This window comes from Ammospiza caudacuta, chromosome 17, assembly GCF_027887145.1.
Source record: "Ammospiza caudacuta isolate bAmmCau1 chromosome 17, bAmmCau1.pri, whole genome shotgun sequence".
Taxonomy (NCBI): domain Eukaryota; kingdom Metazoa; phylum Chordata; class Aves; order Passeriformes; family Passerellidae; genus Ammospiza; species Ammospiza caudacuta.
The window spans coordinates 7,524,890-7,669,068 of record NC_080609.1 but is presented as its reverse complement, the minus strand read 5'-3'; the positions used below and the strand labels follow the sequence as shown (position 1 = coordinate 7,669,068).

The 144,179-nt window shown below is 40.5% G+C and overlaps 3 protein-coding genes across 3 annotated transcripts; 2 read left to right on the top strand and 1 right to left on the bottom strand.

The window, feature by feature from the left end:
• The first annotated feature begins 33,388 nt into the window (after positions 1 to 33,388).
• LITAF (lipopolysaccharide induced TNF factor) lies at positions 33,389 to 40,532 on the top strand. The gene is made up of 4 exons (XM_058815901.1): positions 33,389 to 33,525; positions 36,904 to 37,083; positions 37,471 to 37,627; positions 37,936 to 40,532. The coding sequence occupies exons 2-4, from the start codon at positions 36,906 to 36,908 to the stop codon at positions 38,042 to 38,044; spliced, it is 444 nt and encodes a 147-aa protein (XP_058671884.1). The 5' UTR covers positions 33,389 to 33,525; positions 36,904 to 36,905; the 3' UTR covers positions 38,045 to 40,532.
• A 7,234-nt stretch (positions 40,533 to 47,766) lies between these two features.
• Positions 47,767 to 116,284, top strand: LOC131565426 (uncharacterized). Its single transcript, XM_058816296.1, has 65 exons — positions 47,767 to 47,823; positions 48,384 to 48,521; positions 49,282 to 49,471; positions 50,492 to 50,619; positions 55,635 to 55,738; positions 57,231 to 57,396; positions 57,626 to 57,808; positions 58,504 to 58,656; positions 59,940 to 60,084; positions 61,525 to 61,683; positions 62,426 to 62,544; positions 63,581 to 63,862; positions 64,874 to 65,029; positions 65,481 to 65,665; positions 66,450 to 66,632; positions 66,767 to 66,858; positions 67,039 to 67,208; positions 67,493 to 67,652; positions 68,704 to 68,783; positions 69,328 to 69,508; positions 70,584 to 70,739; positions 71,944 to 72,077; positions 72,187 to 72,345; positions 72,917 to 73,097; positions 73,559 to 73,770; positions 74,298 to 74,486; positions 75,434 to 75,504; positions 76,859 to 77,021; positions 77,133 to 77,219; positions 78,232 to 78,351; positions 78,946 to 79,163; positions 80,829 to 81,022; positions 82,140 to 82,442; positions 83,107 to 83,336; positions 84,336 to 84,497; positions 85,137 to 85,451; positions 86,036 to 86,392; positions 87,380 to 87,730; positions 88,205 to 88,336; positions 89,007 to 89,156; positions 89,624 to 89,740; positions 89,852 to 89,972; positions 91,394 to 91,489; positions 92,506 to 92,672; positions 95,325 to 95,462; positions 96,122 to 96,284; positions 96,960 to 97,081; positions 98,455 to 98,595; positions 99,048 to 99,161; positions 99,547 to 99,675; positions 100,130 to 100,220; positions 101,916 to 101,935; positions 103,007 to 103,172; positions 104,466 to 104,650; positions 105,208 to 105,300; positions 105,571 to 105,775; positions 106,604 to 106,791; positions 107,466 to 107,563; positions 107,955 to 108,139; positions 109,193 to 109,395; positions 109,818 to 110,007; positions 110,634 to 110,743; positions 112,615 to 112,734; positions 113,107 to 113,246; positions 116,212 to 116,284. The coding sequence occupies exons 1-65, from the start codon at positions 47,767 to 47,769 to the stop codon at positions 116,282 to 116,284; spliced, it is 10,290 nt and encodes a 3,429-aa protein (XP_058672279.1).
• A 3,609-nt stretch (positions 116,285 to 119,893) lies between these two features.
• On the bottom strand, positions 119,894 to 122,083 carry RMI2 (RecQ mediated genome instability 2). Its single transcript, XM_058816295.1, is given in 4 exon segments — positions 119,894 to 120,297; positions 120,849 to 121,138; positions 121,140 to 121,317; positions 122,077 to 122,083. Coding segments are annotated over 4 exon segments (624 nt in total). The 3' UTR covers positions 119,894 to 120,148.
• Positions 122,084 to 144,179: the final 22,096 nt, after the last annotated feature.

Sequence of the window (144,179 nt, the reverse complement as noted above, 5' to 3'; positions counted from 1 at the left end):
TTAGGTTGCAAATCTGTGCGTTTACAACATTCAGATTGGAGTAGGATTGTTTTGAGACTGAGTAGGCAAATGTTTAGTAACTTCTTCACAGTCTTATTAGGCTTTATCACCATAGTCCTGCTTTTTACAGCAAGTGCTTCCTGAAACTGTGTAAGAGCAGTGACACAAATCAGTGTCCCTCAGTACATTGCATTTTCTGTGACAGATTGCATTGCAGTGAAAATCTCTCCAGATAAAGCCTTGTTTGTACTCTCCCTACCTTAGCAAAGAGAAAAAGAAACCCCTTTTTATCTCAACACTTGTGCCAATTTGCCTGACTTAGCTTTGAATTTTGGGAGCATTTCTGCAAACAAATCACAGTAAACAGCTCAAACTGGAAGTGTCAGCTCTTGGGGAAACCAGAAAACACTACATGGCTATAACTACCCAGAATGCAAATCTAATGAAACATTTGCTTCTACACTTTAGGATGAACTGCCTGGTGCTGGCAGAGAAGGGAGGGATGGTTTAGAGACAAAATGGGGGTTTGAGTGATGTAAAAAGGGAAGATGGAAATAATCTGAAAAACTAATCCCAAAGTGACAAATCAACTCAGACAGCTTCATCTAGTCTCTTGATAACTCTGGTCATCATATTTTCCTGCAAGCTTCCTGATAAATTTTGCCTGGATGTTGTTTACACCTCCTGTTTTCCTGGGAGTAAACACAACCTATGAAACCCGGGATAGGAATATTGCACCAGAGCAATCAGAACATTAAATATGGGCAATATTTAACACATGAAGGAGCTGTTTTATCTGCTAGTAGGGAAGATTATTACAGCAGTCTGATTATGAGTAATTGTTTGAGTTGCAATTAAGATCTTCAGATTAATTTCCTGAATACCAGCAATTACTCACTATACTACAAGCTGAGCCATAAGCTGTTCTGATGGTGTTGTTTAAAGGCCTTCACTCTCCTTCAGATTCCTGCAACTTAATCTATCTGTAACTTTCCCCTCTTTCATTTACTTCCATTGTTTCAAGTGTCAAGTAAAGATTTTTTTCTCTTGATTAGGATTAGGTGTACTCTCCCTCTCAATATCTGCAACTGGACATAATTTAGGTTTATTCTGCTACAGTAGCTGCATTATGCTGTGCCAAATCCTAAATGTCAGAGTATGTGCTTTTTGCTACATTTTAATCGTTGGTAACATTCTATGACCAGTTTAGACAGGGGAAGCAGAGATGAAGAGGATGTGAAATGGAAGTTTGTAGTGGTAGAGGATGCACTGGTCACTATGTGAGGATCACATCTCCTGAAGAAGGCCACAAAGCTGCAAGGATCAGAGTTCAGGGTGTGCATCTTGGGAGAGTACTACAGCTAACAACATATGCAAATCCTTAGGGAAGGGGGAGTTTGAAGACCAAGGAATTCAAGGTGTTAACTCTGCGTGGTGAGCAGTGCACAAGAGTAGTTTGCAAGTAAGATTTTACATCCTTGTTTCATCAGCTACAATGCCTATTTGAGCAGTGCCAAGTCCCTCCTGGGAGGGCAGAGTTAGGAGTGCCTGTAAACTGTGAGGGGATCAGAACAGCCTTTTCTCTAGTGACCTGGCTGTTTTGTTGACTCAGCTTTTAGAAAATTCTGGTTTTATAAATTTTTATCCTGAGAAATGGGGGTTAAGTTGTATATGTCAAAAGTTCAGTATAAATGTGATTTTTGTGGTGCTTTTGTTTGGAATAGCTCTAGTTTAGAAAACTTTATTGCAGAATTTATGCAGTGCTAAAGCTGTTCCTACAAAACAGTTTACAGTAGCTGTCAACATCAGATGTTTTCTAGGCACTACATTTGCCACCTAACAACCACAGTAGGGTAATTGTGCTGCAAGTCATCCATGTGTAGAGTCCTGTCAGATAAAGAGACTCTGCTGCAGGATTACCCACCAGTCATTAGTCATTAATGACAAGATATCTTTCTTACAGTGCAAAGGGCTCTGGAGATTCCCCAGGGTGAATGCACAGGGCTTCAAAACAGCTCTGCATTTTTCTGTAAAATAAAACCTATATGATATTCCTTGTGAGGTGAGGTCTCCAGTCAGCAGTTATTCCCTGCAAGGCAACTTTTGTAGGAAATATTTCAATTTTTTTCTTGCACTGCATTTCAGAATTCCAAAACTGGACATGCATATTCTTTGGAGCTTATGTTAATTGCTGTAAGAAATCAGATTCACTGTGCTATGTGGAAAAAGATATAACTCTTTAAATAGAATGACACATGCTTTTTTTTCTCCTTTCTGTTCTCTAGATGCTCTTACACCTCATCTGAATACCTGCTCTCCATTTTAGAGACCTCTTTGTTTTTTGAAAAGTCTCATGTCTACTGGACTTTCCTGTGAAGCTTCTCTGCTATTGCTCATTACTGCAGCTATACTAATGATGGATATTGTGGACAGCCCAGACTGTCCAGAGTTAGACACTGTGGCTGCTCCCATTTTGGCAGCTGGCCATGGCACTTGCTGAGTGCTGGCAAGGACAGCATGCTGTACTGGGGCTTGTGGGATATTGCCAATTGAGTAACAGGACTTAGAGTGAATGCTGCTGCTGGGAGAGCAGTTACTGATGAACACAGGGCAATTCCCTTCATTCCTTTAGTCCTCTGAATAGTCTGAGACTCCATGGTAAGAATATTAGCAAGAAAAAACAGAGAGCAAGCAATCTGAAAGAAAAGAAGAATGCTTTAAAAAAGAAAAATGCTTTAAAAGCTAAAGGAGAATACAGAGCCCTGGGAGGCAGTGTGAGTATCACCCCAGACACTTGTGGGGATTACCCCAAACATTGCTCCTCTCCATTTTACTTGTTGTTGAAGCACTGTATGGACAGACTGTAGCTTCAGGTGGGATATAGGATGTCAGACATGAAGACATTCTGGGGATAGTCTTCCAGATTTAGGTACACATTTTTTTAACAGAAAAATCAAGAAAACGTGTAGGTATTCCAACATGAAAGGTATTACTAGGGCACAATTCAGATCTGCTTACACTTATAACAGTGGCTTCTCTTGGAGTTTTTTATCAGATATCTGGATAGAGATGTGATTAGTGTGATTATTTGGATCTCATATTTCTATTTTATGTAGTCATGATGACTTCTGTTTGCTGGAGTGTCAGTGCATAGCCAGAGTTCCTTTTCTTTACTTTAGTTCCCATCTCTGCAGACCTGTCTGTTCCTGGCAGAAACACTTTTGTTCCAGTGTAGGCCTGTTGTGCTCCCTCAAATAAGCTGACTTCTTTCCTTACATACAGTTTTGTGTGTGGCAGAAAGGTGATAAAAGTGGAAACTTTGCCTGCATGGTTTCAAAATAAAAGAGAGATTTTTACATTTTCACAAGATTAACAGCAAGATTGTGAAAGTTTTTAATGTGTTCTGATAGAATCCCCTTTCCTACTGTATTAGATTACTATTGGCCATGTGTGCAGCTCTAGAGATTTGAATTTTTTCTTCTACTTCCCTCCAGACCTATCCTTCCACTGAAGCAAAACCAAATCTGCATTTGTATTCCGATTACATAATACATAGCCTAATAAAAATAATCACCACCACCTGTCACTGTCTACACAGCAGCAGCCAGTGACAGAAACTGTGGCCCACACTCCTATGTTAGCTAATTTCCTGTACTGAAAAGGAAAATCCATTAGTGGAAGTCATGAGAGGGTATTCCAGTGAAAACCACATTTAAAACTAGCTAGTATAAACCTGTTTTTTCTTTCTGTCTTTTTTGCCCCCCTCCTTTTTCCCTTTCCTTAACCCAAAACTTTGCTCTTACTTTGTGAGGCTAAGGTAATGGTGGCCATGCAAACACTAGAAAGAATTCAAAGCTTGTTTGCCTGAGGAGCAGTGGGTTTTTTACTCACAGTTTTGCACTGTCCAGGTCACTGCTTGTGGCCCAGTTTTGTTCAGCTAGAGATGCTGAACATGATGCTGCCTCAGGTGGAGTGTGCAGTGCTCTCCAAATCCCAGCTGCCAACTGAAACCTTGGAGCTATGTTTAAGTAAGGGTCCAACCAAGAGATTCCTTAGCAGCATGGAAGAGTCAGCTTGAAACACTTCAGCTGCACTATGCAGCCAGCCATCCTAGCCTACTGTACCCAGAAACTTTATAAACATTTATCAGATCAATTAGGGTGTTTTTGTGAAAATTAAACTCTTCTGTAGGGGGAAGCTTGCTCCTACTCCGTTGCACTCTTTTCAGGGCATATTTATGTTCTAAATGATTTTTCTTTAATTTCCAAGTTCTAAAGGCACTTTGTCATGCCAATGCACTTAAGGCATTTTCACTCTTTGCAGATATTACATTTGCCCTTCCTCCCAGTTTTTGCATCACTTCTCCCTTCCAGTATGCAGAGAAGTGCCTATAAAAAAAAGGGAAAGAGCTGTAATTAGGACACCAAATTACTGGATACACTTAACAGCAGAATTAGAGATCAAGAACTTGGCACCTTAAATCCATCTTGGCTCAGCTTTCTTGGTTGTTGCTGAATCAACTTAGGGCACAGCTTTAAAATTCAATCAGCAACCTTATTATTATACAAGGGAAATTTTGTTGGGCTTTTCATTTGGTGTTCCCTCACAAAGACCCATCTTTTCTGGAAAATACCTTATACAACACCCACGTTTTCTGCTCTTGATGTGTTCTTTAAGGACAGTTCTTTTGGGAGCTAAAGGAGTCACATGAATTGTACCAATGGCTGGAATCATCACAACTTTACAAACCAGTGCTGGCAGAACTCGTCGAAAGGTCTTCAAATGCTTATTTCTCCTCACAGCATGAAAGACTCTGCATGATGTGACCCATTCAAATACAGATGATAACTGGGTTTTTTGCATAAAATAACATAAATTTCCAACTTCCATGTCCTGTAACAGTGACCTTGCCTTTACCTTGTGCCAAATGTTAAAGGTGTCCAAGCTTCTCTGGGAAAAACTTTAGTGATTTGCTGCTACAGGAACTTGAAATAACCCAGTTATTTCCAGCCATGTCTGCATCACCAGAGTCTGGAGTGGTGACACATGCAGAACAAAGAGGTGGGAGAGGAGAATATATCGCACACAGGACAAGTGCAGTGCCTGGAGTTCCCTTTGGGATCCAGAGACTTCAAAGAGGGATTTACTAACTCAAGGCTCAGATTCAGGTCATAGTATAGAACCTTGAGTTCAGTTATTATTGCACACATTCATAGGAAAGAAATGGCTTGTCTATTTAATTCTACAGACCCCAACCCTCTTCATTTTGGGGGCTGCTGAGCTCTCTTAGCTCCCCAGGCAGGCACTGACATCTCTGTGGGCTCAAATCTTCTAGAAATCCATCCCACTGCAATATAATTCTAAACCAGAATACATCCCTGTTCTGCATGATATCAGACACAAGATTCCAGTTGTTTTGCCTCAACTAGAAGAATACACATAAAACTGTCCCAGCCATTGCCCCTTTTTACATCTTCAAAGCAAGTTATTTTTCTTCTCTAACACGGAGCATAAAAATAACACTGAACTCTCTCATATGCTACTAAAAAGAGTGAGAGAGAAGATTAAATATAAGGAAAGTAATTGGCTCCATAGGAAATGCCTCAATTCCTACAGCATGACAGGTCTGAATGCTTGCACAATCAGGAAAGCAAACACCAACATACAGAGGGAAAAAAGTTGAAAACCAAGATTAGTATTTTGTGGAGGGGAAGGAAATGCAACTTACTGTTTTCATTTCACCACAGTTGTTTAAACAAAATGGAAACATGAAGAAACTGTGAAATTTTTATATTTCTAAAATGTGCAATAGGATTCAAAGTGAGTAGTGTCAGATTACTATCATGGGGAATGAACTTGTGTGCTGCTGTGCCTCACAGATATGGTAGACTGCTGACATCAAACGAAGAAATGCAGTGAAAATATAGCATTTATGTGCTGGATGAAAAATGATTAATTTATGACTCTGCAGCTTTGAATGTCCTGACTCTCTTTGAACTGTCAGTTTTCAAAATGCTTTCCAGAGTGCCTCTTTTATTTATCCTCTCTGCACTGAGCAGAGTGTGGAAGTGCTTTCCCTTTTCCCTGAAACTTGCCTCTGATTGGAGGTGTGAAGACCAAAGAGAAGCAAAACTGTGTGAAAGAGTCTGTAGCAGCCCAGGAAATGCCACAAGGGCACTTCAGACACTTCTGCAACCTCTTCATCCTGATAAACCAAAGAAGAAAAGCCAACTCAGAAGCTTGAAATTTAAACTTTTCAATCTTTCTCTTCATGTAAATAATTGGTTTTTGTCACTTCTACCAGTAGTCTGGATTTACCTCCACAGCCAGTTCAAATTAACTTTATAGTTCTTAAGCACCTTATTTCAAAATAATCTATATAGTGGAACAATGCAGAGACACTGTCTTCTATATGATGACAAGCAAAATTATTTTTTCTCATCATTTGATATCTACATAACAAAAGGGCAGATTTCAGAAAATTTGTAGTGTTTGGTTTAGATTGTATGTCTTTTCAGATGGAAGCAGCAGAACAGGGCATTTTAGGGTATCCTCAGTGACACAATGTAGCAGGCTGTATGTATAAAAGAGTATCATTACCAAACAGAGGAGGTGGTTCCTTCACTCAATAACAGAATAGAGTGGCAATCATTCATGCTGTGAGGTAGCTCAGAAAGTCTCTGGTCCAACCCACTGCTGAGAGCGGGGCAGATTGCTCAAGGCCTTGTCCAGTCAAATTTTGAGTATCTGCCAGGCTGGAGATTGCACAGCCTCACTTTAAATATGTTCCAATGTTTCCCCCTCACTGTAAATTCTGAAAAATTCTTTTTAACGATTTAACTGAAATTTTCCTTGCTGCAACTTGTTAATCCTTATATATCTTATATATCCTTATATATATTTTTTCAGCCACTCTCACAGTTGAATGGAGTGTTTTACCTTGGTAGCATGTCACAGCTCCATGAATAGCTCTGTGCAAGCAAGCAGCCTATCTCCAGGTAATATATCCACTGCAAACCCTTAGTTTTTATTTATCTTACTTACCATGATCCTTTAAAAGAATGCAAAACAGGAGGGAATAATGGACTCAATAGGTTTTCAGAAGTCTGCTAATTCATTTCAAGGACTGAGTATTGCAGTTATTATTTTGACAGATGTTTCCTTGTTTTGTCCTAGACTAACCATTTGATTGCTAATTTTAAAAGATTTTCAAGTTAATAGCGTGCTGACAACCTCAAGGGAGGAAGTGAGAATTGTGATTTCTTTTTCTTTGACAGGAAATTAGTCAAGGTTGACACACTGGCAATTCAATATGGCACATGTTCTGGCTAAATATTGCTGCTTATTTCTGTTTCTCCTTTGCTTGCTTCTGTAAAAGGCCCCAGCAAGTATACAAACACTGATGTTCTCAATAACCCTGCTGTTATTAGTAAGCATTTAACTGATTTGGCTCCCTCTTTGGAAGTGAAGTACACATTTATGAGAATAATTTGGAAAGCTGTCTTTGAACTCAGGTGGAAAGGCAGAAGGAGAAGCTGGTTTGAGATTCTGTTCAAAACCATGTCTTGTTTAATATTAACTTCTTCTATACCAAGAAGTAATAGCAGGGTTATTCTGTCCTGCTAATAGTGTTATTTGCTGTGTTTCTGGTGGCTTCAGAAGGTCCACACATGAATTTTAAATGCTGTAAACTCATGGCTGCCCCAACTTCTTGAAGGCAGGAGGCAACAGAGGATGGTGAGAAAAGAAAGATCAGTGCAATAGGCAGTGGTGTGGGTGCAACAGCAGCAGCTGTATAGACTAGCTGTGGTTTAAAACCACATGCTAGAATTTTAAGTAAATGTTTGGCAATATCCACTGAAGAATTTTTAAAGAATCCTTTAACACAAGGAGGGAAACAGCAGGCTGCAGAGGTGAACAGTGAAACTTGCTGAACAGCTCAATATGAGCAAACAGCAGATCAGCTCTAGGAGCGCATAAATTGAGAGTATGACCTGAAAATAAGGTAGGGGTAGATTAGGAAAGGTTTTGGAGAATGAAGGGAAGAGAATCAAAAAAAGATATTTCAGGCAGGTTTTGACAGAATCATTTAAAAAATAACCAGAGTAAAAAGTGTTGTTGAAGGAAATCAGTAGCATAAAGAGACTGAAATGACAGTTTTAATTACACCCTCAATATATTAGGGAAAAAACAAAAGTGAAGAAAAATTCAGTAAATAAAGTAAATCCAGAATGTTTTAAGACTACTGTACATGGGAGGTTTTTATAATGCTGCTACAAGGGACAAGGAAAAGAAACTGGGAGAAATGAAAACATTTGGAGCAAGGTCATTTCAGTGTCACGGGTTTATCAGTAGGAGCTGAATTGTGAGATCAGCTTAGAGAAACTGTGGAAGCTCCTGTAGCAACAAAACAACTGCTAAAAGCAATTGAAAGTGAAATTGATTGCACAGAAAAAAAAAAAATCAATGCACAGAAAAAGGACTGAGTTGTGAGAAGGAAAAAAATCTACCCATTCCTTTAGACCTCATTAATCAATTTCCTTCTTTTGAGTTATACACATAAAATGTTATGCACTTTTCTCTGGGCTGTAGCAGTGCTTGCTGCAGGGATTAAAGGCAGCATCTGGGCTTATATATCCAAGCACTCGTGGTGGTGTATAAGGGAGTATTGAGGAAAACTTGTTTACCAGCATTTCATCTCCCTTTCCATTACCTTTTTTTCCCCAGGAGATAAGTCAGTGTAAGTTTGACCTTTCTTCTCAGTGGCTGGTTCCAGCCAGTCCACCACAGGAGTTGGAGTGCTTTCAGAATTTCCTGCTGAACAATACCTGGTGATCTGATTACCAAGTATCCAAAGCAATCTGATTAACATGTATCAAAATTAGCAATTTTGAATGATAACAAGTAATAGCCAATACAAAAGCATTCACTGCCAAAAACTATAATATTTTCTTTGAAGCCTGAAGAATTTCCTCAAGATTTAAATTTATTAATGACTTATTTCTTTCTGCTGATCCAACTGGATTCAGTTTGTCATGATCAAAGCTCTCTGGGTAAAAAGAGAATGAAAAATGAAGAGAAGCAAGCAAACACTTTTTCTTTCCAGAAATCTGATCTATGTATCTAATTTGTTTAATGTATCCTTCAAAAATGTTCATAGGCTTTTCTCATTTCCCTCTGTAGACTTTTTACAGTGAAGGATTTTTCTGTTCTTATTAAAATAACAGCAAATTTATTTTAAAAAATAGGAAATTCTTCAGGGGGAGCAGACTTATCCTAGGAAAAGCAGCTGCTTTGCAATCTGTACATCATCATCAGAAAGGCAGAAATTTATTGTATGAACAGCGAAGTTTTGTCTAGAAAAATATACTATGTCAGAGCATCTGAGTGTTATTTCTGGTCAGAGTCTTCTGAGAGTGTAGGATTTCTCTGGACACTTCCTCTACACTGAGGGAGGGTAATGAGAGGCTCTTCTCTTAAATAATACTGTTCTGGTTTGATTAGGTTTTTGCTTTCTTTAATTTGGGTTATAGTGGACACTGTAGAAGCTGCATGCTTGGCTCAGACAGAGTGAAGCAATGAAGACTTCAGGTCCAATGGGTGCTTATGCAGGATTTGGCTGCTGGTCCCAGTGAACTGGGGAAGGTGTTTGTGCAAAGACACTGCCAGGATCCCCCAAACACACACAGAGAACACAAAAGCATGTGGCATTAGCTCTGCATTCCATGTGCTCCAATAAGAAATTCTGAGCTCAAACTGCTCAGGTCAGTCCCTATGTGCAGCAGGAGTCAGGTTTTGAAAAGTCCAGGGAAAATGATTTCCCAAAGGGACTGATGGTTTGCGTACCTCTGTTTCCAGAAGTGAATGTGATGTACCTGAAAGGAACTCATCTTTCAGCCCAGCACTCCTTGTCCCTGGCCACAGGCATTGGGGGGTAATGGTATTGACCCAGGCAGGGTGGCCCACAAAAGTGTGGATGTCACACCTGGATTCCAGAGGATGCTTTCCTGAGGATGTGTGTGTGAGTTCCCCTGGGTCCAGTGGGCTCAGCCATCCCTTCCCAAGTCCCTGTGCACCCACAGCTTGCTAGCAAGGAGGTACAAGAATAGAAAAGATTGTTGCTCCTGCTGTAATGTTGGAGAACAGTGTGCTCCTTCCTTGGGGCCTGAAATAAAAGTGGAAGTAGGTCACTTCTCTTCATTTGGATAGCTACTCATAGGCACATTATCCAATTAAATTATTCTCTTATTAAATATTTCCAGAAATTGTAACCTAGATGGGTCTCATTCATAAATAACTGGAAAAAAGCCTCCCTTTTGATGTATCCAAGAGATGTTTTAACTTGACTCTCTTACAAGTATGGGAAAAGGCAAGGGCACCCCCTTCCCTTCTACTGGAGGCATCACTTTTGGCTCTTGTCTAACACTGAGGCAGAATAGGTGTTCTCATTTAGCTCCTAACACAGTCTCTATGTGACCATCCATGAATTTAGCTGAAATCAGGTGGTCCCTTTCCTGGGGGAGTTTGCCCTTTCAGTGGAGTTGTTGCCCTTTTCAGTGTTGCCCTTTCCTGGAGTTGTTGTGAGGTGTTAGTAAAGAGGTATGTTTATTTGCATTGAAATTAGAAATTGCAAAACACTTTGTTAAAATATACTGATGATAAAATAATGCTTTTTTTAAAGTTTCAGATTAAAAGTACAAAGTATTTTTTACTGGTTTACTGGTTTTGTCTTGTCAGTCCACCAACACTAACAGATGCATGAAATGTGAAAGGTGTATTCCTACTGCTTTACAGTAATTTCAGTGAACATGTATCTGGTGTTTCTTGTGTATATTAAGAACATCTGAAACTCAACGCTGATTTCATAGGTATCATGAGGTAACATGCTTTTATGAGCACATAATGACCATTATGACCACATAAAATGTGAATAGTCTAAATTGTTGTAAGCTTCAGAACACTCTTATTCCTTAATGACCAGCAAATCTGAATAAATGCATTATACTGAGCAGCTCTTTATTATAATCCTACCTATGGGAATTAAAACCCAGGGTGAATAGAGGAAAAATGTCATCCAAATAGATGTGAAGATAATAGTTCAGTCCTGAGCACAGTAAATTCATATTTGTTAAATATTCTGCCTCTTCATGCATCATTTCATTTATTTTTAAGCCAATTGCACTTCAGTTTTTCAGAATATTTGGTGCAAGAAGAGAACTGGGTTGGACTTGGAATCCAATACATATTGAGCTGTGTTGTTCTGATGTGCTTTCTGGTTGTATTCCTCCTACCCTACACACAGAGAGTAGGTCAAGCTATATTGGCTCTACCAATATAGATACTGTGCTCAATAGACCTTCATGCACTCAGGCAATGGAGAGGTTTTTCATTAAAACATATGATGGTTCAAATCAAAGATAAACTAGTAAAATAAAATGCAAATTTCGCTGCAGTCTCAACAGATGCTGATATTTTCAAATAAAAATGATTCATTTGTATTTTTAGAGAGCATCTATCTCTAGATTTAATATCTAAGTTTGTAAATTTGGAAGAAAGACTGTCTTGTGATGATAAGTTTCTAAAATACTGCACTGGATCTGACCATTCATTTGCAGAGTCCAGCTCTTGGTCATTCAGTTCAGGTCAGAGCTGTAAATACAGTGAAAGAGCAGATCTGAACTGTTGTTAATCAGTCTGTGACTGAAGACAGTCATCACTACCCTGAAACTTGATGGAGGGGAGGAAAGGGCAGCAGAAATGAGGGGGAAGGAACAACGTGGAATCTACTGCTAACATTGTCCATGTGACACAGGAAAAAGTCTGATTGTTCCATAAGATTCCTAGAAAATTTGGACTTGGCCAGTGTAAAAGAATTGGCTTTCCTGGGTTAATACTTGCCAAATTAACCCTAAAATATGTAGCAAACCCAAAAGAAGTTACAAAAAAAAATAGGTGTGAAAGAAAAAATATTTCATTTTTTACATTTTTCTACAGAACATTTTAAAGCCTGCTGTATGTCACTTTCACCTTTCAAGGACTGGGATAATAAAGCTATTTTTATTGTCTTCCCTCTCCTCATCCACTGCCTAAAATATCCCAGGCAGCAGAATGGATTAGCATTTTCTGCTCCACAGAAAATTACTTGATAAGAGAGCATTCGGTCTGCAGAAGGTGCTGAGAACTTGCCTGGCCCTGCTTTACAGGAATCAGAAGTTTAGGACTAGGGGATTAGGCAGCAGAATCAATATATTTGTTCTATTTTTGCCATCCTACAAAGGAGTCTAGAGTCTTTTAAATCAAGGAGAAAATTTGCCATATATTTTTGGTACTATCACTGTGTAGTTTGCTTTCTGTGGAAAGTAATATCAGCCCTGCACTTTGCTTTCAGTCAGTGCCTAAAGGGACAATATCTTCATGTGCTCCTTTCTATTTATGGCATGGCCAAGGGCAGCCCTTTAAACCACTTGCCAAATTGTTTCTAAAATCACAGAAGACCTGCTCATCTTGTTGAAGTTTCCTTTATGAGTTTCTAATTTTTTGAGATGTGGAAAGAAAATTTAAAATTGAGTCCATTGTATTATATCTTCAGCAAAAGAACTTCTGTGGGGAGATTTTCAACATTTTTTCCATTAAAAACATTTTTAAAGTATCTTTTCATTTAAATGAGGCTTTCATTTTTAAATTATGTGCATAGATCCAACATCATATGTATTGTTTTTAAAAAGTTAACTTCTCAGGTCATGCCACCTGTACTAGTGCTTTAGGTGCAGATGGACTTTGGAACTTGCCAAGGTATATCCAGGATGGGCCTCTGCCTGAGAGCCTGTGGCATTCAAACTGTGAAGTGTTTGGAGGCTGTTTTGGGCCACAGCACCTGGAGCACAGATAAATGCACACTGAGTTTGGAAAGCCTCACCTAAAGCCTGACTGTCCAAGATCAGGGTGAAGCCATCTTGCACTTCTGACAAAACTTCCATTTCTGACAAAACTTTTATAAATGATGGGTAGATATCAGAAGTGCTGGTGCATTATGGTATCAACTTGTTTGACATTTAAAATATTTTTGCATCCAAACCATCATAGCCAGGTTATTGTGCTTAAAGTATAAATATGAACCATCTTAAAATAGATTTATTGATATAAATTTACTCCTCAGATAATATGAAGAAGTTCATTTAGTGCAAGAGAGAAAAATTAACTGGTAGTTCTTTATGGCTCCCAAGTGGCAATAATTTCAGCTGATGTAAGCAGATAGTGGGTATCTCACAGATGGGCAAAGGATATGAAAGTTGCTTCCCCTTTTGAAGAGGATAACCCTCACACTCACAGCTGGAAATAACTAACTTTTAGCATTGCTTTGTTTCAGTGAATAAACCTTTGTAGGAATGCAACAGACCAAATCACAATGAACAATTCTAAATTAGACACTTTGTACTCTACACTGAACATGTAATTACAAATAATAGCTCTGCTGCTCTTTGAATCTTTCTCAGATAAAGTGCATGTGCACACATTGTCATGGGATAATTACATATAACATTGCAAATGCCAGCTGCTTGAGGGATATTCTGCCATTTTCTGGGTCTGTTTCTCCTCCATCTCCGCCAAAACTACCCGTGGTACAAGCATGTTATGCAGCTTCTGTATACAGCCAATGCCACTTTGGCTGTCTTGTACTGTAGAGAATATATTTCACTGCTCTGGTTTAATCCATTACTCTGTGAAGAAAAATGTAAAGTCAGAAAAAAAAATAGCATTTGTCTTTGAATACAATTCTTACACTTCCTTTGTACATGGAAAACTGCATTTCAGGCTGGGTAAAACAATTGTCTTAGTTTCTTCCTAATTATCTTGAACTGATTGCAACATGTTTTAATTTAAAGTGTAGTTGCTTTTCTTCATCTTTTTAAGTGTCCTTGTTCCACTCCTAGAGGGAGATTTTCTGTACTCAACAAGCCTTAAAAAAAGAATTGCCGAAATGTGATTGTGGAAGATAACCAGTAAATGGCAGTGTGTGTAGCTGCAGCCTGCAGTGCTCAGGCTGGTGTGTTGGTGCTGCACTCCCAGACTGCCTGAGGCAGGAGCAGAACTCTCTCTTTGACCCAAGACTAGATTAGTTTTTCATTCTCCATCCTGCCTATTTTTGCTGTCTGGCACTAGCCCCAATGGCTGGAGCAGTTTATCATCACAATGTCTCAAGCCCAAGTTCTGATGTTAGTTGTCAGCACCTTTAAAATCTTCTGCCTCCTGAGTTTGTCACTTCTTCCTGTATTTGCATCAACACTCTGGAGTTACTGCACAGATCATGAGGCACCTAGGTAGCTGCCTCCTTTAGGCAGGACAGAGCTTATCTTGTGCTGGCAGGTCTGATACTGGCTGTAGCTGTAGATTTGGCTCTTGTCCTCAAGAGAAGGAATCCTGAGTATAATTTATAATAATAATTTCTGAAGCATGAGAATCTAGCAGCTGGTGTAGTGCAATAAGGTCTGTGCTCACAAGATTTTGTTAATCTCTTTAAGACTGCATTAGCATTCTGTTCTATATGTTTTGGTAGTTTTCAATGTGTGAGGACTTTCACCTGACAGGTACTGAAAGTGCTTTGTCAGAGTAAAACCAAATTAAAGGGGAAAGAGGGGACACTCTGTCAACTTCACCTGTACTTAGTGTGAAGCTTCTAAAGCTTCTTGCTTGGCAAGGAATTAAGAAAAACTTCACAAACATAAGGATAAGATGATATCTAAGTATCAAACAGCTAAGTGCAGGGGATGAAAGTTCATTAATTTTTTCAAAGCATTTTGAAAGAACTGTGAGGCAGGCTGTCTCTAATAGCATCTCTTTGCTAATACTGTCATTATGGCATCAAGCTGAAGATCTGAGCAGTTGTGCAGGAGCTCCTCAGGAAGAGGAGCTGCAAGACCCCATTTCCCAGCCTCTCTTTTCAATAGGTAGCAGAGATTGAGGCCTAATTTAGTGCACATTGTCATTGAACTAAACTGCTGTTTTAGTATTGATTTCAGTGGAGCAAAACAAGGCCTAGCAGTTCTGATTGCAGTTATAATATATGGAAACTGAATAGATACAGCTGAGAGCAAAATTAATTCCACTATTTGGAGAGAGGGAGAAAGTTGTACATTTGCAATTATGAGGAACCAAAAATATTTTGAATAAGTCACAGGACATTCAATGTCTTAATAGCACAATTTAAGACTCTAACATGAATAAACTCTACTTGTTCAGAAAATTGTATGCAAGATAACAGTAAATAGGCTGAGCCAGCAGTCCTGTAGAAATATTTGCATTCTCACCAGTTTCAAAGCATTGGTCTTCTGCAATTATGTGCTTGTAATAAACCACTATTGAAGGCTGAATTTGAAAAATAAAGTAGAAGATTATTTCACTGCTGACACAGGACTAGTTGTATATCCAAAGCAACATCTACTTTCTGTAAGTGCATCAAGTGTCACTGCTTTAGTAAGAAAGGTGTAGAGAAATTTGGTATTTTGAACAAACCCTCAGCAGCATTCCATGGCTGATTTCTGCTTTTGTCATACACTTTCAAGCACAAGATGCAATAAATACTTCTGAATTCAAAAGTACCCTTATCAGGAGAGAGCTGTGTTTGTTCTATTCATCACACAGTTCTTGTGTAAGGGGAAAACTCATGCTGCAGTTTTGTGGAGCTCCAAACACAATTTTTTGAGAAATCTATTCCCAGCATAGTGACTTTCTTGCACAGAACTTATGTTTATTTATTTACTTTTATGATTTTGTAGATATTCAAAATTTCTGCAATTTTGAAAGAGCTCCAAGCTATTTCTCCAATTTTTCAATCACAATCTCTACATTTAGACACTAATGCTTAATTGAGCATCTTGTGGTGGTACTTCAGTGATTTAAATAATTGCACACAGATTGTCAGCATGCTGCAATTGCTTTGAAATTCACTTCCCATAAATGTTTTTGCAGCTAAATAGAGTTCTTGGTCTTGCATCTGTATTCAAAGGACATACAGTCTTCCTATAGCTTGTGACACAGCTGAATAGTCAAGGAATTATTTAAAAATAATTATTTGAGCAATCCATTGTATGATGGAGCACAAAATAGGATCAGATTAAGAACTGAATGTGCAGTTCCCCAGTGTCCTGAAAACCCTAACTAACAGCAATTAGAAACTCTGGCAGCAGCAAATTGCAAATGTGATTAACCTTAAATGGAAACAATTTTATTAAACTAAAGATCTGATTACCAACTGAACTGCACAATGCAGATTTTCCAGCAGGGGTTACAATACTACCAAAACCTACAATTTAATGCTGATATGAGTTAATTTGTTTCTTTGCATAAGTGCTGTTGTAAAGAAATTTTTTTTAAACCAGACATGTCCATCCTTAAAATAATTCCTAGGGGATCTATTGTTCCTAGTCAGGAAAAAAAGGAAGATGTGAACTCATTCCCACTGATGGGCATCTCTTGCTTTCTGGGGTAGATATAGCAATAGGTATTGCTGCCTCTCTTCCATTCTCTGTAGTGATATTACAAAATGTCCACAGTTTATTTCCAGCATGTTTTCTTTCTGCCCAGCAGAATTAGGGAACAGTCCCTGTTTGAAAGCTGTAAGGAATTCTGAGTTAATGTACAACACTGTTCCATAAATTCCTTGCCTGTTTTTTATAAAGCTGTTTTTACATTCAGAACTACCCAGCCAAGGTGTGAAAACCAGAGGCAGACAGAATATCTTAGCCAATGTCTAGTGCAGTCATTGCTTTTATTTGTTCAGGCTGCACATTAGGCTTCTCCAGAGAACTCATGACACACCTGGAATCAAACTCTTCTGTAAGAATCCCCACAGATCTAAATCCGCCATGCTCAGTTTTATGGAACAGGGAATGAAGGCACAGTCTATGTATAAATACCAGTAAGAGGAGACCACCTTCATTTGTAATTTCTAGGGATGTTATTCAAGTCTTCTTCTTCTAGCCATCTTCTATACAGTTGAAGAAGACCTCTACAAAGAAAAGATTTTACCATAAATTGGTACATCCTCTCTTTTCCTGTTGCATATGGCCAGTTTTCTGTGGAGTTTAGGTAGCACAACATAACAGTGTTTATGAATGTGGGTGGGTGGGTGGGTGGGAGCAAAGTCCTGTTTAGCATTTCATGTAGGAAGTGAAATGTTTCTGCAAATCATCAGCAGAATAAAATGTATGTGCCTTTTGCTACTTCAAGGCTTGTTATCCCAGTGCAGTGATGTAGATTTTGACATACACTGAGCTTTTCTTGTGGGGAATCCAATCTTTGTTTTGTGTTTGGGTGAGAGTAGTTGATTCCTTCCAGAGGAATGAAAGGAGCACTGTGTGTGTGGTGCAGGGATGTCCAATCCTCACTTGTGAGACTTCTGGCATTATAACAGCCTCTTTTGTGAGGGGAACAATGTCCCTCTGCCACTGCTTTCCCCATTCCCTGGGCAGCGCTGCAGTCCATGCAGTCCTTCTGCCACTGCTGCCATGTGCCTGCTGCCTCTCCACTCCCCAGCATTTTCTATGGCAAAGGAATCTTGTTCCTCATTCAGAAAGCTGGGAATGCAGCTCATTAGAATCTTGGCAGCATGAATGAAGCTTATCATTTAACATCACATCTCATTATGGCTCAACAGAAGATATAAATTGCCAGATAGGGAGCAAACCCAGTACATTATGGATTTGGTAGTATCTTTTTTTTCTCCCATTTTAATATTTTGGATATTAAATACAAGAGCTTAAACCTCTCACTGAAGTGTTTTTGAAAGTGATCTAATTTCTTCTAGATCTCCAACATTACGGTGCTGCCCTCTTTCTGCCAGAGAATCCAAAGGGCTTAAGGAAATTAAGTGCTGCAGATATGATGCAAGAGTTGCTGAATGGCAACTCCCTTAACTCATTTCCCTTAAGGAGAAATGAGTTATATTTATACATTTTCTTCAATTCCCAGAGAGTGTGTCCCTGACATCACATAAAGGATGCCACACTTCCTACCAATTCTGGGGTGAAATTCTTTGAGCCTTAAGGAATGTGCACAATCCTCCTGTGAAAATCCTGTGCACATTCTGGAAAAAGGCACAATTTGCTCACTTCCCAATTGATAATCCTCTCTAGTATGTTACTGTTGAATTCCTTTGATTTTGAATTATTCCATGTTATGGTTTTAGGCCTGTTTTACACCTCTGTGTGATGTCATCCCTACCCACATACTCCCACTCCTGTAGTCAGACTTGCTGCCGTACTTCTTTTTTGCCATCTTTTCTAAAAGCACACATTCTCTGTATATATAACTATATCTATTCTCTGTATATATAACTATATATATACTGCAGTTACAGTTGGGGAAATGCTTTGTTGGCTTCTGTGTAGCACTTTTTCCTGATGAAAGCTAAGAAGACTGCAGTTGGGTGAGGTATTGTTAGTGGCAGAAGATTCTTATGGTACAAACATTCATTCTCTTCCTCAATCCACGCAGATCTCCAGGACAGGCTGAGGAATTATTGGCCCTCATTCCCCAGTAATTCCTGCCTCTGGTGGGGGCAGGCAGCTCCTGCCTTGCATGAGTCCTGCACATGGGAAGGAAAGTCTTTTGGGTATTCCTTTAGTCTTTAAATCCTTGCAGAGGGAAATCTGCAGTAAAACTGTCAGCATTAGGAGAGCTATCATTGCACATTGATGCAATCAGGCACAATCTTTCTCTTCATTCCCAAAATGAAGGGATGAAGAGAGAAAAGAATCCTGACACAATCTGCTATGACCATTAGGCACTGGTACAAGGAAGAAGGCACTGCCCCTTTTAGTCTCTGTTGTAGCCAGTTCACTGAGTTTGAAATTAATAGGAAGAAACAAAATCAGAATCAAGTAAGAACCAAAACCATGGTGAAAACTAGCAAGCTGAATTTATATCATTGAGAGAGAGAAAGAGAGGAGATTTATCCCCACAGTTCAAGTTGCAGGTACAGCTATGTGATCTATATATAGATTTTAATTTCCTGTTAACTGTGTCCATTTCTGCAATACCTTCTATTTTAACAGGTATTTTCTGCAATTATGCTGTACATGAGTCTGTACTCATGTTATCCATACTTACAGGTGCAAAGTTCCGCTTTCACAGTAAATTGAAACACTGAATGTGTGTGAGTCAAGTTACAGAGCTTCACTAGATGTGTTTAAGCCAGTGTTGTCAGAAAAACTGGAAGATCTTTTAATGAAAAAACACCAGTTATGATTTTAGTTATTACAAGGAATAAGCTGTTTACACTTGTTCAGCTTGTAATTTTTGAGCATTTCAAGTACCAGAAGGTGTATTGATATCTATAGCTTAGAATAAATAGAATTTTGAAATTACTCAAATCATACTGAAATAAAAATTTTAAGAGTCTGAAGCAGCTTTTAATGTTTAACCATGAGTATCTGCAGTAGCTGAGCTGCAATGAGACAATCTGTAGAAATTAAATTAGCATCCTTGAAGTGATTTCCACTGATTTAACTAGATTGGATATGATTCATTTTGTTTTAATTAAAACTGCAGTTCAGACTCTGTGGCTTTCCTGTGTGAGTGAGGCCTCAGACCTGAAGGTACACCAGAATGCAATCTCACCCAGCCCAGCACATTCAACACCACTCGTTTTTAAATCACATTGCTCTTCTTCTAGGATGAGGAGGTGCTAAAGAAGTGCCAAATCACAACACAAGACCCATGGTTAAGTCATCTCTACAGTCTGGCAGGACTGAAACTGGCAGTGTCATCTGTCTTACTGTGTTTCTTTGCAAACACACTCTGGTTTTTCCCTGAAGCAAACTGTGCTCTGAGCATAAGGCTGGCTGTGCTCTCTTCAGGGCACCTGTGTTTTGTTGGAGCACAGACTTCAAGTGCTTTTCACACCTGCCAATCATTAATTAATGCACTAAGTTGTGACTGCAAAGAATGGAACTGCTGAGGAAAAGTGTGGCTTCCCTCCTTTATTAAACAAAACACAGAACAACAGAGTTTGTTAAAGGAAATAACAAATTACAAAGCTGAGCACTTGCTAACGGATGCTGTCTCTGGGCACCTGTTCTGTGTAGTTTGGGTGATTGTATTAACAGTTCAGATGCCTTAGATGCCTGAAATTAGGTGGGATGAACAGGGGGTCTAAACCTGTTTCAGCCAATGACCTGATTTGCCATGGCTTCTGCAGCTATTAACACATAAGATAACTGTAGCAAAGAGAGAGGCTCCCACAAATAAGCCAGTGTTTAAGGTTCATGTCAAATCAAGAGTCACTACCATTTTCCCTGCATGCTGGATCGTTGCCTGAGGTCCAAGTGTTGGTGCAGTGTGAGCACTGCAGCAAGTTCTGTACTGTCAGCACTGATTGCTGTGGGAGGGGAATGCACAGTGAGTTCTGACTGAACAGGTACTGAACTGCCTGAGAAGGGGAAGCAGAGCCTGCCATTACCGTGGGTTCTGTTAGTAGATAAGTAAGTACTGGTGCTTTTGTACAAGTGCATGCACTCACAGCAGAACTCAATCTGTCTATGCAGTGGTGGTGGTTGTGTGAATGGGGACTGACGTCAGAAAAGCTTCAACCTTTTGATGAAAAGCTTAAGTAATTTCTCTAATCTAAAAAGTGCACCCAGCCAGTAATGCAGCCTTGTGATTTCATCATATGCCATGCTGCCTAGCTATTTTGGGCAGAATCAAAAATGTTTGCAGTCTATAACTGTGACGTGGTTTATACAAATAATCTGATCATTAAAAAAAAATCCGTAAGACTTAAATTGATTTCATTTATCTACTGTCCAAGCTGTAGTGCCATCATCTGTTTTTATTAGAGCATCACTAAAAATGCTATGCCAGCAATTCCCTATGGTCACCAAGCATTTAGTAGAGAGGATAGGTTATTAGAAGAGGTTATTTTAGCTATTTAGCCTTGGGATACTGGGTTTGGAAGTGTAGCTCTTCCTTCTGCTTTCAAATGTTTTGTTGGGCTATTTCATGAAGTGTTAGTATTCTCTAACTCCTGTGTTCAGAAAATGCATATGAAAATGTTCATTTTATGGCTAAACATCTGGAAAGGGTAAGGTATACAACCTGTATACATCCAGCCTAGTTGTATGAAACATAACAGAGAGGTTTATGAGATGTTTCTGTAGTGTTCTTTCTGGTTTTTGCATTTGACAGTATCAGCTGAATGCTATGGGTATGAAAAGAGACAACTCTTCAGGGCTTTGAAGTTCTTTTTAAAAATTTTGTCAAGTCTTCCTAATACCAAGCAAACCTAGTAGCAGATGTTGCTTTTCTAGGCTAATACATATCCAGCATACATTTTTGTCCCTACTGATGGCAGCAGAGATCCCTCATGGTGTGCTGCTTTCAGTGAGGTAGGGACAAAGGACAGGATCTGATAGCCCTGCTGTAGGGCTGACTCTTCAACACTCCTTGAGATCCTGGAGATTTCTGCCCTGAGATTTGCTAGCACAGCTCATTCAATCCAATGTTGTCTCCTGTGGGAGGAAAGCAATGCAGGGTCTGAAATTTAACATACCCACTATAAGGTATTCAGAGGAAAGATATTTGCCAGTGTTTTGTTAAATTTCAAAGAGACTGTGGCTCTCTGGAATTTTTAATTGTAAAGAGGCTTTTAATACATTAAGCCTAGTTTTCACATTATGGAAGGGTTTAAATGTTATTTAAAACATTGCTAAGCAATTATGTCCTAGATACAAACTACCCAGTTCTCCCCTTGCATGTAAGCTCAGCAGAGCTCAGTATGTTGTGGTGCTGCTGGCTGCAAGGCATTATCTGAGCATGTTTGATGGGGAATTACATGCCCTAGAAAGGAAATTAATAAAGATATCTGCTTTCAACTCCTAAATTCTCTACCTACTTCTTTCTGTGATTAAAAAGCACATATTGTAACATATGCAATCCTAACACTTAAAATGACACAGTCCATTTTTTTTGTCACGTCCAGGACTGCAATAACTCAAGCAATTCATGGGAGAGTGGGAACATTTGTATCATCTCTTCCAGATGAGCTGAAGCCGAGTAAATAGGCTGTACCCAGCTCTGGAAAAGCAGCTTGTTTCAAAAGGATCCTTTCAGCTGCAGGCCATTATGTCATCCCCTCTGAAGAGCTGCCCAGGCCAGCAGCTCTGGGGGAGCTCAGAGTGTGTCCTGGGCTGGCTGGACAGAGTCCAGGGTTTGGCTGCAGCTTGGGCTGCTGGGTGAGTGGCACATTCACACTGGGGCTGCAGGTGAGAAGCAGAGTTGTTAGTGATGCTGGCAAGGTGGCTGTGAAAAAAAGCATTTATATTGCATCCTTTCAGAATCCAAGGTGGTTTTATCCAGCTGCTCTTTGTGGCAGTACAAGCAAAGTCCCACAGAATGCTGTGTTCTTGTGACTCAAAATACACCTCCTGCAGTCATTTGTTTGAGGACTCACCACTGGAGTGTAAAGCTTGCTGATATTAAGATCTGTGATGAAATGTTACTTCCATTACTTTTGATACATGGGCTTCATCCACTTTGTTCACTGGGGCATGGTATTGGTAAACATCCATCAGTGTGTGATACACAAATTCTTTCCTAAATTGGGAAGTAAACTTAAGTATTTTTCACCCCTACGTTTCTTAACCCTTTCTTGTATCTCCTTGAGTAAAACTTGCTTTTTTTCATGAGCATCTTTTTTCAGCTTCATTTTAACTGGTGATTTCTCTTTCATCTACTCCTGTTATGTGGTACTTCCATAATAATTTTAAGGTTCAAAACATTAGCAATTTTTTTTTTTTTACAACAGTTCAGTTTATGACAATGTGTATTTTTAGTATCTCTTTGCAATGGAGATTCTCCAAATTGCTGTGTCTGTGGGTGTGGTGTCCAGACTACCCTACAGATTTCTAAAGTGAAAGAAGGAGGAAGATATTTTTATGTGGTTTTGGGAGACTCTAAATAAAAGATTAATAAACTGAGATTGAATGCCCTTGGTAAACAACTGGGCACTACCATGGTAAAGCCTACTTGTGACTATGTTACATTCCCTTTCAAACTACTTATTTTTTATCTGCTGGAGGTTAATCACTGAATTAATGTTCAGTTAAATGCTAATCAAGAGAAAAGCAAGGCTATAAATTAGCACTGAGTTTAGATATGGTCAAGCAGCATGCTGAATTACTCAGAAGCATCTGATGAGCTTCAACCACTTTGGAGGATAACATTCTGTATTACTGGCAATCTTGAATGCCTTTGTGTGTTTATATATATATTATTTCATGGTCTTAAAGCAGGTCTTGAACTTTGGTGTATTTAGTGTCACTTTGAGAGAAGACTGGGGAGCTGTCAGAGTAATTACTGTGCAGGAGCCACACAGTAATTTTCTGCTAACAGGTTCTTTAGCTTGCAACCTGTGAAAATCCTGTTGACAGCAGGGATCCTTGAAAGCATAAATTCCCTTCAGAACACGCATTTAATGGTTTGAAGAAACAGCAGTACCTTGTGTAGCTCCAGGCAGGCCCTGTGAAATGGAAAAAGAAGATTGGTGCTGTGAGATGAAGCAGAACAAGGCTGCAGGGCCAGGGGCTGTCCCTCCTGTGGTCCCACAGCTCTCCCACAGCCAGCCAGGGAAGAGCTGCTGTGCTTCCAGGGCTGGGATGGCATGGAAGCACAAGGTGGAAGAGAAAGATGACTCAAGAAGCTGGAGTTGATGAAAGATCTTGTCAGGAGTAGGAATAATATCTCATGGATAGTGAAAGCACTGAAGTGGAATTAGGTTCACTTTTCTTGCCACACTCCAATTATTAATAGTTATTATACACTTGTGTCTGATTAATAAAGGAGCTAAAGGGAAAGAGGGTGATGGTAGTTCTGCCATCCTGATGCAGATGGAAAGAAGGAAAACATAACCAAGTTCACATAGAGGGAATAGCTTGAAACATCTGGAATTAATCTATTTGTAAAAGTTTAAAAGATTAAAAAGGAGCATGGATGATATGGAAGAGAACAATGTTTTGAAAACATAGATCCCATTCAACTTGGAAAGGTCAGAGAAATTGATTTTAAGAGTAATGTGTGTAGTAAAGAAATAGTTGCAGGAATCCAATGAAATACTGTCTGTCCTAATAAATCTTTGCTGTCTGTAGGTAGTATTTTGTTTGTCTTTCTTTTGGAAGTTCATTTCAAATGCAGAAATAACTGCAAGTTTCTGTTATGAAATGAACTTTTGCCCTTTTCTGGTGCCTTTTGTTTTTGTTTTTTTTTTTTTGTGAGCCTGAAAAACCTGGATCTATTTCCCAGTTTGCTTTTGCACAGCTGCTGAAAGAGCAGAATTGCAACTGCAGCATTGTCATTTACAATCCTGGCAGGGTTGTTATCACCCATCCACCTTTCCCTGTGTAATTGGGAATTCAGTGCAGCTCTTGCTGAAGAAAGTTGGAGTTTTTTGAGTTTCATTGAGATTTCATAAGTGCTTCAGATAATCACAGCTAAAAGCATCCAGTGTGCTTGTACTGAAGCAAAGACAAGCAGGTCTGACCCTTTTTTTCAGGTCAGCGGTCCCCAGAATAATAATGTATGGTTGAACACACAGCCTCAATTCCAGAAGGATGATACTGCAGCTTGAGTGTCTGCTGTTGAATTCTAGCCTCAAATAAACAAATTCTAGCCTCCACATAGAGTTTGAACTGGAACAAATGCAATATTTTGGTCGATGCCTTGCATTCAGAACCTGAAAATTGATTCATTACTATAATAAAAAGATAAGCTTTAAATTTTTAGAATGCTCATTGTAGGGCACTGAGAATAAAAATTAAATGTGTCAGCAGGAGTTTAACCAATTTGCCTACTGTAATTCCATTTTATTGGGTATATTTGACATTCATAACTGATCTGAAAAATATCGACAGGCTGACATTTAATTAAAAAGTTGTCAGATTCCTCTGCATGGGGAAATTAGATGCTGATTTCACACTGATTTAACATTGCTCTTCTAGGCTGCTCTTGCAGCTGACATTTGTGTCTTTCCTTTGGGTATCCAAACCCAGTGTCTGAACTAATCAGCAATAGCTGAACATTCAATAGTTTCTTCTGGACTGTCATTAATTTTATCTTCCTATGAAGCACTGTTGCCTTCCCTCTGACTTTTTCAGGTTTGGTCAGTCCTTTAAACTCTCAGCCCTTTCCACTCTTCCTGCTTCTCCTAGGCAGTAGGCTGGTAAAAACCAGATGTTTGGTAAGTTTGTAATATTTCTCCCTGCAATGCCTTTGCCTCTTATGTATGACTTAACCTGGCTCCAGCCACCTGAAATCTCAAAGAGAAAAAGGAGTTCCCCTGAATGACAGGCATTTTCTGTTTTCCATCTGAACGGAAATCTGCTTATCTCAAGCAAGCAGATTTTTGGATTATATAAACAAACCAAGAAAATGATAACAGACATGTTTTCTTCTGTGCTTGCCTAGAAGGACAAAGAAATTAAGGCGGCTAATTACCATGAAGGTTTTTTGCCCCACTGATGTTACAAAGCACATTTCTGTGTCTGCACCTTCTGGATACAGTGCCTGCCATCTTGTGGACAAGCCACACTCTGAATCCTTGAGATGAATATTTAAAGACCATAATATTTTGTGTATGTGATATTTGTAGCTCAGTGCAAACAATCTTTCTTCTTGGGGACTTATTTTTCAGTTGAAGTTACTTGAGTTTGCTTGGTTCCCTTACTTTTGAGGATGCTTGATTTCCTCTGCTCAACTTGTTAAAACTATCAAATGTAAAATTCTCTGCAGTTTTCTATTTAAGTAAGTTCAAGTCAATAACCTAAAATGTTTATCTGAGAACCAGTCAGAAGTAATTCCGAGAAATCTGTCAAAGCAGCATAATTGCTGCATGCCAACAGTAAGGAGAACATAATTTTAGAAATTCCCTTGCTTCAAATCTGAAAGCAAAAATATTCCTCTTATTACAGACATAAATAACTTGTGAAAATATTATTTGAAATTAAGATACCTATATTCTTTATTGACCTATACTAGCTTGATACTTTCTTGGTAGAATGCAAGTGACAACTCTTACATCATTCTTTAGTGAGTAAAAAATCCTTTCCAAATGCAATAAGGATTCATTTTATGGGGAGGGCTCTAATCCCCACTATTTGTCAAAATATTGTGCTTGCTGAATTAGATAATTTCCCTTTTGTAAAAGTCCTTTGGAGACAGCCCACTGCCTGTTTTTCTAAAATTTGTAGTAAATGTTCCCAAAAAACAAGTATGCAAAAGTTGAAAAAAATTGTTACAAATATGATGTTTTTGCTGTTAGATTGAAAGTACAGTTCTAACAAGAAAGAGCTTCAGCTGTTGGTCTGACTTAAAATCTAACTTGGACTCAATTTTTTATTTAAAATCAAAAAGACTGTAATTCAAATTTGATTAAATTAATAAAAGTTAGTGGATGGACTGTCACTATTGTCAGTCCCATCTGATTAAAGAAACATTAAGGTTCATTGTGCTGGTAGCTGTGTCTGCCCTGCAGGTGGCCAGAGCCATTCCTGGCTTTAGGGCAGATTTCTGAATTCAGTAGTGAGCTGCTCCTGCACAGGTGCTGGGAAGGTGGCTGATTCCCAAGCCCTCCCAGCACCCAGGTGTAACAGAATTAGTGCCACAGAGGTGGCAGCTCCTGACAATGGATTTGGGAGGCAACTCTGGGCTGCTGAAAGCTACCAAGGAAGTGGCAAAGCAGCTGGGTCAGGAATACAAATGAGGGTAACACAGCTGCTCAGAGAACTGATGACTTACTAAACTATCACCTGGGACTAAACACACGTGTTGCAAGTGTGTGAAGGTTCTAAAAGAGCTGGCTGTAATGACAATTAATGAGGCTGTGGACAATGTGATAATCATAAGGAACTGTGTTTGCTGACCAGTGCTGGACAGTTATTTATAAGCTGGACAAAATTGAGCCATAAATTTGCAGAGCAGCAGTTTATTTTTAGTTACTGTAGATTCTGTTGTGATTGTGCCACAGACCACATGATTTTGCTGCAGGGCAAATTCAAGAGGAGCTGTGCATACAATCAAGACTTGCAGAATCTCTGCACCCAGCAAATCAGCCAGCTCTCACCAGCCTACCTGAGGCTTTCTAGTTCACTTATCTTTATTCCAAGTCTTTGTAAGCACGTTCAGTTGTTTACTGATTGCTTTGTTTATCAAGACAAAGGTTTCATTTCAAACAAGGAGTGTCCCAAACATTTGGCATCCAGTGTAACAAGCCGCTCAAGGCTGCACAGCAAATTTGGAGAAGTGTTTGCTTACTGTGTAGCAATGGCTGCCGAGATTGCATTTCACCAAGATTAGTCATGTTTGGTAAATGGCTGTCAGTGCTCACACTGCTGTTGTTGTTTGAGCTCTGTAGCTGTGACATTTGTGCCCAGATGATGATAAGCTTCCAGGCTTGCTGCTTCCTACAGACAATCAAGTGACAAGATACAACATCTAATGTGTGAGCTTCTGAAACAGGAACTGAGCCCTTCCAAGCTGAGACTTGAGAGATTCACTGAAGTGGCTTCAATGAAGGCAGTCCTGCAGAGGTGGGCAACTGAAATGCTAAACATGATATCAAAGCTATCCTTAAATCATAGACCCTAAGTAAAAAAACCTAGAAATTACACCCCAATACATAAATCAGTATCGATAACTCATAAAGTGAGAGAAGCACAAAAAAATAAATGCTTACAGACATCTAGCTTTGCACATAATGTGTGAGGGATGCTAGAAACAGACTTTAAGGGAAGGGGGTATTTGAGGCCTGAAGGAAAGCCTTATTGGATAACTATGAAATTTTAGTAATATGATCTCAATCTTTATACATATTTCTGTATTTCTTGCCTATATCCCAACTAGATCATAATAATCCTGGATTCCAGATGACAGCTGTGTGAATATTCTATCAGAATTAAGCACAAGAGAATACTGTATCACTCCTTACTCACTTTAGATCCATAGAGTTGGATCAAAGCACTTCATGAAAACATGTCTGGCTGCTGCCTCAAGCAAAATAGCAGGAAGCTTCACTGTAAGATTTAGATCAGTGATTTCAGTGTCAGATACAAGAGCTGGCAAGGCTGATTTATGCCAATCTTATACCACAGCTTGGCCAAACAGCAGGTCAGGCATTATTCTGGAGGAAGGGTAAGAAGAAAGGATTTTTTCAACACTTCATTCAGCAATGACATCAGAGCAGTGGAAAGCATGTTTCAGTTCTGTCTACAGGAAAAACAATCAGGCAGCTTTATTTTTAAATCACATCATTCCTGTACCCTGTCAAGGGAGTAGGAAGATGAATTTGAAGGGTAAATAGTTGGAGAATCATAATTTTCCTCTTTATTTTGTCATGGCATTAATAGATAATCCATCAAATAATGGATAATTTAATCAAGACAGACCTGCTGTTTTTAAAGGTGAAGCTTTTCTATCATAATAATTTCTTTTTAGTTCATACTAGGAGAACCATTACTGGCAGTGAGTGGTTATTCTCCTCATAATCCTTTACATGAAGTGCCAAGTGTTCTGAGAAAAAGAAATCTATCATTACCTCTTTTGACACCACACTTCTGTTTCACTCTCTAAGGGAGATAATATGATTTACATGCTTAAATATTTTGTTGTACTGTGTTTTGCAGTCTGGCAGCTGATATCAGTTGTTATGATGGCCAAAAAACACTACAGGAGTTGGTAATTAAGAAGGAAGCAGTACTAGAAGGACAGCAAAATACTAATATTCAGGTTTGGATGAATTTCACAATTCTGTCAATCAATTGCAGTCCTGGGGAATCATCTGCAGTTTTAGATTAGATATACTGCTTCTGTTTAATGTGATAAATGACACTGAAGTGTGAGATCCTGTTGTCATCTTTGAGGTTTCTCATGTGAACTTCAACACTTGTATCATTGTACTAACTGTTGAAATTGTGTTGGAGTTTTTGTTCTGTTTGCTTAGCAACTTGAATCAGCCATTGCAGCAGTGAAGGAAAAAACAAACTTTCAGATTATTTGACTTAATATATCTGCCTTGCTTCTCTTTAAATCTCTCTTTGTACATTGATTATTGCTCTGAAACTGCATTCTGGTACAACTCCATAAGTATCTAGTATTGCTGAAATGATCAAAAGTCATAGAAATTATCTAACTTCAACAAATCAGTATATGCAAAATGACATACACACATAAAAAAGATTTATTTGTATGTGTGCAAGTCCTGTGATTTCCAGGCAGGAGAAATTAAAGGTGAGATGAAGGTTTACTTATTTTATATGTTATTGAGACCATATTATAGTATGTAAAATATGGCTAGCAGGCTTTTAAATGTACATCAACTTTTAAACTTCAATTAGCTTCATTTACAGAAGCCTACTGCTGTAAAAGCAAAGGCTAGTAAATCCAGCATGCAATTATTTTTGGGGTTAAACTGACATCTGCTGGTGTTCTGCAATAGCGTGTGTGCAATCAGTGTGATGACAAAACATCCACTGTATGCTTTGTACATTTCCACGGTGCTGTTAGCAGTCCTGGTGATGACTCAGTACAGCAGAGAGAAGCTGAACAGTGAACACAGCAGAGCAGGTGTGGCTGCTGATCACACCGTGCCACGGGACTGGGATGGAGCAGAGCTCTCGTGGTTACATCCTGCTGCATTTGTGTGTCAGGCTTCTGAAACTGCTACAGGGCCTTTTTATGTATGATTTTTTTAAAATGAGTTATATTTACAATCTTCAGGTACACAGCTCATGGGGAAGCAGGGGTGGGGGTGAGATAAAAAGCTGTATATCAGTTTCTAGCCACATTTCCTCATGCATGCCTTGAGCTGGCACTGGCTGTGGCGCCCCCAGTCACCCAGTGTGCTGCAGGAAGGGAATTTCTGTGGGTGCCAACGTGCAGGCAGCAGCTCTGGGGGAGCTCTGTGGGCTTCCTGGGCCTCACCCATGTTGGTTGCTGGGCTGTAGCTCTGTTCCATTAGACTAAGAAATCTGGCACAAAATAACCCCACCTGTGCTGGAGATGAGAGGGGCTGAATGCAGCTGGCCTTAATTTCTGTTTATTATCAATTTGGCACTCTGGTCTGGTTGTGTTTATTAAGAACATCCACAAGCACAGATTCACAAATAGTGCTACTTATTGAAGCAACAGGAATACAGATTTGGAATTGCTGTTCATAAATGCTGTTAGTGCATTAGCACCAGCCAATGGTAAATTAAAAATTCAGTTTTTCATTACACTTCACAGTTATTTAAGCTTAGTTTCACCCATGTATGGTCTGACACAGAAACACGAAACTTACTAAAGAGGCATCTCTCCTTTGGGGAGGAGAGAGGAGCAAAACCATTCACTTGTCTATGAAATGGAGTCATATTCTCATCCTCTACATGGAGGATTCCAAATACCAATTTTATACTTTCAGATAATTAAGGTGAGACTGTAGTCAAATATAATTGGTTACCTGTTGCTTCCATCTTAGATAGCGGGGAGGAAGGCACTTTCTCAGTTGCATGCTGGTGGATGTTTCATAGCTAAATGAGGGATAATGAGGATTTCAGTTACCTTTGGTCAGGCTGAGTGAGGATTAATGGTTGAATCAAAAGCAGAACAGAGACATGATACTTCAGTAATGCTTCCTCCTCCACTCAGCTCAGGCAGCAGTAAAGGTCATCCGACCTTTGCCTGATCATCTTCATTCCCATCAACATTTTACAACTGCATATTACCATCACAGAATCATAGAACAGTGTGGGTTGGAAGGGACCTTTAAATATAATTTAAAGTCCAAGGCCCCTGTAATGAGCAGAAACATCTTTCAGTAGACCACGTTGCTCCGAGCCCTGTCCAACCTGGCTTTGAATGTTTCCAGGGGCATCCACCACCTCTCTGGGCAAACTGTGACAATGGTTTACCACCCACATTATAAAAGTCTCCCTTTTTAATATCTAATCTAAACTGACCCCTCCTTCCAGTTAAAATCATAATATCTTTTCCTGTTGCAACAGGCCCTGCTAAAGTTTGTCTCAAATTTTCTTATAGGGCCCCTTCAAGTACTGAAAGGAGCAGTAAGGTCAGTCTGAAGCCTTCTCTAGACTGAACATCTCCAGCTCTCCCAGCCTGTCTCTACAGTAGAGGTGCTGCAGCCCTTGGCACATCTTCATGGCCACCTCTGGATTTGCTTCAGCAGCTCCACGCCCTTGTTCTGCTGGGGGCCACAGACCTGTCTGCAGCCCTGCAGGTGGAGTTTCATGAGAGTGGAGCAGAGAGACAGAATCCCCTTCCTTGACCTGCTGGCCACACATCCCCTCACAGGACCGGATTTCTACTGCTAATACAGCCTGCTGTGTGTGGATAAGGGGGCTGAGGCCCTGTCTCCATACCATGTGTGAGTACACTCTCTGCTTCACTGAGGCACTGGGCTGGGAGCTCTACACTTTAGCCCAGACACCATGAAGGGCTTAAGCCTCCCTCAAGTCAGGCGTAATATAAGCAAGTGCCTCAGTTCATCCTTGCCCAAGCAGCCTCATCAATTCTCCATAGCAAACCTGCCAGTTTTCCACAAGCTTGTCACTGAGAATCAGGAATAAAACTCCTTAACACCAATGTAGTATTAAGAGGCAGGGCTTTACTTTTGGTACCTGATGGACAGGATAACTGTGCCTAAGGTGCACACTTGGCTCAAGGTGGTACAAGTATTTATTAGCAAGGATATACATATTCCCCAGGAAAGTGATACAGTTTGTTACTTTAGGTGGCCACAGAGCCAATTTCCTGTGTTGGGCCGATTTGTTCCACTGAGCACTACACAACATTCCATTAATTGTGACTTCTGTGTAATTGTCCACACACTCCCAAGTGCTGTGGTGGCCTGGTCAGCCACAGGCTGGCTAAAGCTGATGCTTCTTTCACCCAGTGCCATCCAGCAAAAGGACAGAATTAGCAGATGGTGAGCAGGGTGAGAAGGAGGCTGGACAGTGAGAGGAAATACACTCACCAGTAAATGGATGCCAACTGCCTACTTGGACATTTGGGGGAAACAGTAGTAGGGCAAAAAGGACCTGGGGTCCCCAAGGAGGAGCGTGGGCCAGCCTAGACTAGATGCAAAACACAACACATGAGAGAGCATTGGCAGCTGGAGTAAGAAGGCTTTCAGTTGAAGGCCATGCCTTATTTCACCCTGGGAGATGTGTTCAGTCATTGCTTATCTCTTTTGTAGCTCCTAAGCTGCTCATAGCCTCCTGGGGAAGGGGGTTTAGTTAGTAAGAGAACAATTATTCCAACTTTAGTTAATCCAGGCCAACAAAGACCAAATTACTCAGGTTTTGCTCCTGAGAAAAAGAATATATTATGTGATTTCTTGATAATGGAGTAAATTTATTCACCTCTAAGTCTAGTTCTAATCTCAGTACTGCTAAATCACACTCCACACTCCTCTCCCTAAATCAGGGGGACTGGAGCATTCATGCCCTCAATACTCGCAGCCTCCGATGACATCCCCAAGTGCCCATACTTGCAGGTGAATCAATAGATTACTGTGACTGCAGAGCTTCCTGTTGGGTTTATCATCACTTTGGGTAAACTTGCTTCATCCTATAAAACCTGACTCCTTGCTCCAGGATGGATTTGAAGTTTTAAGTGTGTTCCTTAGGGCAAGGTTCAAGAAGATACTTAAATACAAAACTAGGACTTGGACGGATTTTAGATGTTTTCAGCCAAAAGGCCTTATGAACTGTCCCTGCTGATAACCCGCAGGGGTTAGTTATCAAGACCTTTCAGTCTAAGGTAGATTCACACAAACCAGCATGTGAAGCAGTCCCTTTTGAAGCCCGTTTAGGGATCTGGCCATAATTTAGTTTTGTGTTATCCTGCAGCTGGATAGAGGAAGGACTGACATACTCTTGCGTTTTCCAAAGACTGAATCCAATTCAATTGCTTGTAAAGGCACTACCTAAAATCACTGAATCTTGAACTTGAAAGTTTTGTTGATCATTTTATATGTTCTTGTATGTTGTCTGAAATATCTGATCTGGTAAGGTAAAGGCCACTGTAGAAGTAGTGAAGTGATTTCCTTGCAGTGTTACAGAACGTGGTGCTTGGCTGCGCTGCTGATGGGGCAGTTGAAGATTACTGGTTTAATGTGAGGGAGCTCTTGGCGAAAGTCGCGGAGTTCCTGATGGCCGTGACTGCAAAACGCGCCAGGAGTGCCTGTACTTGCACAGGCTTTCCCCGTTCCCTTCCCGTCCTGCCCAGACACGCCGCTCCGGGAGCCGATGGCTCGGGGGAAGGGGCCGAAGCGGCTCCCGGGCAGGGCCCGGCCGGGACCAGCGGAGCGCCCTCCCGAGCAACGCCCGCGGCGCCTGCTCTAGGGGGAAGGGGAGGAGGAAACGCGGGTGGGGACGGGACGGGACGGGACGGGACAAGCCAAGCCCTGCTGACGGTGGCCGCGCCCGGGCGAGCGGAGACGAGCGGAGAGGCCAGGAGGGCTGGCGGGCACGGCTGTGCACGGTAAGGGCTGCCCGGAGCCTGGCGGTGCGGCGAGCAGGGCAGAGCGGGGCGCCGGGGGGGCTTTGCTGCTCCGCCGGGGCCGCTCCCGGGCCCGAACGCTGCCCTCCCCGGGCCGCTCCCAGTGCTCCGGTGCTCCGGCCCGGCTGCGGGGAGGGGGAGAAGCCGCGGCTCTGAGGCTGGTCCCGCCCCGCGGGAGCACCCGGGGCACCGAGGGCAGCTTGGGGCTTCGCGGGCCAGCGGTGTCCCGAGCGGCGCAGTCCCGGTCCCGGTTCCGTCCGGGAGAGGCCGTGGGCGGGGGCCGAGCGAGGCCGGAGTTTCGCTTTCCCGAGTGTGGCAGGCGGAAAGTGGCCCTTTCCTTAGGGAATGCTCTCGGGATCCGCGCGGCAGCAGCTCCTCTCGGAGCGGCCCTCCCTGCCCCGGGGAGGGGGTTACTCACAGGATGAAGCCACTCACAGGATTATTCCAAAACTTGACTACTTGATAAAAGTAATACTCTGGCCTCTGAAATCGCTCCTGCCGGCGGAACACACCGTGCTTCTTCTTTTACTTTTATTTCTACTTTTACTACTATACTTCGCCAGTCTAGAATTCAATGTGACCACAGTGCCGTTGGTTCTTCCTGAAATAATATGTCAGAGGGTTTTTTTTGTTGTGATTACTGGATTTTATTCTCTCACAAATGCCTGGGAAATTTAAACAACTTTGAGATAGTATTTCTCAGCAGGTTGATAAACTTGGAAGTTGTCCAGAGTTCAGACAAAGTTGGTGGTCCAAGAAGGTGCTGTGTTAGGGCTTTGCACTGCATAACTCCCAGTGCTCTGATAAACCTGTATATCCTGCTGGCTTGTTAAAAGCTTCAACCTGTATTTCATTCTCGGTGTTGCTGACCAGTTGCTGTCTTAGACGTTGATGTGCAGGGAACCCTCAAAACCACCCCTGTTGTTAGAGGGCAGCTTGGGATTTCTAGTGAAGAGGACTGCATAGGAATTGTTTATTTAAGGATTAAATTGTGCCAAATTTTAGCAAGAGATTAAGGGAAGGGCATCAACAGATTTGTTTGGCCAGACTAGGTTAGGATAGCTGTAATTGTAAGCAGCTCTTTACTAGAGGGGTTTTTGGTTGGTTGGTTTTTTACATACCAAGGAGAGAGGTGGGCTATTATCTTCTTTTTCTCTTGTCCCCAGCCTAATTTTCAAGACCTGGAGTGTGAAACACACTTGCATATTTGCACTGACTGTATGAAGTGATGGTTCAAATATCTCTTCAGAGCTGACATTTAAAGCAGAAAGGACATTAGAAAAATGAAATTGAAAAGCTGAAGTTGTGGTTACATCTACAATATTCAGTAATTTGAAGAGGCTTTTTTGTAGTCCCAATGTCATCTTGATGTTTATTAGGAATTTTTGTTTAGATAGATAACTTCAAGGAATTCATACATGGTTTTAGTTTTTTACCATTCACTGTAGTACTTTTTACATGTTGTTTGTGCTACAGATTTGAAACTTTAAAAAAAAAAAAAGGGATTCCACAAAGTGCTGTGAGGACCTGAAACCTGTTCATGTTTGCCTACAGAAATAGAAAAAAAAAGTGAAAGTGCAGAAAAAGCGCCGTGATCTCTTTTAAACTGAAATGATTGTTCAAAACCATTTGGTGGTAAGAAATGATCATGCAATGTAATTTAAAATAAGTAAATATCAAGACTTGAAGTGTTCATGCTGGAAGTTATATAACTTTGAAATCTGTGAAAAGGTGTCACTCAATGTCTTACAACTTGCTTGTCAGTGCAGCAGAGCTGAGCGGCTGAAGTAGCTGTGTGTTTAACCCCACCTGGCAACTGAGCACCACACAGGTGCTCACTCACTGCACCCCTGAAGAAACTGGATGGCTGTGAGAAAACTCATGGGTTGAGATAAGAACTGTTACATTGAAATAAAATAATAAGAAAAGTAATAATTTAATAGCTGTAATGAAGAGGAAGCTAACAGAGGGAATACAATCCAGCAAGGGAAGCAAATGAGAGCAATTGCTCACCAGCAACCAACCATTGCCCAGCCAGTCCCTGAGTAGTATTTCTCTCCCAAAAACCTTCCTAGTTTTATGGCTGAGTGTGATGCTCTATGGTCTGGAATATCCCTTTGGTCAGCTGTTCTGGCAGTGTCCCCTCCTGGCTTCCTGTACACCCCCAGCCAACACCAGAACACCAGGTGGGGCCAATAGATTGTGATTCAGCTCTGTAGTTTAGTCACAAGGAGAAAACTTCTCTTTTCTAAAGAAATCAGAAGATCAGTGTTTTTTAAGGGTATAGCTGTGAAATACTTGTTGCTACAAAAACTTACTGAGTTTCAACATCTTGGACTGCTGTGGTGTTTCCTCTTCATTCTGCCAAAGTTGCAGTGTGAGTATGAGAAAAGTGGGAAGGAGCAATGTTTGTCCCAGGCTTATCACAATTACTGCTCCAGCACCTGTAGGCATGTCTATTCTTCTGTACCCCTCCTGGCCACAGGGTTACTATAAAACCTACACTTGACTGAGTACACAATTCCCTTTGTAATACACCTTTCCACATTTCTGCTAAATCTGCTGGGAAGACTGTGGGACTCCTGAAATTTATAAACATTGGTGTTTGCTGGTGTATCCCCATGCCTCCAGTGCAGCTGATTAGTCCTGTGTAGCCTGGAAGAGTGAACAAACCTGTGACAAGTTCTTTATGGAAGTGTTTATAGACTTCACTGAAATCCTGATGAAAGCTGTATTTTGTGAGGAAGGTAATCACCAGTATTCCAGGGACTTTTCCATGCTCTGGGAGAGTGGAAGGGCTTGTGTCATTGTTGGGGACTTGTGTGCTGGGTCTCACCCAAGCTTTGTGTGGATGGAGTGACACCAGTCCTAAACAGACACACCCAAAATTCTTTTTCTTGGCCATGTTGTCTTTTGAACCTGCAGATTGCATCAGTGCAATTTCCCTTATTTATTCACAGTAGTGCTGTGGGTAATTGGAGCTCCTATATAACTTTCATAGCACCGTAGAATTAATATTCCAAATACAGCTTGCTTTCCCAGACAGTACTGAGTGAAAAGACATGCATATGTACAGAGGGATCATGTGTGCAGCAGCAGAATGGAGTGTGACTCTTGGAGAGCTGTCTGATGGTCCTTAGGAGGAAGGGGGAAAGGGAGATGCTTGGTCAGCATTGATGCCATGAGATCAAGATTAACATTTAATACTATCAGAAACAAATACCAGCCAATTAATTTTATGCTGGTAAAAGTTCCTTTTAATTTAGTTATCTTCTTGCTGTTGATACGAGCCTAATTATTTGTCAATTGCCATTAATAAATAATACCTTCTGTTATGATTTTCTCTCTTTGATGTTTTAGACATGTCTGCTGCAAGTGCCAAACCTGTCCCCTCTGCACCACCTTCTTATGAGGAAGCTGTAGGAATCAATGTGAACTATCCTCACCCCTATCCCGTCCCTGGCCCTGGACGGACGCCAGATGGGAAGGGAACGAACCTTCCCCCACACATGGGACAGCCTCCACCAGCAAGTAACCCCAGTAAGCCTCCAGAACTCTTCTGTACCTTATGTCAAGGTGGTGTCAAAGTGGTTGTATAATAGGTGTTGTTAGAAGATGAAAAATTGTGGTTTGCAGGTGTTCAACACCTGCCAAAAATACTTTTGAAGAGAGTAAGATTAATCTTTTCTTGTGAATCCCTCAGTGTGCAGTGATATCAGTAACATCATTTGGCTTTCTGCAGTTTTTAGTGCAGCTTTATTTTTAAGACAGTGTATTTCTGCATTAGGAAATGCCATGGTTATTTCTGTCATTGTGTATTTCATTGTTCTGAGCCCTGAATATTTCAGTTGTACCTGGTTTAGAGGAAGTTGATTGCAACTCTTTTTTCCTGTTCCTCATGGAGTAACCAGCCATTTCTCTGCTCAGTTACTGTTCAGACGGTGTACGTGCAGCAGCCAGCAATGTTCTATGACCGCCCAGTTCAGATGGTCTGCCCTTCCTGTAACCAGGTGATAGTAACACGTCTCTCGTATGACTCTGGAGCTTTGACCTGGCTGTCATGTGGTGGCCTCTGCCTGCTGGGGTAAGTCAACTCCAATTTGCACTTTTACCTTGACTTTTTTTAGCTCTAACATAGAGCTAAACAGAGCTCTCAGCTTTTCTTTCTCTGTGTGGGACCTGAGCCTTCAATTAGCCTACATCTGCATCTGTGTCCTACTGGACCTCAAAGCAGTTCTGGAACATTTCAGTTATGGACTCCATAGCCATGTGTGTTCTTCCCAAAGCTTATGGCACCAGTTTTACTGATTGCTTTTGAACAAAATACATTTTACCTTCCTGTGTGTATAAAAATTGGTAAAGCAGTGTTTTTCTCTTTTTTTGCCTTTGCAGGTGTATAGCAGGCTGCTGCTTAATTCCCTTCTGCATTGATGCCCTAAAGGATGTGGATCACACCTGTCCAAAATGTAGTGCTCTTGTTGGCTCTTACAAACGTTTATAGCCAGTGTTTATACATTGATTGATGAAGTTGTTTAGCACCTCTACAAGCCCTCTCTGAAGCTTTATGGAGACTTTCCATTTTTCTGTGCATCCTGTCACTGGAAACAAATAAAAAGTAATGTTTATTGCTAGATGGTTTGAATACACAATTGCTTGAGAGGAGGAGTCTCACTTAGGTCTGTGAAAAGCATACCTAGTCTGTATGGGCCACTCAGTCCAGCACCAATGGAGAGCAATGGAGTGTTTCCCTTTTTGCTTAACACAGAACAAGTTGGTGATGTTCTTCAGTTAATCTTGTCTCAGGCATGATGCACATTGTGCTTGCATTGAGACTGTAAAGTCTCAGCACAGAACAAGAGGAGGACATGTATGGAGAACTATTTAGGCTCATGCTTTGGCAGCAGCACTGCTTACAAACTTGCGGGGAGTTGCCTCAGAGATAGGTGCTCCTCTTTGAAAAAAGAAATCCTGTGTTGTCATCTTTTCATGACCACTAGAATTCATTTTAAAACTTTTGTAGTTTGAAGAGAACCAAACCTGAAAGCTTCTTCCTTCTTGGAGGTAGCTTTTCCAAATGGACAATGCAGGTGGTTGTGCAAAAATAGTGAATGAATCTGGTGTCTGAATTTCCTTGCCAGTTTCAAGTCTAGTCATGTCTCTAATCTGAAGTAAAGATGTTCATATAGAAATTTGTTCAGTGGTTTTTTTAGGCTGGAGGCTTTCTTGCTGCTGATTGAAAGTCTTCTTCATGCCAGTGGAAATGCCCAGAGAGCCTTGGTTATAGCATTGGAAAACTTCCTTGTACATTTATGTAAGTCAGCTGATTGACCATAAACAAACCTCAGCCTTATCTTAAGGCTCAAATTCCACCTGAAACACATAAATAAAACATCCAGGCTTTTAGTTGTTGATCTGCTCATTAATTATTGTTTCCTTATCACGAAGGTAAAATGTGTGTTAAGGAGTTTCTGTGATTTTTCTAAATTAAATAAAAATTGAGTTCTGTTTTTAGAAACTTAAGCTGGATATGCTTATTTAAGATGATAATCACAAAAAATTTGGGAATGAGGCTCTGAAGGTTGAAGTAATTTCTGTGTCATAAGCAACTGGATCAAACAACATTTTGATGCATATTACAGAATCCAAATCACAAAATCAGCTGGGTTAGAAAAGGCCTTTGAGATCCTTATATCCAACCTGTGTCCTAATGCCACCTTATCAACCAGACTGTGGTGCTGAATACCACACACAATCTTCTCTGAAATACCTCCAGGGACAGTGACTCCACCATCTCCCTGGGCAGCCCATTCCAACATCTGATCACCCTTTCTGGAAAAATCTTCTTCCTAATGTCCAGCCTCAATGATACCTGTCCAGAAAAGGCAGACAGGTGTTTAAACAAGGCTGTGTTGGTAACACTGTAGTAATACCTGTAAAAGTAAAAAGCTAAAATAAATACAAATAAAAATACTGCATTTACTCTTCTTGCCAAATGTGCCTTCTGTATATATTTGGTGTAAATTAGTTTTTCAAAAGTCTTTCAACACTTTATGTTTGAAATCCAGTAATTTTGTAGATCATGTACAATCTCTAGACCTTGTCTTAATTAGGTTTTGTAAACTGATGCTGCTTGTGAGCCCGTCTGCAAGTGATTTAAGAGCTTCCTTGTGTATTTGGAAAAGGTTTCTGGTCTCCTTATGCCATAAGAATGTACATCCGGAGCTACTCACTGGCAAGAGGATGATGGAGATAAAAAGCTGATGGTTTTGTAGCTTTCCATGCCTCTGATGTGGTACCAACAAGTGCTTTTGTCTCCTGGTGCACCCCCATAGTGCACTCTTTGTTCCTGAAGGGCTTGGGTGATGCTGCATTGAATTTTCTGTTCTGGTGACACGAGCAAGTCCTGTGCCTTACTGGGTGTCACAGAAAATGTGCTTCTTGTCAGTTTATTGTCAGAGCAAGACAGAAGAAATGAAGCTCGCAGTGTTTCCAAAATTGGGATTTGCTTGCATGGTACGAAGGATTTTAAATTCTTTTAGTACCTTGTCAGTCTGGTCTGGATAATCCTGCTATATATTCATTTGGTAAGTCTTCCAATTGTTATTACCTTAGCTCCCCTTGTCTCTTTAAAGTGATGATTAGAAAATCTGAGGTGGTGGCACCAGAATGCAAAACACCAAAAAAAAAAGATTTATGTGAACAGTCCATTGATTCTCTTTAAGTTCCTTGTATGGATTGCATAGGACACACAATGTTGGCAGCTCTTGCTTCCAATTCAGCATTCTGCAAGGCTTTCTGCTGCCCTTCTGTAGTTGTGTTTCCTTACATGCAAAGTGTGTTTGTTCTCTTGTGTATGGAATAATCTACAGACTGTGCCAAAGTAACCTGCTTTGTTAAACCTACCTTGGACAAACGAATGCAGGATATAACTTGCTTTGTGTGAAAGCACTTTGTGTTTGATTATGTTGAAATTACTGTTTATTTTTAAAACTGACTCTATTTAAAATAAAAGCTTTGTCTTTCTATCTAGTGCTTGTAATTGAAAAATTATAATATTTGGAATGTTTCCAAACACATGGATTGGTGAAATGTTAAAAGAAGAAATGTAATTACAGGGAGAAATTTTTCAGAGTCTCACCTGGGCCAAGTCTCTGATAAATGGCACGGTCTGCCTTTGCAGGCCAACTGTCCCACACAGAGCCACACTGAAAATGTGTTGTTTTCCTGCAACCCGGGCCCTAGAAATATTTTTTCAATTAAAACTTTTGGGTAAAACTTTCACTTGCAATGCTGAGATTGCAAGCTGAGAAGGAAAGGTCCCTCCTGAGACTCCTTTCCTCAGGCCCCCCAGCTCCCTCAGCTGTTGCTCATCAGTTTTGATGAGGAGCTCCGCTGCACGTCTCTGGTCACGCCGCAGCAGCTCAGTGTCTTTGTAGCGAGAGGCCCGGAACTGGACACCGGACTGGAGGTGCAGCCCATCACCCGTTTCCCCGCAGCCATCCCGGACTCTTTCCCTCTGCCCGCCCTCGCCCCGGCTGTGCCCCGGGCTCCTCGGTGCTCGGAGGCCGAGTTTGGGGCCGGCCCGCCGGGGAGCGGCCGCTGCCAGAGTCCTGGGGCGGACAGGTGGCCCCTCCATCTCTTAACTTCGGCTGGGAAAACGCTCTGGAAAGTGTTGGTGCCTCGCAGCGCCTTCGCAGCGTTTTCCCCATAGGTGGGGGGTGTTCGTGCTGCTGCCCCGGGCGGTGGCCGGCGCTGTGAGGAGGGCTCCGGGACATGCCCGGAGCTGTGAGGGGTCCCCGGCCGCGGGCTCCGGGACGTGCCCGGTGCTGTGAGGGGGCTCCGGGACGTGCGCGGCGCTGTGAGGGACTCCGGCCGCGGGCTCCAGGCGGTGCCCGGTACTGTGGGGGATCCCGGCAGCAGGCTGCCGGCGGTGCCCGGCCCTGTGAGGGGGGCTCCGGGCCGTGCCCTGTGCTGTGAAGGGGGCTCTGGGACGTGCCCAGCGCTGTGAAGGGGGGCTCCGGTACATGCCTGGCGCTGTGAGGGGGGCTCCGGGACATGCCCGGCGCTGTGAAGGGGGGTTCCGGGATATGATCGGCGCTGTGAGGGCACCCCGGCCGCGGGCTGCCGGCGGTGCCCGGCGCTGTGAGGGCTCCGGGGCCTCCGTTCGGGGCCGTAACCAGGCGGAGCTCCCGGCCATGGGAGGACTGCGAGCGCAGGAAGGCGGAGGTGCGGCGAGCGCAGGTGGGTGTGGGACCCTGGCCAAGGGCTCTTCCCTCCTATCAGTGTTACGATAATATTAATTTAATATTATTTGTGGGGCCTTTGCGGACTTTGCCAGTTTGTAAAAGTTCAGGCTTTCTTGGCAATAATGGTGAACAATTCTCTGGTGTCCACGGACAGGCTTACCTGTTGTGTGACAGATAGTAGTTTTTATTAAATTCATTTTCCAAACTTGAGTACCGTATCCATTAAAATGGATGAATACTTTTCTGAGACTTACAGTCAGAGTGGGTCTCTAGTGTGTCATTAAACAAGTGTGTTTGCAGCACATGTGTCAGATTTTCTTCCATTTTTTAATATTATCTAGGACAGCAATGTGCTGGAAATTTCTCTTCAGGAAGTTCTTCTTCTGCCTGTTTTGGGGGTGGTGTTTTGATTTTTTAGGAAAAGCTCACCTGTGTTAGGTAGGAAAAAATGCTTACAAGATGTCGACTCTTGGGCTCCATCCTGCACTTGCCAATCACTACATGAGAGATGTCACCTGAGTCAAGTGCACAGGACACTTACGTTGTATTTTATCTTAAAGGTTTGACTTCAGTGTGCATTTAGTACCTAGCTGCTATTCAGGCACTTAATTCTGTATTTAGATGTTTCAATAAAAACTGCCCTGGTTTGCAGTGAGCAGTAGCTCAGCCTAGACTGGAGGGTTTGCAGCAGCAGGAAACCAATGTTTGCCTGCCCACAGGCTTCCCTTAGGAGGTGCTGGCACACAGGCACAGCTGAGTTGTGGCCATGGCTCAGGGGTACATGGGCTCAGAGTGCATGGGCAGTGTGGGAAGAGCCCTGGCCCAGGAAGAGGGGTCTGCCTGGAAGGCCTATGTCTGATGTGTTCTACAAACCTGATTGGTACCAGAAGGATGGTGGTTCAGTGGTTTTGTGTGTTATTCACACACAGTTTCACCCATTTGAGGATTGGGACTTTGGTGGGATGAGCTGCTTCCCATGAACTTGCTTGCTCCCAATGGAAACCCCTTCCCTTTACTCCCAAAGGCTTTCATCCTGTGTGCTTTTTTGGTTGATTGTCAAGGACTGATTGCTAGGGTGGCTTTTACATTTGTTAATTTAGTTTAAACTCACTGCATGGGATTGTTCTGAGCATTTACTCCGTTATGATGCCATATACCTAATTTTTTTTCCTTGTAGTTTTGTGGGATTTCTAATAGATTAACTTCTCTTTCTCTTCTTTTACAAAAAGGCTGAAATGCTGTTGGGGATGGGATCAGGGGTCATGTGTCCGTCTCTCCTCCTTACCACAACCTCCCCCTCCCCTCTGCCGGCTGCCCCTACCAGAGCCCCTCCTCTGGCAGGAAGAGGGGAGTTGAAATAGTGAGCTCCTGCTTTGTGAAGGAAATTTTCTTTCAGTGCCTTGCTCAGAGGTGCCTTTGAGAGCAGAACTGATGTGTTTTTGTTAACTTCTGCTCTGAGGAGGTGATTTCGATGGCCACAGGGTTGCTCGCCATCATTTTCCTCTGTGCTGTTGTGGCTGGAGCTTCAGGGAGTAAGTAGAAGAAATTTTTCCTCTGCTAAGATTGATCTCTCAATGCAGAATACTTCTAGTAAGAAATGTTCTCACTGGCAAAACTTCAGAGGATTATGTTACAGCTTGTAGGTTTGTAGTAATTCTTGTAGCAGCTTTGTCTGGGTTTTTAGTGTAGTGTAGCAGTTTGCCTGCTGAGCTCTTTGGGTGGTACTGGGCAGGTGGGAGAGCACCCTCCTTGGAAAGGATGCATTAAATAGTGCATCTTCCCCCAGCATTCTGGGGAAAACAGCAGAAATAGTGAGATTGTGTCAGTCTGTATACTTGACAGAAAAACTCTCATGGATTTATTTATTTGTTTTGAGGACCATGCTTTGGTTTCAGTAATTTCACTGAAGTTCAGAAGCAGCAGGTCTGTGCTGAGCTGCACACAAATTTGCAGCACTTCTCTGTTCTGTTACCTGTCATTGCAGGATCCTCAGAGAGGTTAAGTTATGGAGCTTCCTGTTTTACAGAATGTGCAGGTGAGTAAAACAAGATAAGAAAAGAGGAATTTGAAAACTTGCACAGGGATATTGTGTTCTGAGAAGAATGATACTTATCTCTGAGTGATCAGCATTCATGGAAGTAGCAGAGAAGTTCCACCAAGATTTACTGGGTCCACACCTGCCTGAAGTTTGCATTCTGTGAACTCTGAAAAACTCCTAAGCATTAGAGCTGAGGAAAGGACTAAACCAGTGTGGAACTAAGCCCAGCCATGAGCACAAAAAGCAGAATCTATTTCATCCTGCTGTGGTGGAGGTCCTGCTTTGCTGCTCTCTGAAAGGTGCTGAAAGAGGATCGTGCTGTAAATGCATTACATTTCTGCTCTGCCCTTGGAAATTAACTTCTTGCCTTGAAGGAAATTGTGAGGTTATGTGCTTGGGAGAGGGGAAGTCTTTTCACCCTCCCTACAGGAGCTATGGCTGGCACACAGGGTGTTCTCAGAAATCCCGTTCTTTCAATTGAAAGTCCAAGTGGGAACAATCTAAATATCCATCCCTTTACTTAGCTGATTTCCATGGCTGAAAGATTAAAAGATAGAAAAAAAAAAGAAAAAAAAAAAAAGAGAGAAGGGGAAGTTTAATAGGCTTAAGAACACTCCCTATTTTTTTGTTTATTTCCTAGGACACAGTGCATCATACTTCCCCAAAAGAGCTAGATACAGCTACAGGTACTCAGCAGTCACCAACACATTCCTGCAGGGAAATAGTTACAAAAGCAGTGGCATCTCTCTGGAGAGCACAGTGATCATTGAAGTATTGGGGAATTGCCAGATGGTTTTGAAAGTAAGTATTGTCATAATTGTTTGAGTGATTGAGAGGAGCTGATGTGGAATCTTATTTTTCTTAGGGATTATTACTACATTTCAAACATTTGTTTTTCTTGTAATTGAAAGCCAGTTTGATTCTGGATCTCATAATTAGAGTTGCAGTATTTCTTTGATGCACCACAACTTGAAATTAGGTATTTGCCAGTTTTAAAAGGCAATAATTGTTTTCTTTTCTAAGTGACACAACAGTTTCATGGTTTTGTGTTATGAAGTACAGAACTGGAGGTGAAGCCAGTCCTTGAAAGGAACTTGTTTTACTTTAAAGCACTTTGATATCTGTAGGAATAATTTTAAAATAGCAAGCATTTTAAAGAGAACTTGGGGAACTTGTATGATGTGCTGGATTGGTGCCATTCCTAGCCCAGTGTAAAAGTCAATCTTGTACCACTCCATTCATCCCAACAGGAGATCTGTCTCAGTGACAGGAGCAGCAGGGAGTTTCAAACTGCAGAGCTTCTCCTAGGGTTAGCCCTGTGGCAGGCCAGGTGGAGAACTTCAGGGGCAGCAAGGATAATCAACTCCTCAGCTGCCTGGGCTTTCCTTCAGGTTAACAGAGGGGATAATTCACTGGTTTTGCTTTAGTAGACATATGTCTACTAAATACACACCCATGAGGTCAACAAAGAAGAGCAGATTTATACCTCTCCTAGTACATGGATAAAAATTAACTGGTTAGTGATTTGATGGTAAAAGGGATATAATAGTGCTGTGTAAAATGGGTTTAATAGTGAATGAAACTTCTTCACAGAAGAACTTTCTGGAAACTGCCTCAGATATGCTACTGAAGATAGGGCTAATGCAGTTCTGTTGCAAGACTGAACCTTTGTTCATATTCTGTGATGTTTGGTGTGGATATCATGATGTGATAAATCCACAAGTTCCTCTTGACAATGAAATATATTGCCTTTAATCTTTGCTCCTAGGTGAAAGATGTACAGATTAAGAAAAGTTTTGCATCCAGAGAGGAGTCTCTGATGGAAATGGAGAGTCTAAGGTAGAAAACCTTCTAATTGGTCTGGTTTTGGGGTTTTTTTGAAACTATATGGCTTAGCAGCAGCTTGACTGGACACTGCTCACTCTGCTTTGTACTCTGCTTAGTTTTAGGGGTTTTCTTTGTTTTGTTTTGTTTTGCTTAGTTGTTTTTTAAGATGAGGATCCAGATATGAGCACCATAAGCAAAAATGAGAGAATGACAGACATTTGGTCCAAACAGGTTTTTCCTCAGCATAACTTTCATCCCTTTGTATGTAAAACCTTTTGGATAGTGGACACTTCAAATTATTTTGAGTACAAATCACCAGACCTCTAGCAGCATGTGTGGATCACAGCTCTCAGAGCTGCAGATGTTACTTCTACAGACTCTAGAGTGTTGCAGTACATTTCAGAAGTTCTTGGTTTAAAAGATTCTCATAAAGCAAAGCTTTGTGTTTTTTTCTTCCAAGGTATTTATATTTCATTTATTTGTCCAATGAGATTTTCTTCCTTTTCTGTTTTTGGGTTTAGTAGCTCATTCATAACATATGTCAATGTTTCTCATTGACTTGCCAAGGTATAGTCTCTAGTATAGATGGCTATACAAAAAGATCTCAAACTGTGGAAGTCTGGCATTTTCCCAGAGAGCTGATGCTTCTTGTCTCATCAAAAAAAAAGCAGTTCTGTTGTCTGATGAAGCTCAGTCTTGTAATCTTCCTCTTTGTCCTGCCACTTGGATTCTCAGCCTTTAAACAACACTGAGAGCTGAGGTAATTGACTCAATTCAAAGGGTCAAAAAGAGCAAGCTTGGGGTAAATGCATTGCTTTTTATATTCATCAGGAAGAACTTTGTGTTCTCTCTATGGGCACTGGTACCAGAGTTCAAATGAGTGTACAGGCACATCTTCTGTCAAGTTATTTGCAAGATTTTCATAGCAGTAAGAACAGTTGTGTATTGTTTGCAGAGAAGCCAAAAAAGAGAGGTAGCAAAGAAAGCATTCAGTGAAGCTTGGCTATTCAGAATAATTATTCAGACAAGTGAGCCTTATTAGCATTTGCCTCAGCCTATTTTGAATATACAGTAGTCTAGCTTGTCCTCTGAACATGCATGTAATTTCCACAGATAGTAGCAAAAACAGACTCAGTTGCCTGGGAGTTCAGAAACCTTTATCTCATATGCCCAGTCTCTTCTGGAAGGACTCTATCCAGATGTTGTATATTAAAGTTTTATCTCTTACTTTGTGACTGATTGACTAGATGAATAGTTAGTGTCCCAGTTAATGTGCAGGTGACCTGTCTAGCTCCCTGTATAGGAGCTGACCATTGGGCTACAATAAAATTCTTCCTTTGGATGGTTTGTTTTTCCCCATTTAGAGGGAAAATATATGATTAAAGTATGTTACATTAGGACTGAAAATCAATGTTTAAAAGTGATCCCTTGGAAAGGTAGAAAACACTGTACTCTCAATCTGGGATAGTAAAAGCCATTAGGAAGTGTACTAACAGCAGAGATTGGGGAATAAGTTTGGGATAGAGCCTGAGTATTCACACCTAGCAAAGCAGGAAGATATGGGTTAATTGGGAAGCAATTGTTCTTGTGTGCATCACAGCTGAAGAGGTGTGGTGCAGTTACTTTGCAATTCAGACATGCCTACCAAAGGCACCCTGAATAATAAAATGGAATTTCTCTCTTAATTAAACAAAAATCATTGCCATTAAGTACATTTACTTGTAAATAATTTGCCAGGACTGTTTTTATTAAGTGTTGCAGTTATGTTGAGGATACTGTAATTATTTTGAGCAGATTTGGTTTTTGGGTTCCACAGGGTTTTTTTAAGGACTCCTTGGGTTAGGCTGAGTTTATGAAGAATAGAAGCTTGCTGTAAAGAATAGAGATACAGAGTGAGACAGATGCATTGTAGAGGAACAGCTCTGTTGAGGAAAATCTGAGTCTAATGTCATAAATTGACTTGCACTCTTTGAAGCAAGAAATGATAAACTTTTTTATCACAGGGAAATACTAGAACAGCATCCTCTTCATTTTTCTTTCCGTGATGGGAAAGTTCTGAAGCTCTGTCCTGTGAGGGGTGAAGAGACCTGGGCACTGAACATCAAGCGAGGCATGCTCAGTGTGCTGCAGACAGAGCCAGAATTCTCTGCTGGTGCTGTTGTTGAGGAGGTGAGTCTGTCTGTCCTGCTCTGAGGTGACTCCTAGCTCTTGTACATGTTAAGTCTACTCCACTTGTAAATAAATAAAGGGTTTTGTCACTTGGCTCAGCAGACAGTGGCAGTTATCTGATTGCTTCTTGTGAATGTTCTAAAATTATCTCAGGCTACTGCTGCGTGTCAGTGCTTACAGAGATGTTCTGCAGTAGGGCTTGGCACACCCATATGTAATTGAAGTTACTCTGCCTAGTGATGCTCTTCTGAATTAATGCTTCCCTGCATGCCCACAACGTTTTAAATGGAAAAGCATATGTCTGTAATTACCTGATTCAGAATAACACAGTGAAATTAAGCAAACCAACAGAGCCTGGCTACTATAAACTTGACCAAGGTCTTTAAAATTATTTGCCTTTTCATAGCTTTTGTGGCAAAACTGGTCTTCTGCAATGGAGAATTTAGATCTCTGTTTTTATTACAAAAAAGGTAACTATTAAAACTAATTGCAATAACCTACACTATCTCCTTGTATTTTATGTGTGTGTGTGTGACTCAACAGTGTGTGTTTGTTACTAGGTGGATGTCCTGGGAATCTGCCCAACCAGGTATCAGCAAAAGGGCCTCATTCTTGTAAAGACAAGGGACTTAAACCTCTGCTCCCATCGCTCTTCTGGTTTGACTTCTGTGCAGTCTGTTGTTCTTCCTCATGTGTCAGTAAGTTTTGGAGAATGACACTGACTCTTGCTTTTGACTCATTTGAAGAGAGTGTCTGCCCAAACTTGGGTTCTTAGCAAAGAAATGGTGAATATTATTTTCCCTGTAATGTCTGTTATTCACAGAATTTGTTTCAATGAAAATTTGCATTGTAGTTGATGGATGTTACAGTATAAATGCAAGAGGCTGTTAGGCACCTGGATTAAACTCTCATTAAAATACTTTACAGAGGTAAACTGAAAATAGTCTGTGGAAGGGGGGAATCGAGAGATGTAAGAAAAAATAAATTAGAAAAAGAAAGTTACTATTTGTAGAAAACTTTGGAAAGATAGATTTTCTAAATGCCAGACTTGCAACTTTCCACTGTTGACAGAAAATACAACCAATGTTTTATCTTGTGCTGTTTTTATTAGGTGAATATCACCTGTTTCTTGGATTGTAGTAGCTATTCATAATTTACCAGACTTTTGCTTTTTTCTACTTTGCTGACCAAAAATATCTGATGAACTTTGAGGCTTTGTGAATTGAAATGAATTGACACCATTTGATCCTGGCAGTTAATAGCAGTTTTTTTCAGTGTTGAAAAACTAGGCTAAAATTAGGAGTGCATTAACCTCCACAGGCTGGGCACTGTTAGAGATGTGGACAAGAGACTTCTCACTGTATCAGAACTGGAATCCTCTGTGAAGTTGGGAGAGGAAGGATTGGGTAGACTGACACAGGTCATCAAGAATCTTCCTGAAGTATCTGTTTTTCTCAGTCTGAACAGCAGATTGTGTCCTCCCAGCTGGAATGTGTCCAGAGCATCAGGGATGGGGTCCTGGAGGAGGCCAAATGCAGCGAGTCCGAGCGCGTGAGGCTGTTCCCTCAGCAGGGCAGCGGGGCAGAGACACTGACACGGTCTGTGCTCACACTCATGCACGTGGAAACAGAGACACTCTACAGTAAAGGTAACTGTGCTTCTGCTAAAGTAAAGTAAATTCATTTCCTAGAAAAATATTGTGACTTTGTCTTGCCTGTGAGAACTCTTTGCACCCATGATTTTCACCTTTAATGGAATAAACTGCTTTAATGTGGATGTTTTTACAGGCTGCCTAAGCTGTCCCTTCTTTGGGGCTTGGGCCTACCATAACAAAACTGTGTGGATCTCCAAAACTGGGTAGGTTTCCAACAGTGATGGTCTGTAATGGCTAGCTCCCCTTTATCTACTTTACATACCTAGTCCCCTTGTATGCAGAGCATCAGCCTTCCCAGGTCTGTGGACAATTCCTAGTTTTTATATAAATGGAGCCTAAATAAATTTAAGTCCTAATGGAACTAGGGACATGCCATGTCTGAGAACTGTTTTAATTTTTGCTCCTTCTTTGCCGTATATGTTTCTCCTTAGGAAAATTATTTTACTGAAGTCAACAAGGGGCTTGCCTAAGAAATGATTTCCAAGTTGAACTCTAAATGCTGAGGAACATATTTTTTGTCTGTTTCTAAATAATCGTTTGGTTCTTTTTTTAAAGGAACCCCCAAATTTCCAGAACACTTTGTTTGTAATTATACAAATATAAGATGATAGAATTTTTCCTCAGGAAGAGGTTCAGAGCCAAGCCATTTCTTTTTCTTTGCACCTAGAGCTCCTGTTCACCTTTTGGGTGGTTGAAGTGTGGGACTAGTGATTTGATGACGTTGGAAAAGATGACAAATGTAAAGTAGCAGGGCCATAATAAGAGATGGATGGGTGAAAAATAGGGCTTTTTTTCATGTGTATCTTTGTCTTGTTTCTCTCACTCTTTCTTTGGGTTACACTTGTCTTTGTTCTGTTGTGTTCTTAAATTCAAGCTGACTGCACTCCTGGTAATATTCATACAGGGAGAAATAAAGGCTCAGAAAGGAGGTTTCCCCTTGTATATGGGGTTAATGATAGCAAATGGCCAGCAATCACCAGAGATGTGATTTTTCCTTTATGTTCCTTATTCCAGGGGGCTCTGAGGATCTGTATGTGACTGACATTCTCTATGAAAGGGAGGTAACTAAGAGGGAGGTCACTGGAGCAGAAGTGACTGAACTGGTGTGGAAGCTTTGCTTAGCACACAGTGCAAGTTATGAGGTAAGCTGTACAGCCTCTGCTTCCTTGGGAGGCTCTTTGTGGGCTGAGAATTCTCCTGCACAGATAAGAGGTGACCTGGAGAGCAGCAATTTGGAAATACTGAAGCCTTCCATTGTTTTGGACATTTTTAAATGTGGAATTAGAAAAGAGAAAATGCTTTGAAATGTCATTTTCTTATATAAGCAGTAAATCACACCGAGGAGTTAAAACATACTGTAGCCCCCTGAATATTAGGCAAAAATAATTTTGAACTGTATTGTAAATTAATCTGAAAGAAAATGTCCCAAATTTTTGTTTTGCCGTGAAAAAACAAAAGCATATAAAGTATCTGGTTTGGGTTGTCACTGGCAGTTTTGATACTTGATGTCTTTCACAGCTTTGGTGTGTAATACTACCCCTGGCAGTGCTGTTGTCTCCATGTTTATTGGAGTTCTGCCATCCTTATATTGCCTCATGCCCTCAAAACAGTTGGCACATGAAGCCCTTGCCTCTTGGTCTTGGCTGGCAGGTTCCTTGTGCTTCTGAGGAGCTCTGACAACCATGGTGTTTTCTGGGGCTGCTGCTTGGGTCCAGAGGGAATCTCTGCCCCCTGAACCATTTTCATTGGTGAATGCTGCTAAGAAAGGGTGGAATCTTCTGGTCATGTGGAACAGGCAGTGGCTTAAATATTTTTTTATGATGACAATCATTCTAGATATTGATACTGGCAGCAGCTGAATCAGTCAATAATTGTCTCTGTGTTTGAAATTAAGATCCCTGTCTCTGAAATTCAGAGGTTTTCAAGAACACCTGTTAGGTTATAAAGAACACCTGTTGTGTACAATACAGAAGGATCAACAGATGATGGTGCTTAATCACTGTTCACCTGAGATCAGCTGAGGGCAAACAGAGGACATTTCATACTTCATATCCTTCAAATAGAGTGGTTCTTGTTAGTAGTAAAGCTCCTACAGAGAAAAATAAGGGAAAAAAATGTAAATGTGAAAACAGAAGAGAACACTCTTTAAGTAATTTTTGGTTTGGATATTATTAGAAAACAAGTATGGTCTAATAGGAAAGGCACTAAACAGGGCATTGGTGCCTCCATGAATTTGCCACTGATGAGTTTAGTCATTTCATTGCTGATATATTCCCTGTCCTCTGAGGTTCTGGTCAGATTGTTTTACTTTGGAGCAAGGTTATTTCCTGTGCAGAGAGGCTGAGATCTCCCCTGTGAATGCACATAGGTCCAAGTGACGTTAACAGAAGGCTTCATACCCAGCATGGAAGGCACTCACCTTCCTTGTTTAGATTAAGTCCCATGTCAAAGAACAGAAGCTCTTCCTGTCACTCCCCTGGGCTGGACACAGATACTGAGGGATGGAGGAGAGGCTTTATGAGGGCTGGAGACAAGTGCAGTGCTGGATTGCAGCTCTGCAGTGATGTCCTGGGTGTGTTCATCCTTCTCTTAGTGTCCCCTGTGATTCATGAGCACAGGTAGGTGTTCATGTTTTGTGTGTGAGACTTCAGGGCAAGGCACAGGGTGGAGCAGGATAAGTCACAGCTGCTGAAGCCATCACCTGCAATCAGCTGTGATAAATTCCAGCCCCAGACCTTACTCCCAACCTGTTAAATGGTGATCATAGCTGACCTGGTATCACAGCCTGGCTAAAGCCTGGACATGGGGCTGAGCAGAAAGCAGCAGGTGGCCTTTCTGGATGTTGCAATATTAGGGATAAGCTTTTTTCTCTGAGTTATAAGCAGGTCTGCCATCTCTTTTAGCTGCATGCTGTGGAGACTGGGGCTGTGGAGGGCTAAGAGAGCCATACAATAATGGTTGGTGCTAATACAGAATAAGAGCAGACCTTCCTCTTGGGGAGGGACGATGCTTAATTCCATGGGATTGTCACTGTACAGCAGTATGAAATGGCATTTAGGCACAGACTAGAGGGTCATATACTGCCTGGAAAATATTGAAGAAAGAAATTACTCCAGGAGACCTGAGAAACTGTAAATCCTACCTTCTGTGGAACACTCCTAATTCAATGTCTTTGAAAGAATGGGAGATGATTTTTCCCAGTAACAATGGGATGTCACTTCTGCCTCCAGAAAGGCTGACTGGCTTCATGTGTGGGAAATTTTGGGTTTTTTTTTCAGTCACTAAGATTAGCACAAGTGGCTGCTGTCTGTGCCACTGCCTAAAAGAGAAGTGAATTATTCATCATGTGCCTGTCCCAGCACAGGGTTTGATTGGTTGTCAACCATTTTCACTGTTTCAGGGTGTTCTTTCTGTGTGACCAGACATTTCAAAGAGAATCTTTATCATCCCTCATTTCAACCAATGAAATGTCCTTTGGGCCAAGAAAGAAGTTATGGGAATGCCCACAGTGTTGCTTGGGAGACAGCTTCACTGTTATGCATGTAGAGCTTGTTTGTCCCTTTATTGTTTGGCTCTGAATGAAGTAAGATTATGCATTTCTTTCAGGACACAAAACCAAGAATAAATGGAAGGGAAAATCTCCAACTCTGGGGAAAACAGTGAAGGGATGAGAAAATGGAGGTGGAGATGGTGTCAGTTCCAAGGAAGCGAAGTTGTTGTTTAATTTTTTAATGCTATTATGAGACAAGATTGAATTTCAATGTGGATGTAGATTAGCTAATGGACCATTAAGTGAACAAGCTGCCTGCTGACAAAGAATGGAAAAAGGGAGGGGGAGAAGGGACCCTCTCTTGAGAGAGGCTGGAGAGAAGCCTGTCACACCACTTCTGCTGGGGCTGCATTTCCAGTGACTGGCTGGGATTTGGTGCTTGGGCAGTAGCTCTGGTCAATGTGGCTGTGTATGCAAGAGTAGTCAGATTTGCTTTGCCTTGCTCCTGGACCCCAGTCTGACCCAAAAAAGTTTGTTCTCAGGGCATGATCTTTCATTTTTGTTTGGTTTTGGTTTTTAGGTTTTTTTCCCTGTAGGGCATTCTAATTGCTTTCTTTTACCTAGTTTATTGTTTTAAAATAAATAATTTAAATTTAAATAATTTTAAATAATTTAAAATTTTAAAATATGACAGGTCTGCAGGTAGAAGGATAATCTAGCTACTATGTAGAATAAAAGCCAGGCTTTCTTGTGTTTCTATCAGAGGTGGGAATGGGAGTGAGATTTGAATGTGGTTTGTTATTATGATACTACAAAGGGAGGAATTTACAATGACAGCTCAATTTCAGTGCAACCAACCTTAAAAAATGACAACAGCCCACCTGGTCAGACAGTTCATTCTAAAGATTTATTATTAGAGAGTAAAAATAGCTGCTTGTCTGCAAAATTTGCGTGGAGTTATTAGAGGAGAGCTTGTCTAGTCAGCAGGTGTGAAGCAGAATGAAGTCAGTTTACAGTCTAAAATTGTATCACCTGAAAGTAAATCAGTCTGGCAGTTTTATCTTAACCTGTGCTGCAGCTCCAGCTGATGGGACACCTGGGCAGCAGCTGCACACACAGCTGCTTGTGATGAGATCTGTGAGGATCCCCTGCCCCCCAGTCGATTTGCCTGTGGAGAAATGCACATAGGGCCCAGGCTTTAGAAATGCTTTTAAAAAATTATTATTATTATTCACTAGCTCCATAGTGTCCAGGCTTGGAATCTCTTTTTAAAATAGATCTCAGTGGTAATGAGGGAATGGAACGGAATGGAATGGAATGGAATGGAATGGAATGCATGTGGATTTATCTCAATTCTACGTATGGAATTATAAATGTTAACAGAATTAATACATAGGTGGGGCTTCACATACAAGAACAGGTTTTAATTTGATTAAATTATATATTATTTCTAAGAATAATATAAATCCCAAAAGAATAAAAACATAAACTATAGCTATATTGGATCTGACAAATTGCTCCCTCAAACAAAATAGTAAGAAGTTACTCAGGCTTCTTACTGAAAGACAGCTTCTTGTTACTGAAAAGGGCTTGGCAGTCTTAAATTAAAATTGAATGCTGGCACTGGGTTATTCCATGTTTTCATTGTTTTTGGGAGTGGCTCCTGGAAGGAAGGTCAGAAAGTCAAAGTAGGTCTGTCCCCAAACCTTTGGAAATGTGACTTAGTGAAATTAGACTTTGTTTGTATAATTTTTATGTAAAGAAAAATGTTTTCTTTGGAACCATAAATTTAGTCCTATGTCTAAGCCTTTCACATCTGAGGTGAATAAAGCATTGAAGTGAAGCTGACATGGATCGTGTTTAAAGCTTCCACATTATAAAGTTTGGTTAACTTGAACATACAGGATCTTGTATTGAACATTCTGCTAATTTTTCAAGCAATGAGACCTATCTTCTTTCTTGAACTTTGGATCAGGTCTCAGAGGAATACATCCACATGCTATTTAGCATTGAAAATGCCAGGTAAAATAGCTGCTGTATGATGTAGCAATTCCTCTCAGTGAGAGAGAACAGCTCTTCTGCCTCTGTTTCCAGCTAGTCCTGTGCTGCCTGCAGAGGTAAGGGCAGTTCTGCCTGGGCTTTTCCCCAGTAAGATGGAATAATTTCTCACAGCCCAAGGGTTCTTAAGTGAAACTTCTAAGTGTTGCCCAAATCTCTGTTAAATGATCTTTCACATAAACCTAAGATTCATATACAGTTAGCTTGACAATTTTTTCATTTGTGTCAAAGCTGTCAGCAGTTCTGGTCATAAATCAGATCTTGCCATACAAACTCAGAGAAAATTGGCTTTCTCTTCTGGATTGTAACCACCCTGTTGCCTTTTGGTTTATTATTCATTTGTATGCCAGTGGTATGTGTGGTGGTCACTGAGAACTGTTGTCTTAGGGACTGACTGACACCCAAGGCAAAAGCCCTTCTCCATATACGTTTGCAGTCTGGAGAGAAAAGCAAATGAGGAAGGAATGTAAGGACACAGGGCAGAAAGGGAGTTCAGTCTCGGGTTACATTGTAAATCAGTGGCAATGCCAGCATAACCTCTTGTGCTCTGTTCTCTGAAGCTGGTTTCTGCACAGCAGGAATATTACACTTGTGGTTGTGCACTTACAGACTGCAGACCTTTTCATGACTCTCGTGTTTGAGCTTCGACACCTTTCCCTTGAGGCCTTAAGGGCACTATGGCAAAGATCATCATTCAAGTGCAGAGACAATTGGTAAGTCTTCTTTAGTAATTGCATTCAAAAATATGCAGGAAAAAATATTTTGCAAATATTTAAATGTTTTCAATCTGTGCCAAGTGTTGGATTTAAATTTGGAGCATTTTAAAGGAATAATTTGTATTGCAGATCTTTTTTCTGCAATGGGATGAGAGTTTCTTCTCACTGATTGAATGCTGTGTACAAAATAGACTTACCTATTCCCACAGCCAGATTTCCTGTTTCTGAAGCAATGTGAATGGGAAATCTGACTCATGGCTTGGATGGAAATCAGTTCTGCTGCTTTTAAGCTTATGTAGCCATTTGTTATGAAAAAGCTTACCTGGATCTGTACCTTCAATGGCCTTAGTAGTCTTGGGGCAGAGGAGACAGATGTTAGGCTGGAAGTATGGATGTGGTGGAGCTGCATCTTTCAGTAGCAGCTCAATCTCAGGAAGTTTTATGTCAGTTGTAGAACTGTGGCTTTGAAGATCAAGACCCTACTCCTCTGCAGTCAGGAATAGTTCTGATCCAATGGTTTGAGATTATCAGGAATACGAATTCAGTATTATTAAAATCAGTACATTTTTCTCCCTTCATAAAACTGAAAATAATGAAACAATTCTTTCACTTGGTTTCAGTATAAAATGTTATGAGCCTGTTTGAAATTAATCTAATGCCAAGGTTTGTGTTTACAACAATATCTTTACTTGATGAACAATGGGCAAATTTTATTTTGGGTTAGATTTATTCTCATCCTTTGATAAATAGTCAAGCTAATATTCTTCAGTATTAGATAGCAATTAAACTACTCTGCCTCTTTTATATTACCTTTAAAAAGAATCATTTTACTCAGGACATGGTCATTAAATGTAGGAGTGAAAGAAAATCCCATGCAGATCCCACTCGGATGCTTTTACCCTATCTAGTTTAACTGCTTTCTAGTTAATGCAAAAGTGTCCTTGCATCAGTATAAAAGGCAGGTACAGAATATTTGCATTACAGAATATTTACTCTTAAGACCTGAAATATGTATTGTCTGTCATGCTGGTGTAAGCTTTCCCCTTAGATAAGGTCTGAAAAAGCTCAGGAAGTAAAAGCTGGTCAATTCAGTTTTAATGTTTTAATTTGTTACTCAGGTTACAGGTGAAATGAAAGGTAAAAACCACCTTAATAAATAGTCAGTGCTTTAAGGTACCTCAGTCTTTAGAAATCAAACCTAGGATAAGATGTGGCTTAATTCTCAGAGAAAGCAACTGAATATTTTCTTGAAAATCTGCTTAGGTACTATTGAAACACCAATGCACTTCCATCACATCCTGTCTGAAACATATTTCTGTAAGGCCACTATACCAGAAGGTAATATTGATTTCTGTGGAATCTAGAATTTGCTAAGCCACTGGACATTTATGTACTTTGAAAGAAGCCCAGTCTCAATGTACTTGTTATGTGATTCTTAAGTATTTTGGTCATTTTAGGGTTTTTTTTGTATTTTTTTCTTGTGTTACAGGCAACCATTAATAGATGCTCTCCCATCTTGTGCCACAGAGGCATGTGTTGTCCTAATGAAAGACCTCATAGCTTCTGGAGAAGTTGAGGAAGACAAAGTAGAACATTTCTTCTGGTCATTTGCATTCATTCCTAATCCCACTTCGGGCATGATTGAATCTCTTGCTGTGAGTGGATGCTGTTTTTTCTTTTTTAATTTGTAATTAATCTAGGTGGCTCAAAGTTTTGTGTTTTACAGTAACAGTCTTTTTCATAGATTTATACAAAACCTGTCCAGGTAATTTTGTTGAGGCTGAATTTGAGTTTGTAAATATTTTGATACATTTATAATCTGTGGTATGTCACAATTCTCATTACTTTTCTGAAACATCTCATTCTTTTTATGGTTGTTTACAGCCTTTGCTGAAGTCACCTAGAGCAGGCCAGAGCTGCTTCTTGGGAGTAACTGCTCTTGTACATAGGTTTTGTTCAGCTCACAGCTCCTGTGGTGTTGTACCTGCTGTGCAGAGTGTGATGAGGACTCTTGGGAAATTTTTGGGAGGAAACTGCACCGTGCAAAATCCAGAACATCTCAGCAAGGTATTGGTTGTACAGAGGCACATGATATAGGGCTTTACTTTTTTGTTCCCTTGACGATCTAGAACTTGTTTCATGAAAGTGGCATTCATTGGATTTCCAGACAGCCATGAATACAAGCTTAGTAAATGAATATTTCTTGCTAGAACGAGCTGATAAAATTTTGTAATCTGACAAGTAGAACCTATCAGTATGGGTATTCTTGTATGTGGAAATAAAGAAAAGCCTTGGCTTTCCTGATGAAGCAAACTTCTTACCATTGAGCAATATGAAGAACACCTATCTGTTGACAAATTTTAATTTAGCTGTTGTGTCCAGAAATCTATGTTGAATCACTAAAATGCCAAAATATCTGTGATCAAAAGGGACAAAATATCAAAGTACTTGAAAAACCTTTCCAGTACATAAAATTTGTGACTTTTGGTTTCCTGTTGCAATATAGTCTTTTAAAAAATATTTTTGTATTCCCCCAGGTCTAAGGCAGGTTCTACTTACAAGTGCCACATGGTGCATATTTGTCTTGTCCTTCCTGTAAAGCCAGGATATTGGTGGTACAATAGGGCTTGCAGTAAACTCCCCAAATCACCAGTAATCATTTTAAACAGATTTTTGCACAGAAAATGCTAGTGCCATGAAATTCAATGTACAGCTGCCAGCATTTGGAGAGCTTGCTGTCCTACCTTGCTCTGCATTTCCAGCTGCAGCTGGTGCTGAAAGCCATTGGGAACGCGGGGCTGGCAGCGGCTGCGCTGGCTCCCGCTCTGAGCTCGTGCGCTGCCCTCAGGAGCCATCCCATGGAAATCCGCCTCGCCGCCGTGCAGGCCTTCCGGCGCATTCCCTGCTCCCTCAGGGTGAGTGATTTACTGCCACACGTTTGGGACTTGTTGGAATAGTTACAGAGCACACAAATGGATAAGAAATAAGTGTAGACATGTTCCAGCAGAGCCCCTCTGCTGTTGTAGGAGAGGGTAGAACCACCCAGATGAACAAACCTATAATGAAGTTTGCTACAGTTGAGGTAAGATATCCAGTGTTTGGGACTTCTTAATTAGGCACTGCAGTTGGGTGCCTTCTGTCTGCAAGGATTATGGCTGAGAACCCATAGGATTTGATTTTGCCCATAGTCTGTTTCACTGTTTTAATCTCTGAAACATAAAGTATTAATGTGAGAAGCTTGTTGTGATTTGCAATACACTGCCACAGTTAGAACGTTTTGTTAAGTGGTTTAATGAAAGAAAGTTCAAGACTTGTTTATCTTTAATACCTTGCTACTTAGAAGAATGGCAAAGCCAGGAGTGCTGGCCTGGGCAAAATGGGCTGTCCTGCTCCAGCAGATGAACAACAAGCTCCACATGGACTTGCACTTGGAGAAACACCTTTCTATGGCTTTTTAAAATTTAATTTCAGCTTGGATTGGTGTGATTCACTTGTTCTGCAGTTATGAAGCTTGGTGTTGCTCATTAGACATTTCTAAGTATCAAGTCTGTATGTTGTTGCGTACCCCATCATTGTCTGGCAAATGAACTGAGTGGACTGGGGCTGTTAAATGCTAATAAAAATGTTAGTAGTATCAGTCACTGGTTTCTTAGCTTTTTTTTGTGAACTACCAAGAATTGTCTTGGTTGCTACTGGGGAAATATTGAACAGAATGAATTTGTTGCTGGCCTGCTCTTTGATTGAGACCGAAAGTAATGATCTTAATAGCCTGTGAACAATGCCATAGCCATTGTTGTCTGTGTATTGGCTGCAGCATGTGAGAGGTACAACAGACACATCTCCCATGTGGTGGGATAAAACCGTCCTTAACAGTTGTGCTGGCAGGGAACGCTCTGTGTTGCAGAGTCCTGTATAGATTTGTCTGTGCAGGATTCAAGGTCATAATGACAATTTGTTCAGGAAATTTGTGGATAGGGTAGTATAGACAATATGTACATACATTTGTATGCATGTACTTCATGTACTTCATGTTACATGAAGTGGCTTTGTTGGGTATAAGGCTATTTAAGGTATAAACGTAGCAATAGCTCTTTGAGAACAAAAAACCCACCAAGACCTGAAAGTGGGTTTCAGTGGGAAAAGGTGTTCCAGGGGAGGGAATCATAATTGTCCTTATCTTTTTGTGCTTTTCTCTTAGAATGCTATATTAGTTCAGCTGTATCAAGCAACCAGCGAAGATGTAGAAATAAGAATTGCTGCTTATTATATAGCAATGAAATGTCCACATGAAGAGTTATTTAAACAAGTACAAAAGACTTTGCTGAAAGAAACATCCAGCCAAGGTCAGCCAAGCCTTGAAGTCTTACACGTTGCTAATTGATCCTTCAATGTGACATTTACTTTGCAGGTGTAATGGTACCAATCTATGTCAATTTTTATTTAATCTCAGTGCTTTGTAGATTGTTTGTAAATAATTGTTTGTATGATTGTAACATTTTAGATTCAAATTGTGATACTGTTAGTTTAGCAATAGTAAGGACTGACTTTTCATAGAATTAGTTCCTTCTACTGGCAACATTTCATTCACTGAAGGCTCCTGAGAAGGATGCATAGATGCTCAGTGCATTAGAAATACAAATTCATGACTGCAAATTGTATTTTGTTAAGTTGAGAAAGAATCAAGTGGCAGAAAAAAATCTTACGATTTTCTACAATGGTTTCACCACATTCAGTGAAGGGTACCTCTAGACTAATCCCTTGCATTTCCATCTGTCAAGAAGAAGCAAACATGAGAAGGGTCTCTGTAAGATTGTTTGCAGGCAGATGAAAGCAGGCTCTGTCGGCACTGTGTCTGGATCCTGGCCAGCTCTGCCTTGGAGCTGGGATCCGTTTCCCAGGATGTTGTGTCCGGACCAGTGTCTCCTGCAGTGATTCTGAGTTCAGGCTCAGCATTGTGTTTACCTGCTGATGTGGCTTGTGGTTTGGAGGGCACTCATTCCCCTCTGTTCAGAGTTCAGATGGAGAGAAATTGTATCCACCTCCAAAATCCTGTCAAGGTGTGCCCTCAGTGACTCCTCCTGGGGACTCCATGTAGAAAATTTAATTTGTCTGATTTATGAAGGAGCTCTACAAGTCCATCCAAAATGTTGTGTGTAATAAACAATTTAATGCAGTACTCATGAATATTCTTAATTTATTTTCTTTGTCATTTGTTGATGTGACAGCTAAATAATTTATATAATGAACTTTTGAATAACGAGCGCTTTTGAAGGCATGGGGCACTTGTTAGCTTTTAGTTCCACAATCAGAAAATGAAATTTGAAAAGAAGTTGTGTTGTGAAAAATGCAGTTACATCAGTATTCAGTGTCTGTGCATTGAACTAGCACTGGAGCCTAATATCTTTTATCTTCAGGAGGCAAAAAAGCCTCTATTTAGGAACTACACTCCAGAACGTTTGGGAAATATTTGCCCCCCATCACACATCACATACATGGCCAAGCTGGGACTCCACAGTGTCATGCAGAAATACTAATTCTTAATCAAAATTGTTTAATTGTATGTGCATTTTTTTATTTAAGGTGCTGTTGCAGTAGGTGCATCAGACTGATTCTAATCATGCTGAGAATGAATGGATTCTGTTGTGGTTAGGGGAATGGTGAATTAATGGTGGTATATAAAAAATAGAATTAATGGAGGTATATTTAAAAAATTGCTGTATCTGTTTTTAAGACTCCTGTGATTTTTCTCTGATTTCCACATGCTTTTCTTTGTTGAATTTTAGTGGGCTCCTTTGTTTGGAGTCATCTCACTCAGCTCCTGGAGACAGATGACCCATTGAAGGAGCACCTTCGAGATTCTATTCCTGATGAAATCCTTAGCAAAGATTTTGACTGGGAGATGTGGAAATACTCCTCATACTCTGATGTCACGTTTCACTCAGGTATGTGCAGTTTTAGAACTTAATACTTTGTAGCATAGGGATTATTAACATCCCACGTGGCTTTTCTGACCCTTTACATATTATTCCAGAGAACTTTGATTTTTATAATTTAATATTATCCAAATATGCAAATGTAAGCTTGATTCTGCTCTGACCTTAACTGGAGCATATGAAATGTATTTCCAGCAAACCAGATACCATACACCTTTGCCTCTTGTGAGAGAGGAGACCACGAACCAATGAACACTTAAGATTACTTTTGTGAACATCAACTTTTAATTCCTTCCTTAGTTAAATTCCTTTGCAGCCACGGGGGATGGGGATGTTTTTTCTTCACCTCATCCTTGTGCTGTCCTTGGTATAAGAAAAGAGTCAAACTAGTTCCTTTCTGTTTTACTATCTGTTCATTTGTTTTCAGTGAAAATGCTAGATGTTGTTTTTCAGAGTTACATTTTGATTTTCTGTCCATTTCCTCCAGTGCATTTATGTATCTTATGCATTATAAATACTTTCCTTTTGATGTTAGTGAGATAATACCCAGTAATATCCAGTAAATATGGAATTCCAGTACCTGGAAGTTACTTACAGTAATGCCTTTGCTGTATTAAAAAGTTAAATATTTTCACCTGTTGACAATGTTTCATTCACCATCTTCTTATTGAGTGGAGTAACAGTTTCCAAAAAATTATGAATTTTGCAAAACATATGAGAACAGCTAACAGACATCTATTTTCTGTTGCAGCTGGTGCAGGTGCAAATATGGAAGCATCAGTGGTCTTTTCTCCTACATCTTTTCTACCACGATCAGTCATGACAAATTTGACTATTCACTTCATGGGACAGGCTATAAATCTCCTGGAGGCAAGTTTATGGATTTTTTTAATTGTGGGAGTTTTTTATCCCCTTTCTCAAGTGACACTTGGAATATTGAAGTACAAAGCATTTTCTGCTTTCCTATTGCAGTTCCTTTAGCAAAATGTGCTTTTCACTGCTGTAGCACAGTTGTCTCAGACTGGTGAGCCCTTTGTGTAATGGGCTTAGTCAAAATAAAAGCACTATTACTCTGCTAGTGCCAGGCACTAGGAAAGTGACTTATACTCAGCTCTTGTTGGTTCAAATGAAACATTAAAGTCAGTGCTTCCTGAGACACTGCTCCTGTTTAGGATGGTAAGATTCCTTTTCTTGATGTACAGTGGGAAATGGATTGCCTTGGGTACACCATTGCTTTAATTCAGAGGTAGATTCATTTGTACTTAGCTGAAGTCACTGTTCCAGTGCCATTGACCTTCCAATGCTTGGCACATTTCAATGACATGCCTGTAACCTCATCATCTTTACCTGCTGTGCCAAGTACCAATGTGCACATGAAAAAAAGAAAGTATTTAATGTAGCCTTCAGATCTCAAGTTTAAGCTTGCAAGAGAACAAAACTTTTTTTTCAGTGCTACATACCCTGGATTTATCTATGTTAGTAATTCTGTTTTAAGCAAACTTACAAACAGAATCTTATTTCAGAGCATGAAAAGGATGTGTTATTGTTTTACAGCCAAAATACAGTTTTTAACATGCCAAACATGTTTTACAGTTTTTTTAACATGCCAAAATAGCAGTATCCCCTTTTGGCTCATTATGGTGTAAATGGATCTTAATACCTGAAGGAAAAATTTTTATTTTGGACTGAGCTTTACATATCTAATTTTTTGGGGAAGATTTAATACTGGAATATCCAGTATTGAATGCTGAAGGAGGTAGAATGCTAAACTTTGCAGACTGTGATCTTGCCTTGCAAATCTTTTGTGTTGTATATCTGGTTGTATATCTGATTTTTCTGCTTTAAAACTGACCGTGGCCTATACATGTCACTGTTAGGCTTTTCACTGCTGCATGCTTTTCACTAGGTTGGTGTACGATTGGAGAATGCTGAAACTCTCATAGAGAAGGGGTTTGGGCCAAAATCTTCTACTTTCAGTGACTATTTTTTTGGAAACACCAAAGAAGGAAACCACAAATCAGAAACTCCAGTGGAGACAGCAGAAGAGGTCAAGCAGAGGAACCCGACTTTGAAGCGATACAGCCCCACTGATCATCTTGTGAGCAAGTCTGGCAAGCCAAAGCTGAGAAAAACAAACCAAAACTGTCTTGGTAGAAAATACAGTAAGATGAATGAATTAGTCAAAAAGGTAACTGAATCTGTAGATCTTGGAAAAATTAATGACATTTTCCAGTCAAACACAGGGCCCCATCACACATTGGGCAAATGCTCTGGATTACTGTGACTCCTTTGCATAAAGCACATGTAACTTGTTCTGCTCACTTGCAGAGAACTTAACAGCTGCAGAAAATACGGAGCAGCAAAGAGCCAGATCTTTAGGGTTTTTTTCAGATTGTTTTATTGTCTCAAAACAATGACACTCAGCCATGGGATTATGTTGCCTGTGTTTTGGGCTTCCTCTCATTATTTTGAGCTCTGGTCCCTTTATGCTGATGTCCTTTTGTCGATTGACTGCTGTGGCACTGTAAACAGCTGCTTGATGTTGAGTTCCTGAGTCCTGTTGTTTGCAATCTGACTTCCCAGTTTGATGTCAGATGTTACATTGACACTTTGTGAATTTACTCATTTTTGGAGAGAGCTATGTTTTATGTACACAACAGGGAAGCTCTGAGAATTGACTTCAGTTGTTGATGTATTAGCTGGAAAAATCAGGAACTGTGATTCATTTAGTTTGTCTTAAATGATCTCTCTTCTTGGACTCATCTTCTTAGGGTTTCTTCTTAGAGAGTAAGCTCATGATATTGTGTTGCTATGGTATGGTAGAATCGTAAGGACAGAAAATGTAAAATTTTGACTTTCTAGCAGTTGATTTAGCAATCAAGGCATCCCTAATGTTGTTTTGAGATTGTATTTTTCAAAGCTTCATCTATTTATGGGTATGTATTGTAATACTCCTCCTTTGGCTGTCCTCTTATGACCAGTGTCCATAGTGACAGCCAGCTGGTGTGCTGTGGAGCTGAAGTGTTGCTGGAAAGAACAGCTGCTAATCCAGGGTCTGAAGTGGCCTCCAAAGTACTTATAAAAGGGAGCATAATGTTTCTTTACTAATAGCATAGCCTGCATTGAGGAATTGTTTATTGTGAGTTTGAAAGGAAATTATAAAACACTTCCTTTTGATTTCTTTTTTTTACCATGTCAGTTCACTGAGAGGACAGTAAGAAAGGAGGCGTTGAAATGTGAGCTAAGCATGAAAATCTTTGGAAATGAACTTAGCTTCTTAAATTGTGAAGATTTAAGAAAACAAATGAAACATTATTCCTTAAATCTGGCTGAGTTGGCTGTCAAACTTCTGAAGGTAAAAGGACCCTTTTTTCCATTTCAGTGTAAATATATTGAGAAACTGCCTTCTGACAGATATGTTAAAGATACAAAATATTGCTTGTTATTTCTCTAAATTGAACTCTAAAAGACACCAGTGTATAGTTGGTTTAAACAGCATTCAGTACATTAGGCCAAGATTTGTTCTGCTGTTTAATGGTTCTTACTTCTCTCATTCAAATCCATCCATGCTTAAATGCAAATTCTTTTTTTAACTAGAGTAGGACTGGTGTCTGACTCATGCCATCATGCCATGGCTATAGGCAGGCTTTGGGCTGCTTTCTTCTTTGTGTCCCAGACCAGCTCAGGTAAAAACACTTTTACAATAGACAGATGCAGTCAAAAGTTATATCTGACAAATTTATTGAATGCTAACTCTATTATGCAAAATAATATTCTGGGTTTTGTTTGGGTTTTGTTCACCACAGGGGCAGGAGGTCCAGTTTAATAAAAGGATGAGCTTGGCCACTGAAGAGCTGCAGTTTCCAGCAATTTCAGGCTTTCCTGTTCAGCTGGCAGTCAATGCCTCAGCAGCAATCAACATAAAAATCAAAGGGAATGCTGATTTCAAACAACAGTCCAATTTCTTTCTAAATGGATATATCAAGCCAAGGTATTAAATGCTGCAAATGTGTCCCTTTCACATGTCCCTGATGTAAAGTAGCAATTCCTGCTGTGAAAGTTTTGTGCCTATTAATTAATTAGGAGATTCCTGAAGAACAAAAGCAGTCATCATCTTTCTGTTGCTGAATGGTTGCCATGGTGTAAGGGCAGCAGTGCTTTCCTGTCCTGCCTGTCTGATTTTGAACTCTCACTGTGTTATTCCAGTACTGGTCTAAGCTGACTATTCCTCTCTGTCTCTAGATCAGACTCCTGAATTGTTGCATGCAGATGATTTTTGCAATGTCTTACATGTGACAAGGGGATTTTTATTGGGATCAAATAATGCTCTTACAGGTTATGGATGCACAAACCAGTGGAGGATTCAACCCTGTGTTTCCTTACCTGGCTATTTCATCTTTTGTACATACTGAATATGTTACTAAACTTTTCTAAGTGCTGTACAGAGAGAAACTTGCCCTGTGATACTCAATTCTAATTTTTTTCCCTATCTTAATATTTCATGCTGAAATATTTTTTCCCTATCTTAATATTCATGCATTCAAATCTCCTCCTTATGAGACACAGCAAAATTATAATTCGTTAGAAAGTGTGTGTTGGTGTACATGCAATCTTTTCAGTTATTTCCTGAAACAAAATTAGTTCATGATTTTAATCACAGAATATACTGTGTTACAGCATTAAATGCTGTATATTTATTGAAGAGGTTTAAATTAAGTGCTTAAGAGGTTTAAATTAAAAGAAACTGCATTTCATGTACATGAATCTTTCAACAGTGCATTTGTTCAGCTTTCTGTCCAAATGGGAATTGTGGGGACTCTGGGACAAGCTGGCCTAAAGTGGTTAACAGGAATTAGGACATCTACTAGTCTTGATGGGGGGATCCAGGTGAAGAAAGGGAAAGAGCTCAAAGTTTTCTTGAACACTCCAGAAGAATCTATGGAGATAATTGATTTCAGGTAAGATTAAGCACAGGCATCTTCAAAAACAGTAACTATTAACTTTCTTGATTATAACTGACAATTTTGTTTAAATATTGCTGTAACTTAAGCATAATTGATTTTAAGTTATTGTTCAAAATTCTTGGTTGTAGCTCTAAACTCTACTACAGAATGGTGGATGAGACAGAGGATATAGATGTCTTCCAAGACCACACAGAGACCAGGTCTTGCACTAGGGAGGAAGGTGAGTCCAGCTATTATGTTTGTCTTAGAAAGGCATTCTGAAATATCTATAACAGATTGTTTTATTCACTAGAGTTTCTTTTTTCATATATTATTTCTAAAGTTCTACAGTGCAATGTTAATTTTTGTGTTTTCTTTGTTTGCTGTTCTAATTGAATGTTCAACTGTTGTCTTCCACTAGTATCTGAGATTATTGGCTGGCAGCTGTGTTCTGCATTGTCCTATCCTGGCCCAGCCAGTGGTTTGGTTTTCCCCCTCAGTGGACCTTTGAGAGTGGCTGTGACATTAACTAAGCAAGACAGAGGCCTGCAGCAGTACGTGGTGGAAGCTGCCTATGACCACATAGCTCAGGTACCACTGGCACGCTGGGCCCTGCCTTTAGCTGCAGTTTGCTGTTCTGGTGGATCTCAGTACTGCACATCCAACCCTCTGCATTCCAAACTCTGTGTTATTATTCATTCCATTCCCAATATATGGGAAGATATGCTGGACACAAATTGCTGATGCTGATAGGAGGTGTATACTCTTTTTATCTACTGAACAGCACACACAAACACTCTGTTGTGTCAGTGTGAGAGATTGTTTTGTAAATGGTGTGCCAAATGAATAATGTGATTATCCTTTTTTTCTTTCAGGAGAATTCATGGATCCCTAGTGAAGCTGTCTTTCACTTCTTCCTTGGGACTCCAAAGTCAGACTTGAAAAGAGATATTGGTGTTGACCTAAGTTTTAGTGTCCCACAGAAGAAATTCAGAATCCAGTTTATACAACCTAAGAAAAAAATTGAGATTGATGGTAGGTTTTTCAACTAAGAGCCTGATCATCAGCTAATATCAGTTAGGAGAACTGCATTACAATTAACTGAGAAATATCAGCGTATTTCACAAGGCTGGAACTGCATTATTATGTGATAACTGTCAGCTTACTGTTTTAGGTAGCAGCCATTCCCAATGGGGTTTGCATCTTGGTTAAGACTATATTTTGCACAGACAGAGGTTCAGTACCTGGTTCATAAAGTCATGTTAGAGAAGAAAGCTGTTACCAGGATTGATGAATTGAAGGCTAAAGAATATGGTGCATTGTTCTAACATCTTTTACGTATGCTGATCTTGCCTTACTGTTTCAATTTGCTGTGTTCTGTTAGTTGGGAGATGAACTTAGTTGTTGCTAAATCACTGTAGTACTGACTATGATATTGTCATCCATTATAATAAAAAATAACAGTTTAATCACAGTGTACTATAGAATTCAGAATCTACAAAACCCATTGAGGAAATATAAACTGATCAATTAATGATAATAATATAGACAACATATTGCAGCTTCTTTGGTGTGCTGGTCAAGTGATGTTTTGTGTTGATTTATTCTACCATATCATGTATTTAAAATTTTCCACTCCGATTTTTTTTTTTTTTTTTTTGATCCTGGTTATTTCCAAATGGATTGCAAGGACGCTTTACCAACACTGTGCAAAGCTTTGTGTGCACAGTGTTCTGAGCTCCTGAAATGTCTCCACAGCACAACACAACTTACAAGTTTTAGCACAGACCTAAAGTGCATAAATCAATTCCAGAACTAAGCTGGTTTTGTTGGAGACAGCTTCTTTACCTCTTCTCAATTATTCTCCTCAGAATATATTTTCAAAATTACTGGTTTATTCTGAAGACACTTTGCAAAATGCCTTTGCAAATTCTGATCCTAACTTTTTTTTCTTTGAGCTGATGTTTATGTTTTTAATCTCTCTGTATCTATTGTTTATAAAAAGAACAGCTATCATTTCAAGTTCAGTCTTAAGAAGCATCACTGAACAGTAAAGAAAATGTAAAGAGTTTTCTTTTTCTCCAAGGGAGGCTTGAGTTCTCTAAAAGTTCCCGAGTTGGACACCTGGAGCTCATAGTGGATGACCGAGATGTGTATTACATTAAGGTATGTTTCCATTTCATGAGGTCTCCTTCTAGCATGAATACTTACATAAAAGCACAGAAAAGAAAGGCAGGGAAAATACACATATTGAAAAACAGTTTTGTGAGCAATCCATCAGAGAAATTACCAGTTCTCCTTATTACATATTTTTGAGATAGCCTCAGTGCTAAATTTCAACCTAAAACTCTGTGAGACTGCCAATATTTTCAGTAACACCCTATTAACTTCTGGCCTGATATTGTAACATTTGTAGTGATTTCAGTCCTAAAACCAGCAGAAGCTGAAGGAAGTAGCATCTTGCACCACTGTGACCTCTGTGTAACTGGAAAAACAAATCCATCCTTCCTCTCCATTATTTATCAATGGCAAGTTTTAGGCTTTGTGGGATGTGGAAGGTTTATTGTTATATATATAGAAAAACATGTATTTTCTTCTTCCTCTCATCTCATTTATGAAACACCCAAGTCTATACTATTGCTTTCTTAAAACTTCACTTATGTTGCTGAGCAGCTTGGGGTTTGCTTTTTGATTTATTTGTTTGTTCTAGGGAATGGCAGATTTGCAGATGCTGAGTGGAGAGCAGAGATACATGACTCAGCTGGAGGTAAAGCTGATAAAGCAAAGCAGTCCTATCATTTTGTCAGGAAACATCACTAAACAGCTTGGCAAGAAGATAGCTTTTTCAGTATCTCTGAATAATTTGTTGAAGGATGCTGCCTTTCTTTCAGGTTAGAGGACAGTAAGTATTTGCCATATAAATGCAAGTTCTGCAGCTGTTATTTGTTAGAGTTGCATGGTTTTGGACATTTATTCCTTAAATTTCTTTCAAGTCCATAAGGACTCCTTTTTAAAATTACTATCCTGCATAAATTAATACAAATATATATATTTCAGAATAAAAGAAATTTTAAAATAAGTCTGTTTTGAATTACTGTTGGAAAGGGTAGAGGAAATAAGATGAAAGGAATTACTTGATAAAAACATGCCAAAAAATAACAGCTGTTTTTCACTTTTGTTAGTACAAAACAGTGCAGAGACACATATTTGTAGCTGAATGTCTCTTAAGACCTGCTGTTCTAAAAATCTTGAAGACTTTTTTTCTCATAAATAAGCTAAGAGGAAAATACAAGAGGAAGTATCAGAAAGAGAGCCTTAATATTTGTATAACATCAATACATTAAAATTAAGATAATACAGTGAAATAAACCAATAATTTATGTCTAAAGCTCTCATTTTTGACTGAAATGTCATAGGGTTATGTAGTACTTTCAAACAGAACTAAGAAATGCAGAAGGCAGATTGTTTTTTGGTGGATGACCTTTTGGTGAAGTTTTCATCCTTAGCTTTCACACAGACTGCCAGTGACTGTATCCAAGCCAGTTCTGGTCTGATTTCAAACTCCCAGCACCTGAAAACTTGGCTGTACCAGCTGTGCTGCTGCAAAGCCACAGGCTTGCTCTGACTTTATTAGAGGTGAACATCCACATGTTCACACATTAGGGCTTAGTTAATTAAAAGATCTGTCTATCTGAATTTATTTCCTTTGAGAAGCAGTTTTGGCTGCATGCATTTCAATAAGCTTGAAGCAGGTTGTGAGAAGTGTGGTCTGCAGGCTGTCTGTGGAGATGGAGAAAGACACTTTCTGAACATCCAGCTCTGTCTTTTTATCTCTTCACTACACAGGGAGTTCATAATTGTGGAGAGACTGAATGCCCTTTTGGTTTCCCCACTGTAGTATTCCTTTAACTAGCTGAAGTAACTTCAAGTTCTATCACTGCATAATCATTTCTCTTCTTTCTATAGGACTTCTGGAGAAAAAGGTTGATGATAAGCAGAGACAATACTCGTTGGAAGGGGAGACTCACCTGCCAGGTGTTCTTGGAGTTCATGCCATTGCTCTTCTCCAGCAGCGTGAGGGATTGTGGTCTCATGGTCTGCAGATTAAATATGGACTCCTAGGTACACTGAAAAACAGGGAAAGTAAAAGTATTCTGTATTACTCATTTTTCCTACAAGATTTGCCTCTGTGGTTAGAGCACAGTAGAAAGATTTCAGTTAATTTTTAAACTGTGATCTGAAACTTGGGGATGAGTTTCTGTTTCAGTTGGATATACTTTACTCTTTGAGTCTGCATATAAAACCAATTTTTTTTTAAATGGGCTTTTCACAAGCATTATCCATCATTAGATTAAAAATCACTTTTTCAATGAGAATTGCTCCTAATTAATTTGTGTTTTCAGATGATTGCATGCATGCACTCAATAATATGAGGGGTGGTTTCTAGGAAGCAGCTGGCTTTGCTCCCCTGGTTACAATATAGGAATTGTGTTAATTTTGTGGGACAAAGCAGGTGAACATCAGTGCAGTTATATCAAAGTATTGAATGCTTGTAGTAGCTAATCATGCTAAATGTTACAGGGGGATTGTTTATGCTAACTCTGTTGCACCTTCAGAGAGTATGTAGCAATATGAGTAATAAAGTTTTCTTAAACCTACACAGACATGGCCCCATAATTTTGCTAAAAAATGGCATGCTGATCACAGCATTTTATAAACAGCAAAGAAAACATACCTGGACATTTAAACACTACCTTAAGATGCCTGGCTGTAGCTATGTAATTGTGCAGTTAGATACTTGGAGCATAGTTACACTTCAGTTTAAACCTAGTTTGACAGCTATTCCACCTGAAGTATTCAGCAAATACTTCCTTACAGAAGTACTGGATTTTTCATTTTAAAAATTATTCCTAGTTATTAGTTGGAGCTTCAAATTCAGTATTGTAATTTTCTTCTCAGTGTCCAGAAAGACTGGAAGTTTTTTGGTTTTTTTTAAAGATGAAATGTCATGTAATATCATGGTGTTGGGAGCTAGGTGGTAACAGAAAATCATCAGATATTGTGTGATACCAAGAAAGCTGCAAAGTTTGATTGTGATTAGTTTGTAGTTCTTTTACTTCAACCAGGTAAAATTCTGTTTAAGTAATGAAGTTTGTGCATTTATAAGATAAATCAACAAGGATATAATTGTAAAAATAAACAAATCTCACTTTGATGTTCTGAAAAGTAGAACTCTTGAAGCCAGTGCCATATTTATACTATAAACATTTTGAAAGATTAATTCTGATTTACTTGAATAAGTAACTTTGTGCTTTAACTTGAGCAGGAGAGGCAAAAACCCCTTGCCACGAGTGCAGCACGCAGCAGAAAGTTCAAGTGGAGACGGGTGCACGGGGCTTCTACAGCCTGGAGCTGGGCCATGAGTTTCACTGTGTGCAGGCTCCCTCCTACAGCCACCAGGTGGGTGCTGAGCCAGGCACTCTGTGCTGGGCACCCCTGTGGCACCTGTACTCAGGGCTCTCAACATGAGCAAGAGATCACAGCAAAAAGGCAATGCCCTCTTCTTTAGGTTCACCTGAAACATGAAGTGACTGCATCTTGGATTTCCTCCCAGATGGAAGTGAACTATGGGAAACATTGGGATGAAGTAAACAACAAGAAGAAAGTGCTGATCAGCCAAGCCTTTAAGAACAGTTCCAGTTCATCTGTAGTCAGCTATTTCATGGAGGTAATAGTGATGGTTGAAAAGTAAGACCTTCACTTCAAATATTTAACAGACAGACTAATAATAAATTTTGTATTTTTTTTATTACAACCTTTTTTTTTAAAGTATGATGTGTACTAATAATATAAGGCAAGTACCCAGACCTAATAATTTTGAGCTTGGTGAGGTCTTAGCTCAGACACACTGAATCTCTGACATTTGCTAGAAGATAAATTTTGCAAATACTGGAAAAGTTGGGTTGTAATTTGCTCTGAGGTTTTTGCATTATTAACTCATATAAAATTATTGTAGAGATTTATGAAAGCTGCTTTGGTGACACAATGTGGAAGGAGGGCACAGGTTATAACAACTCAGAATATTACAGCATTTTTCTTTTTGACTCTCCTGTAGTTGTAACAAATGCATATTAAAGAAACTTCAGTCTATTATTGGTGAGCATGCATGAAAATCTATAGAGTGAATGGCAAATGTGCAAAGGCAGAAGCTGTGACCTTCCTGCTTCTGTGTGTGTAATTTACACAGCCCTGAGAATGGGATCTTGTTTTTGTTTAAAGTTGCTTCACTTCTTTTCCAGTTTACCATGCAAGTCCTGGAAAAACAGATGAATTTTAGAATCCAGCTGCAGCACTTGCACACCTCTCAGGTGTATTTGCAGAGCAGCACCAACTTTGAGGTGCAGTATAATGACCATGTGCCATTTGTGGCTGGGCTGCAGTGGAAGGATGCATCCAGAAATGGCCTGAAGAAGTGGGAAGGTGAAGTACCACAAACCATTTCCAGTCTGTGATTAGAAAAGCAGGCATTGGAAGCTGCTGCCAGGTTTTTCTGAGCAGTTTTGCGTGAGTGCAACAGAATGATAAAGATGTTTGTTGGAAGAGAGAGACCCTGGAGATTGTCCAGCCCAGCTTCCTGCTCCAGTCAGGGCTGTTTCTAGTAGTAGATCACATCTGTTGTGGCTTTGTCCAGCTGAGTTTTCAAAATCTCCAACCTACCACAGCCTGGCTGGCCTCTTCCAGCAGTTCCATTTACACAAGTGAAGGACATTAATTTCATTATATCCAACCCAGAGATTTTAGCAATTCCAAGAGAAAAGGTTGATAGTAGCATTTTAGCTTCATTCTGGAACCCCTGGATCTTATCAGCCTTGAAGTGGAGTTAGAATCCAAGTAACCTGAAATCTCAGATTTGTGTCAGCTTTAATGTATGTCCCTTGCAGGTGGGTTCAGTATGGACACCCCATGGCTGTACCTGTACACAGCTCACAAACTGCACCAGCCTCAGCATTCTGCTTATTTACTGACATCCCAGCTGACAGCTGCAAGAGCTCTCTCCATTAAAGACCTTATACTGGAACTATTCTATAAAGATCAAGGCAATGAGAAGGAAGGAAAAGTTCACATTTACACACCAGCTACCACATACCTGCAGGTGGGTGACATGGTGCTTTGCAGGGTGTATGGCTTTGGGGACAGGGCTATGTGCTATCACTGTGCCCTGACTCTGTGGTTTCTAAGCTTCCTCCTCATTTATTTTAGACTGTGATATGCTCAGAGGTTTAAAACTAATTTAATCATAGTTGCTGTTCATTAGGCAATGTGGTAGACTTCTGTCACTATGCAATTTAACTTATGTTTATGATTAGGATGTTCCTTTATCAGCTTTTCCTCCTTAGGTCACTACTGCCTCAGGCACAGTCATGGAGAAATGTGAGAAACATTCTTGAATGAGAAAAAAGTGTTCATCAACTATTTAGCTTTTTGTCTCTCTCTTGTTTGGAGGAGATAAAATAAACTTTGAACTCTGTATGGTAATTTGGGGTATTTTGATAATGGAAAAGATGGCACACATTTCTAATAGTTCTTGTAAGTGATCATTCTGTCACCTCTGTGCTGTGCTGCTGCACAGTGGAATGCTGTCTGTCCTGGCTCAGCCAGACTAATGTCTTTGTTTTTCAGGCATCCACAGTTAATCATCTTGGGAGGAATGTTCTGCATAGCTATAGTGAAATGGTCTCTCTGTGGAATCAGCTTGTAAAGAATGAGATTCATTTGGAGAATAATGAACGAGCCAAACTTCTCTGCTTTAAGATAAAGAGTACAAAACAGGAATTTAACTTCACAGCCAGCTATCAGAATCTGCCAACGGTGAGAAAGAGAAACAAAAGCAATTTTTTTTGACTCAGCACTCTCTTCCTGAAAGATGTTATTGCTAGTGTTGAAATTTAAACCCTTCCAGTAATGCATTTATTTCTGTCTGTTTTGACAGGCTGCAGTGTAAATCTAGGTTCAAAAAGAAAACAAAAACTTGTGTGGCATAGTCTGGGGTACTTCTCACCTATTAGAGAGCCCAGTCAGTCAGGGAGGAGGGGGTGAAGAGAGACAGCATGACTAGAAAGAGAGCTGGAGATGTGGTTACTCTCAACTTGAGGAAGATGTATGAGAGGTGTAGAAGATTCTGCTGTCCTGGAGAATCAGAATCTCTTGTCTGCTAGTGAGCATGGTAACAACCCAGGTTTATAGGCTATTTTAATCTCTACATCCCTTCTAGTCTTAAAATAATTTTTGCTTTGCTTGATGTCTGTGGCACAGGAAGGATAATCAGCAGTTTCTCCTCAAAATAGGTTCTTTGATCAGTTACTTTGGTCCACTCACACCTTGCAGGAAGTCTTAAAAAGTGTTTTTCTAAACATAGCTTTGAAAATGCTTTTTCCATGCTTTGAAAATCCAGTTTGGATTTTTATGTACCAGAGCTTGCCTATATTGCAAGTAGGTGTCACTCAAGTGATACATTAATGGGCATTTGTCTTCTGCTGGAGTCAGTTTACTACTGATGGCACTTTTAATCCTCTGAGAGATTAATGGAGATCTAGACTTAACTGCAGCAGAAATGGTTTGTCTGTGAAGTGACAGCCTTGCTGCATCCTGTTGAACAACATGGTTTCCATATTGAGGTTCTTGAATATGAATGCAGTAAATCTGATGCAATTGTCCTTTCCTGTTCTGGTCTCATGATCTGAGTGCAGCCTAAGAAGACAAACTTTTCTGTGAAGATTGTATGGAGAGATTATAAAAGTCAGCCTGTTATACTGCAGTGTGAAGGTCAGATAAAGGAGCTGAGGAAGGAGAAGATGCTCTATCAAAAACGTGCAACTCTTCATTTCAGGTTTAGTACTCTTATCTCTGTCTTTTAAGAATGTTTTGGCCTATATTTAATGTGCATCTTGATGCTCTTAGGAAATGTTCTGGGCTTTACAAAGTGAGAGTGGCACATGCACAGAGTCTGTTCTTTGTCCCATCTGGTTCTCTGAACTTGCTCAAGTACAGCAGCTTCATGGTTGATTTTTAGCATCCATTAGGTTTTGGCCTCTTTGTTGAAATGACAATGAACAGATCTGTCACAGGCAACAGACCATGTGTGCTGTGACATGTTTGCTGGCAGCTCAGCCAGGCAGATAGCCTCCTTTCCTGAAAACAGCAGGATTTATGGTGTGTCCAAACTTGTATGTGGTGAGAAGTTCCAAAATCCAGATCTGATTCTCTTTGCCATCCATGTGCCTTTTTCCTAGTCCTTAGGCATTATATAGTCATTCTAAAGCCAGAGGTATCCTCTTAGAACATGTAACAAATGGTCTTATTTAGATTTTGGAATATATTTCCATTTTCTGATGAGAATGAGTACACTTCTCCTACATGTTGGCTGTCCCTGAAATTTCTCTCTTCATTATCCATTACTAAAGCCCAGCCTGAGGGTTTTAGTAAAAATGTGTGCTCAGATTAGAGACATCTGGATCACTTCTGGGGACATCTCAGCTTTCTTAAGGCACAGCAGCATCTACAGGAGTGCACAGGAGTGCTGTGCAGCTTAGAGATAACTAAAACACTGGGAGGTGTCTTTTCATTAGAAAAATATGTAAATGAAGACCTGTACCAGGTATTCTAACATGTGTAAAGGCAGTCCAGTGTCTGCTTATAAGGCTTTGTGCATGCTTCCAAGAGGTCTGACTAAGTAAATGTGCAGAAATATTTAATAAAGTCCATAAACCATTACACTGAAGTAAATTACTCCTAGAGCTGTGTAGTGCTGAACATCTGTTGCACAGGATTCTTGACATGTAGATACTGCTTCTACATAAAGCATAAAATGTGGATAGGTGAAATTTTCAAACCTGCCAGGAGCTTTTGGACACTCCCTATTTGAAGTCTTGGCCATGCAGGTGTAGAAGGTGTATGTGCTGGTTGTGCGTGTCAGAACTTTAGAGCAGAACCTTCTCCCATGCATTTACCAAATCCAGGATGGAAACTCTATCAAAAATTCAGGCTAGTGTGTGGAGTTTGTATAAATTTGTCATTATGCTCTGTAGTTTCCTAAATGTCCAGTCCCATGTGTTTTGCTTCTGTACCTGACACCCTGGTGGTAACAGATAACTTTGGAGTTCAAGTTGAACTCTGCATAATTTCTTTTTGTAGTTGTCTATTAAGATCTTTTACACTATGTTTATTTCTTGGGTTTTTTCCAGGCATCCTTTTAAAGTGCCTTTTCTGCAGAGCTTCTTTCTGCAGGAGACATTTACTGTTGACAAAAAGCAAAAGCACTATTTCATGGAAACAAAAGTTTTGATAAATGGAGTGGAGGAAACAGTTCAGACTCTCATACTTGGTTACCAACCTGAAAACCCCTATGTGAGTTATCCAAAAACTTCCTTTGGTCTGATACACCAAAACAACTTGTAAATGAGTGGTTTACTGCATATGACTTATGTTCCTTGCATTTTCTCTCAAACTTCTTTTTAGATTTGTGCTGGCTTAACACATCCTTATAACTACAGCATGTTTCCCAAAGATGTTGAAATGTGCATTTTAACTCTAAGTCATCAAAATGTGAGTAAATTTCCCATTAAATTAGTTAGGAGACATTAACTACCTGTTTATTTACACTTTGTCTTTTCAGACCTCACTTGCTATAGGTCTTTAGTTTCTCACCACAGAGTTGCTGCAACCAAAATGTTCAGAGGGTCATTATGTGCTTGGTACCTCCTTAATTTTGTATAATAATATGTTGTGTAGTAATCCATGATAAAAATACTTCAAATATTATTTTTAGAATGTTATTATGCATGAATGTTATTAATAAAACAAATACTGGGATAGGATGGATTCAGGGTTCTCACCCTTATCTAGTTGTGTCTATTCATCTTTCTTACCAAACGTATTTTTTAAGCTATTTTTCCTTATTCTCTTGTTTTTCATTCTGAGCCAAAACGTAATAGCTTGAAAGCTTCATTTTTCATGATGTGTAGGGATGACTTCTCTGATCTTTCATTATACACAGGGTTAATAGTCAGTGCACTTTTCTTACTCCCATTCTTAACACACAGGTGAAGCATGAGCTTGAGACTGTCTTAAAGGTGAATAAGGAAGATGTTCTCAGTTTTCTAGGGAGGTATCAGGACAAATCCAGTGAGGCAGATTTTAGACATCTTTTACACATGGATGTAACACACTCATTCCAGGTACTGGGTGGGTTTAATTTTTGGTATTTTTTATGTCTTGCTGACTGTTTTACTGTGTTAGTCTTTAGAATTATAATTGTTTGTTGCTGGTAAATGTCCTAATCCAATCAAGTCCTGGCCCTGACAAATAACTGTTCACTTATGTATAAATTGTTTGTGTCAATAATACTTTGTAAGGCACACATTGACCTTTTATTTCATGCTTTTTTTTACTGCTTTCAATATATTTTTCAGTATTTTGGGATATAACTGGTAAAATTTGATATGCACATTTGCTTATATGCATCACCCACTTTGTGCTAGAAGTTGAGACATTAAATCACATAAGGCAATTGGGGGGAATGCAATGTTCTGTTCTGATACTTTACCTTGTCAAATAGCTTGAGTTTCCACAAGCAATGGCCCTAAGTGGGGAGCTGTTCTCCAGGCAGACTAAACTGGAGCACTTGGACTGTGGTGTGAGTGTAAAAGTCACCATCAACAAGAACATGTCTTCACAGGTCAGTCCCCTGGTCATTACAGTCTTGTTGCTTCAACTTGAAGCTTTTGCAGTTTGTACACTGAATGACTACAGTGAAGAGGCGTAAATTGTTAGGGAAACAGTTAACTTTTGATTGTTAGGTTTTGTTCTGGCTAGATAGCTACATGGAGTTGGAATAGTTGGCTTGTATTTTGGCTGAAATTCAGAAAACTCTTAATGTCTAATTAAATTGTACTTAAAATTCAATGTAGCTCATATTTTGTTGTGACAGGGTTGGGATAAAGACAGGGAGATCACTTACCCATTCCTTCACAGACAAAACAGGCTCAACTGTTAATTAATTTAATTAATTAACAGTTAACTGTTAATTTAATTAATTAACAGTTAACAGTTAACAGTTAACTGTTAATTAATTTAATTAATTGCCAAATAAAATTAGTTAGATTATGAGAAACAAAGATGAGAACTAAAAGCTCCTTTCCCCTTTGCTCCCCTCTCTGCTTTTGTCCACTCCCAACTTGTCTGCAGTCTCATTGCTCAGACTGGTATTTCAGTATTGTGAATGATAATCTGAGATCCTTAATGTCCTGCTCTCCTTTTTCTCTGTGTGCAGGCCCAGGCAGCCCTGAAGAGTTATGATGAGAACAATGTCAATGGCTCCCTTCACCTTCATTCCGATGGAAGGGAAATGCTGATGCTGGAGGTTAATATGAACAATGAAAAGAGGAGGAATGCCAGAATTGTTGAACTGAGGGCTTTTCTCCATCAAACAGTCCTGACAAATCCAGAATCAGTACAGTTCCAGCTCATGAGCAAAATATTTCCATCAAGGTAGAGAAATCAGAATGTTGGTTAATTGAGGAACTGAGGAGTGTTCTGGGATACAAATTTAAATGTAATTACTCTCCTATGACTGCAGCAAGGCCACTGAGTAAATGCCAGTTCATGTGTTATCCCTATTATTGAAATACTTTTGCTCCTTGTGTTGCATAAGTTGGTATAAGTTGTGTTAATGTGTTCTAGATGCTTTTGAAGGACTTTGTATAGAGAACTTTGAGTGAACAGATAGTACAAGTTATACCAGTGGAAAAGGGCACTTCCCAGTGTTTATTGTAAGGTTTTTAAAGTATTGGAGAAAGCTCTGAGGTGGCAGATATGGGAAATAGCAATTTGACTCTCCAAGTTTCAGCTGATTTTTCAAATTTCACAAATACAAAAGTATGCAATGAAGAATTTTAGAACTTCTGCTGAGGTCCCAGTGTTTACTAATTGGATGGGATAAGGAGAATGAGAAAATAAGAGTTAAAGAAATCAGAAGTTACTACAATTTAGATGAAGCACATTGGATTTACTAGTAATACTAAAAATAGATAAAATATTCCAAGAAGGGTATTTCATGTGGTTCTGTAGTATGCTTGCAGTTCTGGGTTTCCAAAAGGGCATTAAATTTGTTTAAATACCAGGGTAAGCCAGAAGAGAGCAATTTATTGCAGTTCACAGGAAAGAAAACAGAGCACTTAAAATTTTTGGAATGACAGTTTGTTTAGGGTTTGTTTTACAGGGAGAATACAAACAAAAATAAACTGTTAAATGTTTCTGGAGAACAGCTAAAAGGACGCAATCTGTACAGACTTCAGTTACTGACTGATGGAATGAATCTTACTTCCCCGAACAGTGTACATTTTGTTCTTCCCATGTAGCCCATGGAGTGGATTTTCACTGAGTTTTTACTTGTCATGAGTCTTTCAACAGGGTTCCAATTTCTAGGAGGGATGTCTAACACTATGAAAACTGGAGTGATTGCCTCACTTTTAGGTATTTTGTGTAGTATACTTGAGTCTAGAAAGTCAGACAGCTTAGTGGGTATTTTGTTGAAGGCCATGTGAAAATTGTGTCTCAATCTTATACTTAAAACACTGAAAATGGAACTTTTTGTTGCTCCAGCAGGTTTCCCTAAAAAGCTGTGCCATGTTTCTCCAACACCATTCAATTCAGGGTCAAGATGCAAAGAAATATTGTTGGTTCATTTACCAAACTCAAATGCTGGTGACACTTAAAATTATTTTTTAAACTGGGTTCTCAAATGCTGCTTTTAAATCAGCACCAAAGAGATATTTCATATTGTGACAGAGAAACTTCATTACCAACTCAGAGTCTCTTCAGCTCTTTCTTTTATTAGGAACCATAACAAAAGCTTTCAAGAAATTTAAAGGAAAATTAGTCTGCCAATCTGTGAAGCTTTACTGAGGGATTTATAAACATGTGGTGAATCGTGTGTGCTGACTGCAAGGCATCTGATGGCCTGATTCACAGCACTGGAATGAGTGTCCAGAGAGTCTGTGGAGTCTCCATCCTTGGAGATACTCCAAACCTGACCACACACACTCTTGAGCACCCTGCTCTCATTGATCCTGCTTTGAGTGAGGAGAGATGTCTTGACAATCCTGAATCAACTATAAAAATATCTTACTAGCAATTTTATGTCTGTCTTTTTAGACTTCTGTTGTCTTCTGACTTGAAGCTTAATGAAAATAGGCTTCACGTGGATTTCATGGGAGCCAGGGAGCAGAAAGTTGGTTTTGTTTTGTCCCTGAATGGAAGAGTCCAACACACTTTTACTGGATTAAAGGCCATACCTCATCTCATTTCTCTGGATGGATTACTCAAGTGCAAAAACAACATTCATGATGGTACTGTGTTCCTTTGTGTTTTGTCCTAACCTGCAGCTATCTAAGGACACTGCTTAATTTTAATGGAATCCTTCCTGGGCTGCACAATGTATTCAGCTCTGGGGCCCCCAACAGAAGAGCAATGTGTACCTGTGTACCACAGAGATGATCAGAGGGCTGGAGCCCCTGTGCTCTGCAGCCAGGCTGGGAGAGCTGGGGTTGTCATCCTGGAGAAGAAAAGGCTCCAGGGAGACCTTAGAGCCCCTCCAGTACCTAAAGGGGCTCCAAGAGAGCTGGAGAAGCACTTTGCACAAGTCTTCAGACTCACAGAAGGCAGGTTTAGATTGGATATTAGGAAGAAATTCTTGTGTGCGTGATCAGACAATGGAACAAGTTGCCCCAAGAAGCTGTGGATGCCTCATCCCTGGAAGTGTTCAAGGCCAGGCTGGACAGGGCTTTGAACAACCTGGGGCAGTGGAAGGTGTCCCTGCCCATGGCAGAGGGGTTGGAACAAGATGGACTTTAAGGTCTCTCTATCCTGAACCATTCTGTGATTCTGTATAATGCAGAGCAGAGTACTTAGCATGCAAAATCAACCCTGGGTCATTGGGTTGAGACTATTTTTCAGTGAACTAACATAGTTTGGATTTTTCATGTTTTCATGGATTAAAGGAAATAGTGGGTGGCCTCTTTCCTCTTCTGAAATGTGGGGGCTGACTTGAGAGTCCCACTCCTTTGAATGGCTCCATGGGTGGAGTAGGTCACTGCAGAGCTCTGGAGGGATTGATTAGCCTGCAATTACACAAGTACTAGGTCACAATCCATCTGTAAATTTTCCTTCAGAGGGAGTGCAGTATAGTACAGGGCCTAAGGGCACAAGAAGCTTGGTGAATAAAAAGAAACAGCTGCCAGAAATACTATAATGTAATTTATTTTAAACACAGACACTCACTAGTAGAAAAACCCTCAATACTGAACTGCTTTGCTCTCTAGATTAGGCAAATTTATCTAGTGTAATAAATGGAAATTTTCCTACTTTACTATTAAAGTAATGGTTAATTTATACATTATTTCTAAAACTGTGACTATTTCTGTCCCAAGAATCTCTCTCCACAGTAATAATTTCTGTCTGTTACAGGTAACATCAATGTGATGGTCAACCAAAGACTGTATGGACTGCAAGTCAGGAACAGGAATGTGTTTGGGAATACCACTGTGCACAATCTCACTGTTGCCATGGTTCAGAATGGCAGTCAGGCAATCCCAGGGGAGGCAAGACTGAAAGGACACCTGGAACTGAGTAAAGAGAAGAAAAGGGGGCTAGCTAGCTTCCAGGTGGATGAGAAGGCTCTTTCTGTAGATTTTTTCAATATCATGGATCATGGGCACAGCAGAGTCAGTGGGACTTTCACACATAATGTTGACTTTTTAAAAGATGCAGGTAGGAACAAAATCTGACTTGATGGCGTGTTCTAATAAGGTGAATTTATCTAAATGACTTCTGATCAGTGGAAACAGATGAGTTGTGTTTGTTCACCACCAGAACAAAATGTGTTCTAGACTTAGCAGCATTCTTTTGAATATTGTTGAGAAAATTAAATTGACACAGAAATAGTTCAAAGAGTTTTGAAATATTTCAGAGTAAATTATTTCTTTCTTGTACATCTGTGTTCTTGCACAGCACCTAAGCTAACCAGTTCCTCCAAGTGTAGTTTTATGCCAAGTGTGGTTTCCTAAGCAAAGCTGTGGATTTTCATGAACTGGAGTTATCAGTAATTTTCATGGGTTCCTTTGGACAGAATAAATATTTTCTGAATTTTTCTGACAGCTGACTACTGGAGTTGGACACAATACCAATTGGTAAATATCCTTTATCAAAAGAAGGAAAGTTCTTGATTTCCAAAGTACCTGCCACATTTTAATTTAGCAGTCCCTTTTTAATATGATTTTCACCTGGTAGGTAATGTCCTTCTATAAATATCAGTAAAGTGATCACACTTTATATAAAGGTGTGTGTTTTCTTATGAAAAATTACAGAAGGCTTCTTTTGATCTGTAATACATCTTTGTAGTCTGTAATGATTTTACTTCCTTCCCTGTCAATAGGGTTGCCTTTGGATGGCAATCTTACTGCCACATGTGAGCATGGCACAGGAAATCACACCATTGCCATAGCCCTGCAGAGTGGCAGTGAAAGGATGGTTGCTGTGTTTGAGGGGCACAGAGTGGCCACAGAGCCTCCAACATCCCAGCTGTCTGTGAGCTTAAAGCACAACATCTCAAAGATCAAGGAACATGGGATCCCTTTTGTTTTAGAAGCTGCTGGCTATTATGAGGTAAGAAGAGTTCTGCCTGTGAAAGTTTAATTTCTGGCAGGACCATTTGTGTATATATAATAACTCTAGGCTTTTCCTATGCAATCTATATTTTTATTTTAGAAGCTGCTGTGTTTTTGAGATGTACTAAATTACTGAGTGAAAGAAAGGTGTTGTCTGGCTTCTTGTCATACTGTGAACCTGTCATCTGAGCTTTTGGAGCTGAACCTAGACTAAATGAGATGCTCCATTCAGTTCTCATTTAAGTGAAATGCTTTGCTGCATATGAACATATGTCTTGTCCAATTTTATCTTTCCCTTATAAATGGGAAGGGGACCACCAGGCCTAAATCTTGCCTCTGGTACTGAATTTAACTGGTCCTGGTGTCATCCTTTGGATGGTTGCTAAAGATCAGAACAGTGTTTAGCATGGCTTTCCCTTTGGAAATTCCTACCCCCAGAAGCATTATGGACCATGGCTCCTGGTATGGTGTTGCTTGGCCACTCTTCTCTGTGTCTGCATTTCTGCTATAGATCTGTGAATGTTACAGCTCTATTGTATTCCAGATTATCTTTTCATAAAAGAAGAGTTGAAATACTTTGCTATCTCAGACATCCATTGCAAAGCTCAAGTCACTCACATGCTTATATTTGAGTGGCTTCAACCACTGTGGTAGGGTGAGACACAGAGGTGTGCAAAGAATTCTAAACAGTTCCTTTGCCTTGCTTTTTAATAGTTCCAGTGCTTTAATTGTTTGTGCCTGAGGGCTGAAATCCTTCAGGGTACTGAATGCTCTCAGTATGTTTTGGAGCCAGAAGGAATTATTGATACACTGCATTTAGAAGGTCTGGCATAACACTACAGTCTCTATTTGAAATGAGGCTGCCTTGAGGAATTTGCACTTTTATTTTACCAGTGCTGCCTCCCTGACACAGGCTGTGATGTTTAAGCACAGTGCAACACACTCTGCCTTTCCCAGTTGTTGTTTTTTTCCATGATTTGCTTTCTTCTGTGCATAGAATTTCTCCAGAAAGATTGCTGCAGGGATAACAACCACAGTGGAGACAGAGCAGCTCAAGATTGAAATAGAGAAGAAAATCACTGACACTGCTATAGAAATTTCTCTTTCACTTCACCATGATGTGGGAGGACTGATGGACATTGTTCCACATGTACTAGAGGTTTGCAGAAATCCTGCCATTTATTTTAATGTATTTAGTGCACTAAACTTTATATTTTTGAAACAGAACTCTAACTTTTAATCTATGTTTTGGTGCCTTCATCCATTTGATCCTTAAAGCAGCTTTGTATCTTGCTCCTTTGAATTTTAGTTCTACCTGCTTTTCTTAATTTTCTGAATGTGCTTTGTTGACAACATCAACAGGTTGCTTGCAGTGGAGAATCTGCTAACAAACAACTTTCTGGCCTTTGCAATGGTGCAATTGCATTCCATCATTTTGAGGTACTTGCTTCATTTATAAACTTTGCTCTCAACAGCACAGTGTCTTATCTACTGTGGAGGGAATAAGTACTGAAAGTATCAGACACTTAGAAATGGATTTGAGCTTCCTGGAAGTTTTGTGTGCACTTTCAAATATTTTCATTAATAATTGGTTTGGGTTTTCTTCCTGTTGTTTCTATTATGGAACTCCAAAATAAAGATTTGAGTCCATGTCGCTGTTTGTTTCAGCATTTATAATTATGTAGGATGAATACAAAGTGGTGTAGGGAACAGTTCTCTCTAGTATTATGAGCTTTTAAAAACAGTATGTGACCTGACAGGAAAGCAAACTTGACCACAGTTTTCTGTAATTTTTCAGACTCCAGCAAGAGTTTCACTGAATGGGTCAATATTTACCAGCAACTTTACTGTCATCCTCTTTGGACACGTTTCTTTTCATGACATATTTGCCTGCCTACAACTCTATGCCACCAGTAACACCCATCCTCATTTAGAAATCGACTTCCAGCATTCTTTGCCTTCACTTCATTCTCTGGGAATTGCCAGAGAGAACCAACTGAAGGTGTCAGCCATGAGAAGTGACAAGTACAAGGGCATCCTTGGTATTGTCCTTGGGCCTTGCACTTTGGAAGCTGATGGGGAAGTGAGCCTGGCAGGCAATGAGACAGGATGGGTACTTACTTTTAGAAACAAGTGTGTCAGTCTAGAGGTAAGCCCAGATTGTTGTTTTCTGCATGCCCTTCCACTCTGTGTATTTCAGATCACTGACTCACAGAAAACTGTCTCCTGATACATTTATGGATAGGCCAAATTTGGTCATTAAAGTTCTTACAGAGCAATGAGTCAGAGCATTTGCAGGGGGAAGTGGTAATTTGGAGTAATACAATGGTAGGTGTTGCCATAAAAATGTTGCTTAATAATAGTTTATTAATTAAAATAAACTTTTGTCCTAAAATCTAGTGAAAAGCATGTCCTTTCAGTGTGGAATTGGGGAGGTTAAGATTTTTTCCTTCTGCATTAATTATGAAAAGATTATTTGAGGATTTATTCTTCTTTCCCCTCTCCCCCCATGTAGATTTTTTCAGGTTTTTCACAGAGAAATTTCTGATTTCTCTCTGAATCAAGCTGTCTTGTATGGTCCTTTCCAAACACAGATTGTTTCAGAAAGAAGAAATGCTTTCTCATGAATTAGGAACAAATGAGAAGACAGTTGCTTTGCTTTGTGTGTTTTAAATTGTGTAATCTTTTCTGTTGCAGAGGATGGGATTGCCTCGTGCTGCAGTCTTGGGGGGCTCATTTCAACACAACATCTGCAACGTGGGCTTGTTAATGAAGCTGCAGTGTGATGGCAGAGCAGTGGATGTGCAGATAGACACCTCCTGCCAGCATGAATACACACTCCAAGGGATGCTCAGGCATTCATTTCCCTGGCTCAGCCAGCTGGGGCTGCCTTTTGAAAACTCAGTCCTGTTCTCTGCAGCCACAGACTCCACCACAGAGGGCATTTTCCTGCTGCAGGCTGGCAGATGCAGACTGAGGGCTAGAGGGGACCTCTGTATTCAGAGTAAAGCTGACTGGACACTGGAAACAGAAACAGAATGCCAACTTCTGCAGGTAGCTCTGGGAAGTTTTAAAGAGAGTTTGGGGATCAAATGAAGGCACTGTGGGTTTTAGCTAGCATGGCACTGCTGGAGTGCTGGGAAGGCACTCTAAAGGCACCCCTGTCCCAGCATTAGGCAAAGGCAGTGTCACACATCCTGCTCCAGGTGCTCTCTGGGACTGAGATCAGTTCAGCCTTTGCTGAGTGTTGCCTTTGCAGGCCGACACTGCCCTCTAAGGCTGAACAGCAAGATCAGCCTGAACTCTGCCAGAAATATATTCCCTGGTCTGTGAGCCTTCTGTCAAAAGAGAACTTCCTTGGTTTTTCCAATTAGCCTCACTGACTACGTTGGAAAGAATGACTATTGCAAAATCAGGGGTTTTTTCTAGATGTTCATAGGCATTTATATTTTGCTTTCAAATCCTCAAACTGAATAGCTTCCTCAACTACAAAGTGGCAACATAAAAATGACAGCAAAGTTGTAGTGAGAAGGGAATGAGCACCCCTTAAAGTATTAAAAATAGTAGAATTTTGAGTGTTTGTAGAAATCCTTTGACAGAATGGAAAGAAACCTTTCATTTGGGATGTTGCACAAGACAAGCTGGAAGTTTAATTATTATAAAAAACAAACCTTCTACAACCAGGTGCAAGAATGTCTGTTAGGCTATGATTTTTTGTACATTAATTTGTTTGAAAACTGAAATTGGTGTGGTCTGGATGAAACATAGAATGTTTAGTAAACTTTGCCAATCTGAAGAAATATGTATTTTATGGTTTTTGTAAATGTAAAACTTCGTAAAGATGGAGAAGGTGTGAATTCTGCAGGACAGTCCTTAAATCATCAGGTCTTATTCAGGAAAAATCACCATCTTTCTTGTTGAGAGGGAGAAAAATGGCAGCTTGGAGATTGTAGGTTTTGTCTCTGATAGTGTATCATATAATATACACTTGTCTTAAAGTGTTTGTATATTCCAAAGGATTTTTTGTTTAAATCTTGATAGGATCTCCGTTTCCCAACTCAGTCCCGGCTCACAGGATCCATTCAGAAGGACAAATGCCAGGCAGAGCTGCTCTCTGTCCTGGAAACAGGAGGCAAAACTGCCCATCTTGAAGTGAGAGCAGAGTGCAAGCCAAAGCTGGCTCTGGAAATTCATTTCAGGCATGACCTTCCCCAGCTGAGGGAAATCCCAAGGGAAAATGAGCTGTCCATCACTGCACGGAAACACTTCAAATATCTCATTGGAGTTGGAATAAAACTGGGGGCCTGTGAGCTTCAAATGAATGGGGACTTTGACCCTGAAAAGAACCTGCAGTGGAAAATGCTTATAGAAAACAAATGCCAAACAATTCAGGTATGGAAAAGAATTTGCTCCTTTAATGTTGAATTTATACATCTAAGCTAGTATAATGCTATGCTAAAGTCAAAAGACAATAATCTAGGTACTTGAAAGAGGTAGCAGAGAAATAATAAAAACATTCTCTTTAAATGTTGCGTCTTACTTCTGGAGCCAGTCATTTACTGTATTTTCATATGGCATACACCAAATTTTCTGTTAATCAGTACCTGCAGATAATGGACTTCCTTGTACTAGCTCTGATGTGTTTTCTAAAAGATGATTGAGAACTCTGAAGGGTTTTTCTGTTCAGAAATTATGATTATTCAAAGTTGTCTCTCAAGATTTCTGAAATATCCTGTGCTGCCTGATATACTTGATTTACAGCTAGGTGATTAAAGTTACTATTATGAATTAAGTTTCAGAGCTATAATGTATTTGTGGTTAAGTGCTAAAGTGGTGATTTTTAAAAGTTTGTTCTTTCCATTACAGGATCTTGGAGCACCAATGAAAATTGATGGCTCAGGCTATCTTTTGATGGATGAAATGAACCTAGACTCACAGACACTGATCACTGTTGATGAAAGTAAATTCCAAGGACTCTTTATACTAAAAGTCACTGATGTGAGTACCCTGCAGGCTGTTGGAGAGTGTGAACAAAGTACTCAGTAATGCACTCTAACCTATGTTATTTGGAACAAATAGTCAAGCTAAAGTAATAAATGCCAGAATAAAATTGAAATAATAAAATCTTTGAAAATCTGGCACCTTCAATGTGCAGTAACCGATGCATAGGATAATAGGATATAGGCTCTGGCACTTCCTGAATAATTTCCTTGTTATGCTCTTTATGTGTAAATTTTTGTTGTTTGTATTCTACTGTTGGATGTTCTTACTTTTTGTTGTTTGTATTCTACTGTTCTTTACATCACTGTGATTTACCCTGCAAAATAATAGGCAGTGATTAATGGAGACACTGCTCTTTGTTTATTCAGTTAGACAGCAACACAGGGAAGGCTGTGAATCTCTTGCTTTTCTGTTGACAATTACAAGTTTGGATTCTCTTGTCATCAGAGCAAGAGAGCAGAGAGCAACACAAGTACCTGTTTCCTCAGGTGCTTCACTTTCCTGCCATAACTGGTAATTTTGCATGTTTCTGTGCCATAGAGAAACAGCATAGCTAGTGGGAGTTTAATTCCTCTTAAATGTAGGACAGATTTCTGGTTTGAACTCTGTACTGCAGTGATCTTTGGGTTCTACATGTGCTTTGCTCTGTGCTGTGAAATGTTAACAGGAAAGACAAGAGCTGGATGCAGTGCTAACCCATAACATCCAAGGAGCTGCTGACATTGGCATTCCCATGAAGATGTTACTTGATGTGATATCAGAAAAAAACAATGACTTCTATAAAGGATTTATCAATTTCTGTGTGAACAACAAGCAAGTAAGTGTCTTCTCCATATCAGTATTATTTGAACTAGAAGTTGAACTGAGTTAATTGATTTGGTAAATATTGTTTCTGCAGACAATCCAAATGCAATACTTAGCTGGGCCTGGGTTAGTTCTAAAGACCTTCATTAAATGAAGGCAGTATCTTCAGCCAGTCCTTTTGTCCTTCTGTGCAATTGCTCCTTGCAACAAATTTGACATCATCAATGATCCTTGACTCTCATTTGTAAATGATCTCAAACCTTCCTTATCAAGAATCTCACTTGGTGCAGCATATTCCCTTTTAAAGTACAAAGCTGTGACTTCTAAAAAAATTAGACAGTTGTTCAATGTAAAATTTTCATAGTTTTCATAATTTTATTCTAATGTGTAATTAGTCCAATGATTGTGGTTATTCAGAGAAGTCTCCATGTCAGAGATGTGCCACAGTTAACTTTTGTCATATTTACTTGAACTGAGCAGATTACAGAAGAACTGAACTTTGTCCAGAAGTTGGATGTTGTGTCTCTTAACTACAAACTTACTCATAACATAGACACATTGAAGACTTTGCAAATAAAAGACAGGATTGAGTTGCAGGTATGTTATGAACCTGGAGCCACGGCACGAGGGGGGCAGCAGCTGGGGAAGTGAGATGGCAAAGGGCAGTGGGTGTAGATGGGACTTTACACGTTTGCTGTTTTGGTGAAGGGGAGTCCAGGTGCTCCCTTTGTTCTTGAGGGGAGTCCAGAAGCTCAGTTTGTTCTCATGGGAGAAGAGTTTGGACCAGGACTTTCCACAGGCCTGGGGCTGGAGATTGCTCCAGTGTGGGGTGAGAGGAGGGCACTGCATTTGTGGGTCTGACAGAGCTGCAGTGTTCCCTGCACACACAGGGCAGAGGGGAGCACTGCTGAGATTTCACTGGGTCCTTTCCAATTGGTATTTTCCTTCTGAAATTACTATTACCATTGCCATTACCTGGCATATTTTTTAATCTGATAAACACAAGACTTATTAACCATGTAACTGAATAGCATTAAAGCATGGCCATAATTGAGAATACATGTTAAATGGTTGAATTCTAAAATAAAAGGGACATTTATAACTATGTTGTGTTGTGTTATAAAATGATACAAGATGCATCTTTGACATATCTTTAAGATTATACTGTCTCAATCAAAGAAAGAACCCTGACCAGCAGGAGCTTTAACTTTTACAATTCTGTCTTTTCACAATTTACTTTTGTTGCACACAGGCTATCTTGAACCTCAAAGTCACCAGGAGCTTTAGTTTGAAAGTGCTTTATGGTGCTCACCTAACAGTTCTTGAAGGACAAATTCAGGAGTTGGAAACAAGTACCAACATAACAGGGAATTTCCATCACTCTTTGCCATGGCTGCTACAAGCCAGAGTCCCATCGTCTTTGCAGGTGATTTTGGGGTTTGGTTGTTTTGTTTGTTTTTAATTATAATTATAATTATTGTCCTGTATAAGGATGTAATTCAAGCTCACAGCTTGAATGAAAACTACCATTTTGTAAGGCACAGGATGGAAGCTGAGATTTTCTGATATTTAAAAATTGTGGATGCCTAAAACCTGAACTACTGAAAGTTTCTCCTTGACTGCTTTCTGAATGAGATTCTTCCATTCTGGTCAGTGGTAGTAGAGTGGGTACTGTTGATGTTGTAACTCTACAGGACAGCTTGAGCACATTGCACCAGGGACTGGAGTATTGCTCCTGTGCTCTTTAATGGGAATTTTATACTGAAAGAAGTGTTTCTTTGGGTACTATTTTCAGAGAAGTATTGGAGTAGCTACTATCTGGTAAATATTGTCACTAGGTGTATATTAAGTATCCTTTACAAGAAGGAAGTTGTGTTTGTGGGATAAAAAAGAACCTAATGAAAATTTGCCATAGATCAGTGAGGCTGGCATGGCTTGACATTCATTCAGTTGAATGAGCTTCATACTTGAAAGTCAAAGATGATTAATGGAAGGCCAAGAGACATTTTATTAATGGATAGATATTGACGTAAGTGTAAACTAGACAGAACTTTCTTTCACTTCCATTTTCTCCTGTCTTAAAACTAAATACTATATAAATATTGTTTTGAGAACTTATATTTACATGTCATTTTTAGATAGATGTGGTTTTTCAAGGGAGAAACACAACTCAAGAGAGATATGTGCACATTGCAGCTGGAGAAACATCAATCACATACATAATAAACTCCCATTATGTTGGCCACCAAGTGGATCTGTTCTGCCAGAGTGTGCACAGCAGTGAGGTACTCCAGGCTTCTGGCTACCCTAAGGCAATCAACTTGATTTTCAGTGTACAGAAATCAGGTGGGTACCTGCCATTCCTGACTGGGTTTTTATTCTACAATAGCTCTATGAGGATGTTTCAGCTGGTCCTTCAACAGGCTACAGACTGAGTAAGATTTGCTGGTAGTACCTAAAAAGAGGCTTTATCTTGTTTGTAAGTGAACTTGTCATCCTGAAACTGCATCTGTGATTAGTTAATGAAGCCAGTCTACCCTCAGAGCTTGCCCTGGCATAAATCCTATCTGCATATCTCTCTTACACTGTGATCAGGTACCTTAAGTGCCCCCAGGGGAATTTATTCATGTTAAAGAAAACTAACAACTGTGAGAGCACCAAAGGGCAGGAATTACTGAGGTTAGCAGGCACTGAATCAATACTGGTGTGAGTGGCCCATTCAGAAAAAGTAACAGGAGAGGAGGGAGAGGCTGTTCTCAGGACAGCCACAGTCACCATGTGATTTCCACCACAAACCCACCATTTCTGTGGGTTTTGTCTTACCTTAAAGAATTTGCAGGGTTTCACATCTCTTATCTCACTTTGATATTTTAGCAGTCTTGTATTTTCCTTTTCAAAAATGAGAAGTTGTAGGACAGTGGGGAAAGGTCTTCAGGTCATGCACTTTGGGCATTGTTGAGCTGCTGTAGCTGGATGCAGAGGAGTCCCTGGAGGTCAGAACAGCTCAGAGCTCTTCCCTGGGAGAGGCTGCTGCAGGCCAGGGATGCAGTTGGCTGTATGGATTAGTCAGCTCTAGCTGCACAAACACATTCCTGACAGGAACTAACTTGCCACTTAACACTGCATGTGGGTACGCAAGCTCTGTTATTACTACAAGACTTTGTAAGGACAAAGTTCAAGGACATCCAGAAAAATTCTGCCCTCCTCCAACCACAGGCTGAAGTTCTTGTAATCCTGAATGATGACTTTGTCTTGATGAATGTATTAAGCTAAAAGCTGTCTGGGTTGATTTTATGCAGGCAGTACTGAAATTTCTCAAAAATCAGCTGCTCAAATTGGAACTGTTTTGTCTCTTCATATAGAAAACAAAGCCAAGACTGTCTGTGAAATCCAGTATGATGAGAAAGATATAACTGTGACTGTGGATGTTGACACAGACTTTGAACTCTCTGGTATATTTGTGTTCATGGCAGAGGTGAAGCATTCAATATCACTTCTCCATCACCTGGGACTTCCCTTCTCTTTTAAGGTAATGCACCTCAAAACTTTTGCTGTGCTTTGATGAAAGCTGTCACTTGAGTTACATTTCCATTAATCCAGAGCATTTCCAGTGGCCTCAGTGAAATTACTCCAGGTTTATATACAAGTGCAGCTGAGAGCTGACTTGGCCCAGTTTATCTGAATCCTCATTTAACTTAAGTACAAAGCTAGTGGTCTGTTTCTAAGGAGCCTGGTCAGGTACCTGAAATCCCCATTTCCAGGGTTAATCATTTCAGGAAGACATATATTTACTGTCACTTTGCAGCTGATAGGGCTCACAAAAGTAGAAAGAACTTTTGGTAGAAAACAGCTGTCCTTCATACCTAGAGAACTCCTTGCCTTGGTTAAACCACTCGTAGCACAAATACCTAAAATGCTTCAGTGTTGAATAAACAGAAGTAGATTTATATTCCAAACTACTTGATAGGATCAACAAAGGCTGTATCTGTTTATCCCTTGGGAGAAAGAAGCATTACTTGAAATGTCCCCTTCCCTTGTGAAGGGTAGTACACAGAAAAACAATTCCAAGTGATCCACCACCTTCTCTTCAAAAAACAGGACATGTAGCTAGGATGCAAGAGTAAAAGTCAACTTTCCTGAACATAAACATTAGATCAATGTTAAACCTGCACATTAAGTATCAGTGTTTCAAGGGAATATTTACTGCCAACCTTTTATTGCAAGGTATAAGGTATTTTCCCTGCTTCTTCCCCATTAATATTTAGTGAAATGTCTTTTATCCTCTAAATGTTTGAATGAAAAAAAAGAAAAGCTGAGGTGGTAATTCTTGAGGTGCCTTATTCATGTATAAGGTATGAGTATAACCAGGGGACTTCAGAAATTACTGTTCCCACAGACTTTGGTAAATACCAGAGTTGCTATTGAAATGTGGGAAATGGCCCTCATCTCTCCCAGAGAAATTCTTTAGCATTTTCAGGATGAGGCTGTAGATGATGCAGCAGCTGTGGGAGGAATGCCCTGGAGCAAAACATTGGTGGAGCCTGATCTGTTTATTAAAAAAAAAAAAAAAAAAAAGGCACAATTTCTTTCTGGTAGATGAAACATGAGATTGTGGGAGACATAAACAAGAACCAGTAGCTTTAGACTTAAACCAGATAGGGGTACATGGAAAGTAACACTAATATTTGTCAATAATGCAAATGGGTAGCTATGGAAACACACACAAGAAAAAGGAAAACCTCTCATGAGGCTCTTGGTTTACATCTAGCAAGCATCCAGAAGGCCTTCTGGGAGATAAACTTCAGTCAGGATGATGGTTTTAAGTGAATCAAAGATTGTGCTCAGTTGAGGTGAAATTGGTAGAAGTTATGGCATGTGATTTGTTTATTTTCCCCCTCCACAGATGACAATTCAAGAAGTCATGACTGAAAATGAAACTGAAGGTGCTCTGAGGCTGACCTATGAACAAAACAAAAATTTCTCCTTTTCCATCAGTAGAAAAAAAGACCAGCAAGGGTAAAAGGGTCATTCTGAGCACTATTAAAAAATGTCATTAGGCCACTGATTTCCATGGAATACAGTTACTGTATTCATCACCAAATCACTGGTGAAATGGATAACAAAACTTGGGTAAAGTGAGTAGTCACACCACACACTCTGTAAACCTCAGGGAGTTTCTGAAGGACTGCAGGCAGGTTCTTCCCCTCACAGCTTGGGACCTGTCTCTGCCTGCCCACACAGAATCCAAGTAGCAGACAGTGAAAAAGTCATAAAACTCTAGGCCTGGACCAGACAAGTACTTAAAAATATAACTTAACTTGACATAAATATTTAAATCTTATTAAATTATCTTATTAAATTGTTTTGGCACAGTTTAAACTTGTAAAATTATGGTGACTTGATTTTCTAAGTTGGTGTCAATATGGCTGCATCTGCACAAAACTCTAGGCTTTTAAGGGTGTTTACAGGTGTGATATTTTTAGCCTTGAGGTATTTCAGATATTTCTTAAGTTTCTAGCGCAAGACCTTTGCACTGAAAAGTCTTGTAAGTTCTGTTAAAATCTCTAATCATTGTAAATTCTAAGTTTATAAACCATGACAGTGCTTGCAAAGTAAGATTCCAAAATACCTTTCTCAATTTTAAAAAGCTGATGCATTTGGTATGGCAAAATGTTTTCTGGTCCAGTGGGCTACGTTCTGTCCCTGGGATGCAGACACAGATTTTTTATTGAGCTCATTTTGTGTGACTGTATCAAAAACTGGGAGCTGGGTAAGTGTTCAGTGGCAGGTGCTGCCATTTTAACTCTAAAAGCTGTGGAAACTTGGAGCTAACTCAGATGAACTTGTGCTGCCGGCAAGAGTGGACTTTGTAAAATATTGTTGAACAAGAGAACATTTCTTCCCTTTAGTGAAGAGTTGAATATAAAAGCACTCCAGACTCATCCCTTCTTTCTACAGTACTTCCCCTGTGCAGCACAACTGTCTTCTAAGGTAACTATCTGCAAGTAATCCATTGCATACATCACTGTAAAGTAGACTTGTCTAACGTGTTAGGAGTCAAGCTGCTTCATTTCTAGTACTAGTATCTCTAACATTTTTTTATTATTGAGGATGTTCCTGTTTTTAAAGATGTTAACAATTCCAGTATTTTTTTTTTTTCATTTAATGGGAACTTGAAAAGGTAAATTATGATATGAGTGAAGCAAAAGGCAAACTCTACCTCAGGATGGAAAAAAGGGATTTCAACGTTTCAGCAAAGCTAACTTTGACTGGAAGCAGCTACACCAATGCCATTGAGGTGGCACAGACCATGGCCCAGGTTGGTACCATCCACTGCTAGCAAAGGCAGGCTGTGACAGGAGGGCACTCAGGGGTGGCTGCCAAGCAGGGAAGGACAAATGCAGCTCCTGCTGTGTGAGGTGTTCTGCCCTTGATTTCTCCAGTAGCATGAGCAAACATTTGACTGTGGATTAGTTAGAGTTTATATTTGTTTGCTCCTATAGATGGAGCACTCATATAGGATTTATAGGAAATAAGAAAAATAATGTGCTACAAACCGAACCAGTTTTTGTAATGCAGGGACCACACATCTCTTTCTCTAAATAAGAAAAGACATCACAAGTACCTATTGTTGTTTGTGCTGTCTGCTGGATTTATTTTGTAATAGCAGGACTCTTGATGGTTTATTCTGTGAGATAAAAGAAAATCAAACTTAATAATAATCAAAGACTATTGTAAAGGGAATACTCAATTGTTTATGTATGTTCCATTATATGCAAAGACAACTTTTGTAGAAATGAAGACAAGTAGAAATGAATAGTTGCTTGTATGAGAGCAGTGGGCTTAGAGTATCATTGTACTAGACCTTTAAAAACACATTCCTACAGATCCCACAGGACTTTGGGGTACCAAAATTACACTCAGGTTTTGCCTTCTCAGAGAACTTGGGGTTTAATGTTTGCCCACTTTTATTTTTAGATAAAAATTCTTCCAAAGCAACTTATGTTTATGACAATTTACCAAAAAGGCAACAGAACTCATCTGCTGAGGCACATTGCCCTGTGGGATGGAAGAGAGATAAAGCTAACAGGCACTTACACTGGACTCTTCCCAAAGCTGCCTGGAGGCCATGGCATTCAGGGTAGGTTTCTCAAGTCTTTTACAAGTGTTCAAAGCAGACTATAAATAAACTCCATAAATCTGATTTCAAAATGCATGTCCAAAGGGTTTCAATCCTGGTTTCAGTTTAGGGCTTCTAAGGTCTGATTTGCTTTAAATTCATTATAGGGTCTGGCTGTTAGAAACATCCACTTCAGAATTCTCTTTCTGCTTTGTGAATATGGAACATAAAACTTGAGTGCTGGGTGCTGAAGGGAGCACTGATCACAGTGGCTGCTACCTTGAGGTGTTAAACCCTTATGTTGAGATTTTATAATGTGAAAATAGAGAAGATAACTGCACTTACCTGTTTGAGTGTTGTGAGCTGTTCCTCTTCCAGTGTAAGGCCATCTCAGTTTCACACAGATTATTTCCCTGGTTGTTGTTGCTGAAGTTGCTCTGGGTGTAGCTGTCAGTCTTTTGGTTATTGCAGGTAACCCCTGTTCTGCTGGTAAATAGAGAGAGGGTTCTGTTCTCACATCTCATGTTGAGCAGACATCAGCACACTGAATTCCTTGTGGCTGCTGGGTAGGGGTGTGTGTGTGAGCAGAGACCACGTTTCCCTGGGAGCCAAGGGATGTCCTGCTGCTGTGGGAAAATGTCCTGGGAAGGGTCATGATTCCTGGTGGGAAATGTTACTTGTTTGTTTTCCTTGTAGTGGAACTTCTCCATCCCCTCTCCATCCCTTTTCCACGGCATGTATGGGCCAACTTATATGTGAAACATTCAACACGCACTCACCAGGATGTCCTTACTGTCATTTGGAATGAAAAGGACAAGGTACAGTGGCCCAGAGCAAATAAATGTCAGGAGGGTATCAAGAGGGTTTCTTGGTTTTTGCTTGTTTTTTGGTTTTTTTTTTTTTTGGTTTTTTTTTTTTAAATTAAAAAAGGCACTGAGGCACAAGGGAACTTGACTATAAGGCAAACTGTCCCCCTTCTTGGATCTATAAAAAGTTCTGACTGTGAAAGCTGAGTAGCTGATATTCTTGTAGGAAGTATTTTCAGGCCATAGGATTTTTTTGTTTGCAGTAACCCCACACCTTGCTGCTTAACCAAAGGTAATGAAATGCATCAGCTTCAAAGCACTGGGTAAAGGCCTCCGAGGGTAAGTGGGAAGAATAGCACAAATGTCATGCTTAAAGGAGCTTATGGACAAAGAAATAAAATCTATGACAATTGAGCAAGTGTGAGCATTAGTTGAGATTGAGAAGGATGAAGAACTCATTGCATGGGTATAATAGTGGGTTTACCCACACAGAAGAGGACACATACCTTGCTTAGCATTTTCAGCTTTATTGATTCAGTCAAAGCTCTTTTGTATTTCATTCTTTCACTCTCCTCCTTATTAGCAAGACTTACAAATGTGGAACAGTTTAAACCAGTCTCTGTTTTCATAAAGTAAGTCATCACTATTGTTTAAAAATATAATAAGTGAAAAAAAACTTGGAGAACTTAGGGTAGGTTGACTTCCAGATGTTAATGTGGGACACTTTCCTTACTTGCTGCTAACTGTGCTATCTTTATATGTACATCTGAAATGCAGCACTTTGGCTGAGTAGTACATTATTTTCTGAATAATGGAAAGATAGAAGACAATGTATAAAGTATGCTACCACACATAAACATAAATGTGCCTGCAAAGAGCACAGAATTTTTTTTTCTTTAATAAGTGTTAAAATTCCAAAATTTACTTTAGCAGTTGTACAGAATGTATTTTTTTACTACTTCTTAAATTACCACAATTATTAAAATCCCACCACAATATTTTTCTCTCAATAACTTAGCAGAATTTAGTTCCTGATGAAGCAAATGCTTTTTCTTGTGCTTTACGTTTGCAAGTTATGTCCAATGATTCTGTGGCAGTGCAGCCTGCAGTGCCTAAAGATGAGATCAAAATTAAGCTTCAACAAACTTAAGCATTGTTCATTATTTTAGTAAAATACAGAGAGTAGTTCTGCTTTGAATTCAAGCAGCAAAAATTGTTCTAATTTTACCATTAATTTACCTCACTTCTTCAGAAAGGACTTTACTGTGCTTGTAATTCATCTGAGGACAAGGTAGAGGGAAATCTTAACTGGGTGCATGTTTGAGGTCAGTATGTGAGAGATGTTTTATTTCACAAGTTCCTTTCCCTCTGTTGATGTGGCTCAGATATCAGTGTCATCTTCTCTGAAGATTGGAAGGCACCGGACAAGCTACAGAGCCACTGCTGCCCACCCATTTAATTACACTCTGAAGGAACTGGAGGTGCATTCCCTGTCAGAAAGAAGGGGCAGAAAGTACAACCAGCAGGTGAGATCATGAGGCTGGGCTGCAAAACACACAGCTGTGATACTGCATTGACTGTGAGTGTGCCTTTCATCCCTGAGAACTGCAGAACCATGAATCATCCTGAAAAATGCAGAGAGCACTGAGTTCTGTTATCTCCTTGTGTCCAAACCAGCAGCATTGTTTCCTAGCCAACAGTCTTGCACTTTTAGTATTGACTCATTTTGGATGGGAGGAACCCAGAAGTGCCCAGGAACCTGCCAAGCAATGAAAATGAGACTTTTTGTCCATAAAGCAATGAACAAACTTCTAGTCTGCACGTACAAGAAAAACAAAACAAAAACCCCACAACCTTACAATAAAACCAAACCAGAAGCCCTTTGATACCCCTGTGAAAAAAATGTTTGCCTCCACTGTATGGGGATCATTCTGCTGGTTCTGGTCTTGCTGCTGGACAAATCCTTCTCTGCTTTCAGCTGCAGGTCTCAGGGAATGCTGGGCAGCCTGCTCACCTCCAGCTGGGGCTGGAGGATAAATCCAAGATGGACATCACTGCCTGGGGTGGCTGTGTGACACTCTCTGCAGGCCAGGTATGAGTCTTACATGCCTTGGAAGGGATGAGTGTAGCTGAATTTCTGTGTTTGATCCTCACAGAATGATTTTTTTTTTTTTGTACTTGTTACCATATGAAAGCCTTGAAGTCAACCTTTTTGTATCTCAGAGGAAGAAAAATAAATGCTGTGAAAAATTCTGTTTCATGATGCCAGACATGGTTGTACTTGGGCTGCAGCTTTCCCCCAGGACAGAGCTGTCAGCCCCTTAGGTTTGCTGGCAGAGCCTGAAGCAGGATTTCATGGGTCCAGACCATCCAGGGTTCTCACAGGGTGTGTTTTTGTCCAGGAAACCTACTACAAGGATATACTGAACACTTTTTAAATAATGACTTATATGTGTTAATTTTTTCCACTTTTCCAGCTTCAAAGAATATTAAGCATGGAACACCTGCATGCATGTGGGTCTCTAGAGCAAAGACCAACATTGTTTAGTGAATACCTAGATCTGAACTGGGATGACAAAAAATTCAAACACAACTTCACATATGAGGTAAGAGAAGGCAGTTGTATCTGTTGACTCACCATTTTTATGGAAGCTGTTCTCAGTGAATTATTTTGGTTTTAGATGTAATGTTGAGTGGATTTTAAGAAAACTTCTATAGAGCACCGTTTTTTGTGAAATATTATTTCACTTTACCTCTTACATTTTTCTCTACACAGGAAGAAAGCTAAATGGAGCATAGTTAAGAAAGAAAGGGTTCTTCCAAACTAGAGGCTTCACCTGTGCCCTAAATTTGCAAAAGTTGTAGGATGGGGACTGGTAACAAGGCTGATAAACTAAAACATTGTCAAATGGAAATCTTATGTTCTGAAAATGTTACATTAAAATCCTGAAAAACAAAAAAAAGCCAAATAACAAAATTTTAATAACAAAAGCCAGCCCAGGGATGGGATGAGTGGGTTCCAAGGAGTGTCTAAGACCTTGCTGTCATCTTTCATTGCAGAGAAATCAACTCTTGTATCCTGATACGTTTCAGTTAGAAGCTGTTCTGGAAAATATTTTCCTGACTCCATGTGCCAAACAGAAGATTCTAGGTAAAATAGAAACAAACTACACCTCTTGCCTGGATTACTATTCAAGCTTTGAGTTCTGTGACCTTCCAAATGTAAGTCTCACTTAAACACACTGAACCTATTTCAGTTTAAGTGTTATTACTCATTTGGAGACTTAGTTTTCCTCAGCTGCAACTCTTCAGAAGACTTACCATACTTCTGTAGCTTAAATAAATAAACAGTGTCATTTGATGGACTGAGGCAGAAAGGTTCTGTTTGCTACTACAGTGTATTCTATAGGTTCTTTTATGGTTGTAAACTCTCACTTCCTCCATGTTCTTTCTTTCTTGTTCCTCTTTCAGAGGTATCTTAATTTTATGTTTCTGGAGAATACCAAAACAGGCTCATAAGTGATCAAAAAGGAGACTAGAGAGGAGTAAAAGTGCTTTCCTTCCCCTGTGGGTAAACGTCTGCTGGTTTTTGTGATTGCTCTGCTGGTAGTGATGGATTTTTGAACCATAATGTAACCTTATTTTTCTATTACACACATAAACTGAAGGCCACCCATGATCTTCCTTAGGTGCATGCTGGTCCTCAGAGTTCCTTGTAGACACTCACACAGAACTTGGAACCTGCAATAAATATCTCTCTCCAGTTCCCAGTGGCTGAAACACATCTTGCCTTCCTTATTTAGTGTCAGAGCAGCTCATGCTCTGTTGGCAACAGGAAAACTTATTAAGGTGTGACAGAACCTGTTTACAATGCAAACGTGTATATGCCTGGCACTCCAAAAGCAGGTACCTCTGTACTTTTGGATCATTCTCTTCAAAGGTATCATGGTTTAAGCCTAGCTGGAAATTAAGCACCACAGCCACTCATTCAATCCCCTCTATCCCTATCCTCTCCCTGTGGAATGGGGAGGACAATCAAAAGTAAAACTTGTATCTTGAGATAAGAACAGTTTAATAATTGAAAACAAAGTAAAATAATAATAGTTACTACTAGTAGTGAAAAGGAAAAAAAACTAAATGAAGTGATGCACAAAACAATTGCTCATCACCCTCTGCCCAATGTCAGACCCCCCTTGCCAAACCCAGGTTTGCCCATTCCAGGTAACTCCCCCCAGTTTATGTACTGGACATGATATTCTGTGGGGTGGAAAATCCCTTTGGCCATGTTGGGGCATCTGTCCCAGGTGGGCTTTTGTGCATCTCCTCACCGGCCCAGCAGGAGGGACACACACACACAAAATTCCTTGACTAAGGATAAACAACTGAGCAAAACCAAAACATCAGTGTGTAACCAACCCCATTCCCATTCCAAATCCCAAACTGTACCAGCTGTTGAGAAGAAATTAACTCTATCCCAGTAGAAACAGGACAGTATTCACCTCACTTCCCATGTATCCCCAGCTTTATCAAAACGTCTGGCTAGAGTAGTTGAGAAGAGTAGGAGCAAAAAACATTGGACATTTTAACAAAATACAGTTCTCTGCAGCTGTTCCTCTGGTCTTAGGGTGTAGTCACTGAAATGCTTTGTTAGAGCACAGAAACTGAAGATGTAATGAAGACAGTGCTGTGAGGAGCAGGGAGATGTGCTGATTTTTGAAACTACAAGTTCTGTTTGTGGTGTAATTTAATCAGAATGTTGCCACTGTACAACTTCTAACTACTCAAAGCAGAGTCCATTTGTTTGGAAGAATTTGGAAGCTTTAGCACCTTTTTTGTGCATACATAGGTAATTGTTTTATCTGGAAAGCACCAGCTCAACAAAGATGACATCATTTTGCACTCAGAGGGCAGATTCCACCTTGCTGATCATGGGAGAGATGAGGGGCTGATTGGAATATCCATAAAGAATCAGAGCACTGCTGATGTGAAGAACTATTCTCTGGAAATTGAAGTGAGTTTCTATTTTATTTTACTGCCACTGGGGTTTGGTTTTCAAAGGCCTGCTGTCATCTATTTCCCAAAGAGACCAGGTGCAGGCAATGACTGTAAAACAGCAAGCAAGAAAACACTCCTGGTTTCTGTAGTGCTCTCTAAAGGAGCAGTCAGGCAGCGTCCATGCAGTGTGACCGACAGACAAAGGAAGGCACCAATATGAGTTCTCTGTAGAGCTGTCACAAATATAGCAAGTGTATTTTTGGTGGAGGCACAATTTTAAGAGGCACAAAACGGCTCATATGATGCTCATTCTGAGACAAATCTCTTCGTTTTTCTCTCCCTCCCCCATTTTACATTTGCTTTTAATTTCCTGTGAAATTAAAATGGTGGAGATACCGATGGAGACAACAGAGCGAGGCAAAAAACTAACGGGGTTGGCACCATCCAAACTCTTCATTAGCAGGAATGTAGGTAGTCAGGCACTAACTGAGACAATAGATCATCCCTTAACAAAATAATGATGATGATTTAATCATCAGTAACAAATACTAAATTATTTTTCCATTCCTCTCTCTTTAGAGAGGAGAGAGATTAAATGAGTATCAGCTGCTCTGCATCAGCTTGCTTCGTTCTGTGTTTTGGAATAAATGGCACAAATCAGCAGCTTCACAGAGAACTGACTGGGACATTATGTTTCTTTCATTGCTTCCATTAAAATTTTGTCCACAAGTCTTGTGCTATCCAATCATTCAGCTCCTGGGCCAATCACTCTGATGCTTGTGCCTCTCTCAGTGAAACTCCTGCACAGTGCACAAGCATTGGGAAACATTTCCCTCACCACTTATCCTTTTGTGGGAAGCACTGATATTTGAGCACCATCTCTAAATGATCATTAATTCTGTGTGGTGGCTTTGAATAAATGTTTTTCCTTTACTGCTGCAGTTAAGAGCCTTTGAAGATATTTGGCTAGGCCTGACAGGAACTGCTGCTTCCTCATCTGTCCAGAGCCAAATCCTGGTGGAGGGGATTATTGATCAGAAAGAGAAAGTAAAAGTAGCTGCTTCAAAAGGAAAGGAGTGTTTTCAGTACTACATGGGGTATCTGCAAGGTATGTATCTCACTGACCATGCTCTCAGCCACAGGGCTTTGGTTTAGGTCATCCTGCAAATACAAACACCATGGAGCTGGACTTGATGATCCTGCTGGGGCCTTTCCATCTGGAGCTATTCTGCAACTCCCAGTGCATTGCTCTGAAGAGACAGGAACAAAGTCGTGTCTCCAGCACTGAGCTACTCATTTCATTCAAGCTATGGTCTTTCACATAAAGAAGAGCTGAAGTTTAAAATTTGTAACAAAGTTCAGTTTGGGACACATTTTTGTATTATTGCAACATATGGTAACAAAAGACAGGATTAATTTCCTCTTGATTTAATTATCTTAAAGTTTTGTGCGTTAAGACAATCATTGCATTCCAAAGTCAGTAAAGGAAATGAGACGGGCACCTCCAGGGACTGACTGCACCACATGCTGGAACAGCTGTGTGAGCTGGGATGTGTGCAATCACTGCCTGCAGGGGACTGTCTCACAGCAGTCAGCTCTGACAGACAACAGAGAGGAAAAAAAGGCCTTTGTTTGAAGTTATGTCTGAATTCTAGATGAGTAAAGAGAGGTGAAATGAGCTGCAAGAGGTGAGGCTCATCCACATTTCAGCTGCAGTTAGAGTTGGGTGCAAACCAAATAGATTTTGTGGTATCCCAGTTGTCTCAAACTCATGTTGCTGACAATCCCAGCCCTTGTTTCACTTATGGATTTGCTATTCTACCCTTCTGCAGGGAAGTTTCTCTCAGGTTCATGTCCTCACCTGTAAGTGCTATGATGTTTTTGAGATTAGGACCATTAGTTTGTGAATCACTGAAGTGAGAAGTTTGTAGAAATGACTCAACTCAGCTCTCTCAACCCAGATTCTACGTGTACCCTGCCAACCACTTGTTTATGCTCATCAGTGCTTCTGTAGAAAAGACGTGTGTGTGTGGAACTGACAGGCTTTCATTTAAGGGCTGAGCAGTTTTGAAACATCTGCAACAAAGGACACTAAAGTGAGGACTAAAGTAGAAAAAAAGGCCTTGTAAATCAGTATGACCGAGAGATTTAGATTTACATTAATCCAGTGCTTCCTTTGCAGTAGCAAATCTGTCTGTGTAATTCATTAACAAGCCACACAGAAGAGATTAAATCCTGACAGAGATCTAATTGTCTCTTGTTTATCTCTTCTGTTTTGTTTTTTCCTCCACACCTAACACACTCAAGCTCTGATTGATCACCAAAGTAATTAAAAGCTGGCTTGAAACAATGTCTGTCAATGTTGTTCCTATAAATGAAGGCTCTTTTTTCATTCCTTAAGGGGATTTGGAAGAAGGAGTGGAAGTCAGTGCTTGTTCCGATGGGAAACACATGGCTGCCATTAACACCTATCTCAGCATCAATGGTAAAAGGCACGAAAACGTGGGACAAGTAACTCTAGCAGCTGCTAATGGAAGCTTGAGTTTTCTGGCCCATGGATGTGGGGATCCAGTTCTTAAGGCTGAGGTGAGACCCTTGAGTGGCTGTTAAATGCAGTGTGATTTTCTCAGAATTTTATTTTTTTATTTTGATGGAGCACCTTCCATGCAGGCGAGTTGGTGAGTAACCAGGCAAAATGATGCAATGTTTTAATTATTTTCACGTTGATGTGAGAAGTTACCACGGTGAGAACGAAGAAATTCAGCCATGCCTAGAGATAGAAAATACAGGACCCTCTTCTAACGGGTGGATCCTCTGAGGAGGGTGAGTAAATAAAGTGAGAGCAGCAGTAACTGCTCAGCCTGATGGTTACAAAACTGATGATCAGAATCCTGAACGTACTTTCACTTTTATTAGGGTAGGGTTTCACATACTCTCTACTTGGGGAAGGCTTTTTGCTTTCTACCATTTGTCTTTTCTGTTCCCTTGTCTGCATTGAATAATGCAGAAGTAGTTTCCCCTAAGAAATGTGAGGCCACTGTGGGTGTTTGCTGGCCCTTAAACTAGTACAAACTTTGAATGATTTGGATCCAGCACAAGCAATTTTAAGTAAGGAATTCAAGGTTTTAACAATCTTCTCACAGAACAAGCTTAATGAAATTGGGAGCCTTTTGAAAGCCACACTGACTGAGAAGATAAAGAAGTTTGATGGATACCTGTGGAGATTCAGAAGATCAGTAAGTGTCTGTACATGATCTGTGAAAACACCATGAAGTGTTCACGCAGTGTTAGTTAAACATCATTATATTGCCTGCAGCTGTTTTGTTTTGCTCAAACATTTCGGTGATTACTCCTGTGCTGACCTGTACACAGAGACAAAAAGCGTTTAATGTATCATGTATCTCTGCACCAACCCTGCAGAGTCAGAACTGCCTCGCAGTGATGTCAAAGCTTTGCTTGAGATCACTGTGTGTTTTTAAATCGCTTCTTTTTGGGAACCACTGTAGGTGCAGCATGTTGGTTTCCTGTCTGAAGCAGCTGGCTGGCCTTCAATGGCCTTGCAAAGGGCAGCAGGATTCCTGCACAGCGGGGCCACGGCTGTCACCCAGGTGTGGAAGCAAAGTGGAATTGGGCACGTTCTGAGAAGCAGGATCCCACTTTACCTGGAGAAAATTCAAGATGTTGTCCAGCAAATGCAGAATGAATTACAAAGTAAGCAAAAAAGTGCAAAACAAGAAGAGGGACAATGTCAGTGCAGGTCAAACCAAACTTCGGTGTAAACTACAAAACATACTGAATAACACAAAGGTTTCTATTTTGATCTAGGAAGAAGTGCTGAGCTTGGCTCTTAGTGTACAGAGTGGGAGCCTTGATGCAATAAGCTCTAAGAAAGCTCTCTGTGAGCACCTTTCTAATGAAATCAGTGGTGAGGCTCTTTCTTGCTCACAGGAGGCTGGGTTCAATTGGATTAGAAGAGAGTCCTTAATTCCTAAGCTGAAATATTTCTGCTAACAGTTCCCTGGCAAGCCTTTCCTCCCAAAGGGCTGTTCATATCCCTCCTTGAGTTTTTAATGCTTGTGCTAATTGGATTTCACTTGATCTGATTTTTTCCAAGCCTATCCAGTAGCCACTAATTCACTGTTCAGCTGAACTGTGGCCCATACTGAAACCTTTGAGAAATGTGGTCAGCTGGAATTAGCTGTGAGAACCTTCAGTTCTCACAAGGGCAAAACCTCACTTAGCTCTAGGCTATTCCCTCTCAAAAGTTAAATTTGGTTGATATACCATAACTGAAATCAGTTGTGACCAAACTGTCCTGTTGCTGAGCAGCAGTGTATTTATAAGGGGTCAGGGTCAGAGCAAAATGGCTCTTTCAGTTCACAGCAGTGCAATGTGCCTGACTGCCATGGAGACACAGCTGCCTCTTGTGCTTTTCTGTGCTCCCCCTTCACTTCTGCTGCAAGCTGGGTGGGACCAAACAAGCAAACAGCCATTTGTACCAAACCAGCTAAGGCTGTCTCATTAATGTGCTTGCTTCAGAGCCATTAGCAACTTTGAAAGATGCCTACTACGATGTAACCTTGAAGCCACTGGATGAAGTCTGGAAAGAGAAGACAGAAGAGCACATGAAGAAAATCCTGGCTTTCTTACCCAAGATTGTAAAAGATGTGTGGCTAATGAAACCAATTCAGATGGCATTAAAGGTTGTGAAAGCAGGCTTGGATATGGTTAGTATAACTCTGTTCTCCATTTGCAGTTCAAGGCCTACAAATTTAAGTCTCAGCTTTGAACTATGGATGCACATACACATTTTTGTTTATGGAAATAGTGCAGTTGTCTTTCTACATAATAGCTTGTGCACAGCTGATTTACTGTTCTTGCAGTATTTGTCCTGCTTTGAAAGAGTACTTTTCCAGCTAAAGGAGATGGAAAAGTCTTCAACTAAGTCTGGTTGAAATCACAGCAGCAGTATTCTGTCATTCATGTAGCTTTTACTTTTCTTGCATAGAAAGGAGAAATTGTGATTCCAATAAACAAGTGTACAAATATATCTAGGCTCTTCTAGTTGAAATGAAAAGCATAAAAGAGACATCATGAGGCTAATTTATATTACTAAAGATACCAGTCCTTTCTAAACTACTGAAGCACATTAACTTAGTGAAGCATTGCTACACTTGTCATGTTATTTAGGAGGAATATATTTCTGTCCATTGGTGCTGTGACTAGAGTCTGTCCTCTGGATATTATTAACCTCTACATGACAAGATGCTGTCAGACAGGAGGCAAATGCAAGAGACACTGAAGTAGTATTTTGCATTTCTTGATTTAAAACTCATTTGCAAGTACTGACTCTGCCCTGAAGTCACACTGAAATTGCTTTTATAATCTGTGACTCCAACAGGCTACCCAGCAGGTGCTCAGGTGGGCAGAGGCCACGTTTTCCAGAGCTGTGAGCAAGATCCGGAAGCCCTTGCTGCACCTGTACAGTTTTTCACCCAGGTAACTGGTGGCTTTGCAGGATCCCTGCTCTGGGCAGTGCTCTAAAAGGATGTGTGCATAGTTATTCTTCAGGTCAGTGTGCAGCTGAGGGTTCTGGACAGCCACCCAGCCACTCTCTGCTTTGGTCACATCACATCCTAATGTTTATTGCTGTGGGCTGCCAGACCCACTGTGTTTGAAAGGAGCTACTGGGCAGCAAGCAGGGTATCAGTAACTGATAACTGGCCTGAGGTGACCAGGGGAAGTGCAGCTCCTGGCCAGAGGAGGGTTGTTTTTGTTGTTCAAACCAGACTACAGTTCTTATGAATATTTCACTTCAACATTTCTAATAATAAAACAAGAGCATTTCATCAGTTCAGCAGATAAGGGGTGTTCCCTTTGTATTCTACAGGAACTGTTCAGTGGCAGGAAAGCTGCCAGTACTACCTAAAGCAGACCTGTCCCTGCAGCTGGCAAACGTTACCACTTACCTCATTGGAGAAAAACTAATGAGGCCTCTGCAAGACCTCTACAATCTCAACATCCTTGCAGAGTACTACAGAATCAAAAGAAGGATGATGGAGAGCCCCTTTGAATGTAAGCCCTTTCAAAGTGCTGCTTTGTTTTGTACCTGGGTCTATTTCCACTGTATAGTATTGTATTCTAAAAACTGTATCTGGGATAGGAGTTTACATAGAGATGGTCACTAATTAATAATTTTCTTATCACCTTACATATACTCTTGTAAGATGATATGTAGAAGATCAACACTCTGGGCAAAGCTGGCAGGCAGTAACACTGTTCTACTTAATATTCATGCAAATTTTGTAACTCTACACCTCCTACTCTGGAGACTAGAAACAGCAGGTGGTATTTATCTGCCTTATCCATATGCTCTTGTGAGCTGATGCTATGGTTCACTGCCACTCTCACCTGCTGGCTCTGTGTCCTTGGCACAAAGGCTTGGAAACTTCAGCTCTGCTGCCTCTAGGATGAGCAAGCTCAGCCCTACCAAAGCTTCATCCACAGTACTGCCTGTAAAAGTATTGCTACATGCTAAAGGAATGCACCAACAGTCCCAACTGTCCCTTAGAGAGAATGGCTTTTCCAGAAATCCCTTTTTAATGGTTTCCTCCCAGTACAGAGACCCAACAAAGGGCTGTGAAAGCAGCTCCTAGTGACCCAATAATCTGAGTCATCTATCAGCAGGGTTTCCTGGATTGCAGTTGTTTGATGCTCTGATTTAGAAGGGTCATTTTTAGAGACAATTTTTGAGAATTAATATTCTTGTGTTTTCTGCATAAGAATGTATAATGTGTGTGTGTTTATAAATATGACTGTCAAGTACTACAATGACAAATCAAGGTAAGCTCTGAATCCCAGTTCAAGTTTATCAGAGTTTTATGGTACTCAGGTAAATTTACAACAAAAAATTAATCATTACATTGTTTTGTTTCTGAGAAAAGTTTTTTTTTGCAGAGCAACTACATTGTAACTAATTAAAATTTAAGTGTAGTAATGTCACTGTAATAATAAGTTGAGAAATTATTTTAAGAGTATGACAGCAAGAAGCTGTGTGTTGCATTATGTGCAGCATTTACTGCTCTGTGGAAAACTCACTGATGTTTCTTCTGAAATACCATTCTCCAGATCATGCTATGATAGTTGGGAGCAAGCATCTTGTGACTTTTGATGGAAAAATGTATGATTTGGCATCAAAGTGCAGTGTTCTTCTTGCCAAGGATTTTGTTCACAGTGCTTTCACTATAATACTAAATGAGGAAACTAGGAACTCTAGATCACTGTATGTAGAGATGAATCAGACTGTGATCACCATCTACCCACGACTAAAGGTAGGAAGATAAAGTCAAACATTTTTTATTTTTGGCAAAAATTTTCTTCAGCTGACAAAAAAAGTTTTTAAAATATTAATGCTCAAAATATAGATCAGAAGCACTCTCAGCCAATGGCTTTAAAGTAACAGCTTCTTAAAAAGAAAACACCTCTCCAAAACAAAACCAGTTTGCCTCAAGGGCTGCCTCTTTGCTCTCTGTATATGACACAAACTTTTCAACTTCCCTCTGACATGGTCTAAGAGAATGGCACTGAGAGGGAGACTTTGTTTTTTTTGCTCTTTCAGAAGTTTAACACAGCCCTGTTCTTATTCCCTTAATTCTGGGCTAAGTTGTCTCATTGCACCTGTAAATTCACTGTGCTTGCCTGTGACTGAACTGTCCCTATGACAGGTGTGAAACTTCATTTTCATTTAAAACAGATATCCAAGATGTATAACTTCTCCCTTATGGAAGAGAACTGCCAAGTCCTGGATCAATCCCCTGAAAACAGTACCATGAATTCAAGGCAAGGAATCAACAAAATAGAAGTATCTGATCAGAAAGGAGTTTCTGTCTCTTGTGACTTTCAGTATGATCTCTGTACTGTCACTCTGGCTGGGTGGCACCATGGTGAGCATCAATCATGCAGCTGTTGTCAGCTGTTAGTCATTTTGCTATCTCTCTAAATTATCTGTATTACTGGTAGTACCAGCATCTGTGCTTTCACTTTTTTTTTCCCCCTCTTCACTTACACCCTGGAAATGGCCCTAGGCATTCCCAGTAATTGCCAAATAGAGCATGGAATGCACCATTCCAGGGAGAAGAGTAATCTTCTGGATTACTGCTGATTCAATGCTATAAAGCAGACAGAAATCAGAGGCACTGCAGTCAGTGCAGCCCCAAAACCTGGCTGAAATCTGCTCTAGAGCAGCTCTAGACCTGCAAGACAACTACAGAGGGAGGCCCAAAACCTCACAGTTTTTTGTATACTTGGAATGCATTCCTGTAGCATCCATGTACCCTACATTATTGTAAAAGTCACCCTCCACAGATTAGCAGAGAATGGATGTGATGTTGTGATGTGCTCAGGAGCCCATGAGCAGCTGAGACACAAGATGGCAATGCAGGCTGGGCAGCTCCTCCACAATAGAGCTGAACCTGCTGGCAGAATAATCAGAGCCCAGAGACAGCTGCTGTAATAGTCCTGCACCTACTCCTGACAATTCCTATTTTACTCCATTTCAATTTTCTCCCAGGTGTTTCAGCTGGGCTTTTTGGTACCAATGACAATGAAGCTGGAAATGAATGGATGCTGCCTAATGGTTCCTTCACTGACAACGTGAAAGAGTTCACCCAGAGCTGGCAGGTAAGGAGCTGAGGGGCTCCTGCGTGCAGGGCTGCTGCCAGAGGGCACTGTCTGACACGCTGGGCTGCCTCAGATGAACCAAAGCTCAACAGTGAAAACAGCAGCACACTGCATTGTTTTGCTGTGTCCAGCCAGGGAAAAGGTTGCACATATTTGCTAAAAACTGTTCAAGAAATCCCTATAAATAGGCATTGAATATTTTTGGCCTAGGTAGTAAGGTAAAACATAGAAGTGGTTGTTGCTGATTTTAGAAGAAACTGATATTGGAGCTAAGTATCTTTGATGTTTTCCTCCTTAGAGCACCTTCTCCTGGAATGCAAGGACAGGGGCTACTAGGTCTGGGCTAAATCTGTACATTCATCACTGAAGTTTTCTTTAGAGCTGTTAGTTCTAGCTGGGTATATTGAGCCTCTTAATTTTCTTTGTTCTCATGCTTTACATCTCATCAATAAACAAAACTTTAGAAACAAATCAGTAAGTATTTGAAAGCAAATTTGTTCTCCATCCCCACACCACTAAGTATTCAGACCTTTTTGGAAGGTTAGCTGCTGCTGTCAGTTACTGACTTGCATAAAAAGACTCCTATAACTACCATAAATAAATGTTGTAACAATTTTATACCAGTACCATTATAGCTCTGCTTAGTTCATGTATTCTGTCATCAGTTGCAAATCATCTAAATACACAAATGTGCAGTTGTACAGAACCATTTGTGAGTGCAACCTACCAAGTAAAGTAGCCTTAACATGCTCTCAAGTCATGTTGACAGGATGCTCTAAATCCCTTCCAAATCTAATTTTAAGAATCTATTACCAAAAGGAAAAGGAACCAGCATCTTACTACCACAAAGATTTTGTGACTCTTCCATTTAACCTGTCTCACAGATGTCTCAGTTCTGGGAGCAGAAATCTCATTTTCAGTCAGTACTTTACTGTAAAAGAGATAATTGCTTCAAGTATCTTGCTGTGGCAGAGATAAAGTTAATGAGCTTGCAGCCTATGTTTATGATAATGGGGCAGGATCCCAATGTGACTTGACTGACCATAGGCACAATTTTTTTTATTGCTATAAATATTCACTTCTAATATACTCATAAAAATACAAAACTCCCCAGAGACATTGAACAAAAGAATCAATTAAAAGCAATAAATAACAAACTTAGGGTCATACAGAAGCAGGGCAGTCCCGAGTGCCCACAGGGCAGATTGGCTGCACTTGCACTGTTGATTGGAAGGGCTCACACTGCACTGTGAACTCTGACTGCAGCTCGTTCCCAGGAGCTTTATCACAGCCTCTGTCATGCACTGACCCTGCAAAGGACGTCAGCAGAGCTCCACCATCACAGGGCCAAGGCTGCACAACAGGAAGTGACTGAGTGACTCCTGCAGGATGAGGTTGGCACAGAGTAAACTGCCAGTTCATTTTCCTTAGGAAGTAAAGTAACTACAGTTTACACTTGCTTAAAGAACTTCTTGGTGGTGTGGTTTTATTGTTCTTTTTTTAAAGCCACCTTTACCTATGAGTAATCCAGCAAGGGTATGAAGCTTTTCTTTTCTCCATGAGAAAGATCTAGTGAAAGCACAACTTTGACTTGTCAGACCTATACAAAAGAGAACTAGCCAACTACCTGCTGTGTCAGCAACTACACACCAAAATCCTACAGTGAATAACAGAATCAATAGCAAAAGGAAACAAGATCTAATCTGTGAGGTGCCTCTCAATATTAATGAACAATCAACATTAGAGCAGGGTACTGAACTGCCCATATTGCCCTTCAAACCAGCTCACACTAGAAATCTGGAGAACTCATCCTACCCTGATGTGCAAAAAAAACCCTAAATACACCAACTTCAGTAATTCTGTTTTCCCAGGTAAATAAGTGCAGTCTTGTACAGAAGAAAGAGAAGCCATGCCCAATTACAGCTAAGCAAAACATCTGCAAAGTGTTCTTTGAAGAACCACATTCACTTCTTAGGAACTGCTTCAAAGTTGTAAGTAGAACTTCAGCCAGAAGCAATGTCTCAATTATGTGTCATACTTCTAAGGAGGTCACATAACCATTGCAAGGATATAGAAGTTTAGTTGCAGAGAACTTTAGAAGTAATTGAAACAGCAATCCAGACGGAAAAGGTGTTTTTATCATTATAAATATAAATGGAGTTCTTTGACATCCACAGAGTAGTTGTGTGACTGCATTGCTCTTTAGGATACAGATCTAGAATTTGGAAACAGAAATAACCTCCTCACCATTAGGAAGGAAATAAAGGTTTATGAATGGTCCTAACCAGGCAGGGGAGAGGGGACACAATCCAAACCTCTGGGTGTTCCTGCAGGTCCCCCCTAACCCCTCCCTTTGTGGCCAGGTGGAGCCCGAGCCGTTCTACACCATGTGCACACAGGACACCTGTGACTCCCCGGCCCTGGGGGCTGCCTGCAGCTTGGCAGCAGCTTTTGTTCATTTGTGCAACAGGAATTTTGTCCCTGTGGAAATCCCTCCACAGTGGTAAGTTTCATTTCTTTTACCACCCTGAATATTCTGACTGCATTGCTCCAGTACTTACATGTCTCTGATGCAAGAACACACGAGAAAATAAAACTAATGAATCTGACTGTGGCCATGAGCAAAACTGATCCTATTCCCAGAAATGCTCTTCTTGCCTCTTGGCTACCTCCCCTTCCTGCTGCTCGCTCACGAGCACACCAGAGCCCATCCACTGCACTCTCTCTACTGCCTTTCTAATGTTGTCCTCATGTGCTGTGTGACAGAGGCAGAAGTACCTGCAGAATACTGTGTGATGTCCCCAGGAGCTCCTCCTCTTGGATACTGTTTCTGCTTCCATCTTTTTCTGGTCTCAATAATGCATTTGGATTCATTTTAACAATAATACAAAATACTCAGGGACTTATTTTTGTACTTTTCAGTATCTAATAATGAAATTTATCTATCTTTTCAACCTAGAATATCCAGATTATCAATACTTGTGTTTTAATGCAGCTGTCATCCAGACTGCATTGTTAAGTGGATTCCTGGAATATAGCCAAGGAAGATGAAAAGCCTGAATAGAGCAGTAGCACTTGCTTGAAATTTTTATAATTACAATCCTTCCCCACTCCTGTAGTTATAGTGCTAATTTGTGTATTCCAAAAGTGACTGGAGCCATGTGTGTTGGTAACTGGAGTTCCATTATTGATACTCTTGCCCAAGTAGTAACTCACTGAATTTTTACAAGACTGCAATGGAAACATTTACACCAAATAAATGGCAGAATCATGCAGAACAGCTAATTATGCTTTTGCTTGAAATGAAGCACTTGGGTTTACTCATTTTATGCTCCATGCTTTGCTAAGGCTTAGTAATGAGAAGAGGGTGGAGTTTATTAATATATGTATTGAAGCATTATTTATTTGCATTTGTAAACTCACTACTATCTCAAAGGACTGATTTGGTGACTATAAACCCATTTGTAGTATGCCTTGAAAAATCTACAATTATTACTTGATTTCTTACCCATTAAGGAAGGGAGTAGTATTTGCAGGTGGGTTTGTTTGCCATAAAATAAAAACGTAGAATAAGAACACTGTGTCTGTAAGAGCATCACATCACACTCCCACACACTGAAACAACACTGCCTGTCAGTATCTGCGTGAGCTGTTCAGGTCACTCAGCTCCTAAGGAGTGGATGATCAGGGCATTTCTGGGCAGCAGCTTGTAGGCAGCAAGTGGTTTTAGCTCCAGCAGTTACAAAAACTCTTCAACATATAAATATGAAATACTGAGACAAATTTTGTTAAATCTGAGTTGAGAGAATATTCAGTTGAAAATAAAGTTTTAGAATAGCTTGGTAGCTGAATGATTGCAGTCAGCTAGTGCTGCTAGTTTGCATTATCCCATTTCTGAGGAAAAGGATTGGAATGAAGGTGGACCACAAGCTCAGTTAATGAGAACATGCTAATAAAGAAGCAAAATACATTGGGGATGTACACATGAATCAACACATTGAAGACAAGAAATACTTTTTATCTATTTAGCTTATTTCATATATCCACTTTTGGACACCCTGTTTTACTTAAATTGTGAACCAGTTGAGAACAGTCCTGGGGAAAAAATGGAAGGGTTGAGGAAAGACATGAGTTAAGTCTCCAAACACGTAAACACTCTAAAGAGAAGGAAGCTGAACAGACCAAACTAAGGGAGAATTAGGTTTGACACATGAAAGAGTCTGTAATGGTTGGGTTACTCACACACAGTAACTGATAACCAGCAACAGTCATGACAGCAAAACAGAAAGTGGCTGTCAGCAGAAACAACCTCTGCACTATTTCCTAGAAATTCATGCTTGTCAAGGATCTTCCACTGAAACAGCTGAACTACTCAGACCTCATAAACTTTAGAAATCATGCTGCCCCTTTTCTCCTAAATGTGAATTTATCAAACATGAGAGAACCTTACATCTTTATTTCGGTTTAGCGATCTAAGATTAAACCGCATCTAAAACGCTGGAGTACTTTCCCCACAGTGTTTTAATGTCATAAATATATCTGATGCTATTTTCCCTTCCGAGATGTTTTTTTGTATTTCACTGTAAGGAGAACTTGCATTACATGTGATTGTACTTATCACTCACCTGGAGTTCATCTCTTCATTTCAGCTCGAGCCAGTTCTGAATGGCAGATAGCAGCCCTGAAGATGGAAGAACCCTTTCAGCACCCAAACCAGAACAGTTATTTTAGGCAGACAAGCTAGAGGCAAGAACAGGGAGAGAACAGTAGAAGTGTGAATGCATTAGTGTTAACTGTGAATATAGTGAAGTATATAAGGTATAAAAGGAAAGATTTCCACCCAGAACCCCTGAGGGCAAGAGAAATTATTTCAGTATACTGACAAGAAACTATAATCAACTAGAAGAAATCTGACAAGAAAGTATCAGTTACTCTAAAAAAAATTCTCCCATTCGGTGGCAAAATTGCCTCTCCACAAGCCTTGAACCATAGCACAAACACACTGAAAAGCTGAGAAAAGCTCTCTTCCAGCTCAGATTAGTACAAGTGGACTACTTTGTAAAAGCAGCATCAACAGCCTAGAGTCAGCAGAGATTGCTGACTTCTTTTTCTCCAGAAATGAAACTCCACCGTTCAGCAGTTCTGGAGAAAGTTATCTTTTCCAGGGAAGTGCTCCAACACACAAGAAGGCTAAGATAGAAATAAGATGGGTAAATAATGGAAAGCAGTTAACAATTTTCTTATTTTTATGCTGGTTGATTTTTTCCTTATTAATATACACACTGTTAAATGAGAAACAGCCTTCTTGGTTTCTGTGCACCAGTTTCACATTTTCCCTTTGTAAACCCCTTGTCAGTTGATGTGTTGGGAAAAGGTGACCAATATCTACCCTACCCATGAAGTAACCTTAGGGTGTTATTGCTGCTCTTGTGTGTCTCACACATGATGAATCCCTTTTTGTGTTGTAGGTCACTTGATTTAAAAATTGCATCACCTTTCTCCACAGTGCCTGGAATGCAGCTATTCCTTGGTGAAAGGTAACGCTGCAAATGCAATGTTTGCGTAATAGGCAAACACTGAAATAATGGTGTTTGGTACTCTGACATCATGCTAATAAACATCTGACTGCCTTAGTTTTACGCTGGAGTACATTTTTATTGATTATTTGTAACAACAAAGTTGCACTGACCTCTGTAGAGAGTTAGCACTGGTTGGGTTTGGCTCACAGAAAAAGCAAGCAGCTGCCTCTTATCTCGTGTGTGCTGCTTGCAGCTGCACTCGCTTTCTGAACATTTACTCTCTAGCTTGATACAAATGGAAACATGATTCCTACACTAGTCAGGAAAAAGTCCTGCAATTTTTAGCATTCCCACACACATCAGATGCTAGAAATCAAATATTCCTCTGTAATAATTTTATACCTGCACCCTTGTAAAAAGCCAAAATAGTAGTAAGTATTTCTGGAAGCTACAGAATATTTATACCAGTTACTGATTTTAAAAAACACATGATTTTCTCCCCAGTCACTGAATGTCTCGTCACCCCCCAGCTAAGCACACCAAGCCATCTCTGAAAAATGTCTTGTGGTGACAGTTTCAGAAACAAAGAAAAATATCAGCAAGTAGAGGAAAAGACTGAGAAGAGCTCAGTCAGCAATACAGAAATGCAGGAATTTAACCAAATCCTAACTTCAGACAACAACATTGAGCTGGCTGCAGACACCAGGTCTCCTCTAAAAGCTGCAGATAACTTATCACTCATAATAAAGAAGCCATTTAACCACCAATAAACATTTTTAACTGCAGCCATGTCACTCAGTCCAGTGTTTGGTATCTCTGAGCTGTTCCTAGGTTCTCCACATGCACAGTTCCTGTCTAGATACTCTTCAAAGAGTCAGGAACTTGTACAGGCCCTGGACACACCTCAAGCCCTGAAGCTCAGCAGGAGCCAGACCCAGCCCCAGTCCAACCCTAGAGCAACAGGCCAGGTGGAAACCCTGCTGACCCCATGGGCTGGGCTGGGCACCCTGCTGACCCAGGGCACCTGCCTGCACACAGGGCATGTATGAGACACCACCTGAACTGAGCAGGGCTAACAGAGCCACCATCAGGGGTGAGGGAAAAAAAAAGAAAAAAAAAATTCCAAAAGACCCCACACTTAAATGAAATGTTCCAGGTCATGTTCGTAATTGGAGATTAGCACTGAATCACAGCTGCCATAAATAAAGCATTATATCCATGTTTCTGCACTGGGAGCTGTGCCTTTCCTCCCTGTCTGACTCTGCTGTTAATGCAAAGGCAAATGCTCTGTTCACCAAATACCTGCCACAAACACAGCAGTGTCACAGGCCACAGGGTTCTTTGACTGAACTGCGTAAACCTTTTAATGAACCACTAAAACCATCCAGGCCAGACTTTTTAAGTATGCCTTATTTACTGCACAGTAATGTCACACTTGGGAAATTAAAAAATGGAGCCCACACATCACCCTCCTGCCTAACAGAGGCGAGAGAGAGATGGCAGCTCCTATCAGCAAACACAACAGCAGAGAGACGGGGGATGTGGGGAAGCCCATTCCAGGTGTCCCTGGAGGGAGGGACAGCAGTGTCCCTGCACGGCAGTTGCCACCCGCCACCAAACAGCCCTCGGGCCAACTGAGAGATCTTTGTGATTTCTCATGGATGTGAACCTCTGGAGAAGAATCACCTTGGAAAGGTTTGACTGAAGCATTTATTAGATCAATCCACCAGCTTCAGTACTTCAAAACTGGCTTTTATCTCTGCACTAGCCCTGGCTTTACCAGGACTAAACTTTTAGTAGATAACTACTGGCAACACTGCACGTTATTGAACACCTTGACTGAAGTAATGCAACTGTTTATGCCTCAGGTGCATCATGCAGTATATAAACTGTGTTATATGGCAAACACATACCATGCACTGCCTATCTCATGGGTGTCCCCACCACAGCACACCCAGGAATTCCTGCCCTAAGTGCTGCTGTGAGAGCACTCTGAGCACACCTGCCCACACCAGCTGTCCCTGCAGAGCACACAGCTCCAGTGGTGCTTCCCAGTGCAGCTTTAGTGCTTACAACTCACCTCCAACATGTCCTTTAGAGAGAACTCCACCATCTATAAAGTTCACAGAATTTCAACATATTACACCAACCCCAAAACAGATGTAACAAGAGCTCAGCTGTGACCTCCTCCTCAACACAGGGCTACAGAAGCCCCTTATCCTGCAACTCCTCAGTTACATATTCTGCTGTGCAACAGCAATAAAAATCACAAACTCATGTTCTAACTGCAGAATTTGAGACACAAGGTGAGGAAAAGGGAGAATTCCCAGTACCCAGAAATAAGGCCCTTCAGCCCAGCCTTAAACAGCCACCATCAGCCTCTCACTAGGTGAAGTACAACAGAGCTGGGAGTCAAAGCAATCTCCAGCAGCCTTTTGTTTAGAAATACAACATTCACCCTGGCTACAAGTGTCTTTTGCTTTGAACTCCTAGGAAAATAATTTTTAATATGAACTAGTCACCAGCCAATATGGCAGTCACATGAATTATTTCTGAAGGCTACAGCACTCCACAAGCAGATTTTTTCCAGAATTACAAACAAGGAATAAACCCAGACTACCAAAAGTCTTTATCTTTGTATGTCTTGGCACTTCATCAGCAGGATCTCAAGAGCACAGGACTTCCACTATCCAACTGCCTGTGATGTGATCTGGTTTGAAACACCAAACTCAGGACTGGAATTGCACTCTGATATCCAGCCCTTAGCCTGCAAAGAACTCAAATCTTTAAAGGGTGCTAGTTAGTTTCCACATGCTTTGAAAACCTGGTCCAATTAAAAAAAATTAATTACTACAATTTGATTTTCATCTTAAATTGCAAAGCATTCAATCAGAGTCTCTTCTCTTCCAACATGCATTCCTCATTAACATAACTCTATTGCTGCACAATACAGTCCCCAGTCACAAAACCATTCCACACAGATACTCCAATGCATTTGTCAGGACCCAAATTCTCTTTAGACAAGATGGAAAATAAAGAGTAGTAACATTTCTACTTTTTAAGTTTCTGGATACGATTTCATAGTTTGATTTTTTTCAGAAAAGGAATTATAAGAATAGAATACAACTCAGAATGCTAGAAATAACAGTTAAAAATAGCATACACTGGAAGGAAAAAAAAACCTTCAAAAAGAAAAATGCTCTTAGGGATAGAACACTTGTTTCTGGAGGTAAAAAGTATTTACATCTTGCACCTGGAGAATCTATTCCAAGGAATCCAGCATCACATCTTTTCATTAACTTCACTTCACTGAAACAGAGGGGTCATTACCACTCTCAGTATTTCAGAAACTAGAGAGGTATTTTAAGTACAAGACACTGCTAATTGTTACCAAGAGACACCTGTCTTACAAGCAGTTAAAAACATGGTGATTACTGAAATAGAAAACACAGGTGAAAACAATTCTTTCCAAGCACAGCCTAAATGGATTGAAACACATTTTGCCTTGATGCCAGGTACTGAGTTCACCCTGGTAGCACGAGTGCTGTGCAGCCCTTGCTGCCATGAACACCCTGCTGTAAAACACCTGCCTCAACACGAGCCCCCCCAGACAGCTGCTAACACACAGAAACAAACATACAGCCTTTTTAATGGCATGGACATCTTCATCAAAACATCAAATAGGCACTGCTCAAACATGTTGGTATAAAAACACTGGGAGACATGAACTGTGATTATTATCAGATAAGCGCTGGTCCCTACGTTTCACTGAGCCCAGCTTCTCATTGGTTTACTCCAGGAGTGGTTACACAGAATAGTCCAATGTTCTGCACCAAAAAGCAAAAGAAAACAAATTTCCAGTTCTTTTAGGCAGAAAGTAAAAGTATTAGGGGATGACTCTGTGCAAATCCTCCACTTCAAGGTTCCACATATTCTTATGAATGGGGTTTTCAGAGAGATCTGTCATCTTTATTGCTCGAAGAATGGGCTCCGGACTGCAGGACCGCACCACACCCATCACCATTACATACTTCCCTAAAAAACAAGTAAGCATTACATTTCATTAACCTTTGTATTACCATTTAAATTCATAAGCCAAATTACTTAAAGCCAAGTAAACAGTGCAAATTGAAGATGCTAATACTTGTAAGTAAACTCAAGGAATGAAGATTGCTTAGAACTAAATTTCAGAAAAGGCTTTGTTATCTGTACAATCACTTCTACGGCACATTCAACTACATTTCCACATAGAGTTAAGAGCCAAAAACCCACAAATTTATCCTGCTGTGTGAGTGGACTGAGGATAGGTCAGAGGACTGAAGTTTTAAGCAACGGGCCTATTTTGTACCACAGTTTCTGCAATACTGCAGACCAACACTTCTCCATTTGAACTGGCAGTTCTGGTGAAGGGAAAAGAAGGAAAAGAAAGCAAGATAGCGAAAAGAAAAATAGGAGAAGAATCTCTCTCCTTGTTCAGGGCCTCCTGCAGGGGGCCAGGCACGGCGGCCGGGCCTGGATGAGCCGAACCGCGTTAGAGCGGACACGGACAGGGCCCGCTGCCCGCGGGGGACCCCGGCCCGCGGTACCTGCGCTGAGGCACGGCCGGCCCTGCGGCACCTGCTCCACGCCCAGCACGGTGAAGGCGCCGCTGCCGTCCTGCAGCCGGGCCGTGCCGCCTTCGGCGCCGCGCCGCACCTCGAGCACGGTGCCCTGCATCCACACGGCCCGCAGGGCCAGCGGAGCCCGGCCCGCCGCCGCCCGCTGCAGCTCCCAGGTGCCGCCCGCGCCGCGCTCCGCCCGCCGCAGCTGCGCCGCCAGCACCTTCACCGGCGGGCCCGGCGGGTCCGGCGCCGCCCCGGCCATGCTGAGGGCGCCTGAGGGCGCGCAGCCGCTGACGGCGGGAAGCACAAGGGCGGCCCCGCCCCTGAGCGGCGGCAGCGCTGCAGCCGCGGAGCGGCCTGCGCGGAACGGGAGCTGCCGCGCGGGGCTGTGAGGGTGTGAGGGTGCACGGCGCAGGGGGTGCCCCCGCCGGTTCACCCGCCCCGTCGCCCTCGGCTGCACCGTGTGCCAGCCCCCCGAGCCAGCGCCCCTCACGTGGATCAGCCCAGAGCCTGAGTGGCCGTCATTTTGCCTGGTTCCAGTTCAGGAGCGGCCCCCTTGGTGCAGAAGGCAGTGTGAGCTGGGCTCGGTGCTGGTTCGAGCCGACGGTGCCGCTGAGCGCTGCCCCCGGCCCCTGCCGGAGCCAGCCCGGCTCCCCCCCTGCTTAGCGGCACCGGGCCGCGGTGTTCACGTGCGAGTTGAGGGAGCTCCGGTTTCGTGAGAAAACAGAAAAATGCACTTGCTGATTTTCCCAGGGATGCTCTTCTGGGGAAATCCGGAGCATAATGCACTGAAACCATGGGCAGTTTTATTATGGGAGACTTGAATTCCAAGTCTTTAACCAATTTATTTACTCTCTATTTATATTACCGACAGGCTAGTTCACTTTGCTGTAGTGTGGTATTCTTGAAATGTTATGGTTTCTTTTGGGCGGGTGGGTTGACATTTCATTTAGAAAATAAGCCAAGAAATAAGCTAATGAAGAAATAGGAGGATGGAACAAAGACAAGAATCAGGAAAACCAAAGGGATGGGTTCATTACTTTCACAAGTCCTATGACCTACAAAAGTGCAGAATGGGTAAAAATACACTGATTGCAATCATTCTTCTTTAGAAGAGCTTTTGTTTTCCATTAAAATAGGCAGTTACTTTATTTTAAAAATCTGTTTTTTCCTGAGTAGCAAAATACATCAAAAGACCTTTTTACCTACTCACCCATCATGTTGTGAATTATTTATTCAGCTTTTTCCTTTCCAAATATATTTTCTGTTTGGAGACATTCTGTAAATGGGACCGTATTCTTTTTATAGTGTAAGGAAGCAGTTAATTTTTTGTTACCACTTACAGTAAGAATAAAACATAATATTGGTAATAACAATAAAAACACTGACATCTAAGCACAATACAGAACCATGTAATCTGGCAATCAAATCATATAGCTTACAGGAATAGAAAGACATTAGATGGTTACTGTATATGAATGCACGATTTGAGCAAGGCTCACAGGAGAATATTTGTAATTTATGCCCTTAAGCTGCAGTCACTTGACAGCATCAATATTTAGTTTCACATAAAAAAAAATTAATTGTGCCAAATATTGATAAAACTATTGTATTCCTATTTGTTACTGCATAATAGGAGTGTCTAACGCTTATTAAGCCATTAAATCTACAGATCAAGGCAAGACCCCTACAAGAGTGTAATCTTCAGGAGAGACTAAAAGGTCCCTTTTAAAAGATTTGCCTTCAAGAAACAGTGTTATGAGAAGGGCAAAAGCACTGGCAACCTGCATCAAGAAATGGATTTGTGTTCCTAAACCAGAAAATCCTTATCTTTCAGTGAAATGCACAGTTATGCTGAATTCTGCAAAGCTCTTCCCCAAGACCTGGTGCAGCTCAGCACAGACACGTTCTGCAGCTGCAGGGAAAACGTCTGAGGCCTCAACAGACTGATCTGGAGGTGACCCCACAGTGTCATTCTCTGATTTAAGGGCAGCAGAGGAAGCTCAGCACACAGTTGGAAAAGGCACAGAGTTGGTGGCTGGCAGGCTCTAATTTACACTGGATTAAACATGAGCAGATTTTTGAGAGCACGGAATGCGAGAGTTTTGGTTTGTACGGATTAAAAGAGAAGGAATCAATTTCCTGTCTGCTACTACAATATGCACCTCACTTCAAAGCAATCCTCAAGGACATTATTCCTCAGGCTAACACACACATGAGATGGTCACAGTGTGGGTGAAGAAAGGTCAGACTACACCTAGACAGCACAGTCCAGATGAGAGCAGGAGTCAGGGCTCCCTCAATTACACTGGCAGGGTTTTGTTGGTATGGTGCCAAGAGAGCTTAGAAAAGAATTTGACCCCAGATCTCTGTGAAAAGAGATTTCCAAAGAAGCAGCAACTTGAAATTTTCTGTTGAGCTCAGACTTTTTTGTGCTGCCACTGACAGTACTACTTAAAATGGAAGCAATTCCCTGCTTCTCTCCCTAATTTTGGTAAAAGGCTGATATTACAGAAGCAGAAAAATACTTCTTTCCCTTGGCCAGGAAGTCTGATCTTTTACAGCCTTTCATTCTACCTGAAAGAGTTTTTAAAAATCCTTCTTTCCAGTCCATTGGCCAATGTGTACAGAACAGGTTCTTCAATTTTATTTCTCTTTCCTAGTACTGAGAAGTTGCGAAATGGATTTCAAACAATTTTTAATTTTTTTTTTCTAGGATTTGGAATCCAAGTAATCATAAAGTTGTTTTTCTTTTTTAATTTTATTTTTAGTATTTTGTATGCATTTGCTTTAGAAATAGATCTAGCTGGGAGCTCCACAGCTGACTGCAAGAGAAGTCACAAAGTGTGGAGCTGAAAAATACATAGATCATAATGGTTATGTCTGAATGGCCCACAAATGTCCATAAAACAGATCTGTAAAAAAACCCTTGTCTCTGGTCAGCCCAGAAACTCAGGGGATTCACAACTCAGAGGATGTGATTGGAGCAGGCCAACACCTTCTCCATTGTGGCATCTCCAGCAACAATGCCTGCCCACAGTCAGAGAGTAAACTGCAAATGATATGATTGAGCCTTTCATATCCTCATGCAGAAAAAGGAAGCAGGACATGGGAGCTCAGCATCACTGAAGGAAGATGTGAAAACAATCTTTGCAATAATTACTCTGCAAGTGAGGGCTCTGAGACTGTCTTCCTTTCCCTGGTATTCATATTTGACCTTTAAGAGATCTGTCCTAATTTAGACTTATTTTCTTACATTGCACACAGAACAATACAACACAAACACAAGAATATAAAAGATACAGTGTGGACATATTGACTAAGTCTGGAAAAACATCCTTCAAGGTTTTTTTTGTTTTTAGACTATCTCATCATCACTGAATTTAATTAATGATTTGAAATTAATGAATCAATGAGTTGAAATTAATGGATTAGTGGGTTGGAAGTCAGTTGTATTTACATTCCTAACATGAGCATCAGCTGCTTGTAATTTGTGCTTTGGGGCAGAGCAGTCTGGCAGATGGATACTAAATTGTGTTTGACCAGGAATTTCAAAAGACCTGGAGCCAGCAAAGGCATATGCTGAAACAGGAGAACTCTAGGTGCAACCTGCCAAGGTTTTAATTAGGAGGTGGCTCTGAATAAGTGGTATTTTAGATGTGACTTGGACAGGGCAGGTAAATGTGAGCAACAGACATCAGAACCCTACTATTTACAACAACAAGAAGAGTCTGGCCTCTCCCATGGTCTCATCAAGCCAAAACCTGCACTTAGAGTGACAGAGGAATCACTCTAAGATATGGTGGCCGAATTTTGTGGCAAATACCATCAACCAAAGCATTAGCAAGGCATCCCCAGTGCTCTTTTTCTTTGAGAACCTAATATAGACGCTCTGCATCACATGTGAGCTTAAGCTCAGTGGAATCTGTGGTGGATTATGGCAAGAGACTTCCTGTAGCTGCCAGGAGCTGCCAGCTGCACCCAGTGTGTGGAGAGGAAAAACAGCATCTCCTCAGAGAGTGGGGGGAAACCTCAGCTTGTACAGGCAGCCTCAGCATGAGAAATTATTTCACTGCTCCCACTGGCATGCAGACTTAACCAGTTCCTGTCACTCACCACACATCCCTGCCATGGGGCCTGCAGGCTGTAAAAAGGGCAATGCTGTCCTGCTTAGCTGACTCATTTCATTTACAGAGAATACTTAAAGGAAATAATTAGAGAACTGCAGTTGTGTTCTGCAGAAGTGGGTGTCACCTGTTGGTTTCTTTCCATGGTATATAAATGCTGGCATGTAAATTAAATATATCAGTGTTCTATGGAATAGTAATATAACATGATTAAAGAAAAAAATTAATGAATCAGTCTTTACTTTACCAGTATTGTTTGCTGCTCTGGAAATGGTCTGCAGAGCTGGCTTCCAGATGGGCTTGTTCAAACTCCTGCACAAGAAAAAGCACTCTTTAAACAGGAAACATGAATGGTATACAAAGCATTAGGTCTTCATCCTGACTGAAGCTGGGCCAGTAGCTAGGAGACTTCAGTCACTCACCTTTTTGACTGAATTTCACTTTTTAAAAGAATTGGATATTTAGCAAAAGTTTAACAAGACTGGAGAGTCCCTATAACCAGTGTAGGGGAACACAGATCACAGTGCCTTCCCTTGGCAGCTGCTGCTCTTGCACAAATACACTCTGATTAGCATGGTCAGCATCCAGTTCATTCAGCAATGTGACAGAAGAATAATTTTTCTAAAGAACAGCAAGCAGCAGAGTGACATTTTACTTCCAGAAACTTAAAGCCTGAGTTGTCAAATAGAAATCTACATAGAAGCCAGTAAGGCTGAGAAGTTACAGCCATTCCATTGGCAGGATTCTGTAATAATCAAGGCAATATTCAAAAATCCATGAAATGAATTTCTGGTGCTTAATAGGGAGACGCTTTTAACTAACAGTCAAATTTTCATACACACAAGATCTTTCTCAGGTCCAGTCAAAAATACTGTCTCTCCCTATGAACTTTATCTTGTTTATACTAAAAACATCACAGCTACAGCACCACACTGGATTCACAACAAACAACTGAATGACTGAAAAAGCAAAAATATAAAGAGGAAATCAACAGCAGTGAAACTTTGTTTGAAGCTGCTCAACAATAGCACTTACATGGTTTTGTGTACATAGGTGGACTGGGACCTAAAGCAGGTTGAGTTTCCAGTTTCTTATATGATGTGTATTCTGTAAGGCAAGATTCAAACCCAGAAGTGCTTACAAGCCTGGATGTAGAATGCATTTACTGCCATAGCCTCCACAAATAGCAGCCTGCTCCCCAACTACTGGCAGGAGTGAATGAATGAATGAAAAAATGTTGGCATGTTAATAGCAGTAATTTTAGATGGAAGTCACATTTATATATGAATATACAAGGCCTACTTATCTCTTAATAGGTCTAGAAGAAGATATAAAACGTCATGTTAAATCACAGAGTTCTTCCTAAATCAGAACACTCAGTGTATAATTGATGAAGTATGTTTTCACATTCTTAGGGTTCTTTAATTTATTAAAAAAGTCAAAAGACACAAGACTGCATGAACCAATAGGAAGACATCTCATCATTTCATTTTAGAAAGACCTCTATAAGCCATATGGAAATGTCATGTTTTAAAATACAATTTGACATTAAAATGTCACAAACTGCCTCCACCTCTTGATTTAAGTAATTTTGATCACAGGTTTTAGTTTGTAGTTTGTACAGCACCTTATGTTAAGCACTATGCTGAAACTCTCTAATTTAGACCCATCTCTTTTCCCCTAAGCCCAGAATATGCAAGGTCAAATATGAATTTAATGAAATGAAGGTCACAGTTTTATTGCTGGCATTTGCTGTTATTGAACAGCCATCACTTGCATCTGCTCCATGAGCATCTCAGTTCTCAGCTTTTGTGAAGGCAAATACACCTACTGGTGCTCCAAGATTTTAATCAGCTCCTCCAGTGAGACTTTAGAACCTCACGGTATGAACCAAACAGGGAAACAAACAAACCAGAGGAACATAGAAAGAAACTGTGAAAAGGACTTACTTCAAGGAGAAATATTAAAATAACTTTTTATATACAGGTAAGCTGACCTTTCTACTAAACTAATGGCTGTGTGAAGTCTGCAGTGAGGCAACTGTATATCTACCTGGATATATTTAAATACTTACTGATTAGTCATATGAAAATATTTGATTTTTATAGAAGGCTAGAAGATGGCATATAGTGTGCAACACAATGGTTGTATCTGAATGTAGGTCTATATAGGGCAGCCTTCCAAACTAAACAACAAAACTTGGACTTGAAATTCAAATGCAACCAAAAAAATGACTCATCAGGGATCCAAGTATATTGAAGCCAAAAACTTAGCAAGCTTTCAGCTTGTCATGAAAAGCAGCAGTAAATGATAAATGCAGACCCAGTACATCTTATTTTCAAAACCTGACAAGCCCACAAAACCAGACTTGCAGTAGTGCACTCTACTGCAAAAGCCATCAGTGCTTGTTTGTTCAAAATAGAAACTGTCAATACTGTAAGAGCCAACCAGGAGACATCAGTTCAGTGCAGATGATGCCTCAGACTCATGCAAATGTCACAGAGTGTCTGTGCAGAGCTGGCAGGACACCATGTGCACATTTTTGGTTGCACCTTTGGAGTTTTGATGTTTCAAACATCAAGCATTTATATTCAAGTAATTTCAAATATTACACAGGAGCATTTGAAGAGCTGAAGCTCTGCTGCAATTTGAACAACTACAAACAGACAATAGATGAGCTCAGACAATAGACAGTTGAGAACGGAAAAAAAGCAACACATGACCTTGGATTTGCAAGGCAAAGCTTGGCAGATCTTGGGCTCCACTGCCGGTTACAGCCTCATTTATGAGAAATCATATTGGCGAAAGTGAAAGGCACGTGGTTTTTGTTCTTATCTACAGATCTCTGATTTGCCAATACGTTATCTATCTAGACTACTATAAAAATAATACTGTGATTACTAATAACCACAAGATGTGTGTCAGGTATTTTCATTTTTGTTGTTTTCATAGATTTTTAAAGGCAGAGGGAGACTTGAACAGCTGACCCTACTGTTTGACACAGACCATTGGTTTATTTGCATTCTGGTACCTCTGGGTCTTCCTTTGCTGAGAATTCAGTGGTGTTTCAGTCCACTGCAGACCACAAGAGCTCCCAGCACTCACCAGTGGAGCTAAGGAGGCTGAAGCACGCTCACTACTGCTTTCATGCTGCCATTTAATGGAATCAGTTTTACATTCATTTCTGGCAAATGAAATACTTGAGTGTCTGGGGATAGCAAAAATAGTCTCCAGGCCCCTTTTTTAAGTCCATCCAGATTTGTGAACAGCAGTTAAGCATATTGATGAAGGAATTAATACCTTTGGGCAGACATTCTGCAAATGCAACTGGGCTGGCTCCAATCACTCTCCAGTTCCACTGCTCTTCCCTGCCTGGAAAAATTAGGCATTCATGTATGTAGGTTAGATTCAGAATATATAATGTGGATAGTTCACACTTTGGCTGGCCCAGTTAAATAACAGTAGATACTGCTCATAAAACCAGTGCTGCTCAGTAGCAATCACTGATTCTTCTGACTGAGGGGTGTATTCCCTGTTTTGATGGGTATACAGTGCCTTCTGAAAAATGCTCCACACTTCAGGCCTCCTGTGGTATCAGCCCGAGTAATGATCACTAGCAACTTCCAAAATCAAGGCTTAGAGGAACAGTTCTTATAAAGAAAATCTCTGAAGTTTACAATCACAGGAATGTTCATTTAAATAGTGCCACATTTTACTCAAAACTGGCAGTGTTTGGTGAAGGTCCCTTTTGCTTGTGGCAACTTTCCCTTCTGTTTCTTAGAAATGTCATTCTACTAGCCTGGGTTCTGGCTGGACACATGATGTCTAGGGAAACAAAAAATTCCAGCCAAAGAAAACAGAACTGAAAGTAACTGGAGAATCTTTCTCATTTATCTTTTGATCTGTACAACAGATAGATGCATTTCCTTCCAAAGGCTGCATTTCCTTCTAAAGGCTGCATTTCCCAGATGTAAAGCAATGAAGCTCGACCAGTACTTCTGCAATTTCCGTCACACAGCTGTGGAGTGTTGTGAACTGATAACATTTGTAAAGAGTAATTGTAAAGTCATAAAAGGAGCTTGAGTGAGTGCCATGAACGGTGGTAAAAGTTTCTGTCCTTGAATTCCAAGCATTTTTTATGTTTTGCAATGTCCTCAAATTATAGTTTATGGTCTGTAATCTTACATGAAGTTTGGTTAAATTCCTGGTAGATGAGTAGGAAAGAGCGTATTTGTTTATTATTTCATCAGAAAAGTTGCAGATATATGCCTTAGGAGCAATGCTTTCATCTTTCCTGGTACCTGTCTCTTGCAAGCTCATGCTGAAGAACAAGTTTCCATCATGGTTTTCATTTGCTGCTTTTCATTCACACATTTATATTGCCTATAAATGTCTGGATTTGTAATGCCTCAGCTCAATAGCTCTCAAGTTGTATCTTCATGTTGCAGCTCTGCCTAAATGGGCAGACTGTGCATTTCAGATGGTAAGAAATGAACAGGCTTTGCATGAAAAGACCTCTGTAAGGAAAGAAATTATCTCCTGGGTCAATCCCTGTCCTACATCCCACTGAGTGGCAGGAGGGAACTTCTGCTTGTTTTTCCAGCACTTGTTCTAAGTGCTACAGCTTGGCTGGGCACAGTTTGGCCTCTGGAAGCAGGTTAGCTCTGATCATACAAGTACAAGAGTCCTGGGAAGGTGGGGTGAGACCCCTAGACTGCAGACCCAGAAACTCTGCAGTGTACCTCAGCATGTCCATGCCTCAGCAGGATGGTGCTCCTGCTGTTGCAGAGCTGACCCTGGTCACCTACTGCCTGGGACAGAAGCACTTCCTGATACCTTTTCCCACCTCCCTTCCTCCCTTCTTCCTTGAGTGTACACAGACCCTGCAATAAAACCTTCTTATTCAGAAGGAAAGGGAACTATTGCATTGAAATTATAAAGCAACAGATGACTTGCACCTGGGAGGTACTGCAGCTGCATTTCATCAGCCAGGAAATGTTGCATAGTCACAAAATGTTGCATACAGGAGAACTGAGACTACTTGTTTTTAACTCTCTGCCTTGTTGGGCATGAGTTTCCAAAGACAGGCTGGGTTTTCTAACTTCCCTAGAACTCAAGGCTACTTCTTTCTGGTCCAAACCTGTTGTTAATTCTAACATTTATTTGGCTACTGCAGCTAAGGCTGAATAGTCATTTAACCTCATATCTTGTACTTAGAATATATTCTAGGAAACTTTAATTAGTTCATGTTTTCATCTGAAATACAATTACATTTTTAACATAATATTTTTTAACATAGAACACCAATTCAGTAGTTTTCCTTCCCTCAGTGTTGCTAGTTTGATGTTTATGGATCAATTGTCACTATTTTTTCCATCAGAATCTAATAGGAGAGGCTTAAAGTATTTCTTATCCCTTCAGAGACTTCTTCATTCAATACAGACATTTTCTTAAAGGGGTATCATTTTTTCAAGCTCCTCCATTTTATCCAGCAGTTTACTAGTGAGATCTTTTGTGGGAATGTGGGTGCTTCGGTTTGGGGACTCAGGCTCAAACCCCTCTCTGGCATGGACTCAAGGACATGCTTCTCAAGCTTATTTTGAAATTAAATTGAAATACCTCACACCACAAACCCATAGAAGGAAACATTCTCTGGTCTTCCTGTGAACTTGCTTTAGTTCACAGAAAGGCTTTCAAGAGCCATTGACCTACAGAAAGAATGGGCCTTGCCTTTAGGCCTGCAGGCTGGGGCTTTGATTTAACAGAGGTGAGCCACTGACTTCTGTCTCAGCTTCAAATACCACTTCAGTAGCTTGTCTAAGAACTGATTAATGTGCAGTGAGTTAACAGCTGTCAGAGGGGTCACCAGAATCCAGTGTTTCCCAGCCACAAGTGACTGCTCTAGATGTTAAATTCTTAAATACTTAACAAATACTTCTCATTCCCTCTCCCTGAGAGGAGACTGCTACTCACTTGTTAGGACAACTGCAAGAAAAGGGAGAAACTGAAGTTTGACTGCTCTCTGCCAAGCAGGGGCACAAGTCTCACTTCTCCACATTCTGAGGAGGTCTAAGTACAAATCAGCTGCCCCAGCAATATTCTCTTGGCTTGCTCCATTTTTAAAAGACTGCCTTTCTTCAGAGACCCATTTTTCAACAGTCTCAAGGGAGGAAAAGCTTCAGCTCTGTAGGCAATAGTTCCTCACTGGGGGCTGCATGCATGGCACACTGGCTGCTTTGGATCTCCTTTCAAAGAAACTCAGCACTCTCAATGTACACCACAGAGGACCGTAAACAGGTCCAGCACTTTTTCTCAGAAACTTCCAACTTTTCTTGGGCAATGCTCAGTGTTGTGACACACTTCTTTTCTGGCTTTTAGCCTAATTAACTAGAACAAATTCACCAGGCAGTGTGTTTCAGAGCAGGGCTGAAATCCATGTCCTCATTCAATGCTGAAGCTATTGGCTTGTCTTTCCTTGCTGTGCCTGTTTCCTGATCTGTAAGTGTAAAGCTGGTCCTTGTAAAAGGGTTTGTCACACACAAATGACAAGTGTGGTTTAACCAGCACATCACATCACCTTGTCTTTCACACAGTGATCTGCTCTTGTCACACTTGTGAGAGGAGCAGAGCAGTCAGAAAGACAAAGCCCATCTCTGCAGTTTGAATTGCCTTGGAAAAGCCACGTGGGCTTCTTGCAGTCAAACCTTTCCTGTTTGCTGTTGTGAGTTCACCATAACAGAGTGTAATGATTGCTGACAAAGGATGTAAATAATACATAAGAGATATAGCAGGGGATGAAGAGGGTGGACACTGCTGAAAATAACTTGGATGATAAAAGAATCAATTGAGAAGATGAATTTTCAACACACTGACTCATTCAGATAGAATAATTTGAACAAATTTGCAGTGATCATCCAAACTCTTCTCTAAAGCATAACTTATGACAGATAATGATAGATAATAATAGAAAGGTGGTAAAGATCTTGTGAACTCTAAGCCTGTAATTACTTGCACAGTAATAAGCTGGAATGCTTTTAGATGTCTTCAGCATGCAGGGATGAAAACAGTTTTTCCCTCCAGCAGAGGGGGCTTGGCAGTAAGTTTTCTAAACACGAAACCAAATTATTTCTTCAGAAATTGAGTAATACTAACATTGAACTGACTTTTGTAGGAACATGTGTAGTATTATAGGTAAAAACAGAACTTCCTCCAAACGAGAGATTTAAATATAAACAGACACAATTCCAGTGAGTGTTTTTCTCGCTATCTTGGTTTGCCTTATTTCTCAGTGTGGCTTTTCTATTTCAGCAGAAAACCCTTGCAGTTACACCTGACTGGCAGTGTGAAAGTTCCTGTTAAATCTGTCCTGTAAAATACTTCAATACATGCACAAGAAAAAACCAGAGAAGGCACTAAGGTAAAGTCCTGGTGGAAACTTTTCCAAGCCACAACAAAGGTGTGTATTTGAAGGCAGAGCATGTCTTCTGAATAGTCCAGGAGTTTGCAGTACAGCTATTTTGAGGCCATAAACAATTGACATAAATCTGGATGGCCAAAGAGACATTGGCAGCCTCACAATATGGATGAGACCAAAACTGTGGATGTAATCCAAGGCTGTACAAAAGCCCATCTGAAGCTAATGCTTAGTGTTACGTTACACACACTGTCATGAAAAGACAAAACAGTGACACAAATTTCCCTTTAAATTAAAACAGGCTTGCTAGTCATCTGGTAAATTCTTCTTTTTCATGATTAATTGGACTTGTCCCCCAAGTACTGTTTCCTTGCTTGATTTCAACTCTAATAGGGGAACAGTACAGGCAGGTGCATTTGAATACCTGGGATTACATTCTCTTTATTATTTCTGATGGACAGTCTTACTCCAAATGCAACTACTTGAAAATGGCACTGTTTAGAGCTGTTCAAAACCTGATTCTTTTACTTCTAATGAGAACCAGCTGTCAGTTTTAATGATAGATTCTGGTAAATGTAATTTCACCTCTGTGGCTCCAGCTTCTGTTGAAGGAAATATTGAAAATAATGATGCACAGGAGTAACTCAAAATGAAATTCGTGCCATGTGTAGCAAAAGGTGCAAATGAGTCACCATGACCAGTGAGGTGCGGCACTTTCCCCCCTGACGTGGGCACAGGCTGTCCTGTCACAGGCACAGGCAGCAGTCACCTTTCAGAATGCTGGGAGGTGCAGCACTCCCAGACTGGGCTCTGCCCACTCACTGCCCTCCCTGGTCATTCTGGTGAGCTCTTCTCAGAAAGCAGGATCTCAGCACCCACTCTGCTTGTGGGGCGCCACCCACGTAACCCCACAATCTTCCCTAAGTACTATACTTAAAATGAGAGTATGTGGGGGAGGAAGAGGAGGAGGAGAGTTCTGGTCACCTGGTGAAATAAAATTATCATTTAGTGTGGATATCAGAGTGGTCAGGTTGTCTATTAACCCTCCTATTTGGAAGTGGATGTAGGATGTACTGACACTATTTCTGGTAGAAGAAGAAGGGGTTAGGGCAGTTCATGGGGAGGAAGGGGGATGGGGCAGGTCACTGCATCCTAGGTCCCCAAGCCAGAATCCCAGCTGATGGCACCAGCTCTGAAAGACGGTGAGCCCCAGCCTCTCCTGCCTTTGAGTCCCTCATCCATGCCACATCTCCAGCACTTCACCCACTGCTGTCAGCTCCCCCTGTCTTTGGACCCGGTGATCTTTGTGTCCCTCACTCCACTTCTCCATTGGCAGGTCCCCAGTGCCAGCTGCCCCTCAGCTCCCTCTGGCCTCTGCAATAATCTGAGTTCCTTCCCCAGCTCCTCATGTGTACTTGGGCAAACCCTGACTCCTGCTTTTCAGAGGGGAGGTTTGCAAAGCACACCAAGACCTCCATCATTCACTTGGCTGAAGGAAAGCAACTGAGAGCCAGCTTTGGTAAGGCCATGCCCCGCAGAGCACTGCTGTGGGGGGCACTGGAGGGAACTGGGGAAGAGAAAAGAGAAGAAAAGTGGGCAGTTATAGGAATTTGAAAGAAAAAGAAGAATGTACTTTGATGCTAATGACTTGAGTCAGAATACAAGGAGGTTGAACTTCCCAGAAAGGAAGTTCACTAACACGGAACCACAGACAACCTTCAGATGCCAAACTGAAAACTCTGGAGAAAGTAGACAATTCTCAGAAGGATAAAAGATAAAGCCCTGTACAAACTATACTTAATATAACAGAGAGAGAGAAAGCAAAAGTCCAGCAGACTGGATCTTGAAACTAAAAGAGGTATTTAACAGAAATTAAAGGGTCACTTAGATAACATTGGGCTGGAAAGCAGAAAAAATGGAGCAGAGTAAATTTTAAACCTGGGCCACAGGTTTTTGTTCACACAGAGCAAGGTTAGATGGGACAATGTTCCAGCACTATTATGGAGGAAACCAATAAGGAGTAGCTGGAACTAGCACAGAGGGAATACAATAAATAAAATAAAGGACTGTGGAGGAAAAGAGACAAGGTAGAAACAGAAGTGTAAAGAAAGAAGCAGCATAACAAATGTTGTATGGATAAACAGGGAAAAAGAATAGTTTGTTCTAGGTCAGTTCATGGAAACCTGCAGATCTCCCAAACCTGTTTTATTAATTCCCAATGCCAAGTTTAAAGCTGTGTGTGTACAGAACTTTGAAAAGGCAACTGTCTCTACAAATTCCAAATTGATCATGGAAAGCATTGTCTCAATGGCAAAGGATGTTCCAAAACCATGAGCCCAACAGAATAAAATGATATGTGACTGCTTCAGACATAAAATATTCTAGTGCGAGAATATTTTGTGTGAGAAAGTGAGAATTGATGCTGCTGATCTAAAAGCTACTAGACATTGCTACTGCTGTTACCTTAATATGGGATTCTTCCATCTCAGTTCATCTTTCCATACGTGTTAATTCTTTGAAGGAACAGTAGGTACATTAGAAAATGTATTATAAACAAATATATAATTGTCAACAGTCTCCTATTTAGCATATTTACACACATACTCTTAAAAAAAAAGAAGAAAAGTAATTTCTGAATATTCTTGCACATGAAATGAAAGCAAGAAAAATTTGATTTTTAGGCCATCAAGAGATGCATGTAAGAGCCCAGTAAAAGTATGTGAATACAAGTCCTAAGAACTTTCACGTGAAAGATCCAAGCAGACACATCATTTTGCAGGTGTGGGTGGGGTCACTGCTAACCAAGAAATCTGAACAGTCCTGTTGGGTCTACTGTGAGATCATTACCTTAAGACAATAAAAAGTAATGGGTCATATTTGTCAATTCGATCCCTCCAGGGATGAATGGAGCCCCTCTTGGTATGGTGCAAAAAGAGAAGTAAAACCACCCAACCAGAAAGGGTGTCTGTGCTGAGTTCCCAATGACTGCAAGGGCTGAGTCACAGAGGGTTCTTGGACATGCAGGGGAGTTTTAGCAGGAAACCGCCTACCCTTTATTTACAGCCCTCCTTCAGCTCTGCCATTCCACTCAGCTCAGGAGATGATTTTATCACTCTGCATGTTGTGGATGCAGTTGCACACAGACACTTTCCAAAAGGCCTCATATGTTTAGCATTGGTTTTTCATGAGGTTTCAATACATTCACTTCAGATGGAAGAAATACTGCCCCTTCTGCCTCCTCTCCATTGACTCAGATTTGTTTGAGTCATCCCTGACCTGCACAGCTGCTTTGCATTGCTCAGCTCTGTTTAGAAACCAGCATGCTGGCAGTGTGTGCCTTGTGAGCACAGGCAGATACAGTAGCACAAAGGCACTTTTCTTCAACATTTGAACACTTCTGGTGTCTTGTGATTAATTTTAAGTAAAGCAGGAGTTCCAAGATCCAGAAAAGCAGGGGTACCCTCAGTTCTGCCAGCCTATCCTGACTTGACTCAGTGATTTCCACATTCAGCACCTGGGAGAGTCCTGCACTCCCACGTGCAGCACATTATCTTTTTGGCTATTAACATAATAAAAAAAACAGTAAGTTTGTATTAAAAAAACCTGTTCTGGAATGCTAGCAAAGTTTCTTCTTTGTAGAACACAGACTTATCTATAGGAAACCGTATCAAAAAAATCTAATTGCAAACTCCAGCCCTTAAAATTGAGACAGGGCCTTCCTTGTGTTTCCTGCCAATTCTGTCCTAGTTTTGTGAGAGTTGAGATCACACATTTCCCCAGCACCCCTGTGTCAGTCAGTGCACACGTGTGAGTGGGCAGATTTCAGGTTGCATATGCAAATATAAATCTGATATTGCCCAGTTTTTCAGATCTTGGCTATGTAACCATGGTGTGTGTACCAGGGTACAGGATGGCAGGAAGGCTGTGGTATGTGCTCTACTGAAGTGCAAACTCCTAATTAGGAGAACAGAAGAGGAAATGGGGTAATGATTCTCTGGAAGAGTGATGGGCTCTCTGCACAGCCTCATGACTGCACTGAAATCCCATTTTCAGAGGGGAATGGTTACTAAATCCCCAGTGATGAGGAATTGTCTCCAGTCATGGAGTGCTCCTCAGTGTGGTAAACCCAGAGTAGAAAAATGCACAGATCCTCCCAGGTCTGCTTCTGCCTGCACAGGCATCTGTCATATTTCCCCAGCCCTGAGAAGGGGGCTGGGAGGAGATAAGGGAAGAAACAAAACCCAAGACGTTACCCATTTCTGTCTGCATTTGGCAGTATGCAGAATAGTTTATGTAAATTAGAATCAGCCACAGGACTTCTGGGAAGTTGGCAGTGACACTGTCAGTGTCTCAAAGTTAAGGTATGAGTGAAATTAAGAGAGGAAAGTCTCTTAAAGCTGTTTCTAAATAACCAGTACAAACATACAGTTCATTCAGCAAAAATTGCTTTGGCAACCTACATTGGCAGGTTCAGACACTCAGGATCACTTTCTCTTTTTTATGCTGCACAAAACTCTGCTTGTGGGTCACTTTTTGAAGCCAGATTCAGCTTTAGCCCTGCCTTTGAAGGTCACATTTGAGAGATCATCATAGGCAGAGGAGAGATCATCACAGCAGAGGAAGGATGCTGCATGAATCATGAGAGATGATATGTTTGCCAAAACCTGCAGGCTGTACCACTCTTGGCGTTTTGTGCAGCTGGCCTGTCACATGAAGAGGATTCACACATGCCCTGAAACAACTCAATGAGTGCAACTCCCTAACAGCCAATGGGTTTTACCTCCCCAGGCTCCAGTCCAGGGTTTCCCTCTTCCCCAGATCACAGCCCTCCTACTCTTCACCCACCATCACAACCACGGAGGGTTCAAAATGAACAGGAAATAGCCACACTCAGATCTTCCTGCCACCCGCTAGGGGAAACTGGGAATTCACTGGAATTCATGGAACTGGAGGCAGGTCACACACACATTATGCCCCTGATGCCACAATTTATCTACACAGTTGATATTTTAGAGTTTCATGTATGTCGTTCAGTTTCCCTGACATTAACCTTTGAAAAAAAAGAAAAAAGAATACAGAAAGAAAAAAAAAAAAAAAAAAAAAAAAAAAGAAGAAGAAGAAAAGCCCACAGCCCTTTGGGGGATCAGAAACCAATTTCAGGAAACATTACCAAGTTTGATGGTAAATGCAGCCACTGAGAGTAAATGCATTCTTGTGTATGTGTATGTGTGTGTTTGTATTGGACCAAGTTTTTTATTGAATTTCCTAGAAACAGAGAAGTAAAAGTGTGGAATGCTATGACTTACTGCTGGAATAAGACAATGCACCATTATCAGTGGTGAGCTATTTTTAGTATGGCCCATGAGCATGCAAGAAGTGAGGGCTTTTTGGATCCAGCCAAGCTGTTTTTTCCAGCCCTGACACCTGGAACCCTCCAGTGCAGGGATCGCTTGGCAGCCCTGCCTGGGGCTGCCCTGGTCTCTGGCCCAATGGTCAATCAATGACTACCCTAGGCAAAATGGGACACTAAGAAAGGAAGGATAAAATATGCAAGGAATAAAAAGCCAGAATTAAACTGGAGGAGTTAGGCAGTGTCCTTTAAGTTAACTCAAAATTTGTAATCCAAGTGTATCTAGAAGAGAGCTTTCAATGTCTTTGTCCTTAATATTTTCAAAAATAAGCTATTTTTAGCAGTAGATCTAAGGCCAGGACTGCTGTGTTGTGCAATCCTGCTTTTCCATGTTGCTAAAAACATCTCCTTGGAGATCTCTGCCCAACTGCCACTGGCAGCGTTTTGGATGCAGAAGTCAAGTCTGCATGTGAAGTCACATTTGCATTCGCCTATAGCCACAGCACATCCATCACATTCCTAATAATGCAACAGCACCAAATACAGAACAAAATGTTCACCTTGAACAACAAAGAAAAGAATTTCTGAGACACTTCCTAAGAACACAGCCACTGTCCTATTGTTGCTGTGTTTATTCACCACTGGAATAGGAAATCTTCTGAAGGGCTCTGATGAAACTCCTGCCAAGTCTTCAGCAAAAAAATCTAAACTTGAGGAAATTTCCTCCTGACCAGAGCACAGACTCTGAGCATGGACTTGGGAAGATACTGGGGCGTTTTTAATGTAGCCAGAAATTCTGGGTGTCTGGCTGGCCTCTGAAGCTCAGCAAACCTCTCAGGATATGCAGGACCTGGTCTGTAACTGCTCCACCTTTGCCAAAGGTAAGGACTGCACTGTATGAGCATTACAAAGGGTCTAACTGCAAAAAGTAGTAATTTAACCTGTTAGTAATTTAACCTTTCTTACAGACTCAGGAAGAGAGTATAATAAACCTGTTTATGTGGGAAGTCATGAGAGAAAGCACAGTATTTAAATTTCCATTAAATTTACATTCATATATTTATTGGTACTTCTTGCTGGTACTGTAGTAGGTGCTTAATTGTATCCATTTGCCTATAAAAGCTCTTGAGGGAAAAGGCCCCAACACTTGGCATAAGAAGAATTATATCTGCTTTTTCTTTTCAACTTATCACAGAGCTTATCTGAATTTTTAAATTGATGATTAGAGAAATCTAATTATGGAACTTCAGCTTAGATATGGACTAAATCAGCAACTACCTGAGGGCTGTATGAATTTATGTTGGATGAGGCTGCAGTGTCAGCAATATACAGAACATTTTGTTTAGAAGTAAATCCTGAAGGTCACGGACACAGTGTTGGTACTGCTGCAAAAACTGAGAGGTAACTCAGTCCATACTCCAGTGGTATAACACAGAGGCAGCACAGGGCAGCTGGAGCAAAGAACTAAGGAGAAATACAAATTTACACTGTTCTCCTATAAGAATAGCTCCAGTTACCTTTCCAAAGGCTTTTCTGTCAGTAAAGCTGTATTAGAATCCCAGGGGGTTTCAGGCAGCACAGGTCACAACCCACATGTCCAGTAAGTTTTAGAAGGTAATCTTGGCAAGCTCAATTCAATTAATGTAATTAAGGGTAAGGCTTCCTCCAGACTCATTATCAGAAATTTTGCCAGTATTTTCTTGTGACGTTATTGTGACCTGAAATAGATCTGCAATTGAAATACAGCACAGACTCATTTCCAGTTTAACACAAGTGACAATAGGACTTCTTGCACTCTCAGAGGACAAAGTGGCCCTGGAAAAGTGAGTCACCACAGACAGAAACCCTCCCTACAAGAGCAACCCTCTCCAGTAAGGTCTCTCCAGAACTCCTGTAGGAAATCCTCCAGGCTGGGCACTCTTCCCATTTTCATATTCTTAATTATCTAATTTACTGATAGAGGACATCAAGGCCTGCATGCTAAGCCACACTAATTTTACATAACATAATATTTCTTCTTCATTAATCCAAAAGTATGAGTGGTGAGGTCTGTATATAACTTATAAAGATATTTCTAAAATTAGAAAATGCTTCATTAATATCGTTGGATGATGTTTCTTTAACATCAGATGCCAAAAATTCTACATTTAAAGGACTTTTTTTATCTTTCATCAGAAACTGTCAGCTTATTCTCCTGATTCCTAGAAATTTTCCTGGAGCTGGAACATGGTGAAACTAATCCATTTTGCACTCAGCTTGTTGAGTTCACATATAAAATTGGCTGAGGTTTGCAATAAATCTGGAGAGGGAAAATGTCTGAAGAAGAAAATCCAATTCTTTTTCCACAAGAGCAATTATGGTGGGGTTTTTTCTTTCTCTTTTCTTGGCAAATGAGGAATTAATATTTGTACTCTGAAGAAAATTATTGATCCACCTATCATAATTTATCCTTTCTCCAGGGACAGAGGAGGAACAGAAATCTGGATAATTCCTCAATACTTTGAAGAGCAGAAGCCAATAATAAAATCTATATTGGACCAATCTGTACAGTAGAATAAAAGGTGCACATTCAGTAGTTTCGGTTTGTTGGGTATAGGAGTTATTAGATACTGAAGAACCAAATGTATTCCATCATCAGAAGAGTTTGGTGGTTTATGATCTGGGATTTGACTGCAACCATAAAAAATATCCGTCAATGAATGTAGATTACAAACACAGCAGGAATACAGAGGCCAGCATATACTGCCATGGAAGATCTCTTCTCTTGAGTATTAACAGTGATTTATTCAGATTTAGTCATCCAGGCTTGATGGATTCAAGTTTTAAAAATCCAACCAAATAATCTGAAAGTGCCTCAGTGAGTTGCCCACCTGGATCTGGCTGAGATGCTGCAAAACACTGCTTTGCCATCAGCTTCTCATTTCTCAGTTTCCAGTGTGCTAATTCTGCCTCCTGTAACAGCACCACATCAGTCCTTATTCTCTTTAAGAACAAGACCACTTTTTTCCTTTTAATTTGGACTGTAGAATTTCTGTACATTCAAAGAAATGGAACTGAGATTTGGATCCATTTGACTATATTAAGAATGAATTTTATTCAGTTTCTGTGGACTAAGAACCAAAGATGAGGGAACACTTGAATAATTTCCTTTACCTCACCCCAACCATAAAAATCTCTCCATGTGTTGATTATGCCCAAGAGTAAAATGTGTTCCTTTAGCCAGCACTGAAAGCTCTGTGGTCCAGCACATGTATCTGAAAGCTAAACTAGCTTAATATTCTTTTGCTTTAACATCTTCAGACCAGTATTTATTGCTGCGGTTCCCCTGAACAGCACCCTGCTACCTCTTCAATTAGCACCTACATTATTTTTAGGGATCCAAAGTTCCTGCATCAGTTGTGGAGTGTGCACATACAAACACACACACAATCCAGCAAGACAAATTTGTCATTTGGATGAAAAAAACCATCACAAAGCAGGCTGCCCTTTCACAATATTTTACCAGCAATTTGAGACTTTCCCTTTTTTTCCCCCCACTCAACTAATTACAAAGAAGGATGTCTAAACTACTGAAATGCAGAAAGCCCAAACCACATTTTCATGTGGTTAAGTGCTCAGCATTTGAATTCATGAGACTAATGTGAATCTTGATTTGACTTAGTTAATATCAACAAGGAACTTCCACTGAACATCAGACAGGATCCATTTAGTCTGGGCTCAAGGAAACCTGAAAAAGTAATTAACACAATTCAAAATAAACAATTCCAGAATAGTCAGCTGAGAAAGAAACCTTTCTCATAGCCTCAGACAGGTAATTTATTGGTTATTTGAAAAATAGCAGTTTATATCTCTTACAGGGAAATATTTCAGACAACATGGACTATTCAAAGGAACTTAAGGGACAGAGAGGCTCAGCTGTTACTCAGCCTTAGTCCACAATTAAGCTTAATTTGTTTAACTTCCAAACCTCACACTTCTCCATTCTAGCCAGCACACATGTGCACATCCTTTTTAGAAAGCAAAACCACTAATTGCTCTCATCCATCCCATCTGGATGGGATCTGACTTGGACATTCTCTGCAGAACAGCACAAATTCCAGTTCAGACAGAATTAATTACTGCTGTACCAACTGGCTTGCCCTTGTCTAGATAGATGCTTATCAAGACTTGATAACAAATTGGTGACATCCTCAAAATGTATTTTGTTCTTGGTAAAATGATGAATTTGCTGTGACTGGCAGCCTGGCCGGACACACATTGTTCTTCAGTGATACCTAGCATGATAACTAATACCAGTGTAAAGTGAGTCACATCTGTAGCTGTTTTACCTGGAAGGGCTGACTAAAAGGATAAGAAGATGAGCTGAATTCATCAGGCCCATTTTATTACCTCTTAACTTAGAAAATGATTGATTGGACAGTATGGGAATGGAAATGTGTGAGGCAATGTCACAGTGGCTGTTATCTCTTGGACATGTCCTGTTTAAATGCATCAAACTCTAACCCAAACACTTCATCCAAGTGGGTGACAGGTTCACACCTGGCTCAGTGCTGCTGGTTTCACTGCATTTGAAAGCAGACTCACAGACAGTGTGGTGTCTAATTTACTTGCAAAATCAAAGAATTCCGATTTCAAGGGTTTCGTTTAAATGAAAATTCAGATTCTGGAGAAGAAAACAAAACCCACTAAAACAGGAAGGATGGTATTGTGGTTAAGTTTCTAGTATAGGGCTGTGAAGACCTGAATTATGTTCCATTCCTAGCCCTTCTGCAGATTATCTCACTCTCTGACTTCAAGCAAATCACTGAATCTCTTGGTGCTTCAGTTCCCCTTTTCTAAAGATGATGGTGATTTGATCAGTTTAGATACTGAGCACATCATGTAAGAGCTATCATGTACAGTATCAGCACAAGAGAGGCTCTAACCTCAAAAGACAAATAGTCAAATATGATTCTGCAAGAAAATAGCAATTCTGTATTAATTCCCACACTGATCACCCACTTACTGTACCAAACTCTAAACAACATGCTGTCCTACAGACACATTGGCCTGTAATCCAGATTCATAACAGAATCAGTGTCTGCTTCTATTCTCAAAAGCTAGGAAAAAGGGAGTGCCTGCTGGTTTCCTAAGCCTTTCAGGTTTTCTGATTTTTTTTTTTTTTTTCCTGGAGGACTGCAGTCCCTGCAGTGGGGATGAATTCAGCAGGGTGTGGAATGCCCCATAATGGAATTTATACTGGGGAATATCCCACATGGTATCACAACCTCATCCCTCCTGCTGGTTTCAGAGGGTGAGCAAAGGCTTGGAGCACAAATAGAGGAAGCTCTGCCTGCATTATTCTGCTGTTAGCTGGCTAAGAGTGTGGGCTTTGGAAAACTAACCAACAGGCAAATATCTCACATATCCCAAACAGAAACAGTACTCTCCCACCTTCAAAACCATCTTCAGAACCACGTTTTTTCTCTTACTGCCTCCTGGTAGACCTTACCTGGCATCCCTATTCCCAGTGCTTTCTAAGGATATTCCCTGTCACCTTTGTCTTGTTTGTAGCCAGTAAGCCATGCTCCTGCTGCACAAGTGCCCAGCAATTCCTGTGAATTTTCTGTCATTTTTCAAAACAATGTTTACAAAATAGGGCTAAGGACTTTCAATTTTAACTAAAGCTGAGTTTGTTCCTTGTCCTAACTTTTGGAGGTTTACTGATACGAACCTTCAGAGCCAAAGCATTTACTTTCCTTCTCTAGAAACAAGGGAGGAAGGAAGATGGAGTGATGTCTCCCAATAATTTTCTCTCCAGATTTTGCTTTTCTTTCCTGAGATCATCAGCAGGGAAAGAAACACAATTTGTTTCACAGGCATTTCACATGGAAGGCTTCACTTACCAAATAGACCCTAAGTCTAATTCACCTTGCAAAAAGCAGCAAGTGCTCCTTAAGCTGCCAGAGCACGGGTCAGAATCACCTGGACTAGTGGCAGGGTTTTCACCTTCAGTCCTTTATCTGGAGCTGTTTCCCCGAGTGCTCTGTCCAGCAGCTGTGCCCGTTCCCCTTTCTGCAGTGCCCTCTGCTGGGTACAGTGACCTGCGGGATCCTGCTGCCAGGAGCTGCTCCCGGGGCACAGCTGCTGAGGCCAGGGAGAGGATGCAGGAATAGAAACGGAACGATGGGAACGGAGAGCTGCAAAACCAAAGCATGAGTGGGTAAAACTGAAGATTTCCCAAGAAAGCTCAACTTGTGGGACCCTCACATCTAAACCCTCAACTCCTATCACAGAAACTTCACTCACTGTGCAAATCTCCCTCACACACTACAGCTGACGCCCATTTCTCCTGGGCAAGCCTTTCTAAGGCACTTCATGGAGCACCCCGGACCACTCTCACTGTGGGATGGTGTCAAACTCCATAAGCAGCAGCCTGACACTCT

What these genes read in the sequence shown, in the direction of transcription:
- LITAF (XM_058815901.1), top strand. Translation starts at nt 36,906, where the DNA reads ATGTCTGCTGCAAGTGCCAAACCTGTCCCCTCTGCACCACCTTCTTAT. An exon ending in TCCACCAGCAAGTAACCCCA is followed by an intron (nt 37,084 to 37,470) that starts GTAAGCCTCCAG and finishes TTCTCTGCTCAG; the next exon opens with TTACTGTTCAGACGGTGTAC. An exon ending in GGTGGCCTCTGCCTGCTGGG is followed by an intron (nt 37,628 to 37,935) that starts GTAAGTCAACTC and finishes TTGCCTTTGCAG; the next exon opens with GTGTATAGCAGGCTGCTGCT.
- LOC131565426 (XM_058816296.1), top strand. Translation starts at nt 47,767, where the DNA reads ATGCTCAGTGTGCTGCAGACAGAGCCAGAATTCTCTGCTGGTGCTGTT. An exon ending in AATGCAGAATGAATTACAAA is followed by an intron (nt 105,776 to 106,603) that starts GTAAGCAAAAAA and finishes TGCTTGCTTCAG; the next exon opens with AGCCATTAGCAACTTTGAAA. An exon ending in GATGGAGAGCCCCTTTGAAT is followed by an intron (nt 108,140 to 109,192) that starts GTAAGCCCTTTC and finishes ACCATTCTCCAG; the next exon opens with ATCATGCTATGATAGTTGGG.